At 37.2% G+C, this 122,599-nt stretch overlaps 3 protein-coding genes and 1 pseudogene across 3 annotated transcripts in view; 2 read left to right on the top strand and 2 right to left on the bottom strand.

Annotated features, from left to right (window-relative positions):
• The first annotated feature begins 2,675 nt into the window (after window positions 1-2,675).
• On the top strand, window positions 2,676-56,719 carry ECT2 (epithelial cell transforming 2). The gene is given in 26 exon segments (XM_073897135.1): window positions 2,676-2,898; window positions 5,848-6,014; window positions 7,318-7,397; window positions 7,503-7,595; window positions 9,368-9,550; window positions 10,929-11,018; window positions 11,747-11,854; window positions 13,028-13,101; window positions 13,859-13,989; window positions 14,131-14,246; window positions 14,496-14,558; window positions 15,890-16,112; window positions 20,334-20,470; window positions 26,991-27,110; window positions 30,751-30,819; window positions 32,626-32,736; window positions 33,378-33,474; window positions 35,254-35,335; window positions 37,860-37,938; window positions 38,316-38,435; window positions 41,394-41,532; window positions 43,059-43,213; window positions 53,413-53,520; window positions 54,902-55,048; window positions 56,482-56,658; window positions 56,660-56,719. Coding segments are annotated over 26 exon segments (3,054 nt in total). The 5' UTR covers window positions 2,676-2,758; the 3' UTR covers window positions 56,705-56,719.
• Window positions 47,041-47,650, bottom strand: LOC112829263 (phosphatidylinositol N-acetylglucosaminyltransferase subunit P-like). Its single transcript, XM_025878747.2, has 2 exons — window positions 47,577-47,650; window positions 47,041-47,371 (listed from the first exon to the last, which is right to left on the bottom strand). Exons 1-2 carry the CDS (start codon window positions 47,648-47,650, stop codon window positions 47,041-47,043), a joined length of 405 nt encoding a protein of 134 aa, XP_025734532.2.
• A 50,781-nt stretch (window positions 56,720-107,500) lies between the features above and the next one.
• On the top strand, window positions 107,501-109,234 carry LOC112822148 (spermine synthase pseudogene; annotated as a pseudogene).
• An 11,930-nt stretch (window positions 109,235-121,164) lies between these two features.
• SPATA16 (spermatogenesis associated 16) overlaps window positions 121,165-122,599 on the bottom strand; it is a 225,436-nt gene continuing 224,001 nt past the window's right edge. Inside the window, 1 exon segment of the mRNA XM_025869549.2 lies at window positions 121,165-121,488. Within this exon segment, the coding sequence (XP_025725334.2) occupies window positions 121,366-121,488 (123 nt within the window). The 3' untranslated portion in view covers window positions 121,165-121,365.

Below are 122,599 nucleotides of genomic sequence, written 5' to 3'. Positions count from 1 at the left end.
TATACAAACAGAGGTTGACATATTAATTTAATAAGTGTATTTCCAGTGAAGGGGCCTGGAGAATGAGGCTAACATTTAACGTAAAGAATCTTAGCTAGGACCTGCCTTGGAAGGGGACAAAAGTCGGGCCAAGGGCAGCAGCAAGAGAGCCATGTCTTGAGCACAGCACAGCAGGATTTCCCTAAAGGAGAAAAGGAAGAATAGATTTGGTATAGAAGGAAAATTGTCCTCTCTCTGGTAGGGAAAGAAAGCAATGGAGGTCTTGGCTGTATCAAGCTTGGAGCTTGGTTGGAGAGGGTGGTAGTTTGTGGCTGGGGTAGGGTGGGGCAAAGGGAGGCATATGTGCCATCGCTCCTGGGGTCAGGGATGAGAAGGCAATGTAGAGAACCATCAGTCCCATCAGGCAATTTATAGGGCCCCTTAGTTGAGATAACAGTAGTAATAAAAGTAGTACTAATATTAGCAGCTAACATTCTCTTGCATGTTTACCATATGCTAGAATATGTTTTTTATATATATAATATTTATGTAATATATATATTATATATATAAACATATATATATTTAAAGTAGGCTCCATGCCCAATGTGGGGCTCTAACTCACAACCCTGAGATCTACGGACTGAGCCTGCCAGGCACCTGCTTTAATTACATAAATTAAATCCTCACAACAAAATTATGAAGTACTATTAGACCCTTTTATAGAGGGCAAACTGAGGCATAGAGAGGTTAAGTAACTTGCTTGAGGTTACATGGATAGGAGATGTAAAAGGAGGTTGTTACATGGTTATGAAATGGAAGAAGATTGTATTGCCTGTTTGTTAGTAAAATGCCATATATCCCTTAAAAGAAATCAAGTATAGCTTTTGCTAGGCTAGTATACATTTTGTGTCGTGATACCTCATGGTCATTAGATTTGGGTGCAAAGCCACTTTAACAGAGCAGTGCACAGAGGAAATAGGCTGCTCTCTTCACTAACTTAATGTTTCACTGGTGAGAATTTTTGGAATGCTGGGCACACCCTGATTTAAGTATGCAAGCACATTCCAAAGTGAAATTTCAATGACTATTTTTCTTTTCTTTTGCCTTAACGGTTATCAAAGCATTATACTGAAGGGCAGACTGCAAATATTCTTCAGTTATAAACAGGGAAACCAATAATTACCAGACTGAGTCACACATTTTTTTGGATTACATTACACTTTTCAGTGATTCTAAAGTGGCCAGACAAAATCAGGAAAACTTGTAAATTCTCACCTGTTTGACATGGTCGGAAGTGTTCCATTCCAGAGTACAAGTTTTCCTTCTCTTACTGGGATTTAAGATTTGGGCAACGGATTTCCCTTTCTTTTACTTAAGTCAGTGATTAGGTGGGAACTAAGCAAAACCTACCTGGGGGGAGAAGTATTTTTCTTTTTTTTTTATTTAAAGATTTTATTTATTTATTTCAGAGAGAGAGAGAGAGAATGAGAGACAGAAAGCACGAGGGGGAAGGGGGTCAGAGGGAGAAGCAGACTCCCCGCCGAGCAGGGAGCCCGATGCGGGACTCGATCCCGGGACTCGATCCCGGGACTCGATCCCGGGACTCCAGGATCATGACCTGAGCCGAAGGCAGTCGCTTAACCAACTGAGCCACCCAGGCGCCCAGTATTTTTCTTAAGAGATAATGTTACAGGGTATCATATTTAGAAACTGAAGAAAGTAAAACAGTTTTCACAATAGCTATAGTAATTACAGGACAAACGATAAATTCTTGGCTAGACTTTACAGGAAAGAAAAGATCTCACGGTGGCCGGAGGAGGCAGCAAGAAGCAATTTACTTTGGCTCCAGGAGATTCTAGAATCTTCTGACATATTTTTACATTTGTTCAAGTGTAAACATATATATATATCTATAAAAAGTCTGAGAAACACTAAGAATTTATTCTAATCACCTGTGAAATTCCTCAGACCAGGGCAGTGCTTACATACATTAGCATTTAAATAATTGGCTGCTGATTTGAAGTCCACCTGGAGAGCCCCTCCCTGTCCATGGCAGTGCCACGCCAACACAACTACCAAAGTCAAAACCTCTGAAGCCAACTTGAAATAACATTCCTAAAGCAGAAAGCACACAAGCAGGAAAATCTTTCAGCTCCCAGCAAGCAGTGAAAAAAATTCAACCGTGGGGGCACTGATTTAATTTAAAGGATTTAGTGACGCTTAAAAAAAGTAAATGGCGCGGGGGCTGGGGAGGCAGGAATCCACTCAAAACTTGACTCAGGAAATGGGAAGTTTATTGAGTAAACAAGCGGTAGCCTCAGACACACCTGCCACTCCCAGACAAGCCCAGGAGCTACCACTGCCACCTCCCGGTCACATCCGGGCACTTCTCTACAAACTCCGGTCGTTCCGACGTGCGAGCCGTTAGGTTTATTTGAAACACACGCAGAACCAATCAATCGGCGCCTGCGGGGAGGTGGGCGGAGAGCAGTGGCCAATCACCGCCCCTCTGGAGACCGCAGCCTATGGGAAGGAGGTTGACATCACGCGCCAATCGGCATGGCTTTTAGAGAAAGAGGCTCACTTTTTGAATTGGTTGTGGCTGACACCCGCGAGGAATGGCGGTACCAGTAAGGGGAATCAGTGCTTGAACAGGTGGACTTCCGAGGCGTTTTTTGAGAGTGGTGAGAACTTTGTGGATGTGGGTAGGGGAGGTGGGAGTGGGCCAGCGCCCCCGGAGCAGTGGGCCCCTTCTCTTGTCCGGCTACCCCGCCCCATGACCACGAATTCCGGAGCACCCCCTGCTCAGGCTTCCTGGCTCTGGGAACTCCCCCACCGCACTACCAACAGCTGGGCAGTGAGCGCAGTGGGATCCCGAAGTCCTCCCGGTTGTTGGGCATCTTCATCTCTCACCTGGTGAGATATTTTTTCCGGAAGAATGTCTGGATGAAGGGAGGGAGTTGGGAAGCGTGGTCTCAACAAGCCGCCTTGTCCTTGCGGTTCTGGCGGCCCACAGCTGCTGCCTTTGGGGGCTTATCTCAGAGTGCTTAGTGGTTTCACTCCAGGATTCTTTTTGGTGTTTTCTCTGTAGGAGGTTTACTTTTTAGTTTTTAAAAATGCCAGCCCATTCCGGCCTCCGCCTGACCCTCCCCTCCCGACCCCCCCCCGCGTGCGCCTTCCTTCCCCGTACAGATTTGTTTGGCTTAGTGGTTAAAAGTGCAAGCCTCTGGAATCAGCCCGGGTTTGGATCCCTGTTTTATTGACTTGGCTGGTTACTTGACCTCTCTTTTCTAGGATTCTTTATGAGATGGAGACAGGAATAGTACGTGCCTCTTAGGATGGTTTCAAAGATTAAATAAATAAAAGTAAAAGACTTAGAACAATGTCTGCCACATATTAAGCGTTAAATAAATATTAACCATAACGTTTATAATGTTAACACTAATGTTATTATTATCAGTAACACTACCATCATATCCAGTATTTCATTTAACTCCTCTGAAAGATGATTGCCTAAAAAAATAAGTAAAAGGAAACCTAAAGTGAATTATTTGTTGAAGTGACAGATTTTCTCTTTGGGATGAAAAGAGGCATGTGTTATTTAGTCAAAAGCTGCTTGACTATATTCTTGGATGAGAAATAAGCTGTATAGGTTTATGAACACTGATCCTATTGTCTTACAAGCTTACAGAATGCATGAATGTGAAAAAGTGATTAGTGTATTTCCTTTTGTAATCAGTGTTGGGTGTTGTCATCAACTTTCCACGCAACTCTCTTTTTCCCTAAAATTTGAAGCTATTTCAGCAATAAATTGATCATATACAGTTTTAACAGAGACAATTTTAATTTTTAATTACCTATTTTGTTGGCCTTTAAACAGGCATAGGAGAAAAATGTAAATTCATGTTTTTGATTATTAAAATCTCCCTCCTTCAGTTCTTAAAGTATGTTAGTTCATCTCTTGACTTTTTTTAAAGGTTCTTTTAAGGGAACTTTGAATGATAGCCTTTGTAGAGCCTTTTCTTTTTGACTGGAAACCGTTAAGTGTAGGAGACTTAACAACAATAAAGGCTCGATAGAATTTGTCATTGATTGTAAATAGAGACTGTTATTAACAACTATTGGGGCATTCCTTTGGAGATCCTTAGAATAATGATTGATATGGATGTATGGTAAGACAATTAAAAATGTCCACATTATGAATATTATGAAAGTTAATAATTGTCACTCATATTAAGATGTCATCTATTCAGTTTTCATCACAACTGGATTTGAGTTGTGCTATTATCTTTTTCTTGGATGTGGAAACTGAGTGCAGAGTTGAGACAGGAGGCTGGGTTGCCTGGCTTTGAAGTGTGCGCCTAACAATTATGCTTAGGTCTTTGGATATTATTAGTTTGCTAATCTTCGCACTACTTAATATCACCATCTAGAAATGATGCTAATGATACCTGAACTATATGCTGTTTCTCCACAGCATATAGTTTATTTAAACTATTACTTTGACAAAAAGCTGGTGGAAGATATTTGTGTATCTTATTAACCTAAAAAAAGTAGGAGAGGGTACAGTAGGTCAGACATGTACCAGATAAAGATAGGGCCGCCTCTTTATATTTGCCGAATATTCTGGAAACTAACTTCAAGATAATAAACTTACATAATAACCTTGATTTGAATTGAAAATTCATTTAACTTTTTCTTTATTCCCTGTTAGCCTAACTTTTCAACTCTTAAGTCCTGGAAGTCTTAAAAAAAAAAAAATCCTTTAATGTCCAGAGCCATAGTGACACTAACCCATGTGTAATTGTCTTGTTAAATCTTTTAAAGGAGAGATGATAGTAAAGTAATATGAAAATACAGATAAGAGCAATCTACACATATGAGATATACAGAGACATCCACAGAGAATGAGTCAAGAGCAGTGGGTTGGGAGTTGAAAGATCTGCTGGGTGGAGAATTGAGTACTATTAAATGTAAGTAGGTGTGTGGAGTAAATCGTGATCTGTGTTTGAAAAATGCTGAGAAATACATTGTGGCTGGAGCATACAGTACAGTATATGTGGACTGCAGAAATTAAACAGGAGATGAGGTTGAAGAGTTAGGCTAGGACCAAACTGTAAACCTGATGGTGAATTTGGACTTGACCCTATAGGGAAGAGTGCTCATGGAAGTTCTTAAGCAGGGAAGTGTTATGGTCACACTTGTTTTTAGGACCACAACCCAGGCAACAATGTGGAGAGTGATCTGAAGAAACTGATGATAAAGTTGTTTGGGGCTGTTGTATTTGACCAAGTGGCCATTGTGGCATTGAACATAGAGAAGTGGGGCCAGGTCTCAGCTCTTTTTTTCTAAAATTTGAAGCTGCTTTGGCAATAGATTAATAATCAGAGACAACCCTATGAGTTCCCAGAGTACTTGAGATAGGATTGATAGGAATTTGGGGGAGGGCAAAATAAAGTAGAAGAAAGGGTAAGAATAGATCTAGTTTTTGACAGGGATTATTTGAGGGATGATGGTAGTATTGTAAATGAAGATAAGGAAAATGGGTTGGTTGAGGGCAAAGGGGTAGAGGAGGAGGGAGATAGAATATTTATGACTACCTTCTGAATTTTCATTGTATATCGGGTCATGTTCTGAGTACTTTTCATACATTGTTATTTTTACTATATTCCTATGAGTCAGGTAGTAGTATCTTTATTTTACAGGAAATGGAGGCTCAGAGAGGTTGAATGACATTTCTTTGGTTCAGTATTAAGAAAAATGAGTAATGATACTTTTTATAAATTCTAGATATAAAAGTAGAGCCTCTAATGCATGTTTTTGCCCAATGCTCATGTGTTTTTATTCAAACTTTATTTTTTTCAGCCAACGTAGAAGAGTACTAACAATGGCTGACAATAGTGTATTAACATCTACTACTGGGAGGACAAGCTTGGCAGACTCCTCTATTTTTGATTCTAAAATTACTGAAATTTCTAAGGAAAATGTATTTATTGGATCTGCTTCATATGTTGAAGGTAAACCTGTTGAAGGTAAACCTGTTAATCAGCTTTAAAACACCAAATCATTATTTTAATCCTAAACTGACTAGGAATTTAGAATTTAACTGTAATACTGTTAAGCTAGAGTACAGTGATTCAGTAAATATTTGTTGACAGAATCTTTTATTCTTTGTAGTTTAAGTTTTTATTTCAGTTCCAGTTAGTTAACATACAGTGTTATATTAGTTTCAGTTGTACAATATAGTAATTCAACACTTCTATGTATCACCCTGTGCTCATCACCTATTTAACTCCCCCGCCACAGTAACCATCAGTTTGTTCTCTATTGTCTGTTTCTTGCTTTATCTTTCTCTCATTTTTTTCACTTTGCTTGTTTTGTTTCTTAAATTTCACATGAGTGAAATTATATGGTATTTGTCTTTCTCTGACTTAGTTCTCTTAGTATTATACCCTCTAATACCATCCATGTTGTTGCAAATGGCAAGATTTTGTTCTTTTTATGGCTCAGTAATATTTCATTATATATACACCACATCTTCTTTATCCATTCGCCAATTGATGATGGATACTTGGCTTCCATAATTTGGCTATTATAGATAATGCTGCTATAAACATAGTATACGTGTATTCCTTTGAATTAGCGTTCTTGTATTCTTTGGGTAAATACCAGTAGTGCAATTGCTGGATCATAAGGTAGCTCTATTTTTAACTTTTTGAAGAACCTCCATACTGTTTTCCTCAGTGGCTGCACCAGTTTGCATTCCCACCAATAGTGCATGAGGGTTCCTTTTCCCCACATCCTCACCAACACCTGTTGTTTCTTTTGTTGTTGATTTTAGCCATTTATACCGTTTAGATTTTTGATTATTGTTTGGATTAATGCTTCTCAGCTTTGAAGGAGAAAGCATCTTATTGTTGAATATTGCTTTTTCTGTGTGTGAGGGCAATCTAGCTGCAACACTGTTAGAGTTTACCCAGTTATGACTGGTCAGGTGAAAAGCCACTTATTCCCTTAGCCCCTATATAAATGGGTCTGTCCCGACGTTGCATGCACTGTTGAAGAGGATGGCTGTGCAAGATAGTGAATGCTTTTTTTGGTTAGGAGGAGTGCTAATGTTTGTAGACTTTGTGGCAATTTGTTTTTTCTTTCTCTAAAGTGATAGATGGCCAAATTTTAAAAAATAAACTGAGAATTAAGTCATTTTAATTTTAGAGAAAGCAGTCTCCTCAAAGATGGAAAAACATGCCAGATATAGCGAAAAGAGGGATTAAGAACTGTTGATTTTGATATTAGTACCTGATAAACATATTTAAACATTTTTAATTTTAATAGAAGAAATGCCTCAAATTGAAACGAGACTGATATTGGTTCAGGAAGCTGGAAAACAAGAAGAACTTATAAAAGCTTTAAAGGTATGGAATTTTAGCTTTTTTTTTAAGAAAGGCTATTTTTCTTCCATCAGTGTTTAAATAATTTTATAGTTTTCTTAATCTTATACTTAAGTCTCTTTTCCACAGACTATTAAAATAATGGAAGTCCCTGTTATAAAGATAAGAGAAAGTTGTCCTGGAAAGTCGGATGAAAAATTAATAAAAAGTGTTGTTAATATGGTAGGTCAAGCATTTCATTGCATGTGGCATGCTGCACTACTCTTGATTGTATTCTTAAATTCCACTTAATGGTGATTGGACCTAAATTAGGCACAAGGTATATTTTGTGCACTCTGAAGCTAGATGAATAGAATCTTTTATATTTATTTTTAAAAATTTAGGTGTTTCTGAAATCCCAAACTATGGTATATATTATAAGTAATGAACTTTTTACACTGTAATTTGGCATTGTTAAATTTAAATGGCACACATATATTCACAAAGGTCTGATGTTTTTCTTTAAACTCTTTAGCTTCTTTTTTTCCCATTAATTTTATGTTTATTCCAAATTCTTGCTTTATTTCCAAAATTATAAATCACAGGGGCACCTGGGTGGCACAGTTGGTTAAGTGTCCAACTCTTGGTTTTGGCTTGGGTCATGTTCTCAGGGTGGTGGGATCCAGCCCTGGGTTGGGGTCCACGATTGTTATGGAATCTCCTTAAGACTCCCCCCCTCCACCTGCTTGCTTGCACAGAGTCTCTCTCTCTCTCAAAATCTTAAAAAATATAAATTACAATAATTTGACAGTCATCAGGGAATTTGTCTCAGCATATGAAATATATCTAATTCTATATACCAGCTCTATTAGTTTGGAGGGCTGCCATAACAAAATACCGACATTGGGTGGCTTAAACAACAGAAATGTATTTTCTCTAGGTTCTGGAGACTAGAAGTCCCAAGATCGAGGTGTTGGCAGGTTTGGTTTCTCTTCAGGTCTCTCTCCTTGGCTTGCAGATGGCCAGCACTTTTTTGTTGTGTCTTCACATGGCCCTTCTGGGCATGCACATCCCTGATAACTCTGTGTGTCTAAATTTCCTCCCATAAGTACACCAATTAGATTGGATTAGGGTCTACCTACGTGACCTCAGTTAACCTTAATGACCTCTTAAAAGGCCCTGTCTTCAAATGCAGTCTCATTTTGAGGTATGGGGGTTAGGGCTTCAGTGTGAATTTCGAGGATACACAATTCAGCTCATCACATCAGCCTAGCAAATAAAGCCCAAACAATTTACTGACCTATTCAGGATTTTCTTTTAAATGGTTCTGTTCTTTTTGCATAGGAGTCATACAGGTACTTAAATATCTTCATTCTTTTTCATAGATGTACATTATAAAGTGTTAAACAGGAAAGCCTTTTTATATTCTACATTTGCCATGTAACAGCTACCTACATGTTTCATATCTTTCTCTTATTTCCCTCATATATCCTGAAATGATTAAGTTAATCTATACCTTTTTTGTAGATACTAAATGCCATAGTATTTTTTCTATTTCTATTTCTATAAATCATTCTGAAGATGATTTATGCAGGAAGAACTGTTAAGTGTGGCATCATTTTCTTGGTGAAAATAAAAAGTAATAGTGGATATCTTTCTAATGCATCTTACTATCGAAATGTGTATACTTAAAAAAATCATTTTAATTTTATATGTGTATTAGATGATTTATAATGACTAAGTCATGTCCACAGTTATGCCTTTATGATATTAATATTCAAAATTTAATATCAGTATGGATGGAGAAATGTATATATAAAAAAACAAATAGTAAAGAAATAAGGCTGTTCACTATTAAGTATAATGCACATTGTGTGATTTAAAAGTTTACTACAAATATAAAAACGTGTTGATAGTGAATTGATTTTTTTTAGGTGTTATTTAGAGTTATATGAGTTAACTTTGTAATCTATGAATAATTTTTATTTCTAATAACCACCTGAAAAAAAATCAAGGAAATTAAAGTGCCCTTTGTAAAGATGGAATCACTGGAAGAATTTGAAAGTTTGGATTCTCCAGAATTTGAAAATGTATTCATAGTCATGGACTTCCAGGATTCTGTTTTTAATGAGTTACACAAGACTGATTATAGAATTATTGGACCACCAGTTATCTTAAACTGTGCCCAAAAAGGAGAGGTAAGAAAATATACATTTATTATGACTTTCAAGGTTAAATTTTTATTAATGAATTTTGTGAAAATTCGTAAGCAGAAAAATCCTGTTAATTGTTGGGAATATGTAAGATTTAGAATAGGGATAGTATTGGCTACTCTAATATAGTTTTTAAAATCTTTCTATTGTAACTTTTAAGAGTGAAAATCTAAGACTTTTTAAAGTTAAATAATGACAATTACATATTTGTGTGTATATATACACACATATATATCTTAATACCTGCAATATCTTGGGAGAAATAATTTTTTAAACTTGGGTTCCAGAAATGTATATACATATATAAACTTATTTTCTTCCACAGAATAAATACACATTTCCATTTTTATTTGTTACTGCATGGCTTAAAATTAAATTATTTTAGCTTTTTTTTTTATATTGGGTTGTAAATTTAAGTTTATTTGTTTATTTATTTTAAGTAATCTCTACACCCAGTGTGGGGCTTGAACTCCCAACCCGTAGGTCAGGAGTTGCATGCTCTTCCAACTGAGCCAGTGAGGAGCCCCAGCTTTTTGTTTTTAAATAACATTTCAGTGTTAGAGTTGTAGTAGAGTTAGTCTGTAATCTTTGGTTTTGTTGCTATGTTTTGCCATTCTTAAACTTGCCTTATTAACTTAAAATTGTATAGGTCAATTTTGTGCTTCTTTTGTTATAGATACTTAGTAAAGTGCATGATAATCTTTAATTCTCTGTTTTGAGTCAGAAGTGTTGCTTTCAAAAAACCAAGTAAACCTTTTAAAGGCCAAAATTGTTAAATAATCGTGCATAATGGTGGGAACTATATATCTATACTTATTTTTTTAACCATTCTTTTCCTATTATTTATATATATACATACATACATACATCTATCTATCTCTGTTGCTTAAATTATTTACTATTTCCATTTTTTTAGCTCAAAAATTGGAATCATATTTGGTTCAAGTATAGTGTTATTTATGTAGTGTTCATTATAAAATATTTTGAACTGTTTTAAATGGAATTTTAATTGGAAACATTTACAATAGTGTATGGAGTCTGAAATTTTTCCTAGCAGATAAAACTTTGAGTCAAAGTATATTTTAGAACTGAAAGTTTGCATATAAATGTTTAATTTGCCAGTAGTAAAGTGTGTTTAGATTGTGTGTGTCAAATATAAATTGGGAGTTATGGGGGATTTTTGTATTATAAAACATGTAATCTTTTTTTGCTATTTTTTTGTTGCATATTGAAAAATGCAGGAAATCTTTGGATTGACAAAGTTGATTGGCAAGAGGGGGAAATATGTTTTAGCTTGAGAAAGATGTGTTCTGTTCTCTACTATAAAGAAAACTCACAGATTTAAAATTGTTGTGTCCTTTAGCCTTTGCCTTTTTCATGTCGCCCACTCTATTGTACAAGCATGATGAATCTAGTACTATGCTTTACTGGATTCAGGAAAAAAGAAGAACTAGTAAGTATTTTAAAACATTCCATTCAAGGAATATTTTTTCCAGCCAAATAAATTTAAATTGACATTTTTTGGGGGGTTAATTATATCATAGTTTTATTTTAAACATATTGAAGGAGAATTTATGAATATACTATTTTAAATTTTATGAAGAAACATTATGAAGAGACTTGTAAAGAAACATTTTGTTTAGGCTGGCAGGCATATGAATTAAGAGAAAACCTTCATTGCTATCTGATCTGTTTAAATTGTCTTTTTGTTAAGGATCATCAGCCACGTTATTTCAAGTTTTTGTTAATACATTGCAAGTTTTTGTTATACACGTCCAGGCTTAAAGTATATTCATTGCCCTAGAGAATTCGTAGAAACTTTTTTGATTCATAAAATTCTGTGTTGGAGCTAATAGGGTATTACTGTAACTTTGTGGGCAGAATCTTGGTGTGATATAACCTCGTGTTTAAAAGAAGTCTTCTGTTTAGGATGCATGAAAGCCAGTTGCTTAATTAAGTTTTGTGTAATTATCTTTACTAGCTTATCTCTATATATAATTTTGCCTGTGCCTGTTAGGCAATGAATCTTTAATTTTTTGACATAAAATTCATATCTTTATAAAATTCTTATATGTACCTTATAAGTAAAAATTATTCAGTAGATTCTAAATGACTTCTAAACATAATTTAAAATTTTGTTCAAATTAATCATAGTTAATGTTCCCTAATTTTTCTTTTGAGGTCAGATTGGTGACATTGGTTCATCACATGGGTGGAGTTATTCGAAAAGACTTTAATTCAAAAGTTACACATTTGGTGGCAAATTGTACACAAGGAGAAAAATTCAGGGTATGTAAACTTGAGTGTATTTCAGTATAGCATTTTGGTGGGGGTGGATTTAATAACAGTACTTTCATCCTATCTATTTCTCCCACGGTTTATTGAGGATCAGAAATTCCATTTTTGCTATATGTACATTTAGTAAAAATTTTAAATTATAGGAGTGTGGTCTTTAGTTTTTGAGGAAGCAACGGAACCTGAGTTAGGTCTTGAAATAAGTAGGATTTGTGAATGAGTAGGATTGTGGAGGTTGGTAGATGGGTGACATTTCAGGCAGATGATTAATATTAGCAAAGGTTACTAGAAGTGTTGGGGAATAAGGGGGTTAGGAAGTGTTGAGCAGATATTTCATTCTTGTCTAAATGGTATTAATAAGAACAAAGTTATGTTCTTATAAAATGGTTATAAGATTTAACTAGTGAAAACTGTAAAGGAACAGGAGAAATTACTTTTACTAGAATTAAAATCTTAGTTTAAGACTGCACTTGAGTATCTACAAAGAATTTATCACCTTGTTCCCCCCTCCATCAGTGTATTTATGTAACATGGTAATTTTGGGGTAATGTTAAATTCTTGGGAGGTATTCTTTCCAATTCATACCTCTGTTTTTCGTGACTTAATCAGATATTTTCTTCTGTAGTCCTATCTTGGGAGTCAGTACTTCCAAGAAAGTAAAGATGGAGAAAGGAGAAATAGAAATATAGTAAAATAAAGATGAACTTAGCTTCAGAGTTATATTTGTTTAAAATAAAGAAATGGGGGCGCCTGGGTGGCTCAGTCATTAAGCTTCTGCCTTCAGCTCAGGTCATGATCCCAGGGCCCTGGGATCGAGCCCTGCATCGGGTTCCCTGCTCGGCGGGAGGCCTGCTTCTCCCTCTCCCACTCTTCCTGCTTGTGTTCCCTCTCTCGCTATGTCTCTGTCTGTCAAATAAATAAATAAAATCTTTAAAAAAAATAAAATAAGGAAATGGTTTGGACATCGTGGAACTCGTTCTAAATTATTTTAACCTAACTTGTATGATTGAAAGACAGTTTTTCTGTTAATTTTTCTTTATACTTTGTCAGAAAGCAGATGAATAATTATCTACAACTGCAAAAAACAATGTATAAAATTGCTTAGAAATTCCATGAATGCAGTTATTTAGGGTGAAAATTTATTGTAATTAATGTTTATATTTTTAGATTGCTGTGAGCCTGGGCACTCCAATTATGAAGTCAGAATGGATTTATAAAGCTTGGGAAAGGCGGAATGAACAGTAAGTGTTTAGAAATTCAGTAGTTCAAGGTGGCTCTAGCGCTATGGATAGCGCATTGGACTTCTAGAAATTCAGTAGCTCATTATTTGAATTAAGTATGTTATGACTATAAACCCATGTGCCCAAAACCCTAAATTCATAGATAGTGTAGATAAAATGAATATAGTCTTTGGGTAGCCTAAGGAATAAAGTCTAGGAGGAGCAAAGTTATAAAAAAAAATTATAAAAAATTGAAAATTGAAAAGCATCCGTGATATCTTCAGACTTTACCTTGTGAAATAATTTTGATTATTGTTAACATTCTAAAACTATTATGTAAAAACTTAATGCATCTGGATATTTAGATTGTTACACTTTTTTCACTGTTTGTCTAGTTACATTCTAAGTGGTGATTGCAGTTCATAACCTGTTAAGCTTTCCAACCTCATAATTCCTTGCTGTTCTACTTCATCATTATTTAACATTTCGTGAAACTACAGAACCCCTGGAATACATAGAAAATTTCATGTCCAGAGCAAGGATCTGAATCTTGTAAAGACTACTTGTGATCAAATTTTGTTAGAAGTTATTTCCGGGATGACTGAGGACACACCAATTTTTTTTTTTTTAAACTGGTGTTTTTGTGAACATTTCAGGACTACATGTAAAATATTTTCAATAAATGGATTATGCTGAAAACCTTGAATTATTATAGATTCATAAATTGATATACTTACTGAATTTTAGCTGGTTTTAGAAGAGTATATTTTGTTTTTAGGGATTTCTGTGCATCAGTTGATGACTTTAGAAATGAATTTAAAGTTCCTCCATTTCAAGATTGCATTTTAAGTTTCTTGGGATTTTCGGATGAAGAAAAAACCAATATGGAAGAAATGACTAAAATGCAAGGTAGAATTTATTACAATTTAAAAGTTATATTTTTTCCCCCCACTCTTGCTTTATCATCTCCTGACGAATATGCCTCTTTAAAAATTCAGGTTTGGAGATAAATAGTTCGGCTTATTTATGCTTGCATGCATTTCTCTTTAGGAGGTAACTGTTTACCTGTTGGAGATGAAAGATGCACTCACCTTGTAGTTGAAGAGAATGTAGTAAAAGAACTTCCATTTGAACCTTCGAAGAAACTTTATGTTGTCAAACAGGAGGCAAGTAATTCTAGAATAAGATTGGCTTTTTTTTTTAGATAGAATTTTATTTTTATTTTGTTTTATTTTTTTATTTTAAGTAGGCTCCACACCCAATGCAGGGCTTGAACTAATGACCCCCAAATTAAGAGTTGCCTTCTGTACCGACTGAGTCAGCTAGAAGCCCCAAGATTGGTTTTTTAAAAATATTACTAATTGCTTCTCTGATAAGATAAATTCTTAATTCATTTTTTATTTCCTCTTACCTAGTGGTTCTGGGGAAGCATTCAAATGGATGCCCGAGCTGGAGAAACTATGTATTTATATGAAAAGGTATGCTTTTTTTTGTCCATTAGTCATTTGTTTTGTGCATTTGATTGTATAAAGATAACACTTCTGTTCGAAAAGAGCGTAGTATAATTGGCCTAGTGGTCATCTTTAAGTCATATTTAAGAGTTTGAAAATAATTGAACAGTTAGTTACTGAGTAATAGTTTGTGTAGATTTAAGTAAAACTCTTCAATGCAGAATTATTTTAATCTAAATATGTCATTCTGTGCTACTTCATAGTGATACTATTATGAACAATAACACTCCTATCTTCAGAAACTTAGAATCTTAAGGGAAAGATAGATATACATACAACTATAGTGCAGAATATGTGCTATAGTTGAGTAATTATTTTAACTAGCCTCATTCTGAGAGACTCAGGCAGGACTGAAAAGAGTAAAAAGAGTAAAGAGCCAACTTACTAGGTTAACCTTGTAAGGACATTCAAGTTAGACAGCAGGTGAGAGATGGTGTGAAGCTTGAAAGTACATTGAAATAGCAAGTAGTTCAGTGTGGCTTTAGAAAAGAGTGTGGGAAAGAAGGCCAGCAAATAAAGCTTATGATTTAGGTAGAATCAAGTGGTTTTTAAAATGTTAAAGAATTTGGTAAGTATTGGGAGCCATTGAAGAATATTAAGGGGAGAGATGTCATTAGAAAAATGACTCTAGTAGTAGATTATAGGCAAGGAAAACACAGCCTTCATGCTAGATTGGTGAAGAGTGGTATCATTCACCAAAACATGGCATAAAGGTATAGAAGCAGGCTTTAAGGGAGGATTTTCTTTAGTTGGAAATTTAATTTGAATGGACTAATGAAGATGAGGTGCAGATTTATTGTATTACTATAAAATCTAGATAGGTACTATATTGTCTTCTGAATGCTTTTGTTCTTAGTATAAGGTTCTTAACCATAAAGTTTAAAAACCGCTTAAAATTTCAGGAGAGAGCTTTTAAAGCCAAGTGTTATTTGGCAAATATTGTAGAGCATTATGTCCAGGCACTGTGCTAAATGCTAAGGATATCGTGAACAAACTATGAATGGTCCCTGCCCTCCAGAGTTTAACAGGGGACTAGACAGTAAACAAGCTTACAAATGAATATGTAATGATGATAGAGCTGTGAAGAAACAGAATGAGGTGCTTGGGGTTAGGCAATTACAGTGGTCCCTTGACTATTGTGTTTTATGAATCTTCTGAATTACCTGGCAGAGTGTGTAGTTGTAAAATTATTGTTCAAAATCCAGATTTTGTCAGACTTGTAAATATATTTTTCTTCTGTTCCTGTCTCAGTATAGAACCAAGGAAGTAAAATTGAGCTTTTGTGCTTTTGATTGCAGGCTAATACTCCTGAGCTCAAGAAATCAGTGTCACTGCTTTCTCTAAATACCCCAAACAGCAATCGCAAAAGACGTCGTTTAAAAGAGACACTTGCTCAGCTTTCAAGAGAGACAGACATGTCACCTTTTCCTCCCCGTAAGCGCCCATCAGCTGAACATTCCCTTTCTATAGGGTCACTTCTAGATATCTCCAACACACCAGAGTCTAGCATTAACTATGGAGGTAATTCACATTTAAAAAAATTGATCATTAAAAGTTAGTGGAATGGAATAATTATTAGAATTTAGATAAATCACTACCACAGCGGGAATATGAAAGGTTCTGACTTTATCACCTTTGTTCTAGCTGAGGAGAAGAGACACATAAAAATGCTTCCATTTAATGATTGCTTACTATATGCTAAGTGCTTTCTATATTTTATTTGTATATCACTCTAGAAAATGGTAGAGCTGTTCAAAGAGCAAATTCTTAACATTAGCAAAACAAGATCACAGAAGGTGTCACATGAATTATGGAGAAAATAGATACGATGAAATCAATGGAGGGTGAGCTCAGTTTGTTCTCAAATGATACAGGGAGGCTCTACAATTAACTCTTCTCTCTTGATCATCAATTTTTCCCTCTATTTTTGTTTTTTAATTTGCACACAATATGTTGTGTATTTTAGAGTTAAGAAATAATCAAAACCTCTTGACCCCATGACTCTCTACTTAACTATTTCATTTCTCTCTTTCCTTTTACATGAGTAGTCTTCAAAGAATTACCTTGATCTGTTGTGTCATCCTTGCTTTTCATTGTCTTCTCCAACCATTCCAATTGAACTTAAGCCCCTACTGCATGAAATTGCTCTTGCTGAGGAGACTGACAGTTTTTTTTTTTTTTTTAAAGATTTTATTTATTTGAGAGAGAGAGAGCATGAGCATGAGCTGGGGGAGGGGGCAGAGGGACAAGCCGACTCCCCACTGAGCCTGGAGCCTGATGTGGGGCTCGTTCTCAGGACCCTGAGATCATGACCTGAGCTGAAGTTAGACGTTTAACCAACTGAGCCACCCAGGTGCCCCGCGACTGACAGTTTTTATGCAGTCAGCAGCATCTAACACATGAATAGCTATTTCTTGCTGGAGGTAGTTTTTTTCTCTTAGCTTTTGTACCTCATTTCTCATTCTCCTTTGCCTAACTTCTCCAGCTCTAACTTGAATGTTATTCCTGAGTCATTTCTTCTCCACTGTATTCTCCCAAAGTGGTCTCATTTAATTCCATGGCTTTAGAAACATTCATATGCTGTTGACTCCCCAATGTGTCTTCTTCCCTGTCCAACTACCTACTTAATACTTACTTGTCCATGTCTAATATATATCTGAAACCTAACATAATCAAATTAGAACCCTTGATTTTGATTCTCTCTACCACTCTCTACTTCTTTATCAGCCTTTTCTATAAAATGGATCTCTCTTAGATGATTATGTTGGTCTCCTAAATGGTTTCTCTATATTCATTTTTGCCTTTTTTGTTAAGTTTATTTATTTTTATTTATTTTTTTAAAGATTTTATTTATTTATTTGACAGAGAGATAGAGAGCACAACTGGCAGAGCAGCAGGCATAGTGAGAAGAAGCAGCAGGCTCCCCGCCGAGCAGGGAGCCTGATGCAGGGCTCGATCCCAGGACCCTGGGATCGTGACCTCAGCTGAAGGCAGACACTTAACCTACTGAGCCACCCAGGCGCCCCAGTTTGTTTATTTATTTAAGAAATCTCTATACCCAATGTGGGAATTGAACTCACAACCCTGAGATTAAGAGTCACATGCTCCTCCCACTGAGTCAGCCAGGTGCCCCCATTTTTGCCTTTCTATATGCAGCACTTAGGTCTCTAAAATACATATAAATTAAATCATGCCAGTCCTGTGCTTGAAGTCATTCAGTGGGTTTGTATTACCATAGCTTTCAAGTTTCTATGTGATCCTTTCTCACCTACATCCAACCTCATATGACGATATTATGCTCTCCTGTAATACTCTAAGCTTTAGTCACACTATTTCTGTTATTCTTTGGATATTTCCTCTACATTCATACCTCTGGAACTTTATACTTGACCTCTTTGCCTTAAAGAAATCTTACTGGGCTTTCTGCAAAGTTAAGTCCCTGTTCCAGCACTTCTCACTAAACCATTACCTGGTTGTGTCTTCAGTAGTAGTTATCATTGTTAGAAATTATATTTTTTTGTTTGTTTCACCAGAATGTAAGCTTTAAGAGAACAAGAACCTTGTCTAATCCTTTGCTTTGTTCTCAATACCTAGTATAGAGTAGGTACTTACTAAATATTCTTGGAAAGAGTTCAGTGTCAATTTATAGAAGGCCCAGAAAACTGAGGTGGAGTTGAGAAATGAGGGGAACAAGAATATAAATAATACTATACAAATTCATATTTTAAGGGATAGTGAATTGGTCAGTTTGCTTATGAGAATGGAGGAGTAATAATTAAATTGGAAAGGTTAATTGGGGCCTAATATTAGAGGACTTTGAAATCAGACTGGTATGTCTGGACTGCATATTGTCATCAACAAGGAACTTTAGAAACTATTGAGCAGTAGAGTAATTGGTTGAGTAGGTAATTTGTAGTGGATTATTCTGAAGAATGATTAAAAGGAAGACAGTTCAGAGATGGCCAGACCATGAAGTAATCTACAGTGGCTTGGGCCACAAGGTGATAAAGCCCTGAACCAGGGTTGCTAATGGTTGGAAAGGAAAGTAGGAAGCACTGTGGAGATACTGATGGAATGGAGTGACAAGAAGGGAATAAGAGATGACAGCAGAGTATTAAAATAGAAGAATGTTACCTTGGTGAAAATAGGAAGTCCTTATTTTGGAGGAAGATAATATAGTTTTAGAGACTATTCACGTTAAATTGAGGTACACATGCCCAGTGGGTATTTGGAAAAATTGAACTTGGTGCTTGGGTGGAAAGATTATGATTAGATCCATAGGTGTAAGAATTTATTGGTTCCATAATTGTGATGGACATACTGGGCATGAGATGTTAAGAGCTGATCATAAAGGACTGAAGCTTGAATATGCAGTTTAGGGGACAGGAGAAGAAAATAGACATGACAACTATTCTAATATATTAGGTACTCTATATAGAATCCTCAGTTTGTAGGTCACTGTGTAAACATAATAGTTAAATTGAGTCAATATATGTCAGATTTTTCCTCTTGACATTTGTAATGGCAGAAGCTCTTGGGTCTGGAGAATAGTCTGAAATAATGTACAAGTGGGAAAATCTTTGGTCTGTTAGCTTTAGAAAGCATTCAAACTCTATTGTATACATCATTATTTTAATATTTAAAATTATCATTGAGTAAAATTGATATGCTGGGTCTATATGTTGTTTTTTCATGTCATTGTATATCATACATTTGTTTTCCTATTTAAAAACTTGCCATTAGGAGATTCTGTACATTATGTTAAAGTACTTTAACCATATCTATAGTAAGAAAGTATATCTTAAGCTTTTATGAAAGCTTATGATTTCATTTTTTTGAAATACATATGAAGTATACTAATGTGTCCTCCCACTTTGTGTTGGACTGGATGTTTTATATTATGTTAAAAACTAACAGAATTTGCAGTTGATGTTGTGTTTTGTTGAGGAAGGCTTCCTCTATATATATGATAAGTTTTCTGTTACTATATAATCATAACCTTTTTATTCTTAAACTTAAATATTTTTATATAGTTTTTTCATTTTATTATTTGAGCTTTTTATTTTGAAATAATTTCAGATTGCAAAAAGCTGCAAAAATAGTACAGAGATTCCAGTACTCTTCTCAGAATTCCCAAATGGAAATATTCTGCCATGTTTGCTTTAGCATTCATTCATTCTCTCTCTTTGTCTATATGCACACGTATTCTGCACCGTTGGAGACTAAGTTGCAGATAAGATGTGCCTTTTCTTCTAAATACTTAAATGTGTATTTCCCAAAATAGAGGGAAATTTCTTGTACCACTACAGTAGAGGTATTGTAATTAGGAAATTGACATTAATAGTATGACCGACTCTTAATTTTAATCAGTTGTTCTGCTAATACCCTTTTTAGGAAAAGAAAAAAGTTTTTTTTTTTCTGGTCTAAGGTCCAATCCAGGATCATATGTTGTTCTCTCTCTTTTGTGCCTTCTAATCTGGAATAGTTCCTCAACTTTGTTTTTAGTGACGTTGACATTTTTGAAGAGTACAGGCCAGTTATTTAGTATAATGTCTGTCAGTTTGGAGCCATTGATACTTTTGACCATTATTTTTTTCTGGCCTTATCCCATGAGGAAATTTTACTTTAATGAAAATCTAAGTGGGTATATTTCTCAGAGTGGATATCCTTCCCCTTTTTTTGTTGTTAAATCTGTACAATGTCTGGTTTTTCATTAAATCTTTCTTCCTTTTTACCTTTTAGAAACACCGAAGTCTTGTACTAAGTCTTCTAAAAATTCTACTCCGGTTCCTTCGAAGCAGTCAGCCAGGTGGCAAGTTGCAAAAGAACTTTATCAAACTGAAAGTAATTACGTAAATATATTGGCCACAATTATTCAGGTAAAAGTTTGTTGCAAAATGATCCCTGTTCCAGTGTTCTTAACTAAAAAATCTAAGAGATACTATTTCTTATAAGAAAGTTATATAAGCATAGAATTTGAACATACGTATTAAAAATGAAAATATATGACAAAAAACTGCTATTAGGGAAATGCCATACTGTAATAGTAGCTTTTATTCTTACAGAAATAGCACCTTCTTTATAGTGACTAAAAAAGAGAAGGATCCTCAGTAGATGATCTTAGAGGGGACCAAGTTTTATTTGATATGGAACTTTGCAGGTTCTCTGTCGTGATACTGTATTTATATTTATACGTGGATATGGTAGGTAACTTTTTCTAAAAGTGTGCATTCTAGGAGTCATTGCTTTATTTAGTACTGTATATATGTGAAAAGCAATAGCAATGAAGCATAACAATATGGATGTAATTTTTTTGGTAATCCTTTCATGTGTCAAGTTTCTTAAAGTATGCAGTGGTTAATCATAAATGTTAACTCATTGCTTATCATTAAAATGTTCTGTGAAGTTACTGCTGAAGAAAAAGAATTCTAATCGATCCTTATAGGATGAGATTGAAGAAGATACTAAGAATAAACTGGAATTCAGAGTTCTAAAAGGCAATATTTAGGACACTATTTTGGCATCTGCAGAAAGAGGGAATAGATTTGTTTTAGGTAATGAAGGAGATTGTCAGGAAAATAAAGTTGATACCATCAAGCTTATCTTTGAATAGAAAAATAATAGGGAGTTTCTGATTGGGGTTAATTTTTAACTGATCTCTCTTTGAATTCTTAATATAACTCATTAGTGTTCAATATAATAGCCTTTAGTTGCTTGTGCCATTGATAAAATGCATGGATAAGAAATGGAAAGACTTCTTTCCTGGTATTCATGGAGAGGTTATTCTTCACAGTTAATTTGTTTAGCAGTAGTCAAGGGTTTATGAGGCCCTCTGCTGTAGTAAACTTTACTTGTTTTAACTCAGCTTTGCTCTTCCTCAAGGGAAATCATTCTAGATGAGTTTCTTGTTGAAGTTTTTATAGTCAGCCAAAATGTAGTCGAGTAGCGGAAAATCCCCTTGGCATATACTGTTCATGTACTTTGGTAGCATTTATTACCCAGAAATGTAAATCCTTTCAGGCCATGTTAAATGCACTGGAGTTTCAGAATTCTAATTTGCATATCAATTAAACTCACTAAAATGCCTTTTAAAAAACGCCCTTAGAATTATTAGACTGTAGATAGTCTCATACCACTATGCTTACTATAAACTCACCTAAGATTTTATTTAAAAGATTTTGGTCTAAATTCATAATGATGTTCCCTTCAGCTTTATTTTAGGACTGATGTTTTCCCTTCCCTTTTTTTGAAATTGGATTTGGAAAAACTTAATTTAGCCTCCAAATTAAATGAATATCCAGAAGCTTCTTTATTTCATGTAATATGTGGGTGCCTGTTAATATAAATTATTGTGCCAAGTGTTAAAGAGGATTCCTGTTTTAGAGGAGCTTAGACTGGAAGAGGAGATAAAACATGCATACCTAATTATAATACCAAATGGAAGGTTATGAGCATCACGAAGGAGGTTTAGATAAGGTATTTGGAAATATGTGAAGTGAGAGTTTTACTCTTCCAGCTTAGGGAAGGTGTTGGGCTGGAAGTTTCAGTGGATTGAACATTGGAAAGAGTATCATAAAGAATAGAAAAATTGAAGTTAATTTTATTTATTTTTAAAGATTTATATATTTTAGGGCGCCTGGGTGGCTCAGTCGTTAAGCGTCTGCCCTTCGGCTAAGGTCATGATCCCAGGGTCCTGGGATTGAGTCCCACATCGGTCTCCCTACTCAGAAGGAAGCCTGCTTCTCCCTCTCCCACTCCTCCTGCTTGTGTTCCTGCTCTCACTGTCTCTCTCTGTCAAATAAATAAATAAAATCTTAAAAAAAAATAAAGATTTATATATTTTAGAGAGGGAGAGAGAGAGAGAGAGCGTGCATGGTGCATGTGCAAGGGGAGGGGCGGAGGGAAAGGGAGAGAATGTCAGTCAGACTCTGTGCTGAGCCCGATAGGGCTCCATCCCACGACCCTGAGACCATGATGTGAGCTGAAACCAAGAGTTGGATGCTTAACAAATTGAGCTACCCAGGCACCCCTGAAGTGAATTTTAAAGTATGAGTATGATTAGTACATGCAAAAAATATGGGTGGGAAGTGTATTTGAGATTGTGCAAACAGTACAGACAATTGAAGATGTGTATCATTCAAGATATTATGACTAGTCTAGGGGCGTTAAGAGTTTAGGGTGGTTAAGGGGACTTAGAGTAGGGGGTGGGGTTTGGATATAGTGAGATTTGAGGTAAGTCTGCCTATGCCAGACCAGAGAAGGCCTTTGTATAGTATGTTAGGTCATCTGTAATCTAGAGAAGAATTTTTGATGGGAAGGGGAAGATGATACCTGACTTGGATTTTAGAAAGATAACTTGGTTCACTTTGAAGGAAGTATTGGAGAAGGGAAATTGTGGAGGCGAGACCAATTTGAAGGTTATTTCAGCAGTCTTGGTTAGAGATTTTGAGGACCTGAACTTCTTAGGATAAAATCAGTGAAAATGAAAACAGGATAAATTTGAGAAATGTTGGAAAGGTAGAATCAGAAGTTTTTGGCTATTTAATTTTATATAGCCAAACACAGGAGAACTGCTTTTGGATAGTTTAACATGTCTTAAGACTATTGGGAGTTTTTAATGAACCTTGATGTATTTTGGTTGTCTGAATATTTTTGTTAAAGATTTTTAATTAAATGTTGATAAAGGAATGTTTATAAATGATTACAAATATCTTTGAAACCTCTATTTTGTTTTTTCCCCCCGAATCCTAATCCTTTCCCTCTCCTCAGAAGTTAATTATCATTTGGAATTTTGTGCTTATCATTACCCTTACAGTTTTATCATATATGTGTAGGTGCACAAACTATGTAAATGTAACCATGTTTCTTTTCTTCTTTCTTACTTCGGTATTTTTAGTTGTTTTTAGCAGGTAGGGTTCATCATAATTGCAGAAATGGAAGGCCTGAAAAATATATTTATTTACAATATATATCTATATGTACATATAAATATTTTGGATAAATAAACTTACAGAATTGTAGTTCTTAAAAATAATAACAATTCATAATCTTCATTTAGTTCCTTACTCTTTATAATGTATTTTCCTTTTATCTTTTTTGTTGTTTTTTTGTTTTGTTTTTTACTTCATCTCCTCCTCCCCTTTGCGCTATTGGCATTCATTTTACTTCCACATATATTAAGACCCCAACAATACATTATTATTTTTAGTTTGAATAGTCAATTGGCTTTTTAAAGTTTTACTTTTTAAATTATCATACAGTGAAATTGACTTTGTACAGTTCTATGAACTTTAACACATGCAAAAATTTGTATAGCCTCTGTTACAATCAGAATATAGGTAATTTCCATACCCCAAAAAACTCCTGGTACTTCCTATTCCTTTATAAGTCACACCCTTTCCTGATTGCAACTCCTGGTAACCACTGATTTCTTCTTCATCACTATAATTTTGTCTTTTTTAAAAAAAAAATTTGTCTTTTTTGAGAATGTCCTATGAATGGGATTATATTTAATATAACCTGTTGGGGCTAGCATTTTGCTAGCCTTTGAGGTTCTTCTAACTTGTCTGCATAGTTTGATCCTTTATATTGCTGAATAGTATACCACTGTATGGATGTACCACAATTTTATCTGATGATCCTTAAAGGACATTTGGGTTATTTCCAGTTTGGGTGATTATAAAAAGAGCTATTATCAACATTTTTGTATAGGTTTTATGTGAACATAAATTTTCATTGCGCTTGAGTAAACACCCAGAAGTTCTTTAATCATATGGTAAGTAATATTTAACTTTAAGAAACTGTGTAAAACCCTTTTCCAGAGGGGTTATACAATTTTGGATTTCCACCAGCAATGTGTAAGAGTTCCAGTTGATTACATCCCAACCAGTTTCGATATTATCAGTACTTTTTATTTTAGCCATACAGATGTAATGGTATGTTATGGCCTTAATTTTCATTTCTGTAATGATAAATGATGTTGAATATCTATTCTATCTTTTTTTGTTGAAATAACTGCTCAAGATTTTGCCCATTTTTAATTGAGTTGTTTCCTTCCTGAGTTTTGAGAATTCTTTATATATTTTGAATACTAGTCCTTTGTCAGATATGTGATTTGCAAATATTTTTGTCCTAGTCTTTAGCATGTCTTTTTTTTTAAATTAACATATAATGTACTATTTGTTTCAGGGGTACAGGTCTGTAATTCATCAGTCTTACACAATTCACAGTGCTCACCATAGCACATACCCTCCCCAGTGTCCATCACCAGCCACCTCATCCCTCCCCCCCCCCCCCTCCACTCCCCAGCACCCCTGTTTGTTTCCTGAGATTAAGAGTCTTTTATGGTTTGTCTCCCTCTCTGGTTTCATCTTGTTTCATTTTTCCCTCTCTTTCCCTATGATCCTCTGTCTTGTTTCTCAAATTCCTCATATCAGTGAGATCATATGATACTTATCTTTCTCTGATTGACTTATTTCTTAGCATAATACCCTCTAGTTCCATCCACGTCGTTGCAAATGACAAGATTTCATTTTTTTGATGGCTACATAATATTCCATTGTGTGTGTGTGTGTGTGTGTGTGTGTGTGTGTGTGTGTGTGTCTTCTTTATCCATTCATCTGTTGATGGACATCTAGGCTCTTTCCATAGTTTGGCTATTGTGGACATTTTAGCATGTCTTTTTATTCTAGGTTGAAAACTTTTAAATTTTGATGAAGTCTTATCAGTTTTTTTCTTTTATAGTTCATGCTTTTGATTTCATATTTAAAAGCTCTAACCTAAGCTTAAATTACAGGATTTTCTCTTATGTTTTCTTTTAAATGTTTTCATGGTTTTAGCTTTTTGCTTAGGTCTGTGATCCATTTTTAGTTTATTTTTTTGCCTAGGGCAAATGGTGTTTTAGTACCATTTGTTGAATGACTAGCCTTCCACCATCGGATCTGTCAAAAATTACTTGGTCATCTTTGTGTATGTTGGTTTGTGGACATTTTTCTCGTCTATTAATCTTGTATGTTTTTCCATTTACCAATATCACAGTCATGAATACTGCAGCTTTATACTAATGTGTTCTTTGCCTTTACATATAAATTTGTAGAATTAGGTTTTCTTTTTTTTTTTTTTTTAAAGATTTTATTTATTTATTTGAGAGAGAGAGAGAGAGAGAGAATGAGAGAGAGCACGAGAGGGAAGAGGGTCAGAGGGAGAAGCAGACTCCCCGCTGAGCAGGGAGCCCGATGCGGGACTCGATCCCGGGACCCCAGGATCATGACCTGAGCCGAAGGCAGTCGCTTAACCAACTGAGCCACCCAGGCGCCCTAGAATTAGGTTTTCTTTATCTACAAAAAGTCCTGGGATTTTGATTGACTTTGGGTTAAATCCATAAATCAATTTGGGGAAGAATGGACATTTCTTACTGTGTTGAATCTTTTGATCCATGTCTTCATTTATTTAGGTCTTTGACTTCTTTCATTAGCTTTCTATAATTTTCAGCATCATGTACATATTTTATTATATTTATACTAATTTTAATTTTTTATTGTAAGTGAACTGCTTTTTGAATTTTGGTTTCCATTTGTACATTATTGGTATATAGGAATGTGATTGTGTGTGTTGAGAGAGAGAGAGAATGTGCACATCTCTATGCTGACCTATGACCTTGCTAAACTCATTTATTCTAGGTTTTTTCCTTTTATTTTTTTAGATTGATACAAGCAGCAATATAGACATAAACATGTCTTCTAGTTTGAAATCCAGTCTCTTTCTATTAAACCAAGTTTCTACACTACTATGTCAAGACATTTAATACTTATATTAAGTGTATGTCTGGAAATAACTGATTGCTTATTGTCTTCCTTAGTAACCTGAATAGAAAGTAGAAATTACTCTTGTATTCTAACAATTTTAATGATTTGTAGAACTGTGTGATAAACTTTTATTAGATTCTAACAACATTTTATTATAAGAGTATGTATACACACACAGATGTATAAATAAATAGGATAAAATAGAAAATGTTATAAGAAAAAGTTTCAAATTTAGGGAGAAGTATTTTTTTAATTACTTTTTTCTTTTCCATCAACATCTCCTCTCTCTTTTTTTTTTTAAGATTTGCAAGAGAGAGAGCAAGAGGGCGTGCACGCACAAGTGGGGTGGGGGGCGGTGGGAGAGGAGAGGCAGAGGGAGAAGCAGACTCCCTGCTGAGCAGGGAACCTGATAAGGGGCTTGATCCCAGTACCCTGGGATCATGACCTGAGCCGAAGGCAGACACTTTACTGACCGAACTACCCAGGCACCCCTCAACATCTCCTCTCTTATCATTGTCTATATGTTTACTTTTTTTCCTTTTCCCACAATCTATCTAAATTAGTCTTTTTTTTTTTTTTTTTTTTAACATTTTAGTTATTTCAAGTACCATTGGAAGAGGAAGGACAACGTGGTGGGCCTATCCTTGCACCAGAAGAGATTAAGACTATTTTTGGTAGTATCCCTGATATCTTTGATGTGCACACAAAGATAAAGGTAAATTTTATATGTTAGGTTGGTAGTAATTCTTTTTGGATTGTGTTTATATAATGCTTTTTTCAGGTACTATTGATTGGCTAAATGAGTTTTGTACCTAAAACTTATTCCCTTATTTATTTCTTTGAATCATTTATGTCCCTTTGCTACAATGCCTTATTAATATTTGTTGTTTGCCTGTTTTTTATTTTATTTATTTTTTATGAATCCTGAAAATAAGGAATTAAGCCTTCTCATGTCTGTTCTAGAGAGACGTGGTTGCTTTTGCTAATTTTCTTATTTTCTTACTGTTTCTCTCAGGTTGTATATTTTGTTTTGCTTTGGATTGTTTGAAAAACTGAAGCTGAAAGAGACTTAGAGACCATTTTGTTCATTTCTCTACTTCTGGTCAGATAAATACAAAAACCACATAAGACAATGCTATCTTTTTAATGATTTTTCCTTTGATGAAGGGTTTGTGATTTACAGGTATTAGTCTCTCATAGTTAAGTAATTTTGGGGCAGGTTTACCTGAACTCTTAAAAGTAGTTAAGCTTTATTTCCTCTTATTTTTCCTATGAGATGCTTGAGTAAACTGATCAATTTTCTCCTCAGAACACCTCATATTAATGTTTAGTCCATATTCCAATAAAAAGATCAATCTGAATTATAGAATGTTTTCAAACAAGTACATTAAGTTACTTTTGATTTTACTGCACATTATAAACAAATATAAATGATCTATAAGTTAATAAAAATGCAATTTATCAAACATATTTTGTACTTTATCAAAATCCACAATCATATTTCAGTTATTTCTAGATCTAAAGGGAACTCTGAAGGAATCTTTATTTTCTTAAAAAGCTAACAAAGTTTCAGCCTAGTTTATCCTTGTTTCCAGTTAGGTTTCTGAATACTTGAAAAGTATTCTTGGTGTATTTTTTCTTTCATAGGAAACACTGGGAGGCATAAAGGTAGAGTGGGAAGGCAAGTAGGTTTTCAGCTTGATGTTCTACCACTAATTTGTGAATCAGGTTGAATTTGTGTCAGTCATTTAGCCAGTCTGGGTGTGCAAGTGCTCTTCTAATATAAAATGTTATACTTGTTATGTGTACGGGATCATAATCTCAATTGAGAAAATCATGTTCTCTGATTCACTGGAGCTTTGGAAGTGATTGTCACTCTTTAGTTTTCTCGTGTGTAACATAATTCTTTAAGCTTTTTCTAGAAAGTTGGATTAACAATATTGCAACTACTAGTTGTTTTTTTAGCTGATTTCAGGTTTGTCACACATTTAAAAATTTCAGAGTGTGTGGGGCTCCTGGGTGGCTCAGTTGGTGAAACATCTGACTCTTAGTTTTGGCTCAGGTCATGAATGATCTCAGGGTCATGAGATCGAGTCCCACATTAGGCTCCATGCTCAGAGCAGAGTCTGGTTGAGATTCTCTGGCTCTCCCTCTGCTCCTCCCTTCCCCCCACTGCTTGCACAATCTCCGTCTCTCTCTAAAATAAATAAATAAAATCTTAAAAAAAAAAAGGTTTTCAAAGCCTGTGTTCTTTTCCACGAAACCAATACATGTTGTCAAACATTTGTAAAATCAGGAGTAAAGAAAAGAGGAATAGAAAATACCTATAATTTGGGACGCCTGGGTGGCTTAGTCAGTTAAGTGTCTGCCTTCGGCTCAGGTCATGATCCCAGGGTCCTGGGAATGAGTCCCATATTAGGCTTCTTGCTCAGCCGGGAGCCTGCTTCTGCCTCCACCTCTGCTGGTTCTCCTGCTTGTGCCCTCTCTGACAAATAAATAAATAAAAAAATCTTAAAAAAAAATACCCATAATCTCATCACCCAAATTTAAAAAATTTGTGTATTTTCTTATTTTTCTTATACATAGCAGTTTTTTGTTTTTTGGCTTTTTTAAGATTTTATTTTTAAGTAATCTCTACACCCAATGTGGAGCTTGAACTTAAAACCCCAAGATCAAGAGTTGCACGCTCCAGTGACGGAGCCAGCCAGGTGCCCCTCATTGTGGCCTTGATATACATTTCCTTAATGATAAATTATGTTGAGCATCTTTTCACATGCTTATTAGTCATTTTTATATTTGGTAAAATGTGTGTTTACTTCTGTTGCTCATTTTTTGACTGGGTTGTCAGTCTTACTGAATTGCAAGTATTTTCTATAAATGCTAGATACAAGTCCTTTATCAGCTACGTATTTTGTACATATTTTCTCTCAGTCTATTGTTGGTCGTCTTTTCATTTTTTTAATGGTGTCTTTTGAAATCCCAAAGCTTTTAATTTTGATGAAGTCCAGTTTATCCATTTTTTCTTTTATGTACTGTGATTTTGCTTTCATATCTAAGAAATTTTGCCTAACTTAAGGTTTTAAAGATTATGTTTTCTTCTAAAAGTTGTATTGTTTTAGCTCTATAGTTAGGTCTATAATCCATTTTGAATTTTTGGGTAAAGTGAGGGTTCATCTTTTTGCATGTGGATATCCAATCCATTTTAAAAATTATATTAATACATTTAAAGCAATAATAACTCATTATGTGGGTAGCATAAATAACATAATCGTTATGGAGAGTAACTAATTTCCAAAGCAGAAATAGTGAGAAGAGTGACACTGTTTTACATTTTTTCTGTCTGGTTTAAGAGAAGACTTTCTCATATCTGCTTCTGAATTCAGTCTTTTGCAGTATCACACATCATGTAGCCTGTGGGAAACTCTGTTGTATGATTTGAGAGAATTAGAGTGGAAAACCAAATAGAGCTTTAGTATTGTAATGAAAATAGTTTTAATCTCATGAATCTCATTAAAAAGATGTCCTGGGGGGCCTGTCGCTGACACTTGGAGAACTTTTGGTTATAAGAGCTTATTGATTAATTTCTACTTTCAAGTCACTTTTAGAATTTCATTTAGGGAATGTGTAATTTCTTGGCATCTCATTTTATCATCTGATTTGTGTTTTATTTTATAATGCTTTTACATGTCTTAATTTTTTATAAATATTTCTTATTTTAGGATGATGATAGAAAAGTTTTATAGATCAGGAATTAGCAAACTACGGTTGATGGACCAAATCCAGTCAGTTTCGGACTTTCGTAGTTTTGCTTGTTTTGGTAAAGTTTTATTGAAACACAGCCACATTCAGTTGCTTATGAATTGTCTGGCAGCTTCCACAGTATAAGGACTTGTACTTGTAACAGAAACCATATGGTCTGCAAGGTTTAAAATATTTACCATCTGGCCCTTTAAGTAAAATTTGCTGACCTGTTAGAGATTACAGTTTCAAATGGCTGATGTTAAGTAAGATGCTTTAGCAGCAAGATTGAAAGTAGTTTTCTGTAATTAATAATCGCAATCAGCTTTATAGTTAATAGGAAAAGATGTTGAGCTGTCATATCAGTTTGGAAAGTTAGGCTTAGTCTTACTGACTTGACACTCTTTATATTTTCTTAATTATTTTTCAAAGGATATTTTCCTTCTAGTCAAAAAGTTGATTCCTTGTTAAGGAGAAAGAATGTGTTATATTAATTGTTTTGCACATCAAATTAAGATTCTTTGTAAGGTGCTTCTTTCAAATATTTCAAAAATATTGAAAGATGTTTAAGGGACTGTCAAGTTCAAGCTTAAATGTTTCAATCTGTGCTCTTTTAGGATGATCTTGAAGACCTTATTGTTAATTGGGATGAGAGCAAAAGCATTGGTGACATATTTCTTAAATATGTAAGTATTTTATTTCTTCTTTAGGATTTCAGGTTAAAGCATCATCTCATTAAGTACTCGCAGGGAATGACAGTTACTTGTTTAAATGTGAGAGCTTTCAAAACTTTGATACAGTTGTGTTTGTAAAATATATTGGAAGTGTTCTTCTGAAACATATTTGCTATATATAAGTTAATACTTTCTTGAAACCCCAAGGTCATTGTTAGGAACACTGTCATACTCTGCTGTAATCATTTTATATATGTCAAGTTATTTGCCTGTCACAGATTGATTTTTTTAAAAAATTTTCTGTAATTGAGGTTTTTTTTTCTTTATAGTTGATGCCATTTTTTTGCTGTCATTGTGTTTCCTCTGCATAAAAGCTTCTAATGAACTGCCTTTTTTTTTTTTTAAACTAGGGTAGGAACCACATAACTTAATTTTATCAAATAAAGTAAATTCATTTTGAAAGAGGTGCTGTGAATAGGGTTTATAAGTGTCTTTCAGTCTCTTTGAATATCATTTATAGGTTTCAATTCCTTGAGTTCTGGCACATACTTTTCTGAAACCTTCTCCTAACTTCCATCCTTACCATATAGTCTTACATGTTTTTTTTCTGGTTGGTTGAGAATTCCAAATATGCAGATTATTGTCACATATCTTTTTCTCTTCTTATTTTTGGTCACATCTTTTTTTTTTAGTTTCAGAGGTAGAATTTAGTGATTCGTCAGTTGCGTACAACATCCAGTGCTCATTACTTCAAGTGTCCTTAATGCCCACCACCCAGTTACCCTATCCTCCCACCCACTCCCCTCCAGCAACCCTCAGTTTGTTTCCTGGAGTTAAGAGTCTCTTATGGTTTGCCTCCCTCTCTGTTTTCATCTCATTTTATTTTTTGCTCCCTTCCCCTATGTTGATCTGTTTTGTTTCTTAAATTCCACATGTGAGTGAAATCATGTGGTATCATTCCCTGATTGACTCTTCCACTTAGCATAATACCATATTGTGGTTCCGTCCACGTCATTGCAAATGGCAAGATTTCATTCTTTTTGATAGCTGAGTAATATTTCATTGTATGTATGTGTACCACATGTTCTTTATACATTCATCCCTCAATGGACATCTGGACTCTTTCCATATTTTGGCTATTGTGTCACATATCTTTTTGATACCTGTTAGTCTCCTCAGTTAGCCAAGACGTTTTCCCTTTTTTTGTTGTTGAGATTTTGGGTAATATAATTGATCTTTTAAATGGTGGTTTGGATTCGTCAATAAATAATAGCATGTTCTTGGGTACTAATTACTGTATTCTGAACTTACAGAAGTTTTTAAACTTTGTCATTTTTTTTTTAAAGATTTTATTTATTTATTTGAGAGAGAGAGAATGAGAGATAGAGAGCACGAGAGGGAAGAGGGTCTGAGGGAGAAGCAGATTCCCCGCTGAGCAGGGAGCCCGATGCGGGACTCAATCCTGGGACTCCAGGATCATGACCTGAGCCGAAGGCAGTCGCTTAACCAGCTGAGCCACCCAGGCGCCCTAAACTTTGTCATGTTTATGTCAATACAATAAGCATTAGTATACTTTCGATTCTGAGTCTTTGCTTTTCAAGTTTTAGGCTATATGTACCAGTTGATGCATTTTGGTTAGCAATTAACTCATTAATGAGAAATTCATAAAATTTCTGTGTTTAACTTAAGAAACTTGTTTTAAATTTCTCTTTTGCATCCAGTATATCAGATTTTGACTATTTATTATTTGGCTTTAAATTTCATTATCTAAGGGTAACATGTATAACAAATTAATGTGTTTTTTCTTCTTCTTCCTAGTCAAAAGATTTGGTAAAAACCTACCCTCCCTTTGTAAACTTCTTTGAAATGAGCAAGGAAACAATTATTAAATGTGAAAAACAGAAACCAAGATTTCATGCTTTTCTGAAGGTAACATGCGTTTCTTTCAAATAAAAAATCTGAGGATAATTTCTGAAGGAGTTCATTTAAATTATGCTTTTAGTAAAAATCTATCCATTGTAAGAACACCTTAATGTTTAACCTGTTAACTTTAGCCAGACCTGAGAGTGGCAGTGATATTAGGCTTCAGAAGATTTAGATAGCAGAGGCCATGAGGGAGCTGAGTGAATGAAAATGTTGTCTGTAGGTACTCATATTTTTTAAAGTTATACATGTTTTAGTTCTCAAACATTTGTCAGTGTGATTTGGTTTTCCCTTTAGGGATTTTTTTTTTCTTTACCAGTGCTTTATTTTGTTTACTCAGTGGTATCAGCATAGTTAATACCTCAAAAACTGTTTTTTCTTGTGAATGGTGTAGACTCAAGAGAAACTTAAGATGGAATTTATACGAGTGTGCAGAGAAACTCACTTTGTGTTTAAGATGCTAATCCTTGAGTGGCCAGGAGGTCAGTTCAGGTCCTGGAAGATTATTTAACCACAGTAATCTTCCAGAGAACAACTGCCACCCCATCTCTTCTATTAGTTCTTTTCAGGGCACTAGTGATAAGGTATAATAAATGTAAGGCGTTTAATCTTTGCAGAAAACCTTTTTTATTGTTAATTCTTTTCAGATAAACCAAGCTAAACCAGAATGTGGACGGCAGAGCCTTGTTGAACTTCTCATTCGACCAGTACAGAGGTTACCCAGTGTTGCGTTACTTTTAAATGGTACTTGTCTGATCTGTTTTCAGACTACTTTGGATGGTTTTTTATAGAATTGTTTTGCTCTAAAAATTTTGAAATTCTTTTCATTTTCATAGTTTTCTTAGATTTCAGCATTAAAGTTTATGTCTTACATAGAAAATACCTTTATGGATAATCTTAAAATCACAGATACTACAATAATTAAGTCTCCTAAAATGCTTTATTTGTTACCATATCAATTACATTGACTATTTTTTTAGTTTTGTTTCTCTACCAAAAGCCTTACGTTTATTTCATGGTGTGTCATTAATTCAAAATCAATTTATATCCATGTAAATAAAATTAACCCACAAAAATCACAAGATGAGAGACGATTCATGTCTCAAGTTATTTAGTCCTTTTCTGAATCTTTATAAAATCTGTATACTTGATCTAATGCTTTCTTTCTTAGATTGTGCAGAACACCCTTGAAGCCTGAATCCATTTATTCTGGAGCTTAAAGAGAGTTAATTTTATTTTTTTACATTTAATTTTTATGAATAAATTTTGCCTCTATCAAAAGAAAAGCATATGTATATGCCTTTACATTTAGCTGACTAGTGAATATTTTTAGGACAGGGTCAGTTTTTATATTTTTTAAAATTAAGTATGAAAACTAAATTACAAACAGGAATAAGTCTGTAATAAAGCATTTTGTTTCCCAAACCTTAAGCACATTATTATGGATAGCAGCAGATAAAGAGGCTAATTTTGTGACTGTTTAATCTATTTTTCTCTTTAAAATATTTTGGGTAATGTATGAGTTGTAGTAATTTAAAAAATTGATCTTTTTTGTTGTTTTTAAGATCATCTAATGTAGGTTAGAATAGCTAGTTTATAAGATGATTTCCCCCATCTTTAAAAGCTGTCCTGTTTTTTTAGATTATAAGGAGACTACACGAACAAAGCAGTGTGATTTAACTTTATAAAGCATTTTTTGGGATTATTTACTTCATTATTTTTTATTAAGTATATTTAGAAATCCATCAAATAGTTTCTAAGCTTTTCTCTTATGAGATCGGGTAGACATGGTACTAGGGAACCATCAGATGGAACATGGCATAGGGAGCTTAACCTCTATAGGAGTCAAAGTGTCAGCATGTCATGAACCTCTAAGTTAAACAAAACCTGCCATTTGCAGGTTTCAGGGTTACCGTATGCTCTCTGTTATAGAGCCATGGGTCCCAACATGAAATACAACATATAATGACTTCTCAGCTAATTGAGGATTGTGTGTTTTCATTCAGCACTTTGGAGAGAGCTTGAGGAACCTAAGTGTCCCCAGGCTTTATTAAAAGGGAATTGAGATAGCAGTGTAAGAAAATCTGTACATATCCTGAGAATTTAGTCAATAAAATTGTGGAAACCCTAACAAATGTGTAAGAAGAGAGCTCCTAAGAGAACATGGAAAAACTTTTTTTGAAGTAAAGCTTAGATAATATCTTTAAAAAATTAAGCAGCCTATATCAAAATGGACAGCATTTTATTTTATTTTTTAAAAAGATTTATTTGAGAGAGAGAGAGAGAGCATTGGGAGAGGCAGAGGGAGAGGGATAAGCAGACAGGTTGCTGCTGAGCTTCCCAACATGGGGTGTTATTCCAGGACCCTGAGATCATGACCAGAACCGAAGTCAGACACTTAACCAACTGAGCCACCTCCCCAGGTGCTCCAAGATGGACAGTATTTTGAAGTCAGATTAAAAACTATTTTTTTTTTTACTACTGTTTTTCTAATCATGGAAAAAAACCATTTTATCATAACAGATCTTAAGAAGCATACAGCCGAAGAAAATCCTGACAAAAGCACTCTAGAGAAAGCTATTGGATCATTAAAGGAAGTAATGACGTAAGTGCATTATTTCAATTTCTTATTGTTTCCTAGATTAAAATGGAATTGTAGAACAATTAGGAATCATAAATGAAGAAAAAATATCAATGGCAAATTTTTATAAAGTGTTATCTAAATTATTTTTCTAATAGTGTAGTTACACATTAAAATGATGAGAGAAGTATTGTAAGAATACATTGATAAATCAAAAACATTTATTTCTTAAGGTATTAAACTATTATGCATAGAAAGTAACATTGATTTAGAAATTTGGTGATGTTATAAATACTTCTGGACATGTTCGTCATATACCTCCAGGCATAGTGTGTTCTTGTCTTCATTTAAACTACCCAAATGTAACTCAGTTGACTGTGGTGAAATAAAAAGAAAAGATTTATAATACTTCTTTCACTTTTACTTTTGATTTTTTGTTTCTTACCTTGAATTTAATGGAGTATAAATTGATAGGGTTGGTTGGAAATGTATTAAAGTATAAACTCTGTGGAATTGACTTGGGTGATTGATTGTTAAACTTAGGCTACTTACTGTAGGTCTAACTTGGAGATGTAGCTCTAATCAGAAATGATCTTTTTTTAATTTAAATTCAATTAATTAACATATAGTGTATTAGTTTCAGAGGTAGAGTTCAGTGATTCATCAGTCTTATATAACACCCAGTGCTCATTACAGCATGTGCCCTCCTTAATGCCCAGTTACCCTCCACCTCCCTCCCCTCCAGCAACCCTTAGTTTGTTTCCTATGATTAAGAGTCTCTTATGGTTTGCTTCCCTCTCTATTTTCATCTCATTTTATTTTTTCTCTCCCTTCCCTCCCCTGTGCTCTATTTTGTTTCTTAAATTCCACATATGAGTGAAATCATATGATAAATGTCTTTCTGTGATTGACTTATTTCACTTAGCATAATACCCTCTAATTCCATCCACGTCATTGCAAATGGCAAGATTTCATTTTTTTGATGGCTGAGTAATATTTCAGTGTGTGTGTGTGTGTGTGTGTGTGTGTGTGTGTGTGTGTGTGTGTGTACACCACATCTTTTTAGGGGTCGTGAGTTCAAGCCCCACGTTGGGTATAGAGATTATTTAAAAATAAATAAGTAAATAAACTTAAATGATCTTTCTTTTATTTTTATTTTTTACATTTTAATTTTTTTTTAAGATTTTATTTATTTATTTGAGATAGACCGAGTGAGAGCACAAGCAGGGGAAACAACAAAGGGAGAGGAAGAAGCAGGCTCCCCACCGAGCAGGGAGCCTGATGTGGGGCTCCATCCCAGGATCATGACCTGAGCCAAAGGCAGATGCTTAACCGACTGAGACACCCAGGCACCCCAGAAATGATCTTTCTTGATTATTATAATCAGAAATGAAAACTTGCTATTGTTTTGCCTCATGGAGGGTGAGGGCACTTTAACTCTTTGGACATTATGTCATCAACATGTTTAATAGATCTAGTTAAATGATTTCTGAGATTTCCTGAGGTGCTTCTATATGAAACAGAGTTTCTTAAAATACTTAGCTCTAGAGAGCGGGTCCAGCAGCAGAATAATGTTCAAATTAGCAAATAACAGCTTCTGTTTTTGTTTATGTATATTTTATATGTCGATCAGCCAGCCTTCATGCTTTTGCTTTGTTATTTTAGGGCCAGGATAATAGTTTTTTTCAACACTTAATGGTTTAACGTACACTGCACATAATTTACCTTGATCCTTTCAACAAACTGAAGTAGACAGCGTTAACTTAATCTTCACAAAAGAGAAAGCTGAAAGGTTATTACTTGCCCAATTTACTTGTTTGGTGTGTAGAGTACTTTACCAGTATTATTTTGATGGGGGAGCCATCAGGCCTCTAGGCACCCCCCAACCCTGTTTCTTTATATCTTGACAGTTTTTTAGTTGTTTCAGGAAGAAGGTGTATCCTATCCTTCTTACTTCATCTTGTATGGAAGCATTAGTCTTAGTTTTTGTTTCAATAAAATGATTAGGATATGACTTGGGAATGACCTACATAAAACCTTAACATTTAGAATTGTTAATGTGAAGTTTGTATAGGTTTACTGTATTTTAGGAAGTATATAGTGAGTATAGTAAAAAAAAAAAATAATACAGAAAGAAGATAGTAAAACAATTTTCTGAAGGATTCTATGGAATTTTTTTTAATATAATAGGCTACTTTTTTTTTTTTTTTAAAGATTTTATTTATTTGACAGAGACACAGCGAGAGAGGGAACACAAGCAGGGGGAGTGGGAGAGGGAGAAGCAGGCTCCTCGCGGAGCAAGGGAGCCCGATGCGGGGCTCGATCCCAGGACTCCGGGATCATGACCTGAGCCGAAGGCAGACGCTTAACGACTGAGCCACCCAGGCGCCCCATATAATAGGCTACTTTTAGGAAGTATTTTAACTGATTCAGTTGTCAAAATTAAGATAAACACATGGAAGATCATTTTTTGTGACACGAGATATCTTTGTATGCAGTTTTCATATTTTAAAAGTTGAAGTTTTAAAAGTAAACATTAATTTTTCAGCCATATTAATGAAGATAAGAGAAAAACAGAAGCCCAAAAGCAAATTTTTGATGTTGTTTATGAAGTAGATGGATGCCCAGTAAGTATTCATTTTTGATGATTGTCAATTTATTTTCTTTCTTATTATTTAGATTCTATAGTTCTAATATAAACAGAATCTTGGCACCATCTTCTTTTTCTTCTTTCTTTTCTTTTTTTATTTTTAAAGATTTATTTATTCTGGAGGGTGGGGAGAGGGAGAGGGAGAGAAAGAATCTCAGACAGACTCCCCACTGAGCACAGAGCCCAACATAGGGCTCGATTCCTGATATAATGACCTGAGCCAAAATCAAGCCAAAACCAGATACTTAAACAATTGGGCCACCCAGGCACCCCGGCACCATTTTCTTTTAAATGATAAATTTAAAAAGATTACTACCGAGTGATCTCTTTTACTAATATTTTCAATCTATACAGGCTAATCTTTTGTCTTCTCACCGAAGCTTAGTCCAACGAGTTGAAACAATTTCTCTAGGTGAACACCCCTGTGACAGAGGAGAGCAAGTAACTCTCTTTCTCTTCAATGACTGCCTGGAGGTAAATTTGTACTTAATGTATATAACACTACTGATTTGTGTGACTTGCCTGAATATTTAAAGCCAAGCCTTGACTGAAGTAGAATATACAAGTTAAAGTAAACTTAATCACTTTTGAGACTTCTTGTTGGTTTAATACTATTAATAGAATGCTTTTAAGAGAAGGCTTAATACTAAGAAGTATGATAAATTTTCATGACTTAAAATCCAAGTCAAAATGAAAATTTAGTTTATTTTCATGTTAATAAATGCTTAGGTCAAGAATTTTAGGAACTTTCTGTTTCTATGTATGTTTGTTCAAGATCCACAAAATAATTTGAAATTTAAGTAGATTTTTCAAGCAAAGAGGGAGCCAGTATTTTGTTGAAGAGTAGGATAACTTGATTATTTACTACCATGAATCATGATCCCCCGATTTTTGCTTTTAAAACAGCAGGTTTTAGGGTGAGTGAGTGGTTAGTATATCAGATGGGGTACAATGATTATAATTTAAAATTCTCATCTATTAAAGCATTTCCCCCATATTCTGTGGGCAAATTGAATCATCTTTGTGTGCTTTTCCAACTCTAATAGTGTATTTTTAAACAATGAAACAGTCTAATGGGAGATATAAAAATGTGTATTTTCCTTTATCTCAGAAAAAAAAAACCTGTGTATTTTGATAAAACAAATATTAGAAGACTCCTGACATTTCTGTTATTAGGTAACTTGCTTTTGCTTTCATTGAAGTGATTTGATGGGTTTCCTTTTGCTTTAAAGTCTATACCTCTTGTATCCTTTTCTACTTCTCTTAAAGTGCTGCCCTCTTATATACATTATTATTTAAAGTGTAAAATACAAGGGAATTTTAGAGAACCAACCATGTGCAGTTACAGGTGTAATAAAATCTCACCAAAACTTGATTTGTGTTAAATGCAGAATTTTGTTTAGTGAGGTTAATAAAAAATCGTCTTTTTATTGGTCAGTAATGTCACAAAAGACAATGAAAATACTACCCATAATTGAAGGTACCCTGAACTGAAAAAGTCATAAAAAATCATGAGGCAGATAATTTTGAACTACTTGTCACCCCCATAAGGAGAATATCAGCCTGCTTTGCTTTGGAGAACAGGGGCCAGGTGAAGTCAATTTCCAGTGGGGTTTTACTGTACATAGTTGCTCAGTACTTCTGTTTGCTTCTCTTAAAAGCCTTTTTTAGGTTTTTCCTCTTGAAGTGCCCAGGTCAACTGGCTCCATTGTCTGTACCTCTTTGCTAATCTATTCTGGGTTTTATCCTCATACTCTTGAGAGAGTTGTGGCTTACTTTAAATTTTTGATCATACATCTTCAAATTCCATGAAGTTTTCTATAACTGCCTCATTGACTTACCTGCCTCTTTAATTCCTGTCATTGGTTATTTCCTGTAGCTTCTGAGTCCCATTATGTGATACTCCGATTCCGCATTTCCTTTACTTTCTTAAATCCACTGACTTTTTGTTCTAGTTTATCTTAGCTCCCTATCTTAGAATCATATTAACTGAAACAGCTCTATCGCCAACATTCAATTTGGACTTCAAGATTTATAATCCTAAACTTTTATTCTTTAGCTTATTAAAAAAAAAATCCTTAGCAAATTTGGAGTGAAGAATATGGTAAAAGTTAGAAACATTTAAAGTGGATAAAATCTATATTGACTTCTCTTAAATTTGACAGTTGATGTTTTACTGAAGCTAAACTGAGGATTTACAGACATATATTCCCTTTTATATTTTATCTGTGTTTTGAGTTTTTACCTTGATGTGCTAGCATTTGTGTCATCAGTGTTGGTACTTGTTATTGTTTTTCCTTTTTAAAAATGAACTTTAAAATTATTTGCTTATCCAAATTGATTTAAAAGAATATTCATATTTATGGTGGAAATTATTTAAAGAAACTCTTTATTGCTTATTTTAACTATATTAATGTAAATTAACTTTTAATATTTGATATGTAACAGATCTGTATCATATTTCTGCTTCAGTGTGAATATGATATTGATTGCCTTTTGATCTTTTCTGATTAGCCAACACAGGGTAGTGCATTTTTAGCCATACTGTGTCATTCATGATGATGACCAATCTCAACACATTAAGTAACTTATCCTAAGTCATTTTGTGTTAATATCTTTCATTTGATTATTATGACCTCAAAAAAGACATTCTTTTAAAAAGGCAAAATAGTACACTAGGCTTTCATGGAAATGAAAATAATAAATTTAGAAACCTTATAAAATTCACAGAATTCAGTACATTATGAATCACAAGGTCCTTTCTGATTTTGCTCCTGTCTTCCCCAGAGTTACTTTACCTATCTTTTCCTCTTACAGGAGTTCGGGGTTTAAGTAAGGTTCCATCTTAACACTGTAGCTTGAGTTTATAATTTGTGTCATTTGCATAATGTATTGTTTAGTTAGTTAGTTCTTTACCCTGCCTCTTTCTGAATGGTATGTAAATATCACGAGAGCCAGAACCATTTCTGTGTTATTTACTCTTTTGTTCTCAATGCCTTGTACAGGATCTGAGATCATTGTGAATTCTGCTCTTAAACTGAAATCAATTATCTTTTGAACTCAAGACTGTGATCCCAGAGCAACTATTCCCCTTCCTAAAATCAAAGTTTTTTGTTGAAGATTCCTCTGTCCTTCAATGCTATTCCTTCTCAAAGTGCTTCTGAGTTTTTTCACACCTTTGGGACCTTTTCAGTAGATCTTGTCCCTTTGTCTGTTTTCCTGACTTTTAGGCTCTTTTCATATATACATCAGCATTTCTGCTACACAATTACATTCATGTATGAATTTGTCACATGGTAACTCTGCTTCTTATCACATAGTAATTCTGGAATGACTAATAGTCAAAAAGAATCATCTGTAGATTTATGTGATTAATATCATTTTTAAGTATTTGGTCTTTAATTGTTTTCATTCATATTTTTCTGTAATCAGATAGCAAGAAAACGACACAAGGTTATTGGCACTTTTAGGAGTCCTCCTGGCCATACCCGACCCCCAGCTTCTCTTAAGCATATTCATCTAATGCCTCTTTCTCAGATAAAGAAGGTACTGGACATAAGAGAAACAGAAGGTATGCTCACTGGATAAACTTGGCTAAATGAAAATAGTTAACATTCATTGTAAGTTTGATTCTCTCCCTTTTGTTTTTTTTTTAAACTGGTAAGTTACGTTTTTATTTTTATTTATTTTTAAAGATTTATTAGAGAGAGCGCACGTGCACACGTGAGCAGGGGGAGGGGCAGAGGGAGAGGGAGAGAGACAATCTCAGGCAGACTCCCCACTGAGCATGGAGCCTGACACGGGGCTTGATCTCACAACTCTGAGATCATGACCTTAGCTGAAATCAAGAGTTGGATGCTTAACCAACTGAGCCACCCAGGTACCCCTAAACTGGTAAATTATCTTTAAATACAGTTGGTTAGTTTGGTAAAGTAATTTTTCTTATACTTCTATCCCAACTCTTCTCTAGGAACCTACTTGATATCTTATTTTTCTCAAATGAAAATACTATCTCAACTTGTGGGATATCTTCATCCCTTAAGGGACAAAGAGCTTTTAAATGGTTATACGTGAAGATAGTGCAGTAACTTGGCCTCTTATCCTTACAAAACTTACTTTTATTCCTTCAGAATCCAGAAGAAATCAGTCTGTTACCTGTGCTCTGCATCTTATTCCTTCCCTGTTGGCAATGGCTGCTTTGCTAGGAATATGTTTAGGATATGACCAGGAAAGAAGTACATGAATAAATGTACCTAAAGTAACTATGGTAGAATTAACATGGGACAAATGTGTATTAAGGAGAGTTTACTCAACCTTGATAGTGTTAGGGAGGGTTCTCTGAAGGCCTGCAATTACCAAAAGTTTATACCTACCAAAACCAGTATCATCGGTTAATTGGCATGTGTGTGCATGGCCATATTTTAGATGTTATACATAATGTTTTTACGGTGTAAGCTGGTTCCATTACTGATCCCATCATCTGATGATGGAAGACTTTGAGTTAATGAGAAACAAAGAAAACTTGAACAGCAGCTTTTATTGCTATCTTTATTTGGTTGTCAGATTCTGGATTTATTAAGGGTTACAGTAGTGCATTTATTTAAATCATCTCCATATTTTTGGATCGGAATTATAGATTATAATTATTGTTTAAAATAGGTTCTGTTTTAGCATTTTGGTCCAAAAACATTTTGTAACATTTTGATATTTGGATATTTTATTTCTTTGCACTTGATTTAAGTTATGAAATTAATCTTATCACATTTTAATTTAAAACTTAAATTCTGGAATTCTAAGAAATGATATAATCTAATTCAAAAAAATTGTCTCAGAAAATAGTAGATTTCATAGAAAATACTACTTAATGTCAGTAAATTATCATTGTTGGTTTCTCACATGGTACTTACTATTAGAATTCTTTCCAGTGCTTCAATGTAACATGTGATGTTCTTTGTCCAGTTAAAAATAGAGGGATGGGAAGGATGGAGAAGAGATAATTTTATTGGAATTTTGTTGCTCTGAGGAAACCAAACTTGAGTAAATCTATCATTTTCCAAGGAGTAACACTTAATGTTTATACTTATTCTGGAACCCTAGATTGCCATAATGCTTTTGCCTTGCTTGTGAGGCCACCAACAGAGCGGGCAAATGTGCTGCTCAGTTTCCAGATCACATCAGAGGAACTTCCAAAAGAAAACTGGCTAAAGATGCTATGTCGACATGTAGCCAATACCATTTGTAAAGCAGACGCTGTAAGTTCTTAAACAACTATTATAATGAAAGTTTTAACTTCATTGCAATGCATTCAGACTAACCCTGTACATTTCTAATGACTTGGTAATTATGAATGTAGGAGAGTTTGTTTTATGTGAATTGAGGAAAACTGGTTTAAAAAATTGGTTTGGGAAAGATTTTTTAAAAGTATAGACACACGAGACATTTTGAGTCCCTAGCTTACAGATAGGTCCTCAAAGCCTAATAGCTCCTGTGCCTTTCTGACTGAGTGAGGCTTTTGGGACTTGTTCTAGTACTCTGTGATTTTTATTGGTGCTCTTTGACCTGGCTATTTGTAAAATAGAGGGAATCTTGTTTCTATTGTTCTTTTATCTTGTTGAAAGCAATAGGTGAGTTGTAGCAAGTTGTTCTGTCAGGCCTGTTGCCAGTCCAGTTTTCTGAGCCCAACCTCTGAAAATCAAATACCATTATGAATATATAATTATCTTATACAGCTTAAAGTGCAGATACATGAGAAAATCAAATTACTAAAGTTAAATGACTCACAGAAATCAGATAGCCTGTAGTAGATCTTGGATGAAATCTAGATCCCTTAAGAAATAATTTGATTTCTTCATTATAAATGGGAGAGACATGTAATAGACAGATATAGACCCTTTCATCTTTATACAAATGACATAGAGGAGAATGCATTGATAAACGACCGTTTTCAGCACAGTAGTACTATAATGAAGATTGCCTTGGACATTCCTGTTGGACTAAAATGTTTATCGTAGTTAAGTCTGACTTTGAAGGCTATTAAGGTATAATTATAATGGTTTATAGAGTAGGTAATATTTGATTAAAACCTCCTACCTAAATGTTGAGAACAATTAACAGACCTTCCCCCTTTATTTAAAAAGCAGGAGATTTAAATTTCTTTTTCAGTAAATGACATGACAGGGAAAACCAAAGAATAAAATCCTGAGATTGACTAATTTGTTCTAATTGTCATTTATAGAACACTTCATCCAGCATGATGTTTTTGTTTTCTTAATTTCTATGGGCCAACAATATGTTGTTATAAATAAAGGATTGTTCCACAGAAAGGTTCGCAGAAGGCTAGTGCATACAACAGTGCTGGCTAGAAAAATGATGAAGACAGCTTTTGTTATAAAGCTTACAAAAGTGTTCATTGTTAGGAGGAATTTGTTTTCCACAGGTCTAAGTATGCATATATAAAATGGATCCTTGTAGTATAGTGACTGCCTGTTGTAGAAATTACTCCTACATTTATTATGTCAGACTACATGGCTTATGAAGACCTTTCCAAATTTATAACCATAATACTGAAGTGCTGTTAATGGAAAATTTTCCTTAAAATGTAGTCTATTGAATTACTAGCCACAGGATGGCTAATCATTCTAGAACTAAAATATAAACAGCTAATGGAAAAATTTCATATGTTAGCCACAAGATGGCAGCAAACATTTAACTATGTCCTGATTTATACTTAAACCACAAAATTCTTTGAAGTTGTGAAATTTTGTTACTAAGAAATATTTTGTAAATTGAGATATTCTCACTGACTTCAGTTGAGCTCTTTCCCACATTTAAAATACTACACATAGGGCACCTGGGTGGCTCAGTTGGTTAAGTGACTGCCTTCGGCTCAGGTCATGATCCTGGAGTCCCTGGATCGAGTCCCGCATTGGGCTCCCAGCTCAGCGGGGAGTCTGCTTCTCCCTCTGATCCTCCCCCCTTCGTGCTCTCTCTCTTTCTCTCTCTGTCTCTCGCAAATGAATAAATAAAATCTTTAAAAAATATATAAAATACTACACATAGTAAATTTTAAAAAGCCCTGAGTTGATGTCTTACCATTTGATAACATTTGCCTTGATAACAAGAAGAGTATTTCTAAATACACACACACACACACACACACACAATGTAACATAAAAATTTCTTGATTCTTTCAATCAGTAGTTTTTGTCCTTCTATTACACATTTTGGGTTCCCTAAACAACTAGAGCTTACAACTGTTTTATTCTATACTGTTTCATTCTTCTTGCCCATTTATAAATGACTTAAGAATTTTTAAGCTGAAATAAAACCTAATCTAATCTCATTATTTTACATGTGAAATTAAGGTCAAGAACATAAAGCTTACATTAGAATCCAGGTATTCTCATTCTTGGTTAAACCCTTTTGTATATCTTTTCTCCCCATGGATATGGTGTCCCATATTTTAATTTCGAATTTAAAGATTAGAGTTTTAATCTGTTGAGAGCTTTATCTCTCAGAATACTTAGGTTTATATTTTTGGTCTCTTCCAGTATGTAACCTTTAAATGTATGGTCCATACTCTTAAAGTTCATATATTGTCTAAGGTCAGATAGTAACTTTCTGATGCCATTGCAGATTTCTAATCTCAAATATCAAAAGTATAATCTATGAACAAGTGGATTTAAGCAATGTTATTCTTTCACTCCCCCTACTTTGAATAGTTTAGAGGAAGTAACTTGATAATTAAATGCCCAGTGCTAGAGTTCAGGTCTTTTACTACTAATTCTTCATATTTCTTTTAAAAATCAAGTTTTTACATCTTAGTCTAATCACTACTGGCTACCTTAAAGTAGCAATATTCATTCTTAGAGATTCTAGTTACAAGTTTAGGAACTAACTACATGAAGAATAGACTGAAAGTAGAACATATATGAAAAGAGTTAGTGCTTCTGAGCTGAAGATATTTATAATGGAGTTAATATGATTTGTACTTAATTCTGCTGGTTATTAGTCATCCATAATAAGTTGTTAATATAAATATCTGTTATTGGTGTACTCCTTTAATTTGGCCAAAGCCGAAGCTCTGAGCTATAAATATGATTATAGAGCTTGAGGAAATCACTGAGGCATAAGCTAAGGTGAGGGGCACCATGATACTAGTTATTTTTACTTTAGCATGTGCATTTGAGGACTAGTGGGAGAGGAGAGCTTAGGGAAAAAAGGGTCTGATAACTCACATGTGGGTAGTAGGCTCATTAGCTTAAGATGTCAGAAATGCTGGAAGATTTCTTTTGAATTAACACCCATGAATAAATCTGTAGCTGAGATTCAGTTTCTCCTGAAATTAATATTGTATCTCTCAGTGGGAGAAATCGATTACTACTTTCTAATCTTAAACTCTGCAGCTCTGTCTTTAGAACTAGTCTTAGGTACATGTGGATTTGGGGCTTATTGAAGAACTCCTTCCCTTTCTAGTCTTTAATCCTTGAGATATGTTGACTAAATCATGAAATGTTTTTAGAATTATATTAGTATGTTACTAAAAATGAGTTTTAGTTCTGGTATAAATTTTATTTCTTATTTTATTTTTTTAATTTTTTTTTTAAGATCTTATTTGTTTGCGAGAGAGAGAATGAGAGACAGAGAGCATGAGAGGGAGGAGGGTCAGAGGGAGAAGCAGACTCCCTACTGAGCAGGAGCCTGATGTGGGACTCGATCCCGGGACTCCAGGGTCATGACCTGAGCCGAAGGCAGTCGCTTAACCAACTGAGCCACCCAGGCGCCCTATAAATTTTATTTTTATTTTATTTTGGAAATTTAGAGGAATAGAGTAAGGTTTTTTTGTGGAGGGACTTGCTTTTACTGGTACTTATTTTTTAAAAAGTGGTATATGGTAATGCAGTATTTTATTCTATTAATAACTAATGTTTGAGAACATTTATAATATTAATGGAACTTAATCTAAGTTCACCTTTTTTTTACATTTCAGTATTGAGTATTATAAAAGATAGTAAAAATAATTATGGTCAAAATTATTTCATCAAAAACTTTAAATGCTTGGTGTTAGTCTTCATACAATTTAGTTTTTGCCATAAAGTTCTTTGGCCGCAAAAAAGAACATTTGGTTTACTTCACTAATAGGAATATCTCTTAAGGTTGAGCTGGCATCTTCTTGGTATTTCTTCTGCTGTAGATTTTTAGCATAGTTTTCTGTGATTGTATACATGGAGTTGAGTGGAGAGGTACTCATCAGGTTTATCCCAAATAAGAGTACATAACCGATTACTATAGTAATGAGGAGGTAGACAGGCAGTGCAAATGCCCGGTATTTTTGAGGCCAATAGGTTAAGCCTAAGGAGTTTAGCCAAGATTCAGGAATAAAAGCCCACAGAAGAGATAGTATGAGGGCGCCTGGGTGGCTCAGTTGGTTGAGCGACTGCCTTCGGCTCAGGTCATGATCCTGGAGTCTCGGGATCGAGTCCCGCATTGGGCTCCCTGCTCAGCAGGGGGTCTGCTTCTCCCTCTGACCCTCCCCTCTCTCATGTGTTCTCTCTCTCTCATTCTCTTTCTCAAATAAAATAAATAAAATCTTTTAAAAAAAAAGAGAGAGACAGTAATTGAGAGCTTAAGAAAAGAACAAAGCCGTAAATCACTCTTTCTGGCAATGGTGATGGTGAATATCCCACCATTTCCCTGCGGCTTTAGACAGTCTCAGTGTCCAGTCCCCTGCGGAACTGCCTGTCTAGGAAGCCTCAGGGGGGGCGAGAGAGGAAAACCTTGGGAAAAGACCAGGTCACGCCAGTACCCCAGAGTAAGGTTTTTCAGTATTTGGAAGAGAGAATGGGAGCTGTTAATAAGACAAGAAGACTAGTAGAAAAAACCTTGGAATAATGAAGAGAAGTTTCTCCTGCTTTACATTTTTGTCTGTGATTTGCCCTATTTACCTTCCTCTGTGTAGAGAGAACTAAAGGAAGTACTTCATCTTTACATCTTAGCAAACAGCTATATTGTCTTTTCAGCCACTAGAACCACCTAGTTGCTTACTTTTTCATTCATTCTGCACCCAGAGCTTCTAGAAATGTAAAAGACCTCATGTAAAAGACCGTAACCAAATTAGAAGTAATTTATTTGTTCCTTGAAAAAACAGGAAGCCATCTGCTCTCTTTTCAGCTCATAGGTTGTTATATGCTTAATAACAGTTAAGATAGCAATAGAAAAGTATCTCTTTTATTAGCAACTGCTTAGGGATTTAATTTTATATTCATATTATGAGTTTTACTCTCTAATTGAAATAGAAAAATAATATTTGCACATAAGAAAAAATCAAATAGAGAAAAGTATACTCCAGTAAATTATATGCACCTGTCCCACTAGTCTTTTTTATAGCAGTGCAACTTTTGATACTTTCATCTATCTTTCCAGAAAAATGAGTGCAGACACATGGATTTCTGGTTAGATGTATTCCTAGGTAATTTTCTCTCTATAATTCCATTTATAAATGAGATATTTTAGCTAAGTTGTTTTCTAATTGTTTTGTATGTAGGTTAATCTTTGATATGTATGTCAGTTTTATAACCAGTCACTTTTGTTAATTCTCTTACAGCTTCTAATTGTGTCCCACCTAATTCTATTGGATCTTTCAGTGTTTAATTTTTTTCTTGTTTTTTTTTTTTAAGATATTTATTTATTGAGAGAGAGAGAGAATGGTAGAGAGAGAGCATGAGAGGGAGGAAGGTCAGAGGGAGAAGCAGACTCCCTGCTGAGCAGGGAGCCCGATGCGGGACTCGATCCTGGGATTCCAGGATCATGACCTGAGCCGAAGGCAGTCGCTTAACCAACTGAGCCACCCAGGCACCCAGTGTTTAATTTTAAGATTTATTTATTTATTTGAGAGAGAGAGAGAGTGTGTGCATGAGCAGGAGGGGCAGAGGGAGAGGGAGAGACAATCTCAAGCAGACTCCACGCTGAGGGCAGAGCCCAATGTGGGGCTCGATCTCACAACCATGAGATCACAACCTGAGCCGAAACCAAGAGTCCGATGCTTAACTGACTGCACCAACCAGGCACCCCTTCAGTGTTTCATTTTTTAAAAATGTCTTGGGTTGATCATTTTAGAGTGAGCATTGATGAATTACTTTGTACTTTGAAAACAAAACATCATGAAGGAAAAGATATTTGTGTCAAAACATCCTTTTTCTGAATTTGCTTCTGTATCTAGGAACATAAAAAAGTTCTATCAAATAGGTTTTTAATATATGTATTTGTTGATTGAATGAAAGCAAATTTGAAATGAAATCAAATGAAACTAAAATTGTAAATGAAATGAGAACAAAATCAAATTCATAAAACTAAAGTTACACCTGTGCTTGGTTTATGGTGTCATATGTATAGCAATGTAGGAAATGTGATCCCTCTATTATAAGATGTAGGAGATGTTAATGCAGAACCTTGCCAGGTGTATGTGAATGGGGATAAGGGAGACTCAGGGATAGGCAGAGCTTGAATCACGGTCCTGACTACTTGGTTTCTCATAGATTGTTAAGAGATGTTAACTACTCAGTTATTTCCAATGATTGTCTAACAAAAACCAATTGAAAAGTATTAGAACTTGTAACAGCTTAGTTCAGCCAAATAAAAAATACATACATATTAATAGTTTTTCTTTTTTTTTAAAGACTTATTTATTTTAGAGAGCGCATGAGAGAGTGTGGTGGTGGGGGGGAGGGCATGAGCAAAGGAGAGAGAGTCCTAAGCAGATTCCCTGCTGAGCATGGAGCCCAACACGGGGCTCGATTTCATGACCCTGAGATCACAACCTGAGCCAAAACCAAGAGTTGGAGACGTAACCGACTGCACCATCCAGGTGCCCCTCAGTAGTTTTTCTCTATGCTGGCAGTAACTAACTAGAAAGTATAGGAAAGGAAGACCCCTCTTTCCAATAAAACTTGGTATAAATTTAGGAAATTTTAGTATAAATCTAGGAATAGCCTTGTAAGAAATAAATGAAAGTTTTCTATTTTAAGAAAACTATATAATACTTTACAAAGAAATCTGTGATGTTCCTAAATGAGAATGCGGACTAGCATAAAGATGTCAATTCATTGTAGTTCTTATAAAATCCTACAGGAAATTTTGGATTTTGACAGAATGATTCCAAAGATAATTTTTAAACAAAAAGCAACAATAAAAAAGTAAAGAACAGTACTTCTTTTATGAGATATTACATTGTATTTTTAAAGTTACAACGATCAGAACACTACTGCACAACGAAAAGAATAAATGTTCTTGAAATAAGACTTTATTGTATGATAAATATAGTACTTTAACAATTTAATAAGATTGTTAACATATGGTGCTATGATAGTTGGTTAAATACATAGGAAAAATTAGATGTATATCCTAACCTTATATCCATATAAGTTTATAGGTAGATTTGCGAGTTAAAAGTGAAACCATTTCAAAAACCTTTAAGAAAATGTAGGTGTAGGTGGTGAATGTTGAATCTGGTTTTTTTGTTTTGTTTTGTTTTGTTTGATGTTGAGTTTTAGGCATTCTCTATATATTCTGGATATTAATCCCTTCTCAGATATATCAGATAAATGATTTATATTTTCTCCCATTCTGTGGATTGCTACCTATTTTACTGATAGTGTCTTTTGCACAACTTTTACCAATTTTTATGAAATCTAATTTTTCTGTTTTTCTTTTGTTGCCTCTGTCTCTGGTGTTATATCTAAGATAGCACTGTTAAATCTAGTGTCTTGAGGCTTTTGACCTATGTTTTCTTTGTCTTAAAGAGTTTTATAGTTTTTAGCTCTTATATTTAGATCTTTGATCCATTTTGAGTTAATTTTTGTGTGTGCTGTAAGGTAAGGATCCAACTTTATTCTTTTGCCTGTGGATATCTAGTTTTCTTAGCACCATTTGTTGAAAAGACTGTCCTCCTTTTCCTACTGAATAGTCTTGATGCCCTTGTCAAATCATTTGACCATATTACTGAGGGTTTATTTCTAGGCTCTCTATTCTGTTTCATTCCATTTCTATTCTGTATCTTATGCCAGTACAGTACCATTTTGATTATAGTAGTAGGTGTTTTTTCTTTTTTTTAAAAGACACATTTATTTTAGAGAGAGAGTGTGTGAGAGGGTGGGAAGAGGGGCAGAGGGATAGGGAGAGGGAGACTCCAGCAGACTCCCCACTGAGGGAGGAGCCCGACGTGGGGCTCAGTCCTATGACCCCAAGATCATGACCTGAGCTGAAATCAAGAGTCAGATGCTCAACCAACTGAGCCACCCAGGCGCCCCTTAATAGTAGGTTTTTAAACCAAGAAGTTTGAGACTTCCAACTTTGTACATTTTTTCCAGGATTGTCTTGGCTATTTGGAGTCACTTGTGATTCCATATGAATTTTGGAATGAATTTGTTTTTTCTTTGCAAAAAAAGTCACTCGGATTTTGATAGGGATTTCATTGAATCTGTAGATTGCTTTGGGTACTATTGACATGTTAATATTAAATCTTCCAATTATTCAAGTATTTTTTAATTCCTTTCAGCAACAACATTTTGTAGTTTACAGTGTATGTCTTTCATCTCTTTAAGTTTATTCCTAAATATTTTATTTTTTGATGTTATATTTGTTTCTTAATGAGAAGAAAGTAGAGGCTCTTTGTGTTAAAAAATAATGAAATAATAAAATTAATTCTCATATAATCAGAGGAGACTTTTATCATCTGTTCATTAATAGTAATTACTTTGAGTATCTAATGATAATGGAAAAAAGCCATAATACAGAGCTAATTGAAAAATATAAGATATAAAACTGAATAGAACCACTCTAATTTTATTAAAATAAAACATTTATGCATATAAAAATATATGTAAGAAATATGTTTAAATGTAAATAGCAAATGGCCAGGACACTTGTGGTTAATTTTTCTTTCAAATTTTCTATAATGGAAGTGTGTGTGTGTGTTTTTGTTTTTTTTGTTTTTTTGACTCAGGAAAAAAATTAAAACATTTTAAAAAGTTACTGATGATTACAAGTACTGTTACCTGATTAAGATTCGGTAAGTGACTGAGTCTTTCAGCAGGTGGACGAAGTGGAAAGAGAGGGTCTGGAGCAGGCAGGGCGGACTTGCTTGTTTTAAGAAGCTTTGGCAAAACCAAGCCTGTCTATGTGGATGTCAATGGCAGAGAGCCAAAGCAAGCAGTTATAATTGTAGAATATAATATTTAAGACTATTTGTTTGCAAGGGGGTTTAACATTTTATTTCAAAGGACTACTGTGCATTATCTTGTTTCATGACTCCTGTGGGTTAAGTATACAGATATTTTCTACATTTTGCATGTGAGAACATTTTCAGAAAAACCAGTATTCACAAGGTTGTATAAAATTCTCTCTAGCCACAGAATGACAGTGGTGGAGGATAGTCTTAATAGTGCTAGACTAGTGGGGAAACTTACTGATTCATGACCTAGATCTATAAATTTAAAGTGCAAATTGGTTATAGGAGTATGCAAAGACATTTTGTCTCACGTGCTTTTTTCCTCAAAAAGCCCAAATGTAATTTGAGTAAGTGATATTTTGGATTACTTGGAGATTAGTTGTCTCATTTAAGGTTAATTTTGATCGGTGGTTCTTGGCCTATCTGAAATCTTTGACTCCTTTTAGAATGTAACAAACTATGAGCTTACTCCTCAGAAAACTGTCCTTTGCATTTATGCACACACAGAGTTTTGCACATGATTTCAGGGAGGTTGCATACCTCCTATTTCTATCCATTGCCACTCCTAGGAGCTCTTGATCATAGGTTCAGAACCTCCAATTTAGAATCCATTTAGATGTTGGTTGAGGAAGAAAGAAAAAAGGAAAAAGTCTAAGTTTAATTTGAGATTATCTCAAGGAAATTGTTTCTTGGTTTTGGTTTTATAGCAGACTTTATACGTAAGCATTGTGTCCACTAGGGTTCTAACTTGTTGGTTTTAGGGTTGTTAAAAAGATTTTATATTGAGTTCTTTTTTCAGTTGCTTTGGTGTCCATAGTCCTTGCAATGAATTTTTCATTTAGTGAATGCTGATTTTTTTACTGTCCTTAAATTAGTATATTTCAGAGTTGAAATTATGTCAAGCATATAAAAAACCTGAGTAGCTTTATTTGTATATACTCCCATGTACTTAGAGCTTTGATTTTAGAAACAGTTGTATATTTTTATTTTGTTTTACCTATTTATTTATTTTTAAAAAAGATTTTATTTATTTTTTGAGAGAGAGAAAAACAGCATGAGAGGGGAGAGGGAGAAGCAAGCTCCCCGCTGAGCTGGGAGCCCGATGTGGGATTCGATCCCAGGACCCTGGGATCATGACCTAAGCCAAAGGCAGTCGCTTAACCAACTGAACCACCCAGGCACCCTTATTTATTTTAAAATTATAAAAAAGTATTATTTTTTCAACAGGAGAATCTTATTTACAGTGCTGATCCAGAATCCTTTGAAGTAAATACTAAAGATATGGACAGTACATTGAGTAGAGCATCTAGAGCAATAAAAAAGACTTCAAAAAAGGTGAGTCTTAGTGAGCTTGTTATTTAACATATCTCCAAAATGTATTTTTCAGAGTATATTAAAATAACATTGCTATAAACACCAGTATAAGGATAGTTTAACACAGCTGTTTTCTTGGTTCTAGGAAATGGCCCATAGAGATAATAGTTTTAGTTCAGCAAATCCTTTCACACAGTAATTATTAACAACTTGTTATCCCTCCCATTCTTGTTATAGTGATGCTTCTATGCCCCATGCTTCACTAGAAATGTACTGGTGGTGGTTTAGATGTAGATATATGTACATTCATCTTAAATATTGCCTCAGATATTTTTCAGCAAAGGGCACTGATGGAATTGGGAGACCTGGGATCTATTCCTGACCATAAATATGTTTCAGTCTCCTAATGATGAAGATCACTTCCCTTCTTACTTTATCAGAGTTGAGGACTATGTAAAAATGTTGGTAATGGGGCTATTTATTTATTCATTTAAAGTGGGCTCCATGCCCAGCATGGAGCCCAACGTGGGGCTTGAACTCACGACCCTGAGATTAAGACCTGAGGCAAAATCAAGATTCAGATCTTAACCGACTAAGCCACCCACTTGCCTGTATAATGGGGCTTCTTAAAAGTAGAACTAGAGTTTTAATAGTTTGAGCAAAATTTGCAACCATCATCTACAATTTTTTGTTGTTTTCTTTGCTTTTGAGGGGGAGGCCTTCTATTTTAACCATCTTTGTATCTTCCAGCATTTAATGTGTATGATGTATACTGGATAAACATGTTGAATGATTCAAATGAGCTCTTTCACTTTTTTAATAAATAAATTGAGATTCAAGTGGCCTCGGATTAAAGATTTCACAACTAAATTTTAGCAGAATCTAATATAAACCCAGGTTTCTAATCTCTCAGGCCAGGTTTTTCCCTCCTGCTTTCTTTCTCCCTTCGGGCTATAGTGCTTTATGATTGCAGGATGGAATAGTCTATCTACAATGTACTACTTCATCTTCTCATTGTTTTGTCCAAAGAAATTCTAATTCTGACATATACTATTTGTAGAAAAACTTCATGTATATTTGGCATTGTTTATGTTCTTATCAGTTGTATTAGATTTATGTATGCTTAATTAATTGTGACTCTTTTTTTTTTTTTAAATTTGAGCACCACTACTTTATTTTTTTTTAAAAGATGTATTTATTTATTTGAGAGAGAGAGAATGAGAGAGAGAGAGAGTACATGAGAGGGGGGAGGGTCAGAGGGAGAAGCAGACTCCCTTACTGAGCAGGGAGCCCGATGTGGGACTCGATCCCGGGACTCCGGGATCATGACCTGAGCCGAAGGCAGTCGCTTAACCAGCTGAGCCACCCAGGCGCCCTTAATTGTGACTCTTTTTAACTCTAGGTTACAAGAGCATTCTCTTTCTCAAAAACTCCAAAAAGAGCTCTGCGAAGGGCGCTTATGACATCCCAAAGCTCAGTGGAGGGAAGAAGTCCTTCCAGCAATGACAAGCATGTAATGAGTCGTCTTTCTAGCACATCATCATTAGCAGTAAGTGACTTTGATCTAATGGGCTAAATGACTTACTCACATTTATGGAATTGGTATGGAATTTGTTAACTTTTTGAAGATGGAAGTCTTAACTCTCTTTTTTAATCTCTAAACTTTTAGCCTCTTTACTGGGTAAAGGTAACTGAGAAAAACTTCACTTAATGAACTAGAGACGTACTTAGTGTATAGTTTGATGTGAAATTTTATTGGGATTGAGATACATTCAAAAATCTAAGAAAAGAAACATGTAAATAATGATGGTTCTGTTTATGGAGATTGGCTCCAATAATATAGCTGAGATCGAGGTTTTTTTGTTTGGCTTTTTTTTTTTTTTTTTAACTATTTCTGTGATGAGTAGAATATAACCTCTGAAGCTGAAGGATGATATGGATTCTGAATTCATATGTGTATGTTTTTAAATATTTCCTGAATAATTCAAATTCCTAGTGATATCAGAATTATTAGATAATTAATATTAGGGACATTTCTAACATTTATTACTGTCTCTAAGTATGTGAGTGATGTGTCTGTTCTTTGTAAAATTATTATTGATCGAACCTACTAGGGTTAAGAAAAGCAAATGACTGTCACTTCTTAGTTGTGTGTCCTTCAGCAAGTTTCTTATTCTCTTCTTATCCTCATTTTTACAGCTGAGGAAAAAAGAGGGTAATAGTACTTAACCATATAGGACTATAAGGACTAAACACACACACACACACACACACACACAATGTGATTATCTAAGGAGAGGCAGTTTGAATAGTGGTTAAGAGCATAAACTCTGGAACTCACATGTTCAAATCCTGGCTCTGCTATTTGCTGGCTGTATGACTTTTGGGAAGTTATTAAAGATCTCTCTGTTTCAATTTCACTATCAGTAAGATGAATTTAAAGTAGTAGTTGTAAGGATTAAATAAGTTAATATATGCAAAGTGCTTTGAACAGTTCCTGGCACATAGTGAGTGGCCTGGTTACCTTTTATTATATAAAATTTATAGATGAGGTACTTAATACTCAATAACTCTTACTTTTTTAAAAAGCCAGTTAAGTCTAAGTCTTAACTCAGAGACTTATAGTTGAATCTATGAGTATATTTATACAAATTTTGGAGGAAGGTTAACCTTCCAATGGGAGGGAAGTTGTGCTTGATAATATAAATATATGCCAAGAAATTTGAAAAATGAAAATGAATTAAGATGGACAAAATGCAGTTAGGCCAAAGTACTGTCCCTTCTTTATATCCTGCATCTATATAACTATGTAACTGTTATAAGCATTGCTTTTCAAATGAATGTAATTTGATTTTACAGAAAATTTTTAGAAAATTATTTATGGTTTAGTCACTTTTATGTAGATAATATAAATACGAAGTACCTAAAATATCTTTAAGACGTTCATGTCCTCTTCTCAATTGCTTATTTCTGTTCTAACAGATTGTCCATTCTGTTTCCACAAGCAATATAATTGGATTTACTAAGCATGTTTATGTACAGCGCTCAAACTCTACTGGTGGGCGCTCTCAAAACTCCTGGTTTCGATCTATCCGTCATTCTGCCTCACGAGCTAGTTTTTCAGAGATACTAGAAGGAACTATTGATTTTTCAAATTTCAAAAAAAGTCCTATCCAAGTCATCTTTGACATTTGTGAAGAATTAGGAGATATGCCAACCAGTAATGGAAACAAGCCTCGTGAAAGTTTAATGTGAGCTTATTAGCTATTTGAAATTTGTATTTGTGAAAAAAGAAAGCATTCTTTCTTCACTGAATCGTTATTAGGCGGGTGGGGACTTTTAAATTCACAACGTTATAACTGCTTTGAATTCACAACATTAGGCTTAATAGAGTTTCCTTGTGTATTGATACATAAAAATATTTTTTGCAAGGTAATTTATTCTTAAGTCCAGAAAAATTCAATCCCATTAGAAATGTTCCTATTTATGAAAATGATCATTTTAAAGAATAGTAATAATTTTGATGTAAAGCAGATTTTTATTCCAAATCTGATTCTTAATCTTAGATTTATGGCATTTATATAAAATTCATGCTTTTTAATATGGTAAATCATAAACGTTTCACTTGAAGAAAATGTAAGCTTTTATACTATCTACTTAAATCATCTTTGTTATCACCTGAATGGTAATACTTTACCAACCTAGCTCTTTAAATACTACATTTTACTACCTTGTTGATGAGAACTTACAGCCAGCTACCTTGTTGGCTCTAAGTTTAGTTACAGTTAGACATTCATGTATGTTAAAATAAAGCAGTAACTTTCTTTATAATTCATTTTGATTTACACCTGCTCTTCAGTTTTTGGTGTTCTTGTGCATGTTCCTTTGTTATTACTGAAAATTCTGATGATATTTAACTTTGGCCTCTGAAACAATAAATTTAGATAGCTTAGTAACTTAATAATCTCTTATCAGAATTGCTGCTATTTTGCTATGGATTGCACACATAACACAGAAACTCTCTAGGAATGTATGACCTTTAATTTTAGAGAATTATTTTTCATGAAGTAATTTCACTCCTCTTAAATTTGCTTTATGATTAAGAAACCACTAGGGTTTGTCTTTTACCTCAAAAACTTATTAATTTTTTTAAAGAACCTGAAACAGTCTTTAATATCACACAGATACACCCTAGTAGCAGTAAACCAATTGAGTTAATATGTAGTTAACTAGTCTGTCCATTTGTTTTTTTGTTTTCAGAATGCTAAAATAGTTTTAATTATGTTTTCTTCCGATCCCCCTTACCCTAATTTAAATTCTTTTATTTAAAGAGTTTAGAATTTTCAGATGTTTTCAAAAATTAATTGTTGTGTTAATTTGTAAAATAATATGCATGATGCTAAACTATTTTAAAATTTTTTAAAAGAAAAATTTAAATATAAAAGTATTTGTCTTGTCTTTACAGGGTATCCCATCCCCCTCCCTTGTCAGCCTGCCTTCCTTCTTTGAAAGAAGAAGTCATACTTTAAGCAGATCTACAACTCATTTGATATGAAACTTAAAAAATCTTAATTTATAGCAACTTATAAACACTTCATACTCAAATAAGAAACTGACTTAAATGGTACTTGTCATTAGCACTTGGTGAAAGCTGGAAAGAATATAGGTAACACTAAATCTATGTCATTTGATTTTCTTCTTGAAAGAGTAAAGTTAACCTCTTACATATTTTGAGTTAATTCATGTAAAAATTATATTGGTTTTGATGTAATTTTTCTCTTTGCTCAGATCCTTCATTCGAAGACCAGTAATTTAAGTTATTCATGATATTAGTAGCTTTGCAACTTGACAATAGTAAATAAATTTTATTGGTGGATGCCAAATACTGCTGTGAATCTCTCTGTATAGTGTCCATGAATGAATTTTTGGAAATACCTATTTGTGTATCTCAATTTGTGAAGAAATTGAGTGATATCAAAGAATGTACTAGATAAAACCCCTGCACAGATTTCTGGTTAGTAGTGGGGACTTGTTTCACATGTGCTGTTTGAAGTAGTTATTTAGCTGCTCCTGTTGCAATTTATTTTATTCTCAAATGTCAAGATCTAGAGTGTGGATTTTAAAAGATTTGCCCTTATTAACAAGAATAATAGTTAAAGGAGATGGTTCCAAAATATTTTTGCAGATTGAGATAAGAACAGAAAGATTAAAAAATAATGTGTATTTTGACAAACATGGTATTGGTGTATACTTGTAACTTTTTCAGGGGCCATATATTTTGGGTGATTTTAGCCACTAGCAAGTCTTCATTTAGTTTGATAGTGTGAGGAATTTTATTTTGAAGGGTAAGACCATGGGGAAATTGTGGTATAGACTGTTACACTCTTTATGAAATAATTCTACAATTGGCATCAGTTTTACTAATCTGTAAAATACATAGATATGTGTATGGTCTACCTTTTATTTTGGTCCCATAATTAAATGTAAAATCAAAATACATTTATTTGCTATTGTAAAATATCTTTCAAACCCTGATGTTAATTTTCACAATAGATTTTTTTTTTATAGTCAGTGATTCAAAATAATCAAGTTTCTATGAACAAATGAATTTTTATTTCCTATCTGTGTAGGGAGTACTGCAAACATTGAACTGTCATTTAACAATTTTCAGTCATCTGCTTTAATACTTTGACTATATAGATTTTTTCTATGCCACATATTTGCCATTTTTAAATAGTAAATCACTCTTTATTGATATATTTTAAAAGCAGTTGTATTAGTAAGAACTTTGTAAATAAATACTTAAAACTCAAGTATATTTTGTTTCATGTTTTTTGTTGTTTTTTAAAGATTTATTTATTTTAGAGAGAGAGAGAGAGAGATAGTGGGGAGAGGGGCAAAGGGAGAGGGAGAATGAAAATCTCAAGCAGACTCCCTGCTGAGCATGGAGCCCGATGTAGGGCTCAATCCCATGACCCTGAGATCATGACCTGAGCTGAAATCAAGAGTTGGACATGCTACCACCTGAGCCACCCGAGCACCCATGTTTCATGTTTTAAATAATTCCTTTACACAGATTTTCATAGGTCAGTATGAATGTTTGAATCAACTTCTCTCATATATTTGCTTGCCTATATATCTGCTTGTTCCTTTCTCCATTAATATTTTTAAGCATTATGTATACTGAGCTATATGTAGGACAGCAATTTTTTTTTTCAAAGATTTTATTTATTTATTTGAGAGAGAGAGAGAATGAGAGATAGAGAACACGAGAGGGAAGAGGGTCAGAGGGAGAAGCAGACTCCCCGCTGAGCAGGGAGCCCGATGCGGGACTCGATCCCAGGACTCCAGGATCATGACCTGAGCCGAAGGCAGTTGTTTAACAAACTGAGCCACACAGGCGCCCTGTAGGACAGCAATTTTTTAAAAAAAATTTATTTGAGAAAGGGAGAGCATGAGCAGGGGTTGGGGGGGACAGGGGGCAGAGGGAGAGGGAGAAACAGACTCCCCGCTGAGCATGGAGCCTGATGTGGGGCTTGATCCCAGGGCCCTGAGATCATGACCTGAGCTGAAGTTAGATGCTTAATGGAGTGAGCCACCCAGGCGCTCCAGGACAGAAGCTTCTAATCTGGAATCTTTTGCAGGATGGAAGTAGTGAATCCTATGATAGTTTATATAAAATTTTGTGTTTAGTGCATGTGTGCATTTTTCTGGCAGAAATTACACAGCTTTTATCATTTTGTTGGAGATGGAGCTTTGATTCCCTCCAAAAGTATGGTGTGTCTAGGGAGAGGAAATGACCTGAGATAAGGCATGAAGTTGGAAATGTATTGGATGAACACTGGCAAAATATTAGCAGGTAGTTAATTTTAACTTTAAAGGGAATCCTCTAGTTTTTCTCAGTAATGATACCTACTCTAAGATCTAGTATTTTTGGTAAATCCCCATTAAAAAATTAAAAACAGTTTGTTTATATTCTTTACCTGTTAAGATGCTTTATCATGTATGGATATTATATAAAATTAACCTTCTCTGTTGAGAAAATGTTTTATTCATTGATCTTTAATCTGTTGCATTATATTAATATATTTTGTAATGTTAACCCATTCTTGTATTTGTGGGTTATACCATATAATTCATACATGTTGTATTGAATATAGAACCATATCAATAAAGAATCACACGTATGAAAGAGACATAAGAAAATGTTTAACTCCATAGCAAATTTGAAAATGTGGAGGACCTAGGCAAAGTAAGCCAAAGTTGACTCAAGAGGAAGTAGAAAATTCTAATGGCCCAATAAATAGCACAAGTTAGAAAGGTAAATATGTACTGTAAAAAAAGATGCAAATTCCAAATAATTTCAAAGCTGAGTTCCAGCACTAAAAGGCTATTTAATGTATAGTAATAGTCCTACTTTGCAGAATTAAAAAAGATTAGCAGCTATCCAATTCATTTCATGAAGTTAATAAAAGCTTTATATCAACATTTTAAAAGAATGTAAGAAAGAAAAGTACTGATTAATTTCAATTATGAATATAGAAGCAATCATTCTAAATGAACAATTAAGTCTAGAAGTACAATTAAAATACAGTCTAATCGATATATGACCATTGGAATGACTAATAAACATAGTACATCTAAACTGACAAAATGATCATGGTGGTACTTCCCTTGACTGAAAGAAAAATCAGTCCTGTGACATACTGCATGATTACAGGATAATGGTGCATTACATTAATCTGAAGTCTGAATATATTCTCATCTATTACTTCAGCCTTCTTAGACTCAAATAGTTTGATTCAAGTTTATTTCTCAACTCTGCACCATTAGGGAGCCAAAATGGTAATCAGGTTCCCAGATGGATCCAATATTAATGCTAAAGAGCCTTTTGAATTGTTTTAGGGATTTTACTGCATCAAATACGGTTCTTTCAAGATTACAAGTGTGGTTCAATATTTGGAACTTTACGAATATGACTTATTGACAATTTATAGGAGAAAACATGATTTATCAATAGATTCTATAAGGTCATTTAATAAAACTCAGGCACTGTTCTTCATAAAATTCCAACTAAGGACTTTTGGGCAACATGACTAAATACAGCCAGAGTGGGTTTCCTAACAAATATCAAACATATGTGAAATACAACTTAAAAATAACTTTAGTGTATAACTGAGGTTAAAAATATGGAAATTGCCAGGTGTGGGAAATTGATAGACATCCAAGCCAATCAAAATACAGGTTTTGTGTGTGTGGGTGTGTGTGGGTGTAACATGACAAATTGTTTCCAGAATGTATATGGATATACAAAGGGTTATATGACCAATCAGTTGAAGAGGTGAGAGAACTTGCTTTATCAGAAACAATGTTTATTATAAAACTATAGTATCAGGACAGCGAGATATTGGAAGTCTTGGTGCACTGAACACAAATAAATTAGTGGATCTTAATTGAAAACCGATAAACAGACAAAAGCAGCACTTCAAAACAGTGAAGACAGTCTATTCAATAAATGATACTGAGAAAAATAGGTTATCTTTTTCTTTAAAAAGAAAAATCTAATCTCTTTTTCACACTCTACACAAAATGAATTCCAGGGGAATTAGAGATGTAAATATGAAAGGTAAAACTAAAGATTTTACTAGATAATATAGGAAAGTATCTTAATCTGTCCAGGGTTGGAAAATACTGCTTAAATGTGTCACTATGTTTAAGATAATTGTAGTGAGAAAGACTGATAAATCTGCATTAAAATTAAGAACTTCTAGTCATGGGAACACTACATCAAAAACTAATGATGTAATATATGGTGATTAACATAACAATAAAAAAATTAAAGAAAAAGCTGGTCATGAAAAGATATCATTAAGAGCAAAAGTCACAGAGTATATGTTCACAATATGTATAACTGATGGACTCATCCAGAATTGTATTATAAAGAACTAAAAAGCCAAAAAAATTAGACTTCCATGTAGAAAAAGCATTTCACAATTGAGAAAATCCAAATGGTTAATATTGCTGGATCATATGGTAGTTCTATTTTTAATTTTTTGAGTACTTCTATACTCCTTTCCATAGTGACTGTACCAATTTACATTTATTTCCACCAATAATTCACAAAGGTTTGCTTTTCCCCACATTTCTACCAACTCTGTTATCTTTTGCCTTTCTGCTAATAGCCATTCTAACCGGTATGAATGGATAACTCATTGCATTCGAATTTGCATTTTCTTGATAATTAGTGATGTTGAGCACATTCCCATGTACCTGATGGTCATCTGTATGTCTTTGGAAAATGCCTCTTCAGGTCTTCTACTCATTTTTAAATTGGATTGTTTTTTCGCTATTGAGTTGTAATACATGATTTGCAGATATTTTCTTATATTCAGTAGGTTGCCTTTTCATTTTGTTGATGGTTTCCTTTGCTGTGCAGAACCTTTTGTTTCATGTTGTCAAAGCTTGTGTAGTTTTGCTTTTATGGGTTGCCTTGGCTTTTGGTGTCAAATCCAAAAAATAATTGCCAAGACCAATGTCTGGGAACTTACCACCTATTTTTCTTCTAAGAGTTTTACAGTTTCACGTCTTACTCAAGTCTTTAATCCATTTTGAGTTAATTTTTTGTCCATGTTGGAGATAACGGTCTAGTTTGATTCTTTTGCTCATGGCTAACTAGTTTTCCCAACACTGTTTATCAAAGAGACGTCTTTTCCACACTATATTCTTGGCTCCTTTGTTGTAAATTAATTGACCATATATTCATGAGTTTATTTGTGGGCTCCTCATTTGTTCCATTGATCAATATGTGTTTTTATGCCAATACCATACTGTTTTGATTACTCTAGCTTTGTAATATAGTGTGGAATCAGGGAATGTGATGCCTCCAGCTCTGCCCTTTTTCAGGATTGCTTTGGCTATTTGGGTCTTCTGTGGTTTCATACAAATTTTAGGATTGTTTGTTCTGTTTTTGTGAAAAATGCCATTGGAATTTTGATAGGAACTGCATTGAATCAAGATTGCTTTGGATAGTATGGACATCTTTTTTTTTTTTTAAAGATTGATTGATTTGACAGAGAGAGACACAGCGAGAGAGGGAACAAAAGCAGGGGGAGAGGGAGAAGCAGGCTTCTCGCTGAGCAGGGAGCCCGATGCAGGGCTCGATCCCAGGACCCTGGGATCATGACCTGAGCTGAAGGTAGACGCTTAACGACTGAGCCACCCAGGCGCCCCTAGTGTGGACATCTTCACAATATTAATTCTTCCAATCCATGAGCATGGACTATCTTTCCAATTATTTGAATCTCTTTCAGTTTCTTTTATTAATGTCTTATAGTATCAGTGTACAGATATTTCACCTTCTTTGTTAAATTTATTCCTAGGTATTTTATATTTTTTGATGCATCATTCCCTCCTTTTGTAAAAACTCTCTCCTCCTTTGGATTTTGTGTCACTACTTTTTTCCCTCCTACCTATTGAGCTACATCTCAATATATATCTTTGTATAAAATAATTTTTCCCATCCTTACATGTAGCTGCTCCCCAAATATTCATCTTGGTCCTTATTTCTTTGCATCTTATATACTCACATTATACTATTTTATGTATGTATGTATGTCTCTGTCTCTACATCTATGTTCATATCACTATATTTTTTTAAATTTTTATTTAATTTTGTTTTCTTCCAAATTTTTATTTAAATTCTAATTAGTTTAGGGCGCCTGGGTGGCTCAGTCATTGGGCGTCTGCCTTCGGCTCGGGTCATGATCCCAGGGTCCTGGGATCGAGTCCCACATCGGGCTCCCCGCTCGGCGGGAAGCCTGCTTCTCCCTCTCCCACTCCCCCTGCTGTGTTCCTGCTCTCACTGTCTCTCTCTGTCAAATAAATAGATAAGATCTTAAAAAAAATAAATAAATAAATTCTAATTAGTTTACATACAGTGTAATATGGATTTCAGGAGTAGAATTTGTGATTCATCACTTAACATATAATACCCAGTGCTGGGGCACCTCGGTGGCCCAGTCGGTTGAGTTTCTGATTTTGGCTCAGGTCCTGATCTTGGGGTCCTGGGATTAAGCCCTGTGTCAGGCTCCCCACTCACTGGGGAGTCTGCTTGTCCCTTTGCCCCTACCCCTGCTCATGCTTTCTCTCTTCCTCAAGTAAATAAAATCTTAAAAAAAAAATACCCAGTGCTTATCATAACAAGTGCCATCCTTAATACCTATCACCAATTTAGCTAATCCCCCATCCACCTCCCTCCATCAACCTTCAGTTTGTTCTCTACCATTAAGAGTCTCTTATAGTTTGCCTACTCCTCTTTTTCTGTCCCTTCCCACATGTTCATCTGTTTTGTTTCCTAAATTCCACATATGAGTGAAATCATATGGTGTTTATCTTTCTCTGACTTATTTTGCTTAGCATAATACACTCCAGCTCATCCATGTTGCTGCAAATGGCAAGATTTCATTCTTTTTGATGGGCTGAGTAATATTCCATTGTAGATACATAACACATCTCTATCCCTTCATCACTCGATGGACACTTGGGCCCTTAACATAGTTTGGCTGTTGTTGATAATGCTATAAACATTGGGGTGTGTGTAACCCTTCAAATCCGTATTTTTTTTTAAGAGAGAAATACCACAAATTGTTGGGGGGACAGGCAAAGGAAGAGGGAGACAGAGAATCTTAAGCAGGCTCCATGCTCCAGCCTGACAAAGGGCTCAGGCTCATGACCCTAAGATCATGACCTGAGCTGAAACCAAGTCCGAGCCCCACACAGGGCTCCATCTCAAAGACCCTGAGATTAGGACCTGAGTCAAAACCAAGAGCTGGATGCTTAACTGACTGGGCCACCCAGGTGCCCCTCAAATCTGTATGTTTGTATCCTTTGGGTAAATACCTAATAGTGCAATTGCTGGATTATAGAGTAGCTCTATTTTTAACTTTTTGAGGAAACTCCACACTGTTTTCCAAAGTGCTTGCACCAGTTTGCATTCTCACCAAAAGTGTAAGAGGGATCTCCTTTCTCCACATCCTCATTGACATCTGGCTGTTAATTTTAGCCTTTTCTAAAAGGTGTGAGGTGGTATCTCATCATGGTTTTGATTTGTATTTCCCTGATGTTGAGCATCTTTTCATGTTCTGTTGGCCATCTGGATGCCTTCGTTGGAAAAATGTCTATTCATGTTTTCTGCCCATTTCTTAACTGGATTATTTTTTTATTGGGTGTTGAGTTTGATAACTTTTTTTATAGATTTTGGATACTAACCCTTTATCAGATATGTCATTTGCAAAAACCTTCTCCCATTCCCTAGGTTGCCTTTTGGTTTTGTTGATTGTTTACTTTGTTGTGCAGAAGCTTTTTATCTTGATGAAGTCCCAATAGTTCATTTTTGTTTTTTTCCCCTTGCCTCCAGAGATGTATCTAGTTAAGAAGTTGGTATGGCCCCTGTCAAAAAGGTTGCTGCTCTAGGATTCTCCTCTAGGATTTTGATGGTTTCCTGTCACACATTTAGGTCTTTCATCCATTTTGAATTTATTTTTGTGTATGGTGTAAGAAAGTGGTCCAATTTCATTCTGCTGCATGTGGCTGTCCAGTTTTCCCAACACCATTTGTTGAAGAGGCTGTCTTTTTTCCGGGGATAGTCTTTCCTGCTTTGTTGAAGATAGGTTGACCATGTAGTTGTGGGTCCATTTCTGGGTTTTCTATTCTGTTCCATTGATCTGTGTGTCTGTGTTTGTGCTAGTACCACACTGTCTTGATGACTACAGCTTTGTACTATAAAACAGCTTTATAATGTGATGCCTCCCATTTTGCTTTTCTTTTTCAGGATTGCTTTGGCTATTCAGAGTCTTTTGTGGTGTCATACAAATTTTAGGATTGTTTTTGTTCTAGCTCTGAAAAATGCTGGTGGTATTTTGATAAAGATTGCATTAAATGTGTAGATTGCTTTCAGCAGTATGGACATTTTAATGGTATTTGTTCTTTCAATCCATGAGCATGGAATACTTTTCCATTTCTTTGCGTCCTTTTTAATTTCTTTCATAAGTGTTCTATAGTTTTCAGAGTACACATCTTGCACCTCTTTGGTTAGATTTATTCCTAGGTATCTTACGGTTTTTAGTGCAATTGTAAATGGGATCTATTACTGGATTTTTTTTTTCTGCTGTTTCATTATTGGTATGTAGAAACGCAACAGGTTTCTGTACATTGATTTTATATCCTGCATCTTTGCTGAAATCATGTATTAGTTCTAGTAATTTTTTGGTGAAGTCTTTGGGTTTTCTACATAGAATATCACGTTGTCTGCAAATAGTGAAAGTTTGACTTCTTTCTTGCTGATTTGGATGCCTTTTATTTCTTTTTGTTGTGTGATTGCTGAGGCTAAGACTTCCAGTACTATGTTAAGTAACAATGGTGAGAGTGGACATCCCTGTCTTTTCCTGACTGTAGATGAAAAGCTCTCAGTTTTTCCCCATTGAGGATGGTATTAGCTGTGACTCTTTCATATGTGGCTTTTATGAGGTTGAGGTATATTCCATCTCTACCTACTTTGCTGAAGGTTTTTTTTTTTTTTTAATCAAGAATGGATGCTGTATTTTGTCAAATGCTTTCATATGGTTCTTATTCTTTCTTTTATTAAAGTGGCATATCATGTTGATTGATTTGAGAATATTGAACCACTCCTGCGGCCCAGGAATAAATTCCACTTGATCATGGTGAACAATTCTTTTAATGTACTGTTGGATTTGATTTGCTAGTATCTTGTTGAGAATTTTTGCATCTATGTTCATCAGGGATATTGGCCTGTGATTCTCCTTTTTAGTGGAGTCTTTGTCTGGTTTTGGAATCAAGGTAATGCTTGCCTCATAGAATGAGTTTGGAAGTTTTCCTTCCATTCCTATTTTTTGGAACAGTTTGAAAAGAATGGTTATTAACTCTTCTCTAAATGTCTGGTAGAATTCCCTTGGGAAGCTATTTGGCCCTGGACTTTTATTTGTTGGGAGATTTTTGATTACTGATTCCATTTCTTTGCCATATCATTTTCTATTTCTTCCTGTTTCAGTTTTGGTAGTTTATACGTTTCTAGGAATTTGTCCATTTCTTCCAGATTGTCCAGTTTGTTGGCATATAATTTTTCATAATATTCTCTTATAAAATTGTTTGTATTTCTGTAGTGTTTGTGATTTCTCCTCTCTCATGATTTTATTTATTTGGGTCCTTTCTCTTTTCTTTTGGATAAGTCTGGCTAGGGGTTTTATTAATTAAGAATTTTATTAATTCTTTCAAAGAATCAGCTCTTAGTTTCATTGATCTGTTCTTTTGGGGTTTTTTTTGTTTCTATATTGTTTATTTCTGCTTTAATCTTTATTATTTCCCTTCTGCTGTCTTTAGGCTTTATTTGCTGTTCCTTTTCTAGGTCCGTAAGGTATAAGGTTTGGTTGTATATTTGAGACTTTCCTTGCATCTTGTTGTAGGCCTGTATTGCAATATACTTCCTTCTTAGGACTGCCTTTACTGCATCCCAAAGGTTTTGGACTGTTGTATTTTCATTTTCATTTGCTTCCATGTATTTTTTTTTAAATTTCTTCTTTAATTTCCTGGTTAACCCATTAATTCTTTATCAGGGTGTTCTTTAACCCCTATGTATTTGTGGTCTTTGCAAATTTTATCTTGTGGTTAGCTTCAAGTTTCATAGCATTGTGGTCTGAAAATATGCATTGTGTAATCTCAGTCTTTTTGTACTTGTTGAGGGCTGATTTGTGATCCAGTATGTGATCTATTCTGGAGAATGTTCCATGTGCATTCAGGAAAAATGTGAATTCTGCTGCTTTTAGGATCAAATGCTCTGAATATATCTGTTAAGTCCATCTGGTCCAGTGTGTCATTCAAAGCCCTTGTTTCCTTTTTGATTTTCTGCTTAGATCTGTCCATTGCTGTAAGTGGGGTGTTGAAGTCCCCTACAATACTATAATTGTATTATCAATGAGTTTCTTTATGTTGGTTATTAATTGATTTATATATTTGGGTGCTCCCAAGTTAAACATCCCCTGATTTAAAGACACCTCACACTTTGTAGTTTCAGATCTGAAATCTCGTCTTCTTCCTTCACCCCTGTAATACTGGGTTTTTTTTTCCCCCTCTATATCTTTCTATGAATGACATTACTGGCCACACTGTCACCTGAGCCAGACTCCTGGGAATCATCCTATGCCTTGGCTCGTCTCTCTTCCTTATTCTTCATAGTCAGCCTGGGATCCCACTCCTTAAGATCTTATAAATGAATTCATGCCTGCATCTAATTGCTATGCTTTGTTTCAGGTATACATGACTTTCTCCTGGATTTATGTGGTAATCTAGTTCTAGCCTGCATTCCACAAAAGCAGAGTGTGGAACAAGGCTGTGTTCAAGGTTTTTGTTTTGTTTTGTTTTGTTTTGTTTTATTTTTTATTATTTTTTTGAGGTGGTTTATCTTGGGGAGTAGGAATGGAGAAACAGAGATGGGAAATCCAACACAGTTTGCTTTATCTAGTTGGCCACCACCACAAGCCACGGTTGCTCAGTCCTGTGGAAAAAATTTTGTTTGTTGTTGGGGGAAGCACTGATTTCTCTGCTTCCATCCCCAGTTTTTTTAAGTTAGGTTTCCAGCAATTCCAGGCTGTATTTGCATGATGAATGCGGGCAATTTTGACACCTCAAAGCCTCAGAAATGGCCTGGGGCATAAGTGAGAGGTAGGTAGCACATACTCAGGCACAGGCTTCAGTGGGAGGGATTTGAAGTAGGTTAGGAAGTGTCTGATTTACCTTCTGAATGACAGATTCTTCACTGCAGTCCATCCTTTAGAGCCAGAGTAATCTTGTTTTTTTTAAATTTTTTAAAGATTTTATTTATTTAGGAGACAGAGAGCACACGAGTTGGGGGAGGGACAGAGGGAGAGAAAGAGAAGCAGACTCCCGCTGAGTAGGGAGCCCAAGGCAGAGCTCCATCCCAGGACCCTGGGATGGCCTGAGCCAAAGGCAGACGCTTAACCAACTGATGCTTAACCACTACCCAGGTGCCCCAGAGTAATCTCTTAAAAACAAATGATTCTGTTATTTTCTTGCTTAAAAATGTTCACTGTCTGCTAGAGACTTCCAGAAAAATATATGCTTCTTAGAATATTATAATGATCCTCCCTGCCCCCTTCCTACCTCTTTAGAGCCCTCACTCACCACTTCCCCATATAAAACCTTCCCAGAACATTCTCCACTCTTATTCTAACTCTTTATCAATACTGTACCCTCTTCCTAGAATGCCCTTCCTCTCCTTTTATGCTTAACCCTTCTCTCCTTTAAGATGCCTTGTTGCTCTACTCTCTTTCTCAGGCTGGGTTAGTTCCCCTGCTACCTGTTCTAGCAGCATTCTGTGTTTGCCGTCATCCTAGAACTTATATTTTGTTACATTTGGGGGGGGGAGGGTGTCTAATTTATCTGTTAAACTAGATTGTCAATTCCTAGCACAGAATTTGACAGGTAATAGGTGCTCAATAACGATTGAAATGTTTCCAGTATATTGGGGAAAGTGAACCAACTCTGTCACTGAAGTGAAAAAAAAACCACATTCAATGTATGTCTAAATACCTTCGGGGTTTTAGTTCCTCTCAGCAGGTGCAAATCAAACCTGTTCCAGTTAGATATGCCATAGGAAGAATGCGGATTGTAAGCATTGCAGGGAGCAGTGTTAGGTAAAGAGATGAGAAAGGTGGCAGCTCTGACTTGCTAACTTGTTGTTACTGATGGAAGTAGTGCTTGGCTGATCACCTGCCTGCAAAAAGTGTGAAAACTGATAACCTTTGTAGCAATCCATTAGAGAAAGTGTTTCCTCATCCACATACCTCGCACCCACATGTGGGAGCTAGAAGAGCAGCCACATAAGCCCGGATGAAGTTGGGCTGTGGGCCAGGATAATTTTTGTAGACTTTGAAAATGTGACATAAGGCACTAATATTGTACCTCCCCAGGATTTGAGCCTCACTGCCAAGAGGAGGGGCATTGCTGGAAATAACCCTGGGAAAGTGTGGCAGAGACTTGGGAAAATATTGTAGGCTGAGAGATTATTTTTCACCTCCAAATAAATCTGCCAGGCTGAATTCATTTGCAAAAGAAGAGATTAAGCTTGATTTGTTTGGCTTTTGTGGTTTCAACTTCCCTAGAATTAATTCATGCCAAATTTATTATAACTTTATTTTTGAAATGAAGAACTGTATAATTTTCTACTTGATTAAAAAACAATAAATGCTTATACTATTCCTGGTTTTAGTGTTTCTAATGGTTACTTCCCTAACTTTAAATAATACAAAACATTGCTGTTTCTTCAACTGTCAACTTTAGGCATTATTTATTAGTTGAACTTCTGAGAGGCTGAAAAATACTTAGTCTACATAAGTTATAGTTTCTCCTCACCCCACTTCCACCTCCAATTTAAAACAATTGTTATTTTTGTTTGATTTTTTATTATACGAAGTGAAACAGCATCTCATAATTCCCAATGATTTTTTTTGAGTTGGGGGGAAGAATAGGGGGAGAGAGAGAATCTGAAGCAGGTTCCATGCTCAGTGCGGAGCCCCACACGGGGCTCCATCTCACAGCGCTGGGATCATGACCTGAGCTGAAATCAAGAGTCAGACCCTTAACCAACTGAGCCACCCAGGCTCCCCTCCCAATGACTTTAGATAATATTAAATGTATTGAAACACATTTTTATTAGCACCCAGCTCATATATCTTCACATTGGACCTAAGAAATCACAATTCTTTCCCCTCTTTGTCACGCATGGAAACTGAGGCACAGAGCAGTTATGTAACTTGCAGGAGGTTGCCAGTTAATACGTGGTAGTGCTGGGATAGCTCTAAAATCTGTGCTAATGGTTATTAAGCTCCATTGGTTCCCCACAGTGATAAATACATTTGTAATAAATATTATCTCCCACATGAAGGAGGCTCTTAGAATGTCTGCCTGCCTTCCACTATGTCTGTCCACTTTTTCATGTGTCTCCTGTCCCCTACATCTAACTGCTCTTTTCCTTTTCATTCCCCAGATGCATCCTGTTCACCTTCCACAGTGAGAGTATCATGCTGCTTCTTTTTACTCTGTGGCTCTTCTCCTGAGGAAGCTCTCTGATCCACCTGCCCCTACGTTCCAGAAGTGAAAAGGCAGCTCCTCCAAGTCCTGTGCATTGGAAGTGGGAATGGTGGGGCTGGTGGTGGGCATGCTCTCATGCACCGTGGCGGGGGCTCCAGTGGGAGGGGGGCCCTGGAACAGAGGGCCTCAGGAAGGGGGGGGGGGGGGGGGGGGGTGTGATGCAGGTGGAGAGCCCTGAACAGTCTGCGCTAAAAGAAATTAACTATATAATGCGCTAAAAGAAATTAACTATATAATGTCAAAATTGGCAACATTTATGTTGTGTTACATTCTGTTAACATCCTTAAGTTTTGCAGATTTGGTTTATAGGTGAATCCAAAGTTTGAACATTAATACACAGCATTTACTTTGTTGTGATGGAGTGAAGCCTGTCCTATATGGAGACAAATAATGTTAGGATTATAAATTCAATGTTTTAATCAATCAAAGCCAAAAGATCTTTGTATCCAATTCAAATGGATTTCCATTTCTTCAGCAAGCCCTCTTCCAACTGTTCAAAATCATGCCATATTTCGGTGTCCATGATTTGGGGGACAGGACTTTTTCTTTTTTTTAAAAGATTTTATGTATTTATTTGACAGAGAGAGACACAGCGAGAGAGGGAACACAAGCAGGGGGAGTGGGAGAGGGAGAAGCAGGCTTCCCACCGAGCAGGGAGCCCGATGCGGGGCTCGATCCCAGGACCCTGGGATCATGACCCGAGCCGAAGGCAGATGCTTAATGACTGTGCCACCCCGGCGCCCACAACAGGACTTTCTTGTAAGGCTCTTTCCCCTTGTATTCCTTATTGCCTTCCTCCCTTCACCTGTCCCTACAACTACAACCTCCCCACCACCTCTCCCAGAGTGTTTAGAAGAATTTTCATCTCTCTTCAGTCCCCTGTCCTCCTGTTCTGTTCCTTACCTGTGACCATGAACTTGGAGTTCATAATATATGATCATATTTTAAGGCAATACAAGACCCCAAAGCATCTTTATAGTTATCAGAACGAAGTTGAATTATGTCCAAGATTAATTTTAGAACAAATGATTTTAAGCTAGGGCTGTAGACATTTGTGATAAGTATCTTTATTGCCCTACCATAGTACAGAATGGATTTGAGGTGGTGTACATAGAAACGTAGTGCATGAAAAGAGAAAGGATAACAACGGCAAAAAGTAGAAATGGTAAGATGAAGCTAGGATTGAGGTTGTCCCTCAAGTGCCTGCGGAGTGTCTGGTGTATTTGCGAGAAGGGCACCACGCACTGTATTCTGTACATCTTCACAGCTAAGCAATAGCCGGTTCCACCACCGGCGGGACCAGTTCCTTGAGTCACAGTGAGTGTAACATAAAAACAGTCTGCTGTGGAGTAGACCTACTGCTGCAACAGACTGGGGTGATGACTTCCTGTGGGCTCTGGTAGGGAAGGAAGGTTTAAGTTTGGAGTTATGATGTACTCCATCACTTCTTTTTAGGATTTTATTTATTTATTTGCCAGAGAGAGAGGGTGAGGGGACCAGCAGGGGAAGCAGAAGACAGAGGGAGAGGGAGAAGCAGGCTCGATCCCCGGACCCTGGGATCATGACCTGAGCCAAAGTCAGATGCTTAACCGACTGTGCCACCCAGGCGCCCCTCCATCCCTTTTTTATAGTCACCATAGCAATATGATGCCCATGGGAGTTGTAGAAATATGATCAAACAGAACTTGATAGGGTACAATTAGAAGCAACTTTATTCTCCTGCTCCCCACACCACAATCACTATCCATTTAATGCCTGTTGATTTTCCCCACTGTCCCCCCCCCCTTTCTTTTGAAGTTTAGGACAGGATCCTTTGGATTTTCTTATCATTTTCAGAAAATGAAGTGTTTCCATTCACTTTTGGTCACTGGAATAGTCTCCTTTTTGTCTATTGTGTTCTCTCCACTAAATAATTGGGAGGAAACTCACCAACCTAGGATTCTCCCTGAGGAGCAAAGAGTTTGAACCCCACGTCAGGCACCTTAACTTTTAAGACCTGCACCCAAGACACAACTTCCTTTGCAACGGAACCTTCCTCCTCCTTCCAAGTTGGACTGGAAGTCTGTGGTGGTAGGGGAAGGACAAGGTCTCGCATCTTGCTTTTTTCCCGGTCTTGAAATTTTCTTTTTCTCCTTTACTTCACCCTGTCCTCCTACCTCCATGACTTAAGCTGTCGTGGATTCCTCTGCTCTGGAGAAGTGAAGAGAAGGTGGGGTAAGGAAGCAGCTTCCTTAGCTGGCAGTGCGGTGACCGTGCAATTGGTGCAAGTGTGGGTCGTGCCCTCTGCAGCTGGGGCTCTTCATGGGCTCTTCTACCCCAGGCGGTGGCTCCTTCCGGGTGTCAGGCACCGTGCCCTCCACATTCCTGGAAACATCAAGCTCTCTAAATGCTGCCCTCAAATCCCTTTCTCCAAGCTGGAGGTAAAGGACAAACAGCCTTCTTTGCCCCAAGGGAGGGGACGGAAATTGGCACAGTGCCGGCAGGTTTTCTTTATTCACATTTTCTACAAAACCTTTTTTATACCATTGACGTGGCGTTCATCTAAAGGCTGGAAAACCAGCTTTCCGACACCTTTTTGCAAGTCTCCTTTGTCACCTATTGTCTGGCTCTCAGCTTCTTGGTGGTCTCTGTTGAACTGGATTAAAAAAAGAGTCCCATTTTAATATCTTATTGCATTTTTTTTTTTTTACGATTTTTAAAATTCATTTATTTGAAAGAGAGGGAGGGAGAGCACAAACGGGGAAGCAGACTTCCGTCTGAGCAGGGAGCCTGATGTGGGGCTCAATCCCAGGACCCTGGGATCATGACCTGAGCCGAAGGCAGACACTTCACAGATTGAGCCACCCAGGTACCCCAATACCTTGTTACATTTTTAATAAAGTTCTGCAGTATAAGTGAATGAGAAATACTGTTAAAGTGCCTTTCTGCTTTGAGGACCAAAACAGTGTGGTTCAGGTGTAAAGTGCATTGCTAGTCCAGGTAGATGGCATTTTATTCTATTGATTTACCTCTTTTTCCCATTTCAACCACAAAATTGATACATATTCATTTTTGAGAGATTAGAAGCTTTAATGAAGAGAAAGAAAAATCATGAAAATGACTGTCCCATCTTTCAGAGATAGTTACTATTAACCTTGGTTTATATCCTTATTCTTCTCATACTGTAATGGATGTGTCTTGCCTTCTGAATCTCCCACCCAAATCTTTGTATAAATGACATAATTTTTCTTTTCCCAAATTCACGATCTGAAAAGAGAACTTGTGATAGCAAATCCACATTGTCACAGCAGCCAAACTGATTTGTGCCCAAATTCGGGGGAGACAGTAGAGAGCACGCTGCAATGGATTCTCAGCTCTTGTTCCGATCATACTAAATCCCGTGCCTGCACACTTCACACATGTTGTGCATTATCTCATCAGATCCCCCACGTTATGAAATGAAAATGTCTCCTAAGAATGCCAAGAAGCCTGTGAAGAAAGTCAACGGGCCCGTGAATTGCAGAAAACTATTGACAAAGTGATTGACCTGCAAAGCAAATTTTTAATGTTGATGAAACGAGGCTATTTTGGAAGGGAATGCCATCTTGCACGTTCATTTCAGTAAGGGAGACAAAAGTGCTAGAACATAAACCATCCAAAATAGGCTAACATTGCTTTAAAGTGAATATGATGTCGAAACTAAAACCTCTGCTGCTGTATCACTTCGAAAACCCCGCCACCTTTTAGGGGCTATTGAAAAGTGAATTGTCTGTTCTGGGATATTCAGCTCATAAAGATTGGGTGCCCAAGGCAGTGTTCAGTGATTTCATGAGGGGCTAACTGTCTCTATTCATCAGAGAGTACACAAGAATGGAAAACTTGCAAACAAGGCTCTTCTGATAATAGACAATGCGCCCAGATGTCCTTCAAGTGTTGACAATTACGGAAATAATAGCACAGTGGTCTTTTTGCCTCCCAGCGTTATGTCATTATTGTAGCCTCTGAACCTAAGAGTTGCTGCAGCCGTCAAGGCATATTGTTTACAGATGGTGGTGCAGTATGTGGTGCTTATATGCTGATAAATGGTCTGAAGATGCAGGCAACACTGCTTTGATTCAGGATTTATGGAAGAGTTTTGACATTCAGAAGGTCTTCAAATTTATCAACTGGGTTTGGCATGTATCATAACAAACAATGAATGCAGTATGGGAGCAACTAGTCCCGCAATTGTTGCTGACTTTCAAGGTTCGGAGGAAGTGATTAACGCAAAGGAAAAATCCTAAATCTTGTGAAGAAGCCTAGATTTAGTGAAGTGGATGATGGTACAAAGAACTTAACGACCACAGCACTTGTTTAACTTGATGTTCATTCTAGGTCAAAGGAAGGGAAGGAAGCAGAGCCATAAATACTTGTTGCTGGTCTTTAGGGAACTTGGAATTATGCAGATGAATGAATGATCGTTCTTGCAAGTTTTGTTTTATTTTGTTGCTCTGTCGTTATCTACCATTTTAGATAATGGTTCACAGCCTTCCACTTCTAGAAACTCAAGTGCCGAAAAGAGATGACTGTCCATGAGAATCTTGGACTTGAACACAGGTGATCCGTAGGTGTTTGCTGTTTTCACTTGCTCTCTGCCAACTCACTCCAGCTCACCTTCACCCAATCCTTTTTTTTTTTTAAAGATGTTATTTATTTGTCAAATTGAGAGAGAGAGAGAGAGAGCACAGCAGGGGGAGCAGCAGGCAAAGGGAGAAGCAGGCTCCGCACTGAGCAGGGAGCCTGATGCAGGACTCAATCCTAGGACCCTGGGATCATGACATGACCCAAAGGCAGATGCTTATCCAATTGAGCCACCCAGGTGCCCCACCTTCACCCAATCCTGAGCAGCATCAACATTTACCTAACTGCAGCCTCTACCTTCCTCTCTCTAAATGACTCCTTATTTGGTAAGTGATCATTTAAAAACAATTTCCATGTTTGCTTAACTGTTATTTATATACATAGCATAACTTTAAAATATATAGTACCTTTAAATTTACATTATAGTATGTGCTTGTTACGGTACAGAAGGAAAACTAATTTCTACTGTATTGTTGCATATTACATAAAGATGTCTCCATTAAAAAGCCCATAAAGTATTAAATAATTATGTAGCTGACATTTCATACATTTATGCAGAAATCCTTGGCGATATTATTATATAGGTGTTTAAGAATATTTAGTTAAATTTTGGAGAATTTGTTGGGGTTTTGGATGGACTTAAAACAGATTATAATTTTTCCCATTTAAAATAGTGGAATATGGGGCACCTGGGTGGCTCAGTGGATTCTTGATTCCGGCTCAGGTCATGATTTCAGAGCCCTGCTCAGATTCTGCACTCAGAGCCGAGTCTGCTCAAGATTCTCTCTCTCCCTTTCCTTCTGCCCCACCCCCACATGCTCTCTCTCAAAATACATAAATAAAATCTTAAAATAGTGGAATATGTATAGCCCTACTCTCCCACTACTTCCAAATTTGATATCCAATGTATCAAACCAGGGAAGGATTAGATTCAAAAAACAAGCAATTCCTGAATATAAATTTATTTATTTTTTTTACAAAAAATGAGATAATACTCTTATTGATTTGAACCCACTTTTTTTTTTTTAAGTAATATCTACACCCAACGTGAGGCTCAAATTTACAACCCCGAAATCAAGAGTCGTAGGCTCTACCGACTGAGCCAGTCAGGTGTCCCTTGAACCTGCTTTTTTTTGCGATGTATTGTGACCATATCTATGTATAAATAAATGATTTATATTGATTATAAAAATATACGCATTTGCCCGGTTTGTGTAATGGATAAGCCAAGCCTCAGAATGTCTGCCATACCCACATGCAGAAGTGTTCCTGTCCTTGGCCCTATGTTGAGGGAGCAGGAACTTACTGTTTCTTACAAATGGGGAACTGTTTATTATCACCCGATTCCACCACTCTGGTCAGAAATGACTGGAGCAGAGGAGGGCACTTAACCAGGGTTTGCAAATTCAAAAGTCAATAGAGGCCAGACAAGTAAGCAGGCAGATGCAGAAGACCACAGAGGGTTCATTGGAGACTGCAAAGAACTGAAGCACTGAAGTCCTATTTTAAGGGGGAGGACAGTACTCCGTTTTTGCCAACTATCGTTACCCAGGAAATAAAGACTAAGTATTGCCAAAATCTTTGGATTTTCAAGAAGAGCTAAAAGTTTCTATTTTTAAATGAAATTCTCTGATCTTTCCACTGTGTGGGCCAACAAAGTTCAGGCCAAGCAAATATATCTATAGACTGGATTTAGTCCATATGTAGGTTGTTTGCACCCTCTAGTCTTTTTCTTTCTTTCTTTCCTTCTAATTTCGGAAAGATTTATTTATTTATTTGAGAGAGCGAGCAAACGCACATGCAGTGGGGAGGGGCAGAGAGAGAGGGAATCCTAAGCTGACTTTGCACTGAGTTCAGAGCCCGTGGAGGGGCTCGATCCCATGACCATGAGATCATGACCTGAGTGGATACCAAGAGTCGGTTGCTTAACCCGCTGCACCAGCCAGGTTCCCCCCACTCTGGCCTTTCTAAGAGCAGTCAATGTGTGCACGTTCCAATGACCTAGGACCTACGAGATGGTCTGCAGCCAAAGCATGCTTAATTAGAGACAATGGCAATTGACACAACCAATCATATTCTTTTGAGAATTTGTACAATACTACGAGGATTTTAGTCAGTGACAGAGCAGACATGGAAGAGATTACAGATGCCAAGAGTAAGAGAAAAATATTGTTAGAAGCTAATATAGAGGGTGAGGTAGCTGGTTAGCAGAAGCAGTTAGATAGTAGCTGAGTCATGATACAGTCTGGACGAACAAACTCAGAGGGATGAGTGGACAGGTACTCTGGGTTTCTTAGGTTGCTGTCTGCTGAATGACTCTTTGGTTCTTTTAATTCCATTCTCATCCTTGGGAGGTCTTAACGGACGGTTGGACTAGTGCTTCCTCTGAGAATATCTTTGGGTTCCACTGAAGCATGATAATGTGGATAAGATTCTCAACTTCATTCTGTGCCATTTATAGTTTCAATAAATATTCACTTCCTTGAGGCAAATTGAATGAGTCTTTTATAACCAAAAAATCCTAGTAGTATTAATGTACCATAATTTATTTAATCAATTCCTCGTTGTTGAACATTAAAATTATTTCCAACCTTATATACAATTTTGTCATGAAAACCCTTGTACATTCATTATGGTGTATTTGATATTCCCTAGGATAAATTTTAAGAAGTGACATTTCTCAAAGAATATGTGGGCATTCTCAGGATTTTGATATGTATTGCCAAATTGCCATTGAAAAAGACTTTGTAGATTTATACTCCCCATCAGCAAAATATGAGAGTCCTCATCCCTTCCCAATACTTGGTATTACTTGTCATTTTAATTTTTACTAATAGTTTGGGTGAAAAATGCTGACTTGCTAGAGTTTTCTTTAGCTTATTAGTAGTAACATCTATTATTAATTTAGAGCTATGTGTCATAAGTTGTGCTAAGAACTTCAAAGTTTAATTTAATCATCACAACAACCTAACGTGGTAGCTATTATTAGAGAAATGAAAACCGAGTCAAGAGAGCTTTAATATGAACAAACACGAGCAGGTATTGATCTGGATTTCCAGATTGTGAGGTTAGTTCACTAATTGTTTGTGTCACATATGCTATTAGTATTTTTCCCCGTTTATATCTAATTTATTTATATTGCTGTTTTGATTGATGCCCAGCAGTAAAAATATTTTATATATATTAAATTTCATCCATTTTTTTCTTATGGATTCTGTTTTCATTGTCATGCTTTAGAAAGCTTACCCCATCCCCAAATTAAAAGAAAAACCTTTACAATTTCTTCTAGATACAGATCTTGTTATACCCAAGAGATGGAAAGGACTATATACCCTAGGTATTACACTTATTTTTATATCCTGATTTTTACCCTCAATGGGAATTTTCTCATAGTTTTATGTATGTAAAATCAAAGGGTTGATTTTAAATGTCTGCGTAGTATTCCCTTATGGCGGTACCATTAATTCTCTTCCTGTTATCCTACGGGTAGATATTTAGTCTCTAAATTTTCACAATTACTCTGATAAACATCCTTAATGTAACCTTTTGATTGCATCTTGAGTATTTCTTCAAGATTGATTTTTATTAGTAAGATTTTTAAAACAAAATTTAAAAAAATTTTTCTTTAAAATACTTTAATTTTTTTTACAGCAGTTTTAGGTTCACCTCAAAATGGAGTAAAAATTATAGTTCTCCTATACCACCTGTCCCTACACATGCACAGCCTCCCCTATTATCAACATCCTGTACCAGAGTGGGACACTTGTTACAATGAACCTACCTGGATATGTCATCACCCAAAGTCTGTCATTTACACTAAGGTTCACTCTTTGTGTTGTATGTTCTATGGGTTTGACAACTTTGTAATGATATGTATCTACCATTTCTAGTATCATACGGAGTAGTTTCACTGCCCTAAAAATTCTCTGCTCCACCTATTTATTCCTCTCTTCCCCCTAACCTCTGACAACCACTGACAGTTTTTACTGTCTCCATGGGTTCTGCCTTTTCCTGAATATAATATAGTTGGAATTATGCAGGATGTAGCCTTTATCTTTACTTTAAAAATTTTTAAATATATTTTTTAAGACCTCATTTATTTATTTGCCAGAGGAGAGAGAGAGCCCAAGCAGGGGGAGCGGCAGGCAGAGGGAGAAGACTGAGATCCTGACCTGAGCCGAAGGCAAGAGGCTTAACCGACTGAGCCACCCAGGCGTCCCTATCTTTACTTTTTGAATCACATTGCCACAGTGCTTTCTAGCAAGTTTGTACCAATATGCACACCGCCAGTAGAAATGTATGGGTTATCAGCATTGGTTTAAACTTTATAAAATCACAATTTTGAGAAGTGAAAAATCATTTTAGTTTGTATTTCTTTAATTTCTAGGCAGGGTAAATGTTTTTGGTAAGTAGATCAACTGAGTTGTTGATAATTATTGAGGAGCAAAGAGATTGAGGTTTTAATCTTTTAACAGCTACTTGGTTGGAGCCCTTCTGTGCTTCTAATGAAATGTGGAGACTTGTATTTTCATAGTCCCTGAGCAGGGTCACTGCTGGTAGTTGTGGAGACTAAGCCCCAATTAGCCCAGAGAGGAGAGTTGCGATTGATGTATACAGTATGTACTTATCAAGCTACATGCCTTGGGGCATGGGGCTACATCAGGCCTTTACAATTACAGGAATCTGCAGTTTTGTAGGCTGTTATTTCTAATAATTTGTGTGAAAGCATGGTCTGCTCTAATGAGGTTTGGATTTATTTATTTACTTAGAGGCAGAGGGAGAGAGAAGAGGTGCAAAGGGAGAGGGAGAGAATCTTAAGCAGGCTCCACACCCAGTGCAGATCCCGACACAGGGCTCAGTCTCACCACCCTGAGATCATGACCTGAGCCAAAATCAAGAGTCGGACGCTTAACCAACCGAGCCACCCAGGCGCCCCGAGGATTGGATTTATTTAGTGGTGAGAGTATGGCTCTCCTTACCTCCCCCAACTCCCACAGGTGAATTATCTGAGGAAGGGAACTTTTCCAAATTTCTACAGAGACCACACCACCCTATCCTCAAGAAATCAGATAGATTGCTCACTTGGCCGTGAATGATGTAGCAGAGAAATACACCACTATGACTGGTATCAGTGTATTGTATTCCACAGGGATGCTAGGGCAAAATAAAAGTTGAAAATTAATGTCATATTGTATGGCAGTCATAATTTTAGCCTTGAACATTGTTATTTTTGAAAATACCCACTATTCAGTTATATTAAAAATACCCACAATACCTCCTTTCCCAGACGTATCAGGTTATGGAACATCCTTCAGAGAATCTCTATGCAGGTATGCAACTCCTGGGGTTGCAGGTGTCCCTTGAACCTGCAAACTCCCCAGGGATGCCTTTCTCAAGAAGTGACACCGTGTATCCTTCTTCTACTTACAGAGGTTGAATTTGCCCCCATTTCATCCAGAACCCCAGTATTTCCAAAACAGCGGATACAGATGCATGTCCATTTTGTAAATTACACAATTTAAAATATTGCAGTAACTCAAATTAAAATGAAACATCATGGCTGACAAGTGTTCTGTGTATTGGAAAGAACCTGTATTTAAGAATCAAAAGACCTGAATTCAAATCTCAGCTCTACCACATACTGGCTATGATATCCTGGATAAGTTTCTTTTATAATTTCTTCTGTATAAACTAATCAAGCAGGATAATAATGCTGTATTGTTTTGGTTGATGTTAAGAATAATTACAATTATGCGTGCAAAGATAGTACCCCTAAATGTTAATTAATTTCATTCTTTCATATATGTGATAAACACATCAATACCTTCGAATGGTGACCAACCTATAAAAGCTTCATTGGCTGGCATCATAACCATGATCCACCAGAAATAAATATCAGGAGCCACAAAACAGCAGTAGGTACTTTCATGGTATATTTTTCATTTTTATTAAAATTCTCACTGAGGTCAAGTGGCATAAGGTCCTCATTTCTCTTAAGGTCCTGGGGCTTTCAGCCTGTAATAATTTGTGGACTAGCCATATAGAATTATTTTGTTCTAAAGAGGCAAAGGAACTTCCCAAATCTTTTCATTCTCATCAAGTACCTAGAGCAAAAACATATGGGAGAGGCCAGAGGACTCATTTTATAGATGAGGAAATTCAGTGATTTATCCCCATCTGAAGCAGATCATACCTAAGTCTTCATAGCATGCACAAGAAGATAGGGCTTTCAGCCCTATCTGACTCTGATGAGTTTGGGTTTTATGTCAAAACTTTAACCAACATTATTGGTACAGTGCTCTAAAGTACTTTTCACATTAAATCACAAATTAACACTAAAGATACTCATTGGGCAGAGTTCACATTTTATTCTCAATATCAGTTTTAGGGATTAAAGGTAAAATCTACATGTTTACTCCACACAGTTCTTAGGACAGCATTTTTTTCCCCCCCCAGATTTAAATTACTATTTTTGTTCTCTCTGAGTGTCAGTATTCCCTCCTGGGAATAAAAGAGCTGACATAACTCATTTCTACCCACTTTCCTTTCTCCAAGGGAATAGGTAGATGATTAGTGAGATAATGAATGTGAGGAGAACTCCCAGGAGGAAACATATTTCATAAACATGAAGAGAAGACTTTAGCTGATTCACTGATTCCCACAGCTCAGGGACATGGATAAATCTTTTGGTATGAATTCTAGTTATTTAATCTACCCACCTCATGCACACCTTAAAAGTGCCTTCTGGAGAGTTTCCTAAATGTCAAACTGATCTGACTAATAACAAAAATCATCATCCAGTTTGTAATGAACCCCAAGTGTTTTTGAAATTCAATGCTTTTGCAGGGTGGGAAGCAGAGCAGTGATCAGGACTAACACAGAACTGCATTGCCAAGCTGCTTTGCTTGGCTTTTCATGTTTTTCTTAGAATCCAGTCTTATCCCAGAACCACTCCCTTAAAATTTTTTTTGATGTTTTCATTACCTGGAGAATAGAAATTAATTGGTAAAATTTTAAAAGGCCAAAAGCAAAAGCTAAAAACTCACAGCTGGAAAAATTAAATGAATACTATATCCAGCTGTTTCCCAAGGACCTAAAGTATGTTGAGAATATTAAGATGTTACTGTAGATGTGGCTGAAAGCTCCTCGTTATGCCTCTGGCTCTGTGGGTTGAAATGGAAAACAGTTTCTGAGCAACAAAGAAATGGTTTTCCAACCCAAACTTTTGTGTTAAATGAGACCCATAACATTTTGGTAGATTAGAAAATCAGTCAAGAGACATGCTACAGTTACACCCATTTAAGCGTGTTATGTATTCTTGATGATTTCTTTTTAATCATTAGAAAATGTCCCTCCTCTGTATATATTCTAGTCATGGCTTCTTTAGCTCACTTTCTTTTGTCAATGCTCTTCTATTTGCTTCTTGTAATAAATAATTTTTTGAAATTTCTTTTCAGTTGATGGCTCTCACAGTCTCTTCATTGTCATAGATTTAGAAGTTAGTTTATTAGGTGGCATCTCTGATCATTGGGTAAAGGTGGACTTTTTAATAAACGGTGCTGGACAAGTGGGTAGCCATTTGGAAGAAGATAGGATTAGATTCATATCTCACACTATACACAAGGATAAACTCCAAAGGTGTTAGGGATCTAAATGAATGTAAAAAAAAAGCATACAATATGTGAGGAAGGCACGAGCAAATTCCCCTTCAACCTTATTAAAGGTGAGGGAAAAGCTCTCTAGGCATGACTCAAAATCGAGGATCAATAAAAGTAAAGATTGAGAAATCTAACTACATTAAAAATTTTTTCACAACAAAACCCACATACCATAAACAAAATCAAAGGAGGACTGACAAACTATCTATAACAAAATATCTATAAGATATACCACAGACAGAGATACATATTTACAAAGAAATTGAGAGACAAAGGCTGAGATGTGTTAGAAAAATGGGAAAAAACCATGAACAGACACAAAAATATGTAAATAGCTCTCAAACATATGAAAAGATGTTCCGATTCACTTATAAACAGAGAAACGCACATTAAAAAGTGCTGAAGTACAATTTCTCACTATGAGACTGGTAAAAACCAGAAAGCATGTCAACACATTTTGTTAATGAGGCCGTGAGGACACAGACACTCGCTCATAAATCGTTAGCGAGAATGTGCACCATTACAACTCTCCTGGAGGCCAAATTAGTAATACCTAACAAGACTACATATGTACTTGCTTTTTGACCCAGAAATCCCACTTCTAGGAATCTAGAAGATATACTTCCCATAAATACAAAAATATATATGTCAATGTTACTTATGACAGCATTGTTTGTAATTGCAAAATATTGGAAACAATCTAAATTCCAGTACATAGGGGAGTGGCTGAATACACTGTAGCTCAACTACACAGTGGAGTACTCTGCTATGGTAAAAAGGACTGAGGAAGATCTCTGTGAGCTGTTATGGAGTGATTTCTCCAAATAAGTGGAAAGGAAGAGTACAAACAAGTGTATATGGGATGTTAACTTTCATGTGTGAAAGAAGAGAAATAAGAAAATACATACATATCTGCACATCTGTGCAAAAGAAATATAGGAAAGATAAATGAGAAACTAAAGAGATTGGGTACCTGCAGAAGTTGCGGGAAAAGATGCAGGAATGAAGGCATGAATGGGAACAGGTTAGTAGGGATGAAAAGGGAGAAACACACATATCTATACACACAAGCACATTATTTTATATATGTATATACTATATACGTTTTAAAATATAGGTGTGACATTTAGAACCATAGTAATCTTTCATATACAAACCTTCTCCTCCATAAATAAAATCAATGAGGAAGTAAAGGAAATCTAAAATAGAATGTAATCAGTCACAAATGAACCTAACTCTATTATTGTGTTGAAGAGGGTAGCACTGAGTTCTTGGGTGTCTCTTTTCTCACTGATTTATATGCACATTGTATAGCAGTGACTAGCACATGGTAGATACTTAATAAACGATGGCTGAATAAAAAAAAAAATGAAAGGCATAACTGCACTGAAGTGAATGGATTAAAAAAGAACTCACCTAAAGAACTTTGGAAAAAGTTATGACTGGATATTGTGAGGCCAAAGATGAAACAAATGATATACAAGTACTGTTATCTTGTTAGTAAATCTATTTCTCCTAGAGATACAGATAAACAATAGTGTAACTACCTTATGTGTAAACTAGTATTAAACAAATAGGTGATATATTGTAGATAATGACAGTTGGGTCTCACTGGGGAAAGAAGTTACAGAAAAATAAAGGGAGAGGGCCAGAATGAACCTCATGGGATTGGATTCAAATCATAGGTATCAATATGAATTCATGGTTTTTAATAAAAATGCAGATAGATTGATATAGAAATAAATACAGATGTGTATATGTGTGGCTTAGTATTCATATATATATAAAGATGATAATATTTGATATATATGATATATATATAAATATATAATCAATAAAATAAAGTATCCTTGAATCAATACTTATTTGATTAAATAATCAAATAAATACATGAAGAGAAGGGATGGCTTTTTCCTACAGAAAAAATCCAATTAAAAAGTACAGAAGGAAAGAAAATACAAAATCATTCCTGAGCGAATCCAGAAGTAAAATCTACTAAGATAGATGCTAAAATGATTGGGCAAAAATTTGAGGAAAACCAGGATATTAGCACAGTCTCAAACCATCTCTGCTAATTACAAGGGGAATCATAGTAGCTGTAGAAAGGAAAAACTGCAGGCACCACCTTAGCCAGTGATCAAGGCTAACATCACAAGTAATAAGGCATGACCTTCTACTAGACACTGAGAAGGCCAAACAGTACTTAATGTCGTGTTCTTGCCCCAAGGACTTAAGGTCAATCCAATCATAAGAAAACATGAGAAAAAACAAATTAAGCTTCATTCTACAAAATGACAGGCCAGTATTCTGTCAAGAACATGAAAAACAAGGGGAAAATGAGGAATAAAATTAAGGAGGCATTCTGATTAGATCCTGGAGCAGAAAAAGGACTTTAGGGGGGAAACTGATGGAATTTGAATATGTTTTCTAGTTTACTTAATAGTATTGGTACAATGTTCATGTCCCAGTTTTCATCACTAAATTATGCATATAAATTATGTAAGTTTAGAAGAAGAAGCTGAGTAAAGGCTATACTTTGAACTGGTTTTTTTTTTCAGATTTTTTTATGTCTAAAATTATTTTTTTTTAATTTGAACAATTTATTAACATTTAAATCTAGTCTCAGAAAGGACAGTATACTTTTTTTGCCATTTTGAAGTGGAATACATTTAGGTTTTTTTTTAAAGATTTTATTTATTTATTTGAGAGAGAGCGCACGCGAGAGAACATGAGCCAGGTGAAGGCCAGAGGGAGAAGCAGGCTCCCCGCTGAGCAGGGAGCTCTGTGCGGGACTCAATCCTGGGACTCTGAGATCATGACCTGAGCCAAAGGCAGTTGCTTAACCGACTGAGCCACCCGGGCACCCATACATTTATTTTTTTTATTAAAGACTTTTTTTATTGTGGCAAAATGTATCATGTTGCCCATCTTTGGCTGATTTTTAAGGTTAAATTTGGTAATGTTAAAAATATTTACCCTGTTGTGAAACAGATCTCCAGAACTTTTTCATCTTCCAGAACTGAAACTCTGTACCTATTAAACAAGGAATCCTCGGGGTGCCTGGGTAGCTCAAGAGTGAGGTATCCCAGAAACCAAGGACAAGGGTCTTTGAAGAAGAAGGGAGGAGTCATCTGTGGCAACAACCATAGGGCAGTCTGTTAGGATGAAGATGGGAAGTATTCACTAAATTGGAAATTAAGAGATCCTGGTGGCCTTAGCAGGGCTAGGTTGGACCGACTGGTGGTAAAGGAATGCCTTCATTTTCGTTGGGGACTGAACGTGAGCTGAAGTGGAGTAACTGAATGAGTTTAGAGTACCCTCTTGAGAAGTCTGGAAGGAAGTTATATACCACCTATTGTAAAAGTGTGGTTACACTCATGTGGCTATTGGAGGGGGTGAGAAATTCCCATTCTGCCACCCTCCATCCAATAAAAAGGCTGGATTTTAAACCATTTCCTGCTAACTCCCCACATATAAAAGATGATTCTCTATTTCTTAAACATGTACTTTTTCCTAGGCTTTTTAAAAACGGTAGAATATTTCCACAATTGTTGACCACATGAAATACATTTCCATCATTGGTCTCATAAATATTTAGTTATTGTACCTCTCCCCAAACAGCCAGGGATTTATTCATTATATTGAATTGCAATCTCACCCTTCCGTTCTGCTCCTTTGTAAAGAGAGAGATAATATTTCGGCATTTTTTTGTAACGCCTCAGCCTTGAGGGAATGTAAATATAAGCATAATTGATTTTCTCAACTTGCTTCCCCCCCATGTTCCAGTGCTTTGTGCATTATAGGTGGAATGACTGACAAATCAGCCCTGATTGCTAATTAGAAAACAGAATATATTAAAAGCAGAGTACATGTATCCAATTTGCTCTCAGTGCAAACCCTGGAAATGTAACGCTCCTCAATGCTCTAGCACCCGCGGTCTAATTACTTGCCCTTTTGCTTTGACTTAACCATTCAGGAATTACATTATCTTTGTCTGGCGGGTCAGGGGTGATGGCTTATTAAATGGTGGAATTCACCTGCCTCACCCTGACTCACTCCTCCTTCCCTGCACCCCCCACAGAAAGCATTTCTTCCCTTTACCTGTTGGCTGGATAATGAAAGCTGGTGCTCTTATCCCTGTTTGAAGCCCAAATTCTCAAGGTAATTTTACTTCAAGGATTGGTGAAAGAGGAATTCCATCCTGCCCTCTTTCTAACTGCTGGTATAAAGAGGTCTTTTTTGTGTCAGTGCCCTTAATGGAGAGGCAAGACCCCTGGGGTTCCTATTCTTCCATGCATCACCTCAGCAATCAGCTAGTGGCCCTGAAAGGAGAGGCCACCTTTGCCTTTGTGTCTGAAATGAGAATTCACTCTTCACACCGAGGCATCTGTGGGTACCCACAGGCCGAGAAATAAGAATTGATTTCTTTTCACCCTCCCGCTAATCTGAATGTCACCTCTGAAGCACCCGGGATTTAATTGATCTGTGACAACTTCAAGGCAACCACAGTCCCCACTGAATGATTAAAGAATATTAAGGGGGTTGGAGGCATCAAAACACTGACAGGTAGGGGTACCTCTTCCTGGGACCCCACCCTTAGGCATTTGAACAGAACTTGATTCTTACAAGTTCTTTAAACTCGTCTCTCTTCATTTATTTGAAGGTGGCTTGGAAGCCTCATGGAAGGCCGAGCCGTATAAAATTGCCAATATTCACGTGTTTTTCACTTTTAAAGATGGCATTTTCATTTTCAGTATGGTTTAACTTAATATTAGCTACAATCAGAAAATAGAAGATTTAAGCCAAGATAGGTAAAATGAATTCTGAGTTCCTCTCCAGAATCTTTGTCCTTATAAGTCATGAGTTAGGAAAGTTACTCATTTATTCATTAACAAAACCTCTGTTGCAAAACCTTGTATTGATCATTGAGGCAAGGATGCGAAAGGTTGGGTATATACTGGCACTGCTTAAGTACCCACTAGGTAAATTATACTAGCATGTAAGGCCCCACAAAATAGGGCATTATATTGTCTGTCATTTAGTTTAAAATCATTCAGCATGGAAAGTGTAATGCATATGTGTGTGTTTAGTCAGTTTAACTTACCTCCAGGGGCAGCCTGCTAATACTTGAAGGACCTTGATCAGAAATCTACACTCCAGGGGAGGTTAGTTAGCCTTTGCAAGAGTCTAATCAGGTGGCTACTGTAAATGATAAAGTCTCCGCCATCTCAATGGACACTGGAGGGTTTATTAATTAGCCAGAGGGATGCTAGCAATAATTTTACGTGAGTGAAATAAGTACTATTCAAGATGAGTATATTGCCTAGGGATATGGTACAGGCACTACCACTCTTGCATGAACAAAGTATAAGAATCTAGGGTGCTCTTGACCTGGTGCTCTGATCCCCATTAGAGAAGGTTGGCTGAATCCTGTTACAAGGATATAGTTGCATTTGCCTTGAGGGCCCCTTTCATGAGATGTGCCTGTTGCAGTCTTTATAAAGACAGAGAAAGGGGAAATTCATGGACATTTAATACTGGATATATAATTACACATGATTGGGTTTGCTTTCAGAAAAAAATATTCTGACAGATGGCAGTGTAGAAGATGCATGGAGGTATTCAAAGAGTGAAGAGTTAGACCAGTTAGAAGGGCCATGGTAGATACATAACGATGAAGGCCCGAACTCAGGTTGTGGTCGCATGAGCAGATGGATTAGAGAGGGTAGATACGAAAGCTTTGGAAGAGAAAAATAAGTGGATTTGATGAATAATTAGATACGGGGAGAGGGCATGTGGGTGAAGAGGGAGTCATAAAGACAGCCTCTAGGGTATCTGATTTGCATGATGCCACTTACTAAAAAAGAGAACCAAAGGTAAGGAGGAGGTTGAGGGCCAGCTGAGAATAAGCTTCTTTTGACTAAGATAAATGTGAGATGCCTGTAGGACATTCAGGGGGAGTAGTCCAGTAGGTAGACGTATAATGTGTATAGACACATGTACACACACACACACATACACACACACACACACACACACACACACATATATATACACTTATTGTCTGGGACCCAGGAAGGAGACCTGGGCTGAAGATAGATATTTACTGCATTCCACAAACATCTAGTAACCATTTTCTATGCTCCAGGCCAAGACTCGTGTGATCCTTGCCCTTATTATGGTTACAGTAGTTGGCAGACGCAGTATAATGGGCACATTATAAGACTGTCTTAAGAGTAAGGTCACCTGGGGAGAGTGTAGTTAAAAGTGCAGAAGCAGGATCTCATGAATGATTAACATTCAATATGCAGGAGGGAAAAGAATGATGAATGTTATGAAAGATATCATATGAATGAAAATGGGAAGGAGGATTGGCCAAGTAGGAGGAAAACAAGAAAAGAATGATACCAAGGAAGTCAAAGGACATAAAAGTCTCAAGGAGGGAATGGTGAGTGGTTCCAAATATTGGAGAGATCAAATAAATAAGGAATGGAACATGCATTCAACATGACTTTTTGGAGGTACATGAGTAAAACCATTTTACTGTAGTGGGGGGAACAGTGGGTTGAAGGCTGAACACTGAAGAGAGAATGAGAAATGGTAGGGTGGACATGCATCTTTATAAAGCTTGGCCATGGGATACTAGAAAGTACTGGGTGGGGAGTTTTGGAGAGAGAGAGAGAAAGAGAGAGAGAGTTGGCTAGAGCTCGCTTCTTGCTCTCTATGTGTAGGGTCAGAACTCATAAATGTGACTTGCACATAAATGAGGCAGGGGTAAAATAATCCAAACAGTGAAATGCTAAAATAGTAAAGGAGACAAAATAAGTTATTAATTTCAAACTGTTCATTTTAAAGAAAACAAGTGTCCTGGCAGCAACATATTTTAGAATGCAACTGGAGAAGTAGTGGCTTCTTTAAAGCAGACATGTCGTGTGATCATCGACTAGACAGGTGTCCCTTGAACACCTTCGCTCACGTGAGGGGGAAGAGGTGCTGTGGTCAGAGAGGCCCTTTCATGCACTCTAGAGTTCTGACAGGACACTTTATATGGGACATAGTTCCAGGAATGTTGTTCCCTTACAAGTGAGTCAGCATTTCTGAGACTGTCACAGTTTTACTGGAAACAAGTACCACCTTATCTTCCTGGGCAATTACTTTCAAGAAATATGATGAGAACAAATTTCAAAGCTCTGACCTCTCCAAATTTACTCTTCTTTTTTTTTTTTCAAATTCTCCGTAGAGTTGTTCATAGCTAAGAATTGTTTTTGTTAGAAAGTACATATGAAGTCTGTTGGCAATTAGATGCAGCCAAATCTAGCCCCAGGACCAAAGGTGAGACACTACCAAGTAATCTGGAGCCAGAAACATGGCTTTGATGTCAGATGGGCTTGAGCATAAGTCCCAACTCTGTAATTTATTAGCAGTGTGACCTGGGGCAAGTCACTTAGCCTCTCTGAAACTTGGCTTCCTCAGCTGTATAATCTAGGATAATAAAAACAACTTTACAGGATTTTGCAAAATAATGTACATGAAGTGTTTTGGAAGAAGTAGTTTGCTCAATAGTCTCTCTCCATATATATCTATATATCTACATGTAGATATAGATAGATTTGGTGTATGAATATGTTTGACTGGTTAAAATTGAACAGCATTTGTTCAGCATCTACGACAAGCAAAGTACTCTGTCCACATACACTGCAGAAAGGTAAGGAATAGCCAGTATAAAAGATGGTCAATGACTCTCTTTTTTTCTACTTACACCAATAGGTCAAGAAAGAATGGAGGGAAATTGATGTGGGGGGATTTAGATGAAAGTGCAGCAGAATACAATTCCAAACTACAGTGAAATGCCATCAAGCCATTATAGAGTCAGTAAGAAACCTTTAGTGGAGATTTAAAAGGGTAGTAATTGTTACTTTGAGATGAGTTAAGTGCTAGAAAACGATGATGTCACTTCTGTGCTATAATGCTAGCTGTATTATTTTATACTCTCGGGGATGCCTGGGCCACTTTCACATTTTGAGACACCCAGTATATTCACAAATGGAGAAATGCTAAAACAGGGTTAAAAACTGGCATATTAAAAAAATGTGTGTATCTATGACCAATTTGGTCATAATTCTATGACCAAAAAACACAGTGCAATGTACGTAGGTTTTTCACAAGAGAGTCATGAGATTTATAAAAACGTATTTCAAAGGCCACTATAGACACTATGAAGACCTTCTTTCATTCCTGCCAGCATATCGTTGGGAAGATAACACAGCCTTTCACTGAACGGAGTGCACCGACCTTCGTGCCTGTGAGGTCTAGACCACTGCCTTTTGCCCTAAACTCTTGGTAATGGATTCTGACCAGTACATCTGACAGCTCAATCCCTGGCATAACGTAGATGCTCAAGAAAAGTTTGTTCAGATAACGAGTGAATCGTTTGGCACGGCTTAACACCTAGAAAGCTTGCTGAAGATCTTTAAAACTGGTGTGCTCCTACATTGGGTAATGGCTTGACATTCCACTCGTTTTATAAAGGGAAAGAACACATTACCTTTGCTGGGCTTCTGCCTGCTTTTTATGGGTGACTGCCTTTTAATCAGAAAGTGCTTGGTGCAAAGCAGAAGAGGGGAAGTGGAAGATGGTGAGGGACGTGGACAGAGGAGCTTTTTCAGTTTGCTTGGGTTTTTGCTGTTGAGAGCACTTAAAGATTTTGGAATTTTACAAAGCAATAAAGCACAAATGACCCAGCATCAACCTTGTAGTATGCTAATAGGAGAAGTCAATTCTATCAGCAGCAGCATCTAGGCATTCCTAATTTCCCTAGAAATTAAGAGAAACCCATCTGTTTTTAAATGCAAGGCTTCTTTCTAATCTTGAATCCCTGTTCTTAATAATTCAAAGTTGTGCTAAGTCCAGAGACACAGTTGCTATCTTTAGACTTCAGGTATCTAGAATAGATGATGCCAACTGACCCCATGCGAGATGCTTGCTGTCATTGCTAGACCTCCTTCTCATCTCAATGTGATTCCCTTCTGACACAGAGAAAGCAGGCTAAAGCCATTTAAATCCTCCTTAAATTGATGCAGCTTAGCAGGCTCAGCTTTGAGGTCCTCTGAGTCCCAAGGGCCTGGTTTTCCCATTCTAGATGGGATGATGCTTCTGCTCATTCCCCTCCAAGTAGGTAATTAATTCTTGCTGGTGTGCTGGAGAGAAGGTGAAGGCGGGCTCCTTTAGTTTTAAAAGACTCCAGTCTCCTTTACCCATGGGATCTTCAAGTATTCCTGGGCACAAGAGGCAGGCAGATCAGTGGTACTACTATTAGTACTAGGTGGAAACCCATTATAATTTGGGATTTAGAAGTTACCCATATACAAGAATTCGTGGATCTTAAAAAGTAGGGCTAATCTACACGTCACCCTCCCGAAAAGTGAAAGAAGAAAGCCAATGCATTTCATTGAGGAAATTCAATGTAGTGAACATTTATTGAACGTTTAGTACATGTTTGATTCTGTATTAGGCATTTTGGCTGGAGGAATGTAAAGATGATTCTAGACTTCTAGACTATGATCTTTGTTCTTAAGCTCAAAATCTAAAAATGGAGACAAATCTCCACCCAAATGATGGAGCCTCGTGGGTCTCAGTGCCAAATCCTGGTGTCCTGTCACCTTGCTGCCTCTACCCTCCCTCCCTCTACTCCTTCCCTCCATCCCATCCTTCGGCCACCATTTCCTGACTATGTTGTGTTGGGCCCAAGGCCAGGTGCTGGGGTTTGCAATCTCAGGAGTTGCCCTGCTCTCCCTCTGCCCTGCACGCAGAGGGCGGGAAGAGACCAAAGGAAGAGGCAGAGCACTCCAGATTGGTAGGTGGCGGGTTTAAGAAACAAGGGGACTTACTTACATTTGAGGCTTGTCTTGGGCTGCTGTAAACTGAGTAGACCTCTGCATCTGCTTGCTAGCATCTTATAGAAGGAGGAAGTGTGGGGCCTCAAAGACCAACTCCATGAGGAAGAGCTGCCATCAAAGTACTGTCAATATGCCATGAGTGGGAAGTCTGATGCAGGAGGTCATTGCATTTGAAATACCAGTGGGCTCCCTTGAATCTATTTAATAAATGGAAGTTCATTAAAGACCCAAGGGGGGAAAGTGGGGGAAGACACACTTTGTCTCAAATCCAGCCATAATGTCTTCTTAGTATCTTTGTGCGAAGTAGAAAAATGTACCCCTTCCTTGAGACACCTTACGGGTAATTGTCTGGAAAGTTTGATAACGAACGTACATTATCTAGGATAAACAAGATATGGGTGTTGTCCCCGAGAGTACTGCAGTGCATCATCCACACATCCATATGTTGTGGTCCTACCGGAATTATCCAAAGTGCATAAAAAATAGGATGACAAAAAAGTGATCAGGGAGGCATACACATTTAGGCAAATTAAAAATGGATTCCAATCCAGAATCTGTAATAAGATGTAACATGTACATAATCTCCTTTATATTCTGAAATGGCAGGGAAAAGTTAAAATCTAACTAACCTTTAATGCACTAATCTGAAGATTATTATATCAATTTTAAGTTAATGAAAATGAAGCAGAGAGAGCAAATGCCTGGCCCAAGGCTGTTGAGTGAGTGGCGCAGGTAAGATTTCAATGGAACTATCTCTAGGTTTTGTTGGAAGGACTTTTTTTTTTTTTTCCCCCTAATCATCCAGATGAGGCTTAAAGCAAAACTTTAAGATACAAGTGGAAAGTGGCAAAAGCTGGACATATAAATAGATTTGAAGAGGGTTTAGATAATTCATAGATGACAGACCCATAATGGTAACCAAGGAGATATGAATGCCTGAGGAGCATCCCTACCTACTGCACATAGTAGCAACCAAGGATGGCTCTTGGGGGGACAACTGAGAGAGTTGGAAAACTAGGTCGGGGGCTAGGGGGTCTGGTTCCTATTACCATGGGCCACCCTTAAGATGTAATAAATGGTCTCCTGCCCTCCTTTCTTTCTTCTTTTCATTACCAATTTTAAAATCTTCTGCAGACACAGGCTGTCACTGAAAAAAAACAACAACAGAACTGGTGCTGTATTTCCAACTGCCTCACAACCACAGAATGTTCAACGGAAAGCTCTGTTTCTGTCTGTTTCTTGGAACTTCTATGAGACCCTTGCTCTTGCACTTGGGGTCTGTTACTGGGTGGTAAATGTAGAAACAGCAGACCTACTGAAATCCCACTTTTAATCTCAGCTTCCAAATTTTTTCTTACTTTATTGATTGATTGTTCTATTGAGTGAGTAATTTATTCACCAGACGTAGCAAAGAGTTTTGTGTGTAAAATATTTCACCGGGGTCCATAAAGACAGACTCATCCTGGTTTCCAGTCTAAAGTAGTTATGTACTGATGATGGTGACAATGACAGGCTAATACAAACAACAACAGCATTTACTGAGGACCTCTTATGTGCCAGGCACTGAACTAATCCCATTACATGCTAAGATTCTGTGAAACAGTTATTACTGTCTGCTTTTTGTAGAGCCAGAAACTGGAGCAGAAAGAAGAGAGGTAACTTTCTCAATCCAAAGCTACTGAGGAAAGGGATGAGACATAAAACCTATAAAACAAGGAAGAAAGCAAGGGGGATCCAAGAAAGGAGGGAGCACACTGAACTGGAGGTTCATAACAAGAGAAATGAGCGTAGGTTTCAAAATGATGTCTGAACTGGGTCTCGAGGATGGGCAGGGACTGGCAGGTAGAGAATGAGCATCTTCGATGAAGATACTGTGGTGCCGATATCTGTTGCTTTTGGCTGCCCGGCCTCCATGATGTGTTCTTTCGGCGCTAACACGCTGACTCACTTTTGGGGAATTCTCTTCTCCCATTGGATGAAGTTTGCAAAATCATCTATCAAAGTGGTCTGATTTTCTCTAGCCAAAGTCAGGTCTATTGAATACTCTCTGGAACTGGAATCTAAGCAAAAGCAGAGTGGCAAACAACACAACTCAAAAAGCTGGGGTGCATGTATCCACTTCGGCTGTGCCCCAAGAGATGGTCCAACAGTTCCTGCTACTGAGCAGCCCTCTCCCCAGAGTAACTTTTGTTCCTGTACTTTCTATGCCTTGCTCTTCAGATTCTTGTGAACTGCCCTACATCATTCCAGCACATCCGTTTGTTCCCAAGGTAGCCGACATCGGGTTTTGTGGCTTGCAACAAAGAATTCGAAAGTGGCAAGGGTAAAGGCATGTGTGGGGTACGCTGCCAGAGTGTCGGATCATCCAGGCTGTCTGCAGGGCAGAATGTGGGGAAACGAGTAGTGAGAGAGAGATCTGGGAAGGTGACTTGGAGCCTGGTTGTATGAAGCTGAGTGCCAGGTTAAGGAGATTGACCTTCACTGGGTGAAAAGTGGAGAATTTTTGAAGCACTGAAGCTGGGATGATATGATTGTATCTCTCCTTTAGATATTAATCTGGTGGCAATGTGGTTTGTTACAGAAATTGGAGAACGTGGATACTGGAGATAGGGTACTCAGTTAGGAAGCTATTGCAATGGTCCAAGTAGGAGGTCACAAAGGCTTGACTCACAGTATAGAGGTGGCAATGAAAGGTGTGCGTGGAGGAAAGACCTTCTTGCTTTTCTGGATGGGAGCCAAGGCAAGAGAACGCTGATTGGTAACAGAGCCAGTGGGGAGCACCTCCCATAGGCATAAAGAGCTGATGAATTCTGCTGCATTGCACCTAGGCATGCAAGAGGCTGAGGTTGGGCTCATAAAGAGGAATGCAGAAACTCAGTCTGGGGAGCAAGTTAGCTGGATTTGGACCAAATTAATATCAAGCTGAGTCTTCGACCACTCCCTCGGTGAATAATTTTTGGTTGAGGCAGCAGGCAAGAGGAGTTCCCATTTGGAAGATTTGGTATTTCTGTGGTTCCTTTTTTGGAAAAAATTAAAATACAGTCCCCATTTTTTTAGTGGTTCATAAAAAGTTGCAAAAGGGAAAACATTATTGAGCAATAAAAGGTGTGTTTATGTGTATTCATAGGAAGTGGGCTAGAGGCCAACTCCCATAAACGTGTTTGACTTGTACCTCGGTACTGAGCAATTACAAGAACCCTGGAGGCTCCTATTTCACTCAGTGGATGTAATAGAAGCAGCCTCTGCAGCCCTCCCAGGCTAATCAACTCGATAAAGACTGAACTGGGGAGCCTGCCCCTCTAAGTGTTTGACAGTAAGCAAAATTGTGATATTAGCAAAGATGGCCTTTGGAGCCCAATTCTCTCTATTTTCCTCTCTGGCTTGGCAAACACCTGTGTCTCCATGCATCACCTTGTGTTTCCAGCCAGTATTATTGGTTCCAAGCCTATCTCAGTTGGCAACATCCACTGCTTATCAGGTTTGGAGACACCACTTTCAAGCAACATTTTGTTGTCTAGGCACTATAACAAGTGGTTTTCCATCGTGAAAACTAGATCCCTGATAGCCAACAATGTAAGATTTCCTTACGGAGGGTTGCCTGGGTGGCTCAGGCAGTTGAACATCTGACTCTTGATTTTGGCTCGGGTCATGATCTCAAGGCTGTGAGACTGAGTCCCAAGTCGGGCTCTGCACTCAGAGCGGAGCCTGCTTGGGATTCTCTCTCTCTCTCTCTCCCTCTGTCCCTCCACCCCTCCTCCCTCCACCTCTCCTCCCCCCGCCCCTCCTCCCTCTTCATGTGCTCTCTTTCTCTCTCTCTAAGAAAAAAAAAATTTCCTTACAGAAACCAGGGACGGTGCCCTATTCAACTGGCTGAGATATTACTTTCCCAGTTCTCAAGGCCCAGTGGGAAGTGGGAGGAACATTTTTTGGGAAGTAAATTGGGACACCTTCTCCTTCTCCATGAAATCATACTCCCTTCCTTATTAAACTTCCTTAATACTTCCTCATTAAACTTTGTTTCCTTTTCCATAAATCTTGGATAGTTGAGTCTATTAGTTTCTTACTGCTTCTGTAAAAATTTTTTATCAATTTGGTGGCTTAAAACAACACAAACTTATTATCTTACCTTTCTGGAAGCCAGAACTGAGCTAAAGGCAAGGAGTCAGCAGAGCTGCCTCCTTTTCTGGAAGCCCTGGGATATATCTGTTTTCTGGCCTTTTCCAGGTTCCAGAGATTGCCCACATGGCTTGGCTTGTGTGCCCTTCCATCCTCAGAGTCAGCAAAGGCTAGCAGAGTCTTCCTCACAGGGCCTTACTCTGACTCTGACTCTCCTACTTCCTGCTTCCACTTCCAAGGACCTTTGTGTTTATGTTGGGTCTACCCACACAATCCAGGGAAACCTTCCTGTTTTATGGTCAGGTGATTAGTAACCTTAATTCCATCTGCAACTTTAATTCCCCCTTGTGCTATGTCACATAATATATCCACGGCTCCTGGGGAATTAGGACTTGGACATCTCCGCGGTACCATCATTCTGTTTACTGCAGTAAGGAAGGCTGAAACAATTTGATCCCTTCCCTTCTGTGTTCAGGTTACTCTTCAGACTTTTAAAAATTCCTAAAATGTATTCAAAGAGCTCACAGGCTTCAAAAGTAGCAAACCAAAAAAAAAAAAAGTGTCAAATGACTTCAGGGTGCAAGGTCCTGTGCTAGGAGCCATTGGAAGTGCAGGGGAGAGCATGTGGGATTATACTGCCTTTAAGGAATTTTTACACACTCTTTGAGTGGATGAGATAGACATGCACAGACAACAGAGCAGAGCAGCATTTGATAAATGCCACTGACTGGTTCAGCCAGTTGATGCCAAAGGAGTTCAGAAGAGGGAGCCACTCTCTGAATCCCATGATCGAAGGTTTCCCCTACTGACCTCCAGTCACTCCTTGCAGTGGAGCATTTCAATCAGGTTTCATGGGAGCAAAATTTTCTCTATTATTTTTTATTACAGCAGGTACCCTCCAGCACTGGGGAGAGGGGGAGGAGGAGGCGGAGGGGAGCCAATGCGAGCGATCTGTGCAAGTTGGCCCCAGACAGCCGCAGCTTTACATGAGCCTCCCTTTATACCACGTGATGCGGGAGCTATTTCTTCCTGTCCCTTCTCAGGCAGCTGGTTCCCTCAGACTGATAACAAGAGTGGGCAGAAATCTGGAAGCTGGAGTACAGCTCCTTGGCACAGCAGCTGTGGTCAGCAAGGAGACAGCCACCGAGTGAAGGGACAGGAGGGGAAGGAGAAGGATTTGCTAGAAACCCGAAAGCATCGTTTTCGAATGTGGCCACGGAAGAAGTCAACAACAGCCATAAATAATTTCAGCCACAAATATTTGGGGGTCTTTTCAGCTGCCTTCCTCCTTGAACATCTCCTGGGACTTGATAGATTTGGTGAGGAGCAATTTGAAGGGGGCTGAATGAAAGTTAAGTGCCTTTGGGGAAAGCTCATGTAACCACTTGAAAATGAAGCCTTTGGGGCGGGCGCCTGGATGGCTGTCAGTTAAGCGACTGCCTTCGGCTCAGGTCCCGATCCCAGGGTCCTGGGATCGAGCCCCACATCGGGCCCCCTGCTCAGCGGGGAGCCTGCTTCTCCTTCTCCCACTTCCCCTGGTTGTGTGCTCTCTCTCTCTGTCAAATAAATAAATAAATAAAATCTTTAAAAAAAAAAAAAAGAAGCCTTTGGGGCTAGCTTCTCTCCCTCCTTTACTGGTAGAACAACTGGTAGAACAATATACCTAGTGATACCATAACCGTGTTAAGATGGCCGACGAGCTGTACCGATGTGGCGGTGGGAGCAAAGACGCCACTTGCCCCCACCCTGCCGTGGGTGGCCAGTTCCCTGCAGCAAGGCCTTCCGTGGCAGGATACAGCCATGCCTTCTGTCTTCCTGATGCCGCGGCTCCTTCCTTCATCTACCTAAAGAGACAGCCTCTGCAAAGGAAAGTCTGGAAGCATGCAGACATTTCAACTCTCCTAATACACAACAAATGTTTGTACACACCCAGTTTTAGTCCAACATTAACAACATTTCACAAGTCTCATATTAATATGTGAAGAGGGAATGATTTCTGAAAGGGAATTGTTTTTCATCCAGAGTGCTTGACTCTGAGAATTTGTCATTCCTAGTAAATAAACCTGCCAAAGGATGAAAAAGCAGCCTTGGAGGCCTGACCTCGGGGCACCATTGAGGGGAGTCGATAAGAAGAAAGCAAGCAGGAGAGGTAATCTCATAGGTGACTCCTCTCCCACCGCGACCACCCAGCCTCATAAAGAACAGTGAGTGAAGGCTGAAGGGCTGCCAGCTGATTAATACGTGTGGTCCAGAGGGAGAGCCTGGGTTTAGGTCTGTGGGAAATACCGAGTTAGCAGCAGGTCAGGTCACTGTCCCTTTGGCTTCCTTTGAATCTTTCATGACAGCTTCCTATGATAGGGCCCTGGTGACGCTTGAAGGCAAAAACTTATTTCTTTCATTATTCAGAGCGCCAGTAAACTGTATTTAGGGAGTCAGGTGCATTACTTAAACCGTGGCTGGGCAATGATTTCCTTTTCTACACCTAGCAATGCTACCCATTATAGGGCTGTCAGTCAAAGACAAATTAGAGAGTATGACTTGTTTTTGTCATAGAAAAGGAGACCTGTAATCACAGACCTGCCCAGAGGAGAGGAAATTTAAAGGTTACCACTCTCCCGTTAAGAGAACATATTCCTTCCACATCCTGGAGAGATCCAGACTCAACTTGAATACTTTCTATAATGGGAATCTCACAACTTCGTTAGTAGACCAGGGGTCAGCAAATTTTTTCTATACAGGGCCAGATGGTAAATATTTTAGGCTTTGCAGCCCTAGGGTTTTCTTATAACTACTCAGTTCTGCCACTGTGTGTGAAAGCAGCTATGGACAATGTGTAAACAAGTGGGTGTGGCTGTGTTACAGTAAAACTTTATTTACAAAAATAAGCATGGGCTGAATTCAGCCCACTGGCATAATTTGCCTATGCAGAGACAGGCCCTTCTTTTGTGGGATGGTCCTGGTTTTTAGAAAATTCTACTTTGAGCCCAAATCTGCCTCTTTCTCTCTCTCTTTTTTTAAAGATTTATTTATTTATTTTAGAGAAAGAGAGAAAGGGTGGGAGGAGGGGCAGAGGGAGAAGTAGAGGGAGAGAATGCTTAAGTAGACTCCCCGCTGAGCACAGAGCTCATCTCAGGGCTCAGTCCTAGGACCCTGAGATCATGACCTGTGCCCAAATCAAGAGTCAGCCACTTAACTGACTGAGCCACCCAGGCACCCCGAATCTGCCTCTCTTTATATTAATTATAATCTTTTATATCTTTACTATGCATTATTTTCCATAAAAAATATTTGGCCCCAACTCTGTCTTTTGTATGTAAATTATTCATAACACATAAATTCTTCAACCCAAATCATTTTGTTCTAATTAACTGATTGTTTCATTCATTTATTCATTTATCATCACTTAGCACTTGAGTAGGGGATACAGAAATTAAAAAAAAAAAATCATTGCCCACTAGCAGTTAACAGTCTTGTGGGAGAAGATAGCAAGTAAATGGAAGAAAAAACTCTGGTGGAGATATTCACTGGGGTCTACGAGAGCCCCTAAGAGCAGCATCCACCCAGAGGGGTGGAGAGTGGGAAGATGGGGAGGATTCCCCAAGGAGGTTGAGCTTGAGCTGAGTTTTAAGGAGTTGGTCAGGTGGAAATTGGCAGTGCATTCTGGGAATCATAGGTGCACAGGGGTGCAACTGGGAGGGCTGCAGCTCTGGATTTCAGGAAGTGTAAGTAATTTGCCACAACCAGAGTGCAGCGTGCTTGCACGTGTGAGCGTCGGGGTGGGCATGTAGGAGGAGGTGGGGCTGGAGATGTAGACAGAGGAGCAACCTTGCCTGCCACCTTAAAGTCAAAGGGAGTCAACCAAGGTAAGTGTAATTCTGCTACTATTGCCGAAAATATTTTAGCATAGAGTTCTCCGAATTGGTACAATGTGTTTTATTTTATAAGCAAGACATCTTGACCTTAAGCCCCCAGCCTTTGGTTTGAAAATACCGTAAGTTTAAGTAACTATGACAGTACCTTACATTCATATCCAGCATATACATTGGCAGCATAATTTGTTGGATTTTTAGTTTGGTGCTGGAGTGTTAATAGCAGACCCTACTGTCCCGATCTAAGAGCAAGTTGCAGGGATTTTCCTGGAAATTATCAGAAGACTCTAGACTATGTTTTGGAGGCTTGTGGGCTCTCTGGTTCCATGCCATGCCGACCGTGGCTGGGTATATGCATATACCCAGACACACAGATGCTCCCAACATATTCTCTGATATCTTCAGAATGTCCTCATTACAAATTTTACCCAAGTGCTAAAGCCTTTTATTTATTTTATTTATTGAAGTGTAGTTGACACAGAGTGTTACATTAGTTTCAGGTGTACAACAGAGTGATTCTGCTTCTCTGTACTATAAGCACTGCTCACCACCAGTGTAGCTACTGCCATCTGTTACTACACAAAGCTATTACGGTGCCATTGACTATATTTCCTATACTGGAGCTTTTGTCTTTGTGACTTACTCATTTCATAAATGGAAACCTGTACCTCTCTCTCCCCTTCCCCCCGTTTTGTCCATCCGCCCCCCATCTTCTTCCCTCTGGTAATCACCACTTTGTTCTCTGTATTTATGGGGATCGGTTTCTGCTTTTTGGTTTATTTGTTTGTTCACCTGTTTTGTTTTGCTTTTGTTTTTCTAGATTCCACATATAAGTGAAATCATATGGTATTTTCTTTTTCTATCTGACTTATTTCACTAGCATAATACTCTCTAGCTCCATCCATGTCACTGTGAATGGCAAGATCTCATTCTTTTTTATGGCTGAATAATATTCCATTGTGTATATATACTGCATCTTCTTTATCCATTCATCTATTGATGGACATTTATGTGGCTTCCATATCTTGGCTATTGTAAATAATGCTTTACTTTTTTTTCCCCAAAGATTTTATTTATTTATTTGAGAGAGAGAGAGAGAGAGAGAGAGCACAAGCAGGGGGAGGGGCAGAGGGAGAGGGAGAAACAGACTCCCTGCTGAGCAGGGATTCCTGCCTGGGCTCCATCCCAGGACCCCTGAGATCATGACCTGAACTGAAGGCAGATGCTTAACCCGCTGAGTCACCCAGGTGCCCCACTTTACTTTTACTTTTGACTTTGTAGAATAATGCCTTAGGTCTTTGCAGATACTCCTTTTTCTTTCAAGGTATGTTTTCCCTTCCACTTTACAATGGCCTAACTATACTTTCACTAGCCCCGCAGTGCCCTGAATGATTCCCTAGCTCCCCTCTTTTCCTTTTTATTCCTGACTTCCTTCTGAGCTCCCAAGACTTCCTGTGTGCACACTGTCGAGATTCAAGGCACGGCATCCTTACGGTTTACTTGTTTCTCCTCAACAAGACTCTGAAAGCTGAGACCAAGACCCAGTTCACTTTGTGTTCCCAAATGAAGCACATAACTTGACATACAATAATAGTTGCTGAACCAGTGTTTGGTAAGTGAGTAAATGAATGAATGAAAGAACCAAGAATATTTACTACATGTCCTTAGCTGGAGTCTTGATTAACCCTGGTTAGTCCTTTGATTATTTGGGGATTACTACCAATGCAGAGTGGTATAGGGAAGGGAGGGCCATGGATAGTTGCTTAGGTATAGACCTATGCTGTTTGAGACCAGAGTCACCAGACCCCCATGGCTACTCGGCACTTGCAGTGTGTGGCAAGTCCAAATGGAGATGTGCTGTCAGTGGAAAATACATACGGGATGTCAAAGACTTAGTATATATATGCATATAAAAAAGTAAAATATCTTGCTACTACTTTAAAAACATTGTTTATATTTTGGATAGATTAGGTTAAATAAAATATTAAAATGAATTTCACTTTTTTAAGCTTTTTTATTGTGGCTATACAATTTTTTTAAATTGCATATGTGGTTCACATTTGTGCCTCACATGATATTCTTCCTGGGCAGCACTGGTCTGGAGAACAGATCCTGCTCCGAGAAATAGTTGCTGCACCCTTCCATCTTGGCAGTTCTTCAAGATAATCCTGTCCTGTTACCAGATGCTGTGGTTTCAGTCTGTCTTTAGAAAATATAGTCCTCAGACCACTTCATTGCTGGGGCAGTAACCAGCTCCTTGAGACATCGTCTGTCCTGCAACGGCATTCGATTGCTTCCTACGACCTGTGAGATCAAGGGAGATAGCGATGTGAAAGAGCATGGCACCTTTGTGGCTCTTGTAACAAAATCTTGTCTTTGTTTATAACGGCAGAGAGGAACAGAAACAAAGTGCCAAATTATTTGTATTGGAGTTTGCCGGTGTTAAGTGATTTAGGGAAGGTGGAGAGGAAGCAATGGAAAGAGGATTTCCTTTACTGAATTATATTTTTTTAGGCCGGGACTAACGTTGCATTCTCTTGACACACATCTTCTCCCGGCCTTTGCTCTTCCTCCTATCAAGGATGTCCTGTGAGCTATCTCCGTTTGGAAACGTCCTTCTCATCCCTCAAAATCTGACTCAAGTAACATCTCTACTAAACCTGCCTGCTTGGGTTTCCCGATATAGAATTTTATTGGTACATGAATTATACCACTTAAGAAGCAAATAGTACTTAACAATTTATCTGTCTAGATTTCTCTCCGCACTAGGGCAGAGGGCTCTCATCATTTTTGTTACCCTCTCCCACTGCCTGGTGCCTGAGAGATGTAGAGTAAATGTTTGTGGAATAAATGAATGGGTAAATGCATGAGTTAATCTATTGTCTGAGAAGGATACCGATTGGTAAAAGAAGTGGGTGACAAGGCTTTTTTTTTCAAATACCACTTGCCAAATTTGCATGCAAATGAAGAGCAGAGTGTATGTTTCATTTACATTTGTATAATGACCACAATGAGAATAACAAACAACAAAAGGCTCTTTATATATCCAACTGGAATTCCTGAGCCTGCGAAATCTCTCCTAAAGCACTGTGTCGAAATGTTTTAATGAGCTCCTAGATATGCCACACGTGGTATAATCTGCCCTAAGCTTTGCTGCCTCCAAGGGGAAAGTCCCCGTAGGTCCAAAGCCACCCAGGGGACGGTTGGAATATAAGCAATGAGGATAGGAGTGCACTTCTGTAAAGTCAGGTCAGCTGAGGGCCTGCTACTAGTTTCTTAGGCTCCATGTATTTCCTAGGCTGTAAAACCCTGGGCAAGCTAGCTGGGCTGAGAGTGAAAAAACTAACAGAGAAGAAAAAGTTAATGTTGCTTTCTTAATTTAGAAATTACTGGATTTTCATGTCATCCTGGCATTTACCCAGCGGTAGGATTTGAATGACACCTGGAAAATGTCACATAATCCATGTCTTCCTTTTTCAGTTTTCTTGCGCTGATGCGGCCAGCGTTTTCCCGATGGCTACACGGATATCACGGTAAGACAGGTGGGCGCATCCCACCACAGCTCTACTCTGGGCCAGGAGAGCTAAGAGCCAGGCTAGAGCCCAGAGGCGCCCACCAGTTTCTGAGGCTTTTGCATTTGTTTCTTTGCATATGAGCTTCCGCCAATATCTTCATGCTGCTTTTGTGAATGGTGAATTTCTAGAGTAATAGAAAATTTTGGTTGTGATAGACGTTCTTATCAATTTCATGCAAGTTCCTATAATACCAAGAAAAACAGATTGAGCTGAAAAAAGTCCCTACTAAGGAAAAAAGGACGTTCTGCTGCAGCAGGGCGATGTAGCGAAGGGAGGCATAGAAATTTCCCCAAGGTTTATTGGCATATAAACTACATAGGCCCAGAAAGCATTAGGAGAAGAATGCCATTTTAAAACAATTCAGGAAGAGCCTTGCTTTGTGCCATTTCTTAGGATTACAGGCTGGGAACCTGGAACAAGATATCAGAATTTAATACCCAAGCTAGTTTATGAAAAGCACTAAGCGGCAGGCTCTTTGCTTTAACCTTTTTAATATTCTGGAAGTTAATTGTCCAGACCATCTCACCTTTTCAGGTTAATGAGGTAGCTAACAGGCCACAATAGAAAATGACTGCCCAATCAAATTATGACAATCAAAAAAAAAAAAAAAGAAAGAAAAGAAAGAAAAGAAAAAAAACAAAAACAAATGGGAAGGTCTGAAGTTACATAGGGCTTTTATTGTCTTTCAAAGAATGTACGGCAGCATTACCATTCTGTTGTCTCCTTGTGATGGATTGCAAAAAGAATCAGAAAAGGCACAACATGAATCTGCTCTCAGGACAATGATTGTAATCAAAATAGGAAATGGTACAAATGCAAGCCATTCTCCTTGCGGTTTAAAGATTATAAATCCCTTATTCATCTGTTATGATCCAGGGCCTACTTGGGATTTTTATAGTTCTTTACACGCTCAGAATTTTAAAAATGTAATGTAAAGGGGCCACAGCTGTTCTCCTTCCAACGTGGATGTTTAATCCCCGCTTGGAGCGTGGCACCCTGGTCTCCCCTCCCTCTGCCCATCTGCAGCCTGTGCTTGGGGCCAACGCCTCCCCCTTGCACGGGAGACATTCAGCTCACTGCGGTCTCCCCCCACCCCCTGCCAGGTGATGAAAACACAGCACCTACTCTTCCAAGGGGCCCTGGAAAAATGTAGGAGCCCTTGCCAAAGGTTTTGCTCTTTTTTTTTTTTTGGAGAACTGAATCTTCTTAGGATCATTATGCAATTTAAAATGGAAGTGAGACAGGCGTTCGATTTGGACCCAGAAGACCTGGAGTTTTGTCTTCCACGTGCCTCTTTCTAGGAGGATGACCTTCATGCTCTTTTGTTTTCTCATCCAGAAAATAACCGCACTACCTGTTGCAAGGGGCTATGTTGAACATCAAAAGAGCTAATGTGTGTGAAGTTGCTTTGGAAGCAGGACCAGCTTTTCACATGTAAAAATGGTATTCAGAGACCAATTCCAGGGTGTGTGTGTGTGTGTGTGTGTGTGTGTGTGTGTGTGTGTGTTCTCACCTGCCGGGATTCCCCCACAACAAACAATGCTCCGGAAACTGCCGGATGCCCTACAATTTAACTCAATTCCGACACTCTCTACCCAGAGATAACAGCAGATTCTCCGGGGCCAGATGGAGGAGATACGTAGGGCAAGGTATGGCCAAAGGGTACAGAACTTCCATGCCTTCTTTAGGCTCACTAACATGCCCCAAATCGCCACATGTTTATCAACCTGGAAGTTCTCTGCGTCCGGTCCTTTTGGATTTTTAGGAGGCTTTATTACATAGGCACAATTGATTACATGATTGGCCCTTGGCAGTTGATTCAACCTCTAGCCCTTTTCCCCACCCCATGGGTCAGGGGGTGGGACTGTAAGTTCTAACCCTCAGATCACAGGGTTGGCTCCATTGGCCCCCAGACTCCATCCTTTGGTGCTTTGCAAAAGTCACCTCATTAACATAAAGACAACTTTATCTCTCTTCACACTTAGGAAATTCCAAGACTTTCTGGAGCTGTGAGTTAGGAACTGTGGAAGAAGGCAAATAGATAAGGAAAATTATATTTAAATGACCAAATATGTATTTCTTATAAATCACAATATTGCAATTGTAAAATGACGTCAGCGTTGGTATCTGACAGTGAGGTTAGAAAGCCAAACGGGAGACTCTAGTCCTAGTGATTTGTGGCCTTGTAGATTTCTTAAGTACATTGAGGGTTTTAAGCTAGATCTTTCCTGCCTATGAAAGACTGTTAACAGTGAATGAAATCCCTCAGGAGATCCAGTTCTTCTAGTACACGGGGGAGATGCTAGTGTAAGGAAAGTTATTTCCTGAGCTGTGTCTGAGGGACAATGGATGTGCTGCCCTCTCCAAGGAACTCGGCTGAGACCCTGGAAGACTCTTGTTTGTTGGGTCTTCTGCTTTCACATACATTTTTTATCTTTTATTTTTTTCATATTAAAATTCTTCTGAGAGGTACTCCCTGGGCAGCCTGACATCCCCACTGCCGCCCAGTCTCCCAAGGCCACCTCCCTCAGGCAGGCCACAGGGCCTCTCCTCCACATGACGGCAGCACAGCACTGGCACACTGGACTTCATGCTTGGCATGCTTCGTGGTGAGACCACTCTAAAAGGGCCTCCAATCCATTTTCCAGGAGCAAGGGACGACGGAATCGGGGCACACCTGGCAAGACCACGGTTATTTTAGTGACCCACAGAAACGAAAATGGCAGCTTTGCCAATTTGAGAATTTACCCACATGGATTGGGATTGGTGTTGTTGGAACTTCAGAGTTATGATGGTGATTCGCAAGGCCAAGAAGTTGATGGTCTTTTGAACGAAGTAGAAGAAAGAACGAAAGAACTGAGTAAGGACTGTACCGGGCGGGTGAAGAGATTACCGCCCATAGTTGGAGGAGGGGCCCTCAACTGATACTGGCTCACTGCTGATGGCCACCTGGTTATGGGTGTGACATGGATGAAGTGGTGTATGATGAAGACTCACCGTCTAAGAACATTAAAATTCTATACTCGAGGCAATTTGGAGATGTTCATCTGGTGGAGGATGATTTGGGTGTATATAGGGCATGTATGGAAAAGGCCAGTGGAAAAGACTATGGTGGCAAAGACACACTGATTCTAGGCGGTGGAGGTGGGTGCATGTTATGTGAAATAGCCAAACCGAAACCAAAGATGGTCACTACTGTAGAAATTGACCAAATGGTGACTGCTGGATATAAGAAACATTTGCAAAAACCATGTGGCCACCCCTTAGACAATCCTAAAGGAGACTGCCCTCAGGTTTTAATAGAAGACTGTATTCTAGTACTGAAGAGGTACACTGAAGAAGGGAGAGAGTTTGAGTATGTGATTAATGATTTGACAGCCATTTTCATCTCTGGAAGAAGATTCCATATGGGAGTTTCTCAGACTGACTTTTTTTTTTTTTAAGATTTTATTTATTTGACAGAGAGAGAGTGAGCACAAGCAGGGGGAAGGGGCAGGTAGAGGGAGAAGGCAAAGCAAACTCCCCCCTGAGCAGAGATTCCCATGTGGGGGCTCAATCCCAGGATCCTGGGATCATGACCCAAGCTGAAGGCAGACGCTTAACTGACTGAGCCACCCAGGTGCCCCATAGACTGACTCTTGACCTCTCCATGAAAGTACTGAAACAGGATGGGAAATATTTTACAGAGGGTAACTGTCAATTTGACAGAAGCCCTGGCACTCTGTGAAGAACAGCTCCGGTGCCTGTACTGTCCCGTGGAATTCTCAAAGGACATAGTCTGTGTTCCTTCATACTGGGAATTGTGGGTATTTTACACTGTTTGGAAGAAAGCAAATCCTTGAAGACCAATATCCCCTAGTCACGTGTGCTGCAAATAGCCTTCCTGACCTCTGTATGCTGTACATGACACCAGAATGAGTCGCAATTGATTGCGAATTTCTTCAAGGCTTCTTTTTTCTTTATTTGTTATCCTTAATGAAAAAAAAGCAAATGGAAAATGTATATTTTGATGAGCTAGGGTGTTACTTTTTTTTTTAAATTTTATTGTTATGTTAATCACCATATATTACATCATTTGTTTTGGTGTAGTGTTCCATGATTCATTGTTTGTTCATAACACCCAGTGCTCCATGCAGAATGTGCCCTCTTTAATACCCATCACCAGGCTAACCCATCCCCCTACCCTCCTCCCCTCTAGAAACCTCAGTTTGTTTTTCAGAGTCCATCATCTCTCCTGGTTCGTCTCCCCCTCTGACTTGAAGGTAGGCTGAAGGATGATTAGGCTGCTCAGTGAAGGCTGCTAAATGCACTGAAGCCCTAGAATGTGATTTTTGTTACTTTTTTTGTGTGCGGGCTTTTTGTTTTTGTTTTGGTAGATTTTGGATTTGGTTATTTGTAGGAACGAACATCACTGTTTTGTTCTGGAGGGGAGTTCTTAATGCTGTTTCTTTCCCAAAGATTGAGTTAGATATTAAAATTTGGTGCCTATAAGAAAGAGTTAAGAAAAAATGAATAGCGATGCTTTGATTAAAACTACAAATGAGAAAAAAATTAAAATTCTTCAGAGATGATCAAGATAAGTATTCACATCCCCAAAATATTTACAAATACAGTGTATGAGCTTTTATGCTTATTGTCTCAACACTTCTCAATTTGAAATGTTTTCTATTCATCACCAATAATCATATTTTGTAAATGACGTTACAGAGTGACTATTGATACATCTTTACCAAACGCACCCTTTCCCTATTCTTTGTGGAGCCCGTTTCCCTTGGGAGTAACCATCCTTTCAACTTTACTGTATTTTTGCCTACTGTGACTCTCTCATGGCATGTACCTTGTTGGCAAGGAATTCATGTTTTTGACTGAGCTGCCGTGTCACAATCCCCGTCTCCTGGTCAGATGTGGCCTCTTTCCCTGAAGTTGCATCTTCCCGCATGACCCATATGCTTTCTTGACCCATGTGGAACTTCTTACCACCCATGGTCACTGCCCACCAAGAACCTAATACCCTTAACAATGGCATCTTCAGGTTGGATGTCCTAACACTTCCACATTTGGGGAGCACATTTATTTTGTGACTATTTTGGTTTTGCATTTTCTAATTTCAATCATTTTTGATTTCTTTCATTCCTAATTTCTATGGAGGGAAAAGTAGTGTTAAGCCTGCCTTTTACCAGGTGGTCTTGTGATTTTAAAGAATCTCCACACATTAAAATTCCATTTTTATGTAATATAATTTTAATAGAAATGCTCATTTTATGGAAGGAAAATGATGGATAAAAATTTGAATGCTTCTTAGGAGCCCTTATACCCTTTTTATTACATTTTGATGTGGCTTAATTCATTAATAAAGGGGGATGAGTTGGAACTGTGGCATGTTTTATCTCCTATCATTATTCAACAAAAGAGAATATTTTTTCAAAAAAATTTTAGAGCAAATTTCCAATTTTCTGAAAAATACATTTTAAAAAATAGAATGACCTTGGACTCAATTCAAAACTGGAATTTTACAGCCACTCTTGAAATTCATTTACTCCCATAACATTGTGCCAGGGAGGTAGGATCTATTATTATTATTTCCACTTTGCAGATGGGGTGAGTGACATTCACAGAAACAATGTGGGTTGTCCTTGATCACAGCACAGCAACTTCATCTCTAGGAACTAGGCTAAAAACCACTTGTGTTAAATTTTAAGTTTAATTGCTAAACACCCCCCCCTTTCCTTTTCTTTTCTGGTCTCTAATTTTTTTCTTTTCTATAAATATTTTTGGAGGCATTCACTCCATCCTGGACACTTTAAAGGACTACTGACTAGCTGCCCTGATTTTTGAAGATGATACCTTGCCCACACCATCATTAAATTAGGGATTAAAAAAAAATGTCCTGGGGCGCCTGGGTGGCTCAGTTGGTTAAGCGTCTGCCAGGATGGAGTTCTGCGTCTGGCTCTGCTCTGTGGGGAGTCTGCTTCTCCCTCTACCTGTCGCTCCCTGGGCTTGTACTCTCTTTCTCTCTCTGCCAAATAAATAAATAAAATCTTTAAAAAAAAAAAAAAGATGTTCTTTCCTCTCAGAATAATGTAATGGAGAAAAATAATGTGTATACAGTTCATTCTCATCTGATGTGATATGACTAGAGTTGTGCTAGCGGTATGCACAAAGCTCTCTGTAAATGCTGAGGAAGTTTAAGAGTCTGCCAGGGCTTGAAGGAGGGAGAAGTGAACGGATGAAGGTTTTAAAAAGTCAGCGACATTTGGGGCTGAGGCTTTGAAGTTGAGGTAGAGAGAAGGGAAGGGCACAGGGAAGAGTGGGAGCAGGTTAAGGAGAGCAGAGATGGCCAGGGTGCGGTGCCCAGTATGTCCTAGATATGGGGTGTCCTGGGTCAGGGCTGCTCAAGACCCGGGGCAGGCAATTAGGCACAACAGGTCATGCAGTCCCAGTGCATTCTAAGTGGCCGGGGCTCATCTGTCGAAATGGGGAGCTGCAGATAGTGTAGAAAGCAGCATAGACACTGTGGGATCCTGAGACAGTGTTGTGCTCAGGGAAGAGGGACTGGAGTGAGGACAAACTGGAGAGTGGGGCCCATCAGGAATACTAACAGAAAGAGGATAGAAAGGCTGAACTCAGGCAGTGACCATGGGAACGAAGGGAGTGCGGTGGACAAATTTGAGATTTTGAGATAAAAAGGAAAAAAAAAAACCCTACCTGGAATACCTAGTTGTAAAGTATAGGGGGGAAGGCATGTTTCCATTTCACAAAAATCTAGGTTTCTGGTAGAACACAAACATTCAGTTTAAAATTGTGATTATTTGGAACATAGCTCATTAAATTCCTCAAATAGTTGGTTTTTCCGTGCTAAACATTTCTAGGAAAGGCAAATGACAAGAAATCAAATTGAAAATCAATTTTATCTTTTTTTTTTTTTTAAAGATTTTATTTATTTATTTGAGAGACAGAGAGAATGAGAGAGAAAGCACATGAGATGGGGGAGGGTCAGAGGGAGAAGCAGACTCCCTGGTGAGCAGGGAGCCCGATGCGGGACTTGATCCAGGGACTCCAGGATCATGACCCGAGCCGAAGGCAGTCGCTTAACCAACTGAGCCACCCAGGCGCCCGAAAATCAATTTTATCTTTAAGGAGGGAATTCTTACTTTTTGTTCTGGGATCGTTTTAGATCAGTTCAATTTCTTACGTCTTCTGGGTCACATTCCTGTCCCTTCTTGTCCTACCTTCACACCCACGGGCTGCAGTGGCCCTCCTTCCTTCCTGCCACCACCGCTGGGCTGTCCTCGGTATAATGAGGAGGAGAAGCCCCGAGGACTGAGTCTGGTCTGCTCCTCTGGCAACGGCATTAACTCCTTCAGGGCAGGGACTCTTTTCTACTCTTCTAGCTTTCGGAGGGAGGGAGCTGAAATTTAAAGTCTTTACTATGTCACACCCTGTCTAAGTCATTAAAATACATGATCAACTTAAGGCTCTCAATACCCATTTGAGGACTATTATCATTGTTTCACAGATTAGGAGACTGAGACCTGGATCACATAATGAGAAACCAATGCTTTTTATATTATTTCACATTACTGTCTTAATGTCTATTCTATGTCCTGACATATAGTTGGACACTCTCAGTAGATGTTTAATTAGCATTTAAACAGAGGTAGATTTGCTCATCAGTAGGTAGCGCTCTGTCATGCTTGCTGGTGGATAGGAATTGCCCTGTCCCTGGAGTATATAAATTGTATTGTGTTTCAGTTTTATTCTGGGCTAAATGCAGCATTGTGTGTTAGTACAGGAATCTCGCTTTAATGCCACTTATGTTTTTATGGGATTATGTGCCTCAGGAGAACAACACTGGTTACAGATGTAACCAGTATGCCCTTGGCTTCTCCTGTGTTAATTACACATGTGTCACATTTACGATCAGATCACAAATCTCATTGTTCTTTGAGTATCTATTTTCCTATTAGGAGGAAGTTCAGTCTTTTCCTAGATCTTTCTCTCCAAGTATTCCCAGGAGCCCCTGTTATGCAAGGTGGTTCCCTTCATGGTCACCATCTGTCATGAGCCAAGGCAAATTCTACAGTTCTATGGGTTAGAAAGGCTTTATTAGGGGAACTTTAAGCAAGTTTCAGCAAGATGTGGTGTTGATGACATGAACAGAAAGGTGTGCTGTGAGCAGGGCACTGCGCACATTTTAAGGTGAACATTCTAGGAGCAGGACCTGCTTCCTTCTCGATCTCTCATTTTATAGGGCAAGCGTAGGGGAGGAAAACTTTCTTCCTCTTCCCTTCTAGGTTCTTTGACTAGTCTAATAATTCAACTGACATAAGACAGATTAACCAGAGAAAAACAAATTTAATTTTATGCCTATAGGAGAGCCAAAGAAATGACCAACAGTTATACCTTTGTAACTGTTAGACAAAGAAACAATAAGTTTGTGAAGAATTGACAAAACAAGAGGGACCTGGGGTCCATGGTAACTTACCTCTAAGATAGGATGTCCAAGTTCCTGGTCAGCCCCACCTGCTGGGAAGAGGGCAGAGCTCTCAGTTCCAGCTGACTTATCCAGGCTAGTGCTGATCAACAGAAATACAGTGCAAAACATATATGCAAGTGTGGGTGTGTTACTAACTACAGCAGAAAAAGGAAACAAAAATATGAAATGCATTTTAATAACACATTTACTTTAAATCACTATATCCAAAATATCATTTCAGCATGTAATCAATATAAAAGTCATTATTGAGATATTTTACATTTTTTAAATACTAAGTCTTTGAAGTCATCAGGTATGTATTTTACACTTACAGAATCTCTCAATTTGGACACTAAATTTTCTTTGAAATACTTGATCTGTATTTAGATTTCACAAAATTTATAGTTAGAAAGTAGATTTTCATCTGCAAATTGTTCCAAATAAATACTTCAAAGTTTTCCAATACCCAAACTAAGTACCAATTTTTAAATTTAACTTAAAATTTTTTAAAAATAAAGTTTAAATTAAAATTAGTTCTTTGGTTGTGCTAGGCACATTTCAGGGGCTTGATAGTCCTACTTGGCTAATGGCTACTGTATTGGACACAGAGCAAGCTCCTGGGGTCATTTTTGGGCAATCCCAGGTATGTATAATGTTAATATTACCTGGGACCTAGCAGGTCTTAAAAACAGTAATATAATAAAACACAAAGAAGAAATATATCAAGTCCCAACTCTGGGTTTGAACTCTAGTTTTGCTACTTTCTGTCTATAAGGAAGTTACTTCACCTTCTGGACCTCATCTAGGGAGGGCAATAATATTTCTGGCCTCAGCTTTGTAGTGAGGACTAAATAGGACAATGCCTAGTGAGCATATGGTGTGTTGTCAATAAAGGCAAGGTAATGTTTCAGAGTTTAAAAATCCTTTCATCTTTCATTATTTCATTTGCTTCTTCCTGAAATCTCATTAAGAATGTTAAGATTTATTATCTCCCTTTATGAAAGATCTAGAACTTGAACAGGGGTCTTCAAAATCTAAGCCTATTGTGTTTTCCATATTATGATTACTATCACCATCAGCCGGCTTGAATTGAGTGGTCCCTATGACAGGTACTGTTCTTAGGGCTGCACTTTTGTTGGCTATACTACCCTAATTTTACCCTCTGGTTTGAGGAAGTAGGGCCTGACACAGCTATTCATATCTATAAACCTATTGTACAAGACTTAGAGAAAAGGCAGACTTGTTATCAATATCAGGGATTCAGTCTAACTATTTCTTACGAAATATTTGTCTTTCTATGTCCCTAAACACTTACTTAAAAAGAAAGTACAGGTCTTGATTATTCATGCATGTTTGTTCTGCACCTCGCCTCAGATTGATAGATGATCACAATGAAAGAACATAAGCAATAGTTAATTTTCAAATTCTCATGCCATTTATTAAAGAATGTGTGTGGAGAGTGATTTTGAGCTCTAATTATCTCATGTGGTCTGAGTGTTTCTGGTTTCCTTTCATTGAGGTATAAGCAGGATATGCTTACATTTATAAATTTGGGATGCTCGTTGGGTCTGTTTTCTGATTTTCTCTTCCTTTCATGACTTGTCAAAAACAGGAGTCTGCCCCTAGGTGTCATTCCAGTCCATTCTGTCTTGATAATCTGTGACTTGTCAAGGCTGCCCCATAGTCCTTTGTGTCCCTGTCCGGGGGCCCAGGGCACTGCTCAGTGGATCAGGCAACTTGTGAAATATCTGATTGAACTTGGACTCCATCACGCCATCTCAATGAATCAAGCCACTGTAAATTAAAGCTTTGTTCTGCCAGTGGTCTTTCAACTTTCAATACATTTGATTTAAGGGATTCTGGTCTCTGATCACCTCATACTTTATGAGGTGATATTTTGTAAGTGCAGGGAAAGAATGAAACCAAACATTTGGAGAAGACAGTTATGAGGAACACAAGCAAAGAAAATAGGGCCAACCCACATATGGTATCATGTCGTTATTTATAAAAAGGCAGGTGAAACATCACAATTGGTGCTGTGTAATAGTTACTTCAGTGACCCTCCAGACTGTGTGTCTCAGGGATGTGTGGTAGAGGTAGTCATAAAAAACTTTATGCCACAGGAATTCTGTAAATAAAATGCTTCCACAGGCTTCCGTCTATGCAGCAACAATGATCTGTGATGCAAGTATCAGAATATATAATTTTTCTTTGTAAATAGGCAAAGAAAAGTTGATATGAATTGGTCCTTCTCTGCAGAATAATACTGAATAATGAGTTTTTTAAGGATTTTTTTTCTTATTATCAAGGAACATATACCTATTGTATAATATTAAGGAAAAGATAATAAAATCACCCATAGGTACTTCCACTAAAGATAGCCATTCTTAATTTATCTTGTATTTCCTTCCAGGCTTTTATATGCATATATTTTATAACCTAGTTATAATTGTGCTGTATATAGTTTTATTTCTTGCTTTTTTCTTTTAACATTATAAATTTTTTATGTTACTAGGTTAAGCATTGGATAGACTGTCATAAATCATTTAGTCTATTACCTATATCGGAAAATTTTGGTTGAGTTCATTTTATTTTTCTCTTTAAAATAACCCTGTGATGAATACCTTTGAGTTTTTTATCTTTTAACACATATTTTATTATTCCTTTAGTATAGTTTCCTAAAAGTGGAATTATTGGGGCAAAGGTTATAAATATTTTTAGAGCTCATGATACATAATGACAAATTGATTTCTATTTTTAACTTATCCAATGCTCTGTCCCATCAGAAGCATATAGTGTCTGAGAAGACAGATTTTTAAAAACAAATATATTAGTATGTAGATACCAAGGTACAGGTGGTTCTCTTCCGAGGAGTCACCTTGGAAAGCTATACCTATTTAAATGTAGTTGTCTGTGTACATGCCATTACTTCAGAGATGCCCATGATTTAGACATAGAATAGCATCACCAATTTGGGTTCTCAGTAATTTTTGGCTGTTTTCAAAAATTGCATGATCTGTTCTCAAAGAATAAAGACTTGCTACCCTCAAAGATATACAAAATATGAATTACCAGCAAATAGCCCTTGCTGCTTGCTCTTCCTTCTTCAAGGATCCTGCCCCTGCCGAGTGCTGCTATGACCATCAAAGCAATGCCATAGGAGGGCTGGAAGAGAGGAGGAGAGGGACAATGTGGTGTGTGCTGTCCATAGCCTCTTCCCCTAGCAGCGTCTAAGGAACCGTGCTTACTTGGCTCCATTTGATGCAGGGAACAAATTTAGACCTGAAAGTGGGGAATTAGCATAGTGTATTCATGACAATGTGATTTTATTAAAAGAAATAATGTGATTTTTCTATGGAACGTGTTTTAATGGGTTTTACTTGAGGAGAGAGCAAAATTGAGAGTGAGAGAGAGATACAAGGGGCAGAGAGAAAGCAAATGAGGCAAAATTTTAATTACTGGAGAAATCTATATGAAGAATGTATCAGTGATTTTTACTATTCTTGCCACTTTTCTTTAGGTTTGAAAAATTTGAAGCTGAAAAGATGAGAAAAACAAACATCTGTAGGGGAGGAAGAATAACTTTCTTCTTCCCTTCTATGTTCTTGGCCAAGACACCCCTGTATAAAAAAGATTAATGGGAGAAAAACAAATTTAATTACGTATGTATGCATGAATAGGAGCCCCTCAAATGAGACTCAAAGAAGTTACCAGAGCAGGCAGCTTTTATACTTTTTAGACAAAGAAATAATAAGTTTGTGTAGAATTGACAAGGCAGAAGGGTTTGGGCTTGGAGTGGCAAATGGTAAAGAATGAACAAGGTTTATAAAGTCTTCTTGGCCCTAAATTCCCTATCTCTGGTGTTAAGGTTGTCTTCTATCCTCCTGGTACAGGGAGTGTGTCTTTCACATGGGAGATTTATTTCCTGCTTTCAGGGGGACAGAGGAAGCTCAAAATGTCCTTCTTAAACTGTTTCTTAACTATCTTTATTCAAAATAATCAATATGCCAATGTAGCATATTTTAGGGTGACATATTCTGAACCCCTACACATACAAACAACACCAAAATGCCCTGAAGAACAATCCAGGAATGACTGAAAATGATCAAGGGCCTGGCATCAAGGCAGATGTGGATCAGAACATACATGATTTTCATATGATCATGGGTAGTCTCCTTTGGAATTCTTCCTTTGAGTGGGGGACTTGTGTACTCGAACTATTTCTTACAAAAGAATACCCGGTGGCAACCTTCCAAATGTATTTTATGGGCAGAATTTATCATCCTAATATATACAAGTTGGGAAGAATCTGTTTAGACATTTTGAAAGACAAGTTGCCCCCAGCACCAGAGATCAGCAGAGCTCCGCTCATCATCCAGATGCTTTGGCAAATGATGGAGGGACACGGGAAGTAGTAGAAGACAAAAGAAGCTGAGATTATTGAAGCATTTAGGGCGTGGACTAGCTATACAATTAATAATATTTCAATTGGGCTGATCATCAAGTGTATATCACTTCTCCTTTTTGGCTAACATGTCTTTTTTTGTTGTTTGACTTCATGTCTTTGGAATATTACAGAATAAGATCCAATATCTCTTCAGGAAAATGACAGAGAGAGAGAACTTATCCTATTATCACTGAACTTTTAATTTTGGGTTCTTTTGGTCCATAAACCTCTGCAAAAATGATATTAGGAGACATTAATTTGAACCAAAACTTAAGAGTGGCCACCTCATTGGTCCTTGTGCCAAGTTAACTTTGAGCTGATAAGAAAATACTTTCCAATATGGTAAATGAGCAATTCTTGGACTTTAATGTGCATATAAATCACCCAGGGATTTTTTTTTTTTTGAGAAAGGGAGAATGTGTGGGGGGGGGGGGGGGGGGGGGGGGGGAGCGGGAGAGAGAGAATCTTAAGCAGGCTCCATGCTCAGCACAGAGCCCAATGGTGGCTCAAGCTCACGACCCTGAGGTAATGACCTGAGCCAAAATCAAGAGTCAGACACTTAACCAACTGAGCCACTCAGGCACCCCTACCCAGGGATCTTCTTAAAAACACAGATTTGGATCCATTTGATCTGGGGAGGAGATTAAAATTCTTCATTTCTCACAAATTCCCAGGTGATGCTGATACTGCTGGTCCATGGATCATATTTCAAATAACAAGTAGAGGACAAAACGAGTCTTTGGACTCAAAGGAAGGTATTACCCTCTTTGGCTCTTGGTTTCCTCAGTTGTAAAATGGAGAAAATGCATATATCAAATTCTCGTGAAGTTGAAATGAAATAAGCATTCTGAAAGTACTTTGTAAACTTTGCTTTCTCTATTATTATTTTACTAATACCATATTGCTTTACAAATCCTTCCTCTGCAGAGAACTTAAAAACAAAGATGGGATGGAGCACCTGTGTGGCTCAGTCAGTCAAGCATCTGACTCTTGGTTTTAGCTCAGGTCATGATCTCAGAGTTGTGAGCTCAAGCCCCATTTTGGTTCTGCACTGGGCATGGAACTTGCTTAAAATTCTCTCTCTCTCACTCTCCCTCTGCCCCTCCCCTTCTCAAAAATAAAAAGGAACAAAACGGAAAGGAAGAGAAGCCAGGTGCAGTAAATTTATACTGCGTTGTTGCTATTCAAGGCTCTTGACACTAATGTGGAAATCGGAGACTACAAGCAAAATTCATTCCTATTGACAATGCTGTTGAACTATTAAGAATTCTAAAGATTTGATACTTTGATACCTTATTACAAAGCTATGAAAATTGATTCTCTTTTTCTGAAAAGAAGTTTCTTTTGAAAGTTGTGGATTTCCATTTTATATCATCCTTCCTAAGACTGACTAGAACCTCTCTTCTTTCCCTAACCAAGCACCAGCCAAAATAACAATGGACATTTCGTATTGGTTGTGGAGAAAGTGATCAAACAGTGAAGCCATGATCTAGTAATTGTCATTATATTATTTTCAAGTATAATCTTCAGGCACTGTGGAATGAGAGAACTCTAATTTTCAAAAACCAAAGATAAAGCAATTGATCAGCTATTGAATATCCATAAGACTTCCAGAAAACAGCTGAGTAAACAAACAGGCAGTGCTAAGATTTTATTTCAATTAAGAACAAACAGTTACAGAACATAGAAATCCTTTTGGAAAATAAAATTTTAACACTAAGGTTAAAATTCAAAGCTAACAAGCTTCATTTCCTAGAGATGTTATGAGATTTTTTTTTTTTTTAATGGGCAATTCTCACAGTGGTGAGAAGTGATAACAGCAGAGGTGGTCAGATGGAGTCTGAGCCATTTGCCTTAGACTCCCACATTTGGCTAGACTCAAGTTCCCATAGAAATAAATTATTTTCCAGTACTTACAAGAATAGAGCTGAGATGCCATGCCAGTGTGTTTAAAAACAAGGAGTTTCTTAAACTCCACTGTCTTTAACCGCCTACAATTATATTAGCAACTAGCTTGAGGGAAGGTGGTAGCCGTGATGGATTCCCCGTGTGGGGTAGAAGAGAGGGGGCTATTTGATAAAGGTAAGATGATCCCTGGGAAAACCAAAGTCCTATTTTACTTCAAAATTTAAAAACATTTATACCTTGCATAATTATGACTACACGAATGTAACATACATTTAGGATTAAATTATTAACTGATGTCTTTACAATCTCATTGTGTAATGAAAAATTCAGCACTATGTATTTTATTCTTTTTTCCTTTTCATGTTATTATCAATGTTCTCGGAGATCCTAGTCATTTTTTCCAGTATTCAAAAAAAAAATCTGATTTCCTGTTTATTTTCCTCTGTGTCTGAGTTATTCCTTCTTACCCTATCTTCACAGCCCGCTGTTGGTGTCAGCGGAGGTCTCGAGTGATGGCTATTGACTCACTACCTTGTCACGTATGTGCGTTTGTGCTGAGTCACACATTTAAAGGGGAAGGAATAGGAAAATCGGAAGGATCTGGAGGAGAGAAGAGAGATTTTAATGAGACAACTGATAATATCGGCCCTACCACATATGACTTAACTCCATAAGGACTGAGAAAGTATGAGTTTTATAATTTTTATTATTTTCTAAGATTTTTATGTATTTGAGAAATTTGCCTATATATTGTTTGTCCAAAGCTATACATGGCAGGTGAGTACTTCTTAACGATGCCCATGAATATGCATGAATACTATAAGCATACTTGGGTAGACCTGGTAAATGTTAGTAGATTTTGAAGGAACAAAGCAGGTGAAAGAGGCAACAATGGTTGTTTTGTAAGCTGTTTAACTAAATAAGTCAAATTTGAACAGGAGTCAAGTCATACTTGTCGAGAACATTTATTGCTGCCAGTGGAGATGAATGAAGCACAGAATCCCTTTGTAAAGCGAGCCAAGGCGAGTGCGCCCTCACTCCTTTGGCTAGGCCTTTGTTCCTGGACTGTCTCAGTCAGTCTGGTGGGACGCCACTGCCCCTTCCTCTGGGACCTCTTGATGGTAGTGCCCGCTCCCCAGTGACTAGCTTTGTTGCACAGTTTGAAGCCGCTTCAGTTTTGTTTTTTGCCTTCGAGCAGTTCTCAGTTTTTTAGTTTTTAAGAAACTGTCCTCTAATTGGTATAGGAAGTCTTCAATTCGTCCAACCTAGAGGAAATAAACAGATATAACACGATTTGTGGTTGTTTTTTCCAGGTTTAGTGTAGTTAGGAAAATGGTGAGGTAGTTAAAATGAAAAGGCACATACAGGTCCGTGTTGGAAGAGAATTGGCAGAGATGGAAATGATTGAACGTAAAAGCTTCCTTCAGTCTCCATGTCGGGTTCCCTTATTTTAGGAACATGAAGCAGACATGCAGGAGTTTGCTTTACCACTCAGTCCTATGTCCTGGGTATGGAAGTGGGGACCATCATCATCCACTGTCTTTAATGGTCAGTAAAACCAGGGATTTCAAAAAGAAATAAACAGTGAAAAAAAATTCCATTATCAAAAGGAAAAATGGAAACAAACAACCCCCCTGCCCCAAAAGTCAGAATTTCTAGCATTTGTATGTCCCTGGCCAACTTGGGAGAAAAATGAGTATTACACATTGTCTTAGCAAGAATCATTTCTCCTTTAAATCAAAACACAATTTTGGGGAAATACATTTTCTTAAAAAATGCCACACCCCAGGGAATAAGATAAAGTAATGATATACAAAACAATAATTCTCAAAAATAAACTATTAGTCTTTCTCCAAAGAAAACTTATAATTATTCAGTGACTGTTGGTTGAATATGTTGTACTATTTGTCACTATTTTATTCTACTAAATAACTGTAGAATAAAACAGTTTACATATATGCTGAGTTGGGCTTTCATGAAAGTCTGTAGATATAATAATTCATACTTAGCCCTGCCTCCCAGCACCTGCATATTGTATTAGCCTAAAGTCACTCACTGAAGAGCCCATTGTCACAAAGTTAGCTCAAAGCTAGAGCACTTATTATTCAAGGTACACAAACATATCATCTACTTAAGATAAAAGCACTTAAACTCTAATTTTCCAATTTTGAGTTCTACTTTTAAATCACTTGATTTATCATTCAGGGTAATATCCAAAAGATAATTCAGATTGTCAAAAAGAGAATAATAAATGGTAGCATTCATCTATATGTTATGCTTAGGTCTTTTATCACACCAGGTGATATAAATTGTCCATTGGTTTCCTTAAGAAAATAAGATAATTTATTTACGTGAAAACAATTCTTTTTGAAAACC

Source organism: Callorhinus ursinus, unplaced genomic scaffold (genome assembly GCF_003265705.2).
Source record: "Callorhinus ursinus isolate GAN/ISIS: 27379988/994484 unplaced genomic scaffold, GSC_fseal_2.0 scaffold1, whole genome shotgun sequence".
NCBI classification, from domain to species: domain Eukaryota; kingdom Metazoa; phylum Chordata; class Mammalia; order Carnivora; family Otariidae; genus Callorhinus; species Callorhinus ursinus.
Note: the sequence above shows the minus strand (reverse complement) of the source record. Positions and strands in the feature narration are given on the sequence as shown.

Bases quoted from the DNA above. Each gene is read 5' to 3' on its own strand.
- LOC112829263 (XM_025878747.2), bottom strand. From the start codon at position 47,650: ATGGTGGGATATTCACCATCACCATTGCCAGAAAGAGTGATTTACGGC. The intron at 47,372-47,576 runs ACTGTCTCTCTC...GAGCCACCCAGG, and splicing joins CTTTTCTTAAGCTCTCAATT to CGCCCTCATACTATCTCTTC.